Below are 120,539 nucleotides of genomic sequence, written 5' to 3'. Positions count from 1 at the left end.
TTATTTCCGGCTCGGGGTGGAAAGTGAGGAGGAGGCCCCACCAGGACCGTCACTGAGTCAGCTCTCGTTTCCATATATCAGAGCTAATATTAGAACCTTATTCAGTTGTGTGAGTTTCATCAAGTTGGCCACTGGTTTTATAATATTTTAATGTATTCTGTATGGTCTGGTACAGGAGGAAGTCCATCATGGAAGTGAAGCAATGAGCTCTCACACCATGTGATGCAAACCCTAGTGACACCTCTGGTGCATAGATTCAGGAGCCTCTGCTCACATAACAAATGCAAAGACTTTTTCAAACAGTATCCACAAATGAAAATAGAACTGTTAGTGTTACTGAGAGCAAGCGTTTAGAGATAACCAAGCAGAGGCCTAGGAGTGCTATACTGCAATACACCAACAGGTGGCAGAGCTGAAGAAACCAAATAAGTTCTAACGTTTCTCAAACTGGTTTGAGATCCACTAGGTCAGCATTTCTCAATGTTTGTCCTGTACCATTTCACATGGTCCACCTAGTTGAAGTACCACCAGACAATACTGGTGATGACATCATTGCCAGTTATTTCTGGGCTGGGAGGCAAAATGCAAAGTGACAAACACCAGTAAGAAGCTCAGGGTGGATGGGAGGGCTTTTTCAAGCATGGAAAAGCATACTTTGGAACCTCCTGCCACTGTTTGTTGTGTTGTGTTCCCGGTCTTGCTGCCAGACGGCAGGTGTCCAAGGGTCCCACGAGTATCACCAGACACTAGCTCAAGAACCACTGGTTGAGAAACACTGCACTAAGTGGATCATGAGCCAAATCCAGGTTGGTCCCCGTTCATTTCAATGTGTATTTTATTTTTAATATATTAGACTTGATGCTACCATGGTATGTGACTGCATTTGGGGAAATATTACAGATCTATACTTTTCACAGGCTACCATGTATATGCTTTTAACAATGAAAGTCAATGGGGCTTAATCCCAGGTAAATGGTAGGATTGCAGCCTTTGGAAGGTTTGCGGATTTTTTTTAAACCAATCAGCAACAACTTGGGAGGGTTAGGAGGGTTCTTTATTTTAAGCCATTTCTGTCTAACTTTGCACATATGCAACTGGGATCAAATGTGTACACCTGTGGGCTGGGCAAAAATGGGTTAAATACCTTTTTAAACTTATACTTTTGATTTGATTTGATTTTGTCTTATGGAGGGTGTTAACAATTTTCCTGCTTGATGATGTCACTTCTGGCCATGTCATCACTTCCAGGTTAATGGCATGCAATGGGTCCCAACAGAATGTTATTCTAAAAATTGGGTCACAATGCTAAAAGGTTTGAGAATCACTGTTCTATGCAGTATTTGCCTGGAATGAACTAGACTGCCAGAATGAACAAGCCAACAATGCAAGGGCATGTTCAAACAATGTTTGCATTTATGGTACAGAAGAATGAGACAGAGACATTGAAACCATACATAACATTGAGAAATGAGAACTTGCTAGAGGTCTGGAAATAGTGCCTTGCCATAACAAAAGCAAATATGAGAACTACACTCACAGCAACAGGAACACAAAGTGCCCCAGGGCCTGATCGACAGTGATATCCGTGGACCCAGGCAAACACCATCCAGAGGTGAAAATCGCTATTATCTCATAGATGTCTTTTCCAGGTATGCAACTGCAGTACAGCAGCAGTTCTCAAACTCACAGGGAGTTTGAAACCTCAAATAGGTCTTGGCAGGAGAGGGGGTAAGGAGCTACTGGGGTTGCAGGGGCTTTTTCAAATTTACCCCCTGCCTGCAGCAGCCTCCTGGGACTGTAAGGAGCCCCATGGAGTCTGTTGCAATGCTCCTCGTGCCTCAAAATAATAGAAAAATGTTATGATCCAAAATTATGATCCACTTTTTGTTGGTGATCACAAAACCGGAAGTAGGTTGCAATCACATTTTTTAATTATTTTGAGGTGCAGGGAGCCTTGCAGAGGGCTCTGTGGGGCTCCCTGAACCCCAGGAGGCTGTTATGAGCAGTGGTAAGTTTGAAAAAGCCCCTGTGACACCGGCAGTGACGCAATCCTCTCTCTCTCTCTCTCTCTCTCTCTCTCTCTCTCTCTACATGTATGTTCATAAATAAAGTACTTCCTTTCATTATGATTATGTTCCTTGAAATGATCTTAATCGCAGTCTCCCAATCTCCTCTATGTAAATCAGCTATGCTAGCACACAATCATGGGACATCTGGACTCAAAGGAAGCAATAGCTCATTGTCTCACAACAAAAGTGAACATCTAGGCAAATGCCCCACCTTTGCATTCTTCACTAAATAATGGTGGGGATGTCAGGGCTCCCAGATACCCCAACCCCCTTGCAGGAGCCCAACCACATCCTGCTTTCTCCCACCTTGTTCTCACTTTGAGAGGGAAGGGGTTCTTCACAGTACCCATCTCCTTCTGTCCTTGGTTGGCTCCCTTCATCGATGAGTCTCCATGCACCCAGCCACACCATCTTTTGCTTTGCCATCTTCTCTCAGCCTCTCAAATAATGTTCAGCAAGCCACATATGCTCTGGAGAGGCTCATAAGAGGGGGCCACTACCTCCAGGAAGTAGGGACAGTTGTATTGTCTCCCAAAATGGTGTTGCCATTGCACAACCAACTAAGCGGCTCCCTGTCAGTGCAGGCATGCCTGCCACTTCAGCCTTGGTGATGTCACCCATCCCTCTCCTCTTCCTCTGTTTGGGGAGTTAAAATTGAACCTAAAGCCCATGGGAATAATTGCCCCCCCCCCCCGAGGGGTGAGTTACTCCATGGTCTGAGTATAGAAGATCCAGACAGGCAGCATTAATGCTAAATTCACTGCGTGTTTTAAGATGTCACCACCTCTGGGTGTTGCTTTTCCTTTTTTCAGAAACATTTGCAAAGAATGATTAGTGTTCTGAGACAACTGCTCCTTCTCAATTGGAATTCAAGACTGGTATCCTGATGAGCCATTTTGCAGAAGAAAAACATTTGCTTTCATCACTTACAATAATGTCTCTAATTGCTTGTACTCAACTAACCCTTGTCCTGTAATTTTATCTCCTATTGCAGTGGTTCCCAAAGTGTACACCGCTACACCCCAGCATGCCGCTGCGGCATCCTCTTGTTCCTTTGGGAACTGCTTCTTGTTAGCATTGCACAATGCTAACAGGAAGCAGGTTGGAGGGCTGCAGTCAACACAACACGGACAGGAAGTGGACAGCACAAGACACAGCGACACATAGAGACAGTAACAGGTAGGTTGCAAACAGAGACAGATTAGGGCCTAATCCTATCCAACTTTTCAGCACCGGTGTAGCCACAATGCAGCCCTGTGGTAAGAGATCACATGTTCTCATACCTTAAGAAGACCCCAGTTACTGCCCCTTCACCACAGGATGCAGCACACACCCCACTGACACAACTGCGCCAGCACTGAAAAATTGAATAGGATTGGGCCCTTAGTCATTTGCGCAGTGCAGGGGGGGGGTTTCTTTCCCTATATTTTCTGAGGAGCATGTGAGGCCCAGACTCCATTTCCCATCATGCTGTGCCTTGAGAGAATTTTGTATACCCATATAGAAATATACACATACCATAAGAAAGGTTGCCTCAGAGCATGTACAGAGTGCCTGCCTCTTAAGTACACCTCCCATTTGCTGCTCCCTTGCTCGGTACTGGGGAGCTGCAACCAATGGTCAGTAGATCAAGGGAACTGCAAGTCGAAAAAGTTCGGGAGCCACTGTCCTATTGGGATTCACTGCTGCCCTGAAATCCTCCCTAGGTTGCTCCCTTTTAAAATGGGCAAACATCACTGGTTCCTGTACCCAAACTCCACTGCCCTCCCATGAAACTTTATGTAGGCATTGAAATGTGCCCTTTGCCTACTCCATCCTCATCTTGAATTTGGCAAGGGCGTTGTCCCCTGGAGATGCCCTCCCAGCCCTCAGACCCAGATGCTGAGAAGGAACTCAGGTGACAGTTCACAGCACTGACGCCTTACAGTGCCCCAGTGGTGTGTAGCAATTCGCTTTGGGCACAGAAGGATCTGTACAAGTGTTTTGACAATGCTAGGGTCAAGAAGCCAGGGTGGAGGCGGGTCCTGCTGAGGGCCAGGGAGTGGAGTGGGCTGAGCGCCCAGCAGTGATTCATGCCTGCTGGAGATAAATGGAAACACATGTGCAGCCATTTGCGGCCTTTATTGCTCACAGCACAAAAAGCAGGGATACTTAGTAAACATAGGATGGTCCAAGCCAGAGGCTCAGGCATGTGCAGTTCTCACACCCACTGCTGCAGGGACCTGGGCTTGGCAGAGAGATACGTGGAGAATGATTTTCTGCCCATATCCTAGCCATGCCTTCACCCAATGCCAGTGTAACATATTACTACTTGTGTGGCACATTACTCTTGTGTGGCATATTACTCTTTGTGTGGCAAAGCCTGAGATGGGATACAACCTATATCACCACCACCACCCTCCTCAGTATCCTACAGAAGTGGTGGTCCCACATAGGGGTAGAAAGAACAATCCTGTCAGTAACCAGCAACATTTTTGTTTCATATGCTTATCAGTTAAAGAGGTAGTTGTTTTTCCTCTGTCTTGATTAAGCAACCTGGCCATACTCCTGTTTCCCTTCCCCTTTTCTCCCCAGGCCCCTTTTCTCCCCAGGCCCTCGGGAATCTTACAGAAAGTTGATGGAGAGGATTATTGTGACCCCCAATATACAGCACTGAGGCTGGTGATGCCCTCTGGAATCTGCAATTAGAATTGTTGCTTTGGGAGCTGGCAAGTAAAGCAAGCATACCTAAGGTGTCTCCCTCCCTCCTCTGTCTCTTCCTAGATGAACACTCTTCACCAGGTGTGCCTTGGCCCTATAGCTCTCTCACCAGCTTGTGTCTTGCATGCAAAACATGGCTACAAGCTACATGTCAGGAGCAGCCCTAGTGGGTGGCAGAAAGGCCAGATTGATTAAATCCATTAGAAGAGCTTGACTCTAGCCTATGCTGGGAGCAGGGTGGTGGTGGTGGTGGTTCCCAAGGAATGAGTGACTCAGTATTGCCATAGACGGAATGCAGAGACAACACAGTTCCAGGAGAAGCCTTTATCAGACAGCATACCAACAGGCGCGTGGGGCAGCCAGACTGTGTTTTGATGGCGCATGCTGCTTTCAAAACAGCTTCACTGTCCTGAGAAATGCTTTCAAGTTAGGAACCATAAAGCTCTATAGCTCCTGTGCTGACAATTGGACACACCTGCACTACAACCATCAATGAGAATCCTGGGAAATGTAATTCCCCTAGGGGGAGGGCTAAGGATCTTCTAACATGATGCTCGGCACACCCTCACCAAACTACAACTCTCAGGATTCTTGAGAGCAAGTCATGACAGCTAAACTGCTGTAAATCCAATACAGATTTAGTGCTGATATGTGCCACCAGTCATGAACTGACATAGAACTGAGGATGCTAATTTATTTATGGGAATGTTTCAGGTCCAGACTGTGGTAGGGTCAGTTTGCAAAGAGACAAAATAGCTCCGTACCTCCTAGTTCCATGGGAATCATGCAGCAGAAAGCTATATAATACATGGTACAAACCTTTGTGTCTCTTATATGGGATCAGTCCAGGTAATAAAGTTTTGCACAGGGAATTTGTTGGAATTCAAGACATAGAGCCCACTCTCTTTGTTCTACAGCATATGCTGCTGCCGAGTTGTTCTGCAGTCCAAAACACTGACAGGGCTCATCGGGTGGCCTTACACCTGGCCAATACAAGCAGCTTTTAAAATGCTGATCCTACTCAGGAAATGACAAATTTCTACAAGTTGCTCACAGAGGCATGAAGTCATCATCATCACATGCACCAGAGACTGAAGTAAGAGGTTGTGGCAGCCAGAATGTTTGCTTCTTTCTAGCAGTAGAATAAGGAAGCCAGTTTCCCCATATCCACGGCTGGCCTTTGGAGACTGCAGGGCTGCGGGGCCCAGTTGGAGACATTTTTTGTGGGGCTCCAGGTTCACAGTCAAAGTCCGTAGAATCTTAGAGATATAAATAAGATTTATTATAGATTTGATATCTTTGTAGTAGAATGGAAAGCAATCAAAATGTATGCATAAAAAGTGCATGTGAGTTAATTGACAAAATGGGTCTAAACCAGTGGTTCCCAAACTGGTGGATCACAACCTACCAGGGGAACTTGAAATGGGCCATTCCCCCTTAAGTGCAGTGGCCCAGGAATGGGTGCCCTGATGGGTGATTGTAGCTCCTTGGGGACCCAGGGGCTTTTACCTGGGGGATCGTGCTGGCCTCTGGCAGGGTCCAGGAAGCTTGTAGATCCGTCTGTGAGCCTCCCCGATTGCAGCCCACTTCCAGTTTTTGATTGGAGCTACGACTGGAAACTGGAAGTGGGCTCCGATTGCCAATCAGAACTCTGTGTAGCCATAGGGAGGCTTACAGAGGGGTCTGTGAGCCTCCCAGACCCTGCCGGAGACCCACATGACCCCCCCAGTAAGTGTAAAATCCCTGAGTCCCTGTGGCACTACAACTGCTGCAGTGCCATCAGGGCTTCCACACCCTGCCCCCACAAAGATCACGGTCCCAAAGTCCGAGAAGGGCTTTGGGAACCGCTGGTCTAAGCTTATTTTAGTATAAAATGGCATACATGTAAGCCTACAAGTAAATAAATAAAATGTGTAGAGTACCTTTAAAAAGTAAATAGTTACCCCTTCACTTTTCAACCTTTTCCTATCTGACCTTCCCTCCTATTTTTCCAACCAAAGGGTCTCTCCCCCTTCCCTCAATGGTGTTCCTATACCCCTTTTATTGTATGCGGATGATGCTGTTCGTCTTTCACTAACTAAATCTGGACTTCATCAATCCCTCACTATTTTCCAGGATTACTGCACATCCAACGACCTGACCATCAACGCTAACAAAACCAAAATCCTAGTATTCTCAAAACCTTGGTCTCTGTCGACCTGAAGGGTTGGTCACTCCATCTACGAGCAAGCCCCCACTTTTAAATATCTTGGCCTACTTTTTCATTACCGATTAACTTGGGCAGCCCATAGGAAGTTAGCTATTGCCACCTCGCATCATCACCTTAAGGCGATTACTCGGTTCCATTATAGCACTGGTAACCAGTTTGTGCCTGCCGCCCTTCAGATCTTCAGAGCCAAGATAGTGGCTCAACTATTATATGGCGTCCCCATATGGGTTACGGTAGCCAATAGTACCCTGGACCGAGTTGCGGCCGTATTTTTTAGGAGGATTCTTGGAGTCCCAAACTCCATCTGGTTAGCAACGCTGACTCTCGAGTTGGGAGTTCACCTCCCTTCAACCATAGCATGGGCTATAACGCTTAAATTCTGACTTCGACTCCATCTGTCCCTTCCATCTGACTCCCTTCTTAATGACCTGTTAAGAGACCCCTTTTTGTCTAGCTGGTTTCCAAAAATTGATTCCAAATTGAACTCCCTAGATCTTCCTTTGGAATCTTTAGCGGGCCTTGATGTTAACAGTGCCTATAAGCTAATTCAAACCAGGCTCTGGGAAGCTGAATTTACCTCTCTTTCCGCTGATCTTAACCCAGTATGTTCCCCTCTTTCCTTTGGTCTCTGTCCTTTATCAGGTCAGCCCTCTAAATATTTTGATACCCTAATAAACCCCTCCCTTAGAAGGGCTTTTATGCTTGCGCGTTTTAATATTTTCCCCTCTTCGTATCACCTTGGCAGATTTTCCCACATTCCTCGGAACTGCAGATTATGCTCCTTCTGTCACCTCGAACCGGACACACTTGAGCATATTCTGATCCATTGTCCAGCGCATTTTTCACTTCGAACGCTGTATTTGGATCCCGTTTTACGGCATCCTACTGGCCCATTTATTGATCCCTTTTTTGTTTTGTTAAGTGACAGTCAGGCAAACATTACAATAGCAGTTGCCAGTTTTCTATCCCAAATTCTTAAAATATCCCCTTCCTAAAAAAAAAAGAAAAAAAAAGGGAAGGGAAAGAAGGAAAGGAGGAGGGGGGGAAGAAGAGAAGGGGAGGAGAGGGGGAGAGAGAAGAAAAAGGAAAAAAAATTTTTTTCCTTTCTCTTCTTCCCTCTTCTCTTGAATCATTTCTCATCTCCCCTCCCCATCATGTTTATCCTTTTGTGACTGTTGTAATTTTGTTTACTTGCTTATATGCCAATAAAGGTATTATATATAAGTAAATAGTTACAAAGCCACTTGTGTTTGTGTCTATGAAATGATTTAGTAAAAATATTGTTTTTTTCTATTTTTACCCTAGTATGCGAGGCTCTTAGGCATAGGGCCCAATTGGGAGCAATTTGTCCAGTTAGCTTAAAGCCAGCCCTGCCCTGCCCATATCAATATATTTATTGTTTCATGCAAAGACTGCAGTGAAGATCCATATATAAGTACAGATTTCAAAGCAATTTATCTGTTCAGCAGATAACAAGACTATAGATAAGACCTTTTATATGCAGACTTTAACTGGAACGTCAAACCAACTTCTTAACAGAGTTTGTTCATGTCACTATAGAACGGATTCAATTAAATCAGATCAAATTAACTCCAGTACAGGAAATTGTATCATCCTGCAGGAAATTCCTCTGGATTTTGGCACCTAAACCTGACAGATATCAAGCAGAGATTCAAGTCTGTGTGCCATCAGCCAGCTCTGGTTAAAGGAGGTATTGCAGAGAAAGCACTTGACCATTTCCTGTCCTGTATCTGCACATGACACAGACTGGAAATCATTGTCAAAGGAACAGCTGGCTTATTGAAAGAGGAGAAGGCTGACAAATGTTTGTTCTTCAAAAAAATAGTTTGGCTGGAGCAGCCTGCATCCTGCTTGTAGACCAAATGAGTTTGGGGCATTGTGTTGGCTTCCTTACCCAGTCAAAGCTGGTTTGTTCTAGATTAGAACAACCATTTGGTGTGTGCAAATTGCTTGGGAATGAACAGTCATTTGGATGAGCCAAAAGCATGGGGTGAGTTGCAGGGTCGCAGTGTGACCTAACATCCAATACATGTGACCATCAGTGCCTTGGAGAGAGGGTGGAACATTCCTCCAGACCAACTGCAAGTCTCCCACCCATGGCGTGAAGGAACTACGTATTGCTTTACCTGGAGTTTAGTGATGCTAGAATGGGCAGGGCTGCCTCTTTGCCTTGCTTCTGCTTGCCCACCCATCTCCTTTAGGCAACTCCTCCTGTTCCATTTCCACCCTACAGAGCTCTCAGTCTGTTTTTCTCACTTATTCCAAGTTGCTGGCCTCTCCCCCTTCCAGACCCTCTCACAGATGGTAGCCATTCCAGCTGGAGTTCAGATGCCTCTTAGCATCCCATCAGATAATCTTTCTCTGTGAACTTGCATCTTATCTACAAGGCCAAACCTGTGGCGGTTATAGAAGAGCCCTGCTGAAATGAGAGGTAACTTGTTCTGGTTATGCTAGGATTGCCAAAAGCATCTCTTCCATGTGTTGAGAAACAAGACTTTGGTTCCTTGTGTTACCATTTACAATTCTTGACCTAAGAAGCCATTCTGATAATGACAAACCTGTTCAAGCCAAACACTAAGATGTTGACTGAGAGCCCAACCTAACCTCCCCGCCCCCCCAATGCTGCAGGCACCCCAAGAAGGTGCAATGCTGCATCTTATGGGGAGACAATTGAAGAGGTCTTCTGAGGTAAGTGAACTTTTGTTCAGTTGCCCTGGGCAAAGCTCCCATAGTATGGGACTCCTCAATCCTGAGCCCTCTATTTTGCTGGCACAGGGTTGGGAAATGTAATGGTGGTGGAAAGGGAGAGGGAAAGTATTCAACCACATGCTCATGCTGTCAAACCCATCCTCTCCCTCCTTCCTCACCCAGTAACTCCCCTGTTCTTCCCAGTGCTCACCCTCACCACCACCTTCCCTTTTGCTGGTGGATTGTGGCCTGGCTGTTGGCCTGCATCACTTTAATCACAATGCTAATCAGTTTGGAGTTTCTGGCAGACTGGAAGGAAACTTATGAATTGCACCTGTCTGCTTTTTTTTTTTTTTTGTTCTAAGCAAAGATCAAAGATAAATGTTATCACTTTGTCCAATTTGAAATAACTCAGATACTTTTAATTCATTATAAATGATTTGATTCCTCTATACCAGGGGTGTCCAAACTTTTTGACAGGAGGGCCACAGTATCTCTCTGACACTGTGTTGGGGGCCGAGAAAAAAGAATTAATTCACATTAAAATTTGAATAAATTTACATAAATGAATATATTAGCTATGGAACTTATATAAATGAATGAAGGTTTCTCAATAGCTCAAGGCCTTGCAAAAAGCAAGGCTGGCCTTTCCTTTCGCTGTCACTGCTGCTTCACACACGTGGAGGGAGCCCCCGACCTGCAGCTCTTGCAAGAGGTCGAACAGTTGCCCTCATGCTGAGAGCAGTTGTGTCAGCATGGCCAGCGTGGGCTCCTGTAAGTCTTCAAGGGCCAGAGGCTCATTGGCAGCTGGGGGCTCCCTGCAAGCCAAATTGGAGATCCCTGAGGGCCATAAATGGCTCCCGGGTTGGGGTTTGGGCACTCCTGCTCTATACCAGAGTTTTTCGCCTTTATAACAACAACAACAACAACTTTATTTTTACCCCGCCTTTCTCCCCGAAGGGACAGGTTAAAAACAGATTAAACAACATAATTAAAAAACAGATTAACAACATAATTAAAAAACAGATAAAAGCATATTAACACATATAAAAACAGTAGTCAGATAACAAGTAGTAAAAAGGTAAAAAGAGCATAGAGCAGCAAGTCATAAAAGAATCAGGCCTGTAAAAAATTAAAAGATGTTGAAAAGATGTTAAAAAGGCCGAGAACTCAGAAGGCTTGTTTAAACAGAAGGGTCTTCAGGCCTCGCCGAAAAGTCTCAAGAGAGGGAGCCATTCTTAAGTCAAGGGGAAGGGAGTTCCATAATGTTGGTGCCACTACTGAGAAGGTCCTATTTCTAGCCACCGCTCCACGTATCTCCCTAAGCGGCAGCACTTGTAAAAAGGCCTTCTCTGATGACCTAAGAGGACGAGCCAGATTGAATGGAAGTAGGCGATCTCTAAGATACCCTGGCACAGAGCAGTATAGGGCTTTAAAGGTCAAAACCAGCACCTTGAATTGGGCCCGGAAATGAATGGGCAGCCAATGCAGCCGCTGGAGAAGTAGACTGACAGAGTCAAACTGCCTACCTCCAGTAACCACACGGGCCGCCACATTCTGCACTAGTTGCAGTTTCCGAACCATCTTCAAGGGCAACCCCACATAGAGCGCATTACAATAATCTAACCTCGACATCACCGTGGCATGGATCACCGTGGCCAGGTCTGCACGATCCAAGTAAGGCCGCAGCTGGTGCACCAGCCGAAGCTGAGCAAAGGCTCCCCTAGCCACAGCCACCGCCTGGGAATCCAGGAGCAGCTGCGAGTCCAGGTGGACCCCCAAGCTGCTGACCTGCTCCTTCAGAGGGAGTGCAACCCCATTCAGCGCAAGCCAATAGTCCAGCACCTGCATCGAGGATTTCCGAACCAGGAGAGCCTCTGTCTTATCCAGATTTAATTTCAGCTTGTTAGCCCCCATCCAGATCCTCACTGCCTCCAGACAGCACTCCAGGCCCTTAACTGCCACCCTGGTGTCTGGAGGAAAGGAGAGATAGAGCTGGGTGTCATCGGCATATTGATGGCACCCCACTCCAAACCCCCAGATGACCTCTCCCAGCAGTTTCATGTAGATGTTAAATAGCATGGGGGACAGAATTGAACCCTGCGGCACCCACACCTCAAGGGCCAGGGCGTCAAACAGGAATCCCCCAGCACCACCATCTGGGACCGATCCTCCAAGTAGGAGCAGAACCACCGCAAAACAGTGCCTCCAACTCCCAACTCGGCCAATCAGCCCAGAAGGATACCATGGTCGATGGTATCAAAAGCCGCCAAGAGGTCCAGCAGGACCAACAGGAACGCACTCCCCCTGTCCAGTCCCCGGCGTAGGTCATCCACCAAGGCGACCAAGGCAGTTTCCGTCCCAAAGCCTGGCCTGAAACCAGATTGAAAAGGATCCAGATAATCCGCTTCATCCAAGACCCTCTGGAGTTGAGACGCCACCACCCGCTCAATTACCTTGCCCAGAAACGGGATGTTGGAGACTGGCCGGTAGTTATCCAACACAGTGGAATCCAGGGAGGGCTTCTTCAGGAGGGAGCGAACCACTGCCCGTTTCAAAGCACATGGCAATGTCCCCTCCATCAAGGAAAAGTTGACCACCCTCCCCGTCCACTCAGCCAGTTCACCCCGGGCAGCTCTTATCAGCCAAGCTGGCAAGGGTCAAGCAGGCAGGCAGATGGCCTCACACTCCAAAGGAGTCTGTCCACATCCTCAGGCTGTACAAGCTGAAAAGAATCCCACAACACTGGACAAGCAGTTGCCAAGGGGACATCATCAGACATTGTCAATGTGGCATCCAAGTTGTGATGAATACGATCGATTTTATCTGCAAAATGTTGCGCAAACACCTCACAGCGGCTGACCGCGTGTTCCTCCTAGTCTACTGGAGGGGCCTGATGGAGGCGGCCCCGCACCACACAGGACAGCTCTGCTGGACGGTTGTCAGCAGACGCAATGGTAGCAGAGAAGAACGATCTCTTCGCTGCTGCCACCACCACGGAATAGGCTCTGTAATGAGCTCTACTCCATGTCTGATCAGATTCATCATGAGTTTTCTGCCACCGTCGCTCTAGACGTCTGCCCTGCCGCTTCATCATTCGCAGCTCCTCAGTGAACCAAGGAGCTGCTCTGAGTCTGCGACGTGGCAGAGGTCGCTCCGGAGCAATCTCATCCACTGCCCTGGTCATTTCCCCATTCCAGAGGTCTACCAGGGCCTCAGATGAGACGCCAGTCTTGTCGGTGGGAAAATCCTCCAGAGCCCTCAAGAAACCTTCAGGATCCATTAGCCTCCGGGGGCGGACCATAGAATGCGGTCCCCCGCCTCCGCAAAGGTAAGAAGCCGCAACAAGCCTAAACCTTACAAGGAAGTGATCTGTCCATGACAACGGAGTGATCTTGATCTCCTCTACATCCAGATCACTGCCCCCGTGCCCGGCTGTAGACACCAGGTCCAGCATGTGTCCTGCAGTATGTGTTGGGGCCAAGATCTTCTGGGACAGGCCCATGGTTGTCATGGCGGCCATGAAATCCTGAGCTGCATCTACCGCAGGGGCCTCAGCATGAACATTGAAGTCCCCAGCACTAATAGGCGGGGGGCCTCCAATGCCACCCCCGAGATCACCCCGGTCAGCTCAGGCAGGGAGACTATTGGGCAGCGGGGCGGGCGGTACACCAACAGAATCCCAATCCTGTCTGGCCCTCTCAACACAACATGCAGGCACTCGAACCCAGCAAACTGCTGGACAGCATGACCAACGACACCTGGCCCGTCACTCTCTTGATAGTGGCACCCCTCCCCTCCCCTGAGCTCCCTCCTAAAAAGAAACACATGTGTCGAGGCCCACCTTCTGAGACTGGCCTGTACAGAGAGAAACACCCAGCAGGACTGCTTATGAAAAAGATAACAACAAGGCAAGCCTAGCACTGGGTGTCTCACAGGCCAGTCCTCTACTGGAAGCAAGACTGTGCTGCCCTAAGAATTTAGAACAAGGTTTTTTTCTTGAAAGAATGCAGCATGGACCATGTTTGCCAGATGTTATGAAACAATGGCTTATTTTTAGTCTCAGATATTGTACTGAAAAAGGCTGCAAGGCAATGCACTCTTTCCTAGGAGTAAGCCCCACTGAACAAAAAGGAACTTACTTCTGAGTAGACATGCATAGGATTGTGCTGCAAATGACATTAAGCTCATGTAGCTTTTCCCCCCAGTATTTTTTAAACCTAGACTCCACATCTGCCATCCTTAATGGGATATTGGGGCAGGGGGCATATATTATTAACTCTGCTTCTGTGCCAGTTTTTCCAATTCCCAATTGCTCCTCTCAAGCTGTTTTTAGCCCCATGAAGAAAATGGGTACCTCACAAGGCCAAAAAGAGTCTTTGGGGTACGTTAAGCTTGGGACTTTTGCACACTCACATTCTACTGCTGGAGACCTCCCCACCAGTAGTATCTTGTACATGCTCAAAGAAACTTTGGGGAGGGGGGGGAGGTCTTTTTATTTTTTATTTTTTAAGCCTTGTTCCCTTAGAAGAGGCATTTTGGTTAGAGTGCTAGATTTTTTGGAAACCAACCACTGCCAACTTTTAAAATAATTTTTATGAAAGGGAAATTGTTGTCTCAGGGTTTTCCCAATCCCTTACAGCTAGCGTTTGAGACAGGAAGAAAGAGGGCACTCCATATGAACAGAATGGCCAGAGGAGACAAACTAGTTTGATCCAACCTATAGTAATGGAACTGTAGAAGAGCCCTAATTCAGGATTCTTCCACTAGGGCTTTGTTGCAGCTGCATCTGTCAAGCTAGAGAGAAAGAAAAAATTACCTAGTCTTCTACTGATACCAGCTGATAAGGATCACCTCAACATGGTATGATGGCTGGGGTTGAACTATTCACCTGATAGCAATGCTGCATCTACAACTGCAGGTAGGACTTCTAGGGCTCATGGGGCAATTTGTACCTGTGCCTAGGGTAAAAAAAAGGGGGCCCAGGAGCCAAAGGAGGGAGCCTAGAAATTTCCTGGGATTTTACATTTTTTTAAATGTTTCCTGGACTCGCTGCCCATTGTGTGATTACAACTGCTGCAGAAGTTTTGATACCCAGAAATTTCTGGGATCTCAGCGGGCCTCATGGAAAGTGAAGGATGGAGGCCAGGCTAACTAGGAGGCCAGGTTCACCAGGTGTGTAGACCTGGGCTCTGGAGACTTTTCCAGCTGTCGCTACCCTCCTCCTTTGGAAACAGGCCCAAAATAAACTTTGTACACCCTGATAAAATTCCTCTTGGAGGCCCCACGGGCAACAACAAAAGCAAAGGTATTCTCAGCTGTTCCTCAGTGGCAGATTTCTGCTCATTACAGAATCTACTTCTGCTGGAAAGCCAGCCTGAGTTCTTCATGTATTCTGCTTGTAAACAGGATGTAGCCAGGAACAAACCCAGAGTAGCCATTTGTACAAAGAAAGGAGGCATCACTGATGGTACTGGGACCACAGCCATACCATTTAAAAAAATCAACCACACCTATGATATAGATTAGAACCCTTGGCAGAGCAAGAGTGCTTTGTTCTCTTAGTGGATGGTGTGCTCCACAGAACCTGTCTGTGCAAGGCAGAGGATAGGGAAACTGAGGAGCATCAGAAGTTATTGTTTTGGCGGCTCTCTACAGAGGCATGGTAGGTGAAGGACCCGGGTCTTGAAAGGGAAACTAGGGTGTCTGGGAATGACTGGGAGAGGTTGGATCCTTTGAAATGATAGGGAAGATACTGCTATGTCAAGAGGTCATACATCAGAGGTACAGGGAAATTTTCCCGTAAGTTCTCATCCTGCAGCACCCTATTTTTCTGACCCTGTTTCACAAACTCATAAAATCTCCAGTAGAATGCCATCACAGCTGTTTCAATAGGCCTCCAGAGAACAATATTTCCTTATAAAAAGAACCCCAATATTTTCTGGGTATCGGAATCCAGTAGCATGATGCAATGGTGACACTGATGGGTGGTGACTGAAAAAATATCCTGAGGCAAAGAACAGAATTGAAAAGAAAAATTGTACTCATTTAAAGAAATTCAAATTTGCACTGTAAGTAAAAGAAACATGCAAAAAAAGAAAGAAAGAAGCATGAAAAGTATTGTATAAAATTGCAGAATTTCTACACCAAGATCTTATAGCCAAGAAAGCCCCAAACTTCAAGAAAGTCCTTTCTTTAAGCCATTTCAAAACACAAAGAGCCAACAAAGAAAGCATATAAGTTTACCCCAGTTTACCCCACAGTCCACTGGAATCTCTTAAAGTGCCCCTTTGCAATTTTCTAAAGGCCTTTACTCGTGAGTCTGAAAGTGAAGGAAATAATTGAAAAATTAGGCAACAAAAGAAGGCAGATTGACAATGCAATCCTGCACTGGAGGTCACCTTGGGATTAGGGGATATTATTCTCCTTACCTCATATCTAGCTCCTACCTGCCCTAGGGACCACTCGGATCTCTGCCAGCTATTCAGCTGGCATAGATCTGAGAAGCCCGTGTAGAGCTCTGAGGTGCAGGAATGGGGATTGGGATACAGTGTGCACTGCTGCCGCTGATCCTGCCACCGCCTGGACCTCATCCTCTCCGCACCTCCCCCCCCCCCCGTTTTGCTTTCGCCCTGCCCAGGATTGCCCCCTCTCCACCTTCAAAACTACACTTCACATGTAGTCCACTATTAAATGCCCAGAGTGCAGGGGAATTTTTGCCAGGTTTGTACATACGTCATGCCAAGGAGATATTTGTCATGGTCTTTCAGACACTATTGTTTACCCTTAGGGAGTGCAACCTTCACTGAATCAGACATCACAGCAGCAAGTACTTCAATTGTGGTAGAATTGGGCTGGTGTCAGAAGTTGACCAAGTGAGACACACTGGTGGCAGTGGTAGCACACAATGCACCACCAAGGGGTGGGATGGAAGCACCATAGGGATCTAGTGAAAGCCATTGCCACAGGCCCGCATTAACCTGCCATCACCACTATTTGGAATAATTGTTTTTCAGCACTCAAACTGTAATTAATCCAATTTACTGATATACTGTAATCCTTTCCCCAGCAGATAAAAGTATTGTGGCAACATTAGTTGCACTAATGCCACAGAATCTAGGCACAGAATCTAATGCCTTTTTTTTTCCTAGAGATTATATGCCTACAATTTAAAAAACATAGTTATCTCACATGCAGCAGAAGGTTCTCCTTAGCAGCAGGGCCAACTCTGCCTATTGCATGGATATTGCTAGATATGCCTAATGCTAAGAAAGCAGCAATTAAATCTGCTGTCAGTAGTACAGTACTGTCTTGAGCATAAATAAATACATCTCAGTGACAAAGAGCACATGCAACCCTGGCAATGCTTCTTCTTCCTTTTTGCTTGCTCATTTAGTACAGCTGCATCAGTGCAGATTTTGCAGAAGGAGCTGCGTTGTCATTTGGAGGCCTTTCAAAGAGCCTCCAGCAGTGGTTATGGGAACATGTGGTGACCTACACCAAACAAGTAAACCAGAATAGTGATTTAAGAGCACCGTATTTCACTTCTGTTGTCCTCTCCTGTCCTCTCATCCAGAAGAAAGCTTTCACTTCACGCAAATATTTCAAGTTCATCCATAAATATGCTGGCAGGCAAAAAAGGGAGAGATTTTCCATAAACATATCTCTCTAATGCTGATCTCTGCCTTCACCCATTGGCAAAACATGCAGGTGATTCACCCACTTTTCAAGCAAGTTTCAGCAACTTGAAAAATTAAGGCTGCAATGCTATACACACATTTTCCTGGGAGTAAGTCCAACAGGATTCAATGGGCCTTATTTCTAAGTAGACATACATAGGATTCTGCTGTAAGTTCTGTTAAACCATTTCTGCCCAGCCCACAAGTGTAATTAAGAAATTAAGCTGCAGATTTCAGTAATTATTATTATTAACAGTATTTATATACCGCTTTTCAACTAAAAGTTCACAAAGCGGTTTACAGAGAAAAATCAAATAACTAAATGGCTCCCTGTCCCAAAAGGGCTCACAATCTAAAAAGATGCAAATGAATACCAGCAGACAGCCACTAGAACAGACACTGCTGGGGTGAGGTGGGCCAGTTACTCTCCCCCTGCTAAAAAAAGGAGCACCCACTTGAAAAAGTGCCTCTTACCCAATTGGCAGGGGTTGAAATGGCAAATTTCACTGAAATAATTGAAAAACCAAAATCTGTTTGTTCTGCTTTACCAGAAAGAATTCTGCAGCTATGGCCTTCATGACACAAAGGATTTAGCCAGACCATGATTTCCACCCTGCACTCCTGGTTTGATGCTCTCTAACTGCTAGAGTCTAATACACAACAGGAAAGTTGAGCAGGAAGTTGAAACTGCTTCACAGGTCCTGGTTCCCTAACTGGCTAGAAGGTACAGAGATGCCATCTGAATAAGGGACACATTTACAGCACTGAGCTGCAAAATATGCCTTGGGTCTCCAGATGATACACTCATGTGACTGGATATATGAGATGTCACAGCAGTGCATTCAGTCCAGAGCACCTTTGAATCAAATACATAACTAGGAAGGGGGGAATCTAGATGCCAATGCCAGCCTCTTCAGCACAGGCAACGCAGGTGTCCTCTTTCTGCAGGAGCATAGTGTGGAAAGCAAACTATGTGGACTGCATATAGCACATGCTGGTTCCTGTCAAGTGAGTGGGGGCCAATCAAATGCTGAAGCATCTCACATATCCCCAAAACATAGATTGTGAGCAGTAGAACGGGACCCCCAGCCCCATGTGCAGGTCGCAGAGCTCACTGCTTCTCATATTATAGGGCAATCTTTGTCATTGTGAGTGATTCTAATTAAAAAGATATCTGCTCTTCTCCTAATACCGACGAAAAGAAAAGAATATGGCTACTGATGCTCACTCTTTTTCTGGGGATAAGGACAGACAACTACAGAGCTAAAAGGATTCCAGCACAAGTGAGAAGCAAAACTCAGTGTGCCAGCTATGTTGAACTAGGCCTCCCCATTTCCTGCATAGATGCACAGGCAACCAGCTAGTCATGTAATCCTGAATTAGTGGTAGGCTGGCTGAGAAAAGGCACCAATGAAGCCGCAATGCAGCCCCAAGGTAAGAGAACAAATATTGCCTTACCTGGAGACAGTGACGGACTTCCCCAGGCCTGCATCCTGTAGCAAAGGTCCATGATGGCACTGCCTGTGAAATGCTGGCACCCCCATGCGAAATCCAACCCCCCACTCATCACAACGTGGTGAGTCCAGGACACAATTTCAAGACGCACTGGAGAAGCCTCCTGAGGCTTCCTCACACTCCTAAACTGTACTTCCAGTAAACCAGAAGCACAATTTCCGACCGCATTGTGAGCCTCAGTGAAGCTTCCATGCAGTTCAAGAGGTGCACAAGGCTCTGCACCCAGGACATTTGCCCCTTTCACTTAATGGCAGGTCCGCCAAAGCCTTGAGGAGGCCTCCATGACTGCCCCCCCCCCCACTGCAGGATGCAGTGCATGTCTGGTTGGCACGGCTACATCAGTACTGGAAAGTTGGAATCGGATTGGGGCCCGAGGGTAAGTTAATGGTTTTTGGAACTGCAGTTCGAGGAGAAGTGAAAGGGTGGAGTAAGCCCACTATGCTTCTATTCTATTCATTTCTAACTAAATTTCTGTTTCTATTTAGGGGAGTTCCCTAACTTGGTCAGGGGTAGCTATAATCTACAAAGATGTCAAAACTCCTGAGACAACCCTGTGAACATATTAAACTCCTTTACTTTGAACCAAATTCTAAATGACTGATCAATTTACTGTCTACTCTGATTTACAGGTCTTTTATATTGGATATACTCGAGTACCTGTAATGTCCTTGTATTAATATACTAGCTACAGCAAAGGCAAATAGGTTCTTTAAGACTGTGCCAGGACATCCCAGATAAGGGATCTTGGACAATTGCTGCTTTCAAGGCAGGGAGAATTTATTATTGCATGTGTAAAGACAGACAGACAGACAGACAGACAGACAGACCCTCATAGTTAGAGTACTAGATGGTAAAAAAACACCCTGCAAGCTCATATGAAGACCTATTTTTGCAGGATTGAGATATCAATTTTAGTCAGTTTTAAGTGTGGAGCCATCTTGGAAAATGGCCAAATTCCAACACAACCGCCACATAAAATGGCAGCTTTTCTGGTTTTTGCCTTTCATATTTAAACGTTTCCAAAAAGTATATGAGAATATGTGTGGTATCATTCTTGTGATTGTTGGCACCAAGGAATTCATTTAAGAATCTAAACATAGATATTAATACATATATTATTGATATCCAATAGCTGGTGCACTACTCAATGTCATAACTGTCTAAAACGGAAATAGTATCAGAGATTTCAAAATGCTTTAAATTGACCAGTGAATTCACTTTGGGAGGTGACAGTGAAAAATAAGCTACATCATGACCTGTATACTAATCATTACGCATCCTGAATCCACATTCAGATCAGAGTGATTTGTGAGTCATCATGTAATGTAAGCTACATTTCTCTGGCTAACCACTCCAGAGAATTCAAAAATATTGATGTAGTCTCCATAGACATTGACCTGAAGAATTTTTACAAAGGTCAAGGTGGAATGGAAAAACGTAAATCGCACAAAAGTGAGCACTGAAGTGCAACTCTTCTTCTCTGGAAAGAGAAAAAAATGGACAGAAGATGAAGTTAATGAACAGCAATAGACATCAACAAGCCATCATGAGAGTATATCAAATCCACACAAAATAACTGAGGTGTTTTTTCTTTAAATGTTCTGTTTTACCTCATTAACTATTATTTACTGCTACAAATTTTGATGTGGAGGTCTCACAATGTACAATTGAACAACAAAACAAGCTAAGTTCTGGCGACAAGACAGAACTGGAAGTACCCTCATTCAATAAGACCAGGGAAAGAGACACAATGAGAAAGACCAGCAAAATTTAGTGCAGAATTAGTATACGGAAGATATTGTGAAATAGATGAGGAATACCCAGTATTCAAAATGGGGAATCTGATTAAAATATATGAATGTTGATCACACAGTAGCTACAGAAGAACAAGACACAGAGAAGGTACATATCTCCAGGATTTAGGAAAGGATTCTCTCACAGTTTCCGCAAGCGACAGCAAAACATTCAGAAAGAGAGTACTGTACCTATTGAGCTTTGGCAAAAATTTTGGCAATGCAGTAAGATAAGCTTGTAAAGAGGCTTACAATGAAGGTGCAATCATTTGGCAAACACAGTTAAGACAGGAAGTAGCTGAGCATACCAGCACTTGTAATGGGAAGTTTCAGGAATGGTTGCTAAGTGTAATCTGTAGCCCAAGTACTGCTTGCTGTCATGAATATAGGGTGCATGGCTCATAAACTATGGCGTTATCACTCAACCAATGCTCAAAGTACAAACTTTTTTCTTTGGAATTTTGTGAGCCAGCTGGGACACCAGACCAACAGAGGACTTCATTTTCCATTGTACTGGAAACTTTCAGGGGATGGGAAAATGAAAGGAAACGGTGGAGACATGAGAGAACCATGGCTGGCCAATCTCATACGCAAGTCTCTTGAAAATTCTGTTTGAGAAAGAAAAACTCCTTTGTCCAGCAAAATTTTACTTCCCAAGAGTGATAAAATATTGATCGCAACCTAAGCAGCATAAAAGGTGACAATAATTTATGCATATTTTAGCAAATGTCAAAGTTTTCCGATATCAAGAGACCATCAATAGTGCCACTTGACAGAATTGCTCACCAATGGCAAAGATAATTACTTTTAAAGGTTCCCAATACATTTGCTATAGTTAGCCTCATATTTATAAAATCCAAAGAACCTACTCTACCCTGAGGGCTTAAAAGCAGTAGAAAAGATGTTGAAATGCAGAGATTGTCTAAAGAAAGAAGAGCATAAGAAAAGTTATACTGAATTAAGGCAAAGGCCCATCCAGTCCAGCAGAGCTTCCCACTGTGACCCCCCCCCCCACCGCTACCTCTGAGAAGCCCACAAGAAAGAGAGGAAGGCATACTTTCCCCGTCATTGCTCCACTGCTAGTATTTAGAAAGCAGAGCTCCAACATATTCATATTCAAGGCAAGCATTGTGCTAACATTAGACTGGCCATTTCATGGACAGGATTCCATGCAAACAACTCAAGAAACCGTGTATGTTCTATATTGGCATAAATGACCTCTGTCTCTCTTCTTTGGAGATTCATCATTTGCTATGATAAGAAATACGACAGACATAGTTAAACTTATCACACAGCGTTTGAGTGGAACTGTAATACATCAGCCACTGTACACCCAGGCAATGAACTTGGCCTGGCGTATGGAAAAAAATAAGTTTCTCATAATACTTGGTGCTTTCCACACAAGGCAAACTTTCCTTCGAGCTGTTTGTCAGCGGATGAGGGCAACTTGCCTACCAAAATGACCACGCTTGGGGATGAGCAGATAAATGCAGCCTACGTGTCCTCTTGAATGATCAGCTTTGGCAACAGGACTGGTTGCAACGTCCAGAATTATGGGACACACACCACAAACTGTTGAAGAGTCTTCAATCCTTTTTCCTTCTGCATTCTTTATTGGAAGATGGGGAAGGGCTGTAGTTCAGTGGCAGAGCACATGCTTCGCTCAGCTTCAATTCCCAGCAACTTCAGACAGGGCTGGGAAAGATCCCCAACTAAAACCCTGGAGAGATGCTGCCAATCAATGTAAACAGCACTGAGATCGGTGGACTGAGATCTGCTGGTGAAGGAGGCCATTTTTTCTGCTCATCAAAATACCTATTCTGTTCATCACTGCATACTGTGCAGCTTGCTTCTCTACTGTGCTATGGGTACAGAAATAGAATGCATACGGCAATAAAATCATTTCACTCATTTCAATATACCCATTTGTTTTTCACAGAACCTGTTTTAATAATCTCAGAAATGAAACCACACACATTTTCATGTATAAGACAAATGCTTAACACACAAAAAGGGCCATAATTATTATGTGGCCACCTTATCAGATAATGTGCATTTTCCAAGATGGCTTCACATCTGACATTGACTATGCACAGTACATATCTACAATCCTACCAGAGGAGATGTTATCACAACCTACAGTATTCTTAGCAATGCCTGGAACCCCAACTGCAGAGACTCTTAACTTTTGTTCCTGTCTGGTTCCAAACTTAATTTTCTCCATCCACTCAATTCCAATTCTGTTGCGTATGCGTAGTATCATCACTCAGTCTAGACGTCGTATTCACCATATAATCCAAATAAAATTTGCTAGCAGGATGCTTTCTTCTTGTCCTTTCAGCACATGCTTATTGAGTGTAATTCTACCCCATGATAGCGACAGTGGGAACCAAACCAGGGTGGTTTTTTTTCTGCATTAATCAACAGGATACAAGAGCATGATCCAGGTATGTGGCACTCTCTCATTCTACACTTTATCCATCCTAACAGTCGATATATGGGTAATAAATTCCTATAGATAAATCACGAGTGGCAATTTTTTGCTAACACTACCTAACGACAAAATCTGTACGAAACAGTTCTCTACACAAAATGGAAAGCAGTTGTCAAATGTTGATTTTATTTTGTATGCCAAATTTCCTTATTTTTGTTCAGTATGCCTCACACTTACACTGTGATCTGAATTTTATGCATATTTAACAGCAAAAGCTAAAACACACAAATGGCTTGACTTGAAATATTTGTCGTAAACACAGTACCACACCCCCGCAGACTGAACTGGTCTTTTCTAGGAAAACTGAAGGAGCTCCACAAGTCCTGGTTTTGTAACAAACCAGTGCTGCCATCTATTGACCAACTTTTCTGAGTCTTACCAATGACTGAGAGGCCATGTAGATATAAACAGAAGGTACTGCAGAAGCAAAGGGTGGAAAGGGAACTTTGAGAATGACTGATTTGGGAAAGCCCCACTAAAACAGTGTCAGATTTTAAATTTTGTGCATGATGACTCATAAAAAGAGGCACAGGTTTTAATCATGTGTGTTCAGACACACATCAAGGGTACTTTGGAGGGAGGGGGTAGTTCTGCCTGAAGCCTGATTGCCAGAAGTTGTTTTAGAAGACTCATGCTAGTTGCATACACCTACAAAAGCCTGCCAGTTAGAAAAGGGGTTCTTATAGTCAACACATGAACATCAGAACAATCAGTTTGGTGCCTGAGCAGGCAGGTAAAATCATCATGGATTCTTGGACCAGAAAGGGCTATTGATAATTTATAATAGCACACAGTGCTAGGGTGGCTGTTAATGCTCATGAAAATGTGCAAGAATTTGGGAGATCTTGAACAAGTGTATGAGTTCCATCGGGGACGACAAAAGCACATTCACTGTTCTAAGCCCCTTGTAGCTGAAATACATTAGGATACTTTATTCCACCTATAATGCTGTCATAGGATCTTGGCTTCCTGATGCTGAATCCCCTCCCTTTTTCTAATTAAGTAAAAAACAATGGAGACTAGCCCTCTCTGTTGATGATGACCCAAACACAAGATGGATTGCTTCTATATGCATCTTCTGAAATATTTAGTAGCAGTTTTTGTACACAAAAGAACACTTGTGTCAAGTGGGTCACTGATATGACCCCCAACTATGGCTTATATATGATATTCTTTTGGGTTCATATGCATATATGGCATCTGGAGTATCTTATCCCAATTAGGGAGTGGCACAGAGGATCTCAGTGAAATGATTCCTTTGCTGTAAGCCATAAAATTTCTGAAGGCAGATCAGCTTGTTCTCCCTGCTGCTACACAGCACAATCTAGACCACAAGCTCAGTTCACATCAGTGGTTGCTCACATTCTACTGCATACATTCCAAAGAAGTGCCTACTCAGTTGGGATCAAGATTACAGCAAGATGGGGTGGGCAGGGACATGAAATATCCTCCAAGTACTAGATAATAACCTTGCTGAAGAATCAGGTGCCAAGACATCCCCTTCCCAGCAAAGGCACGTGTGACTCATAGTGAATTAACATAACAAGGAGAAGTAGGATGGGAAGAATATCAAGCCAATTCTTCATCACATACATTTTGCCAAATCACCAGACTAGCTGAGCAAAGCAGGGAGTTGGAGAGAAATCAGGCCATCCCTTGTCAAGTGCAATGAAGCAGAGAAAAAAAAAACTGCAGAAGCACTGCCCAGCTTGCACCACTAGGGGTCAGCAAGGAAACACTTGCAATATCAGAGTTGCCCTTAGAGGTGAAAACTATCCCATGCCTCTCAGTCCGGTTATGTTCTGCAGCCAAGTCAGTTAGAAGCAGCAGCCCAGGGCACAATCTCTTACCCACCCCACCAGTCCAGACTCAAAACATCAATTCTTTAATTAGATAAACTCAATGCCCTCATATTTGACAGAACCAATGCGGGTTTCAGGCAAGAGGGAACGCCCATCCAAGGTGAACGCTGTGATATAGGTTGCCACATGTCCAGCATCTTCCTCAGATTTCAGTGCCACAATGATCTGGTCATCTGTGTCAGGGACAAACTTGAAGGAGGAGAAGCCGTGGGTGGGAATGATATCACCAACATGGCTCACAGTGATATCGGCAAAGTCTGGAGTGGAACTAAGAAGCAAATTGGTACCACGGCGCTCATCCTCCTGCTCGTTGTAGCGTCCATGGCTTGCACGGCGTGGCAGGAAGAACCAGTGCTGGAGTGTCTCACTCCAGGAGGCAGACTCATGGATCAGGTAACCTGGGAGGGATGACACAGAAGCAGACATGCAATGAATGCACTGTAGTCACCGCAGACATTAAGACAAAGGAGAGACTGAAGGCAGACTGAAGCCCCAAATTCACAACAGAAGCGTGGGAATGTGACAACATCAAATAAAGGCCTAGGAACAATGAGTGGATAAATAAAATCCACTAATTTTATAGCAGTGCACACTAATCTTGGCAAAGTCATCACGAACACAAGACTAAAAACTAGGCCACTGCCAATCCCCAAGAGCATCTCTGTCCTTCCTTGCCAGATTCCACACTTCCTAGCCTTGTTCCCAATCAATCCAGTCTTTGCTAAAATTCAAAACCTTAAGTTCTCAGAAACACCCAAATCTCGGAACAGAATTAAGCAGACTAACTAGCTGCAAGCATGCTAATTTTTCACCAAATATTCAAAATCAAGAATAAGTCCATCACTCACCTGGGGGTCTGATCCCAGCAGCCGCCCTGAGTGCATTATAATTGGCCACCCAATTCTCATGGGCCACATCACCTTTGTAGCCAATGACTTTTACCCATTCAGGGTTTTCGTTGAGCACCTCCCCTGTGGTGGTTGTCCACTCCTTGCCCAGGCCTCCCACGTAGAGATGCTCATCCTTCACTGCCAGCCACTCAGCCTTAAATCCTGAGCAAAACAAGAGAGAGTTCAAGGCATGACAGGACGTGATTTGCCCACAGAGGTGGTAGATCCAAGATGTAAGCCATGGCTATATGGACATGACCTGTTACTGTAATCTTTGTTAAAAGCTGAGGTTTTGTGCAATGTGTAGGGTGGGAGGGGGAGATTAACTTCCCAAGACTGTTAAAATATAATTGAACTGCATTTCAGAATGACATTTTACTTTTGTTTCTCAGGACCCAATCCTATCCAACTTTCCAGTGCCAATGCAACAGCTATGCAGCCCCAAGATAAAGGAACAAACATTCCCTTACCTTGAGGTGGCCTCTGTGACTGTACCCACACTGCTGGATGCAGCACATGTCCCACTACAACAGATGCATCAGTGCTGGAAAGTTGGATAGGACTGGAACCTCAGTGTAAAACAGATGTGGGCAAACCCCAGTCTGCGAGCCATTTGTGGCCCACGGGGCCCCCATATCCGGCCCTAGGGGTGCCCCCCCATGTTCAACGGGCAGTCGGTCCACTGGAGATTTGCCCTTGCCCGATCTAGAATAATAACAAGAAGGAGAAGCAGAATTTCTCAGCCCAGGGATAGCAATGAAACCTGGTAGTTTAACCCCCATGGAGGACCCAGCAGAAGACATTTGGACATGTTGTATCTGTGGTAGAAAGCATGGTAAACTTGGGAAAGCTGACAGATTTGGTGTAGTTAGATATTCACTGGCCATCAAGAAACTGAGAGTTAATTGCAAAAATAACAATTTTTAAAAAGTTTTTTAAAAAAATGTTTTAAAACTAAGTGAAATGCGGTGCCCCATGATAGGATATATAGAACCGCCTACGTCAGATTATAACACAGCTTTGTTAAGCCTGTTTGTTGTTTGCATATGAGCTTGTTGTCTGTTACAAATTATTCCCTTTTTTGATCTAGTTTACATGTGTAAAAAAAAAGTATTTAAAAATGGAAGGAAGTTGAGAGACGATGTGTCTGTAGGGGCATTCCTCAACACAAAGCCTGAATCTGAATTCATTCTTAGCTCACCCTTGCCAACAGTGCCATCCCCATCAGAAAGGATTACCCAAGGTACCACCTTGGTGCCTTCGATCTGGTAGACCACCCCAGTGCGATCGTCCACTGCATAGAGCTTGCCATTGAAAACCACCAGTTCAGAGAGCTCCATGCCACGTCCCTTCTCAGCCAGGTGAGACTCCAACATGTGGTCCTGGGTATCCCACTCGACAGAAACATGGTCCCCACTGGCCGATAGTGTCAGATAACCTTTCTTCAGGTAGCTGAACCAAGTATGCTCACTGCGGCTCCTGGAGTTTGTGTCCAAGTCAGCAATAAGTCCAATGCGGTAGCGCACGCCTTCAGGGATCCGCTGAGGTGGTGACAGAGGGTAAGTGTCATTGTATCGTTCACCCGGCAGTGCGCTGAGCCGCCAGTTATGAGCATTGGGTGGAGCTAGCCGGCTTACGGAGGGTGAACGCTGGAAGCAGAGGAGTAGCAGCACAAGGGCCAGGGCCAGGGAGGTTGCCACAATGGCCTTCCAACGCAGGCGGAAGCGGGGGTCAGCTGCCTTGGTCATGGACGCCAGCACTGGGAGACTGCCCACACTAATTCGCAAGGGACTCAGAGATTCATCCCATTGCAGGCGTGGGCGGGCCGGGCCGGGCATGAGCCTGAGGTTCCTGGGAACCTGGGAATGAAAGAACAAGATCAGCAGGGAAAAATAAAGGGGTACAGGAGGTTGAGGCACCATGAAGTGGTGAGGAGATAAAAGGGGCAACAGAGCTATGCATTGCTGATCTCTGCCCATAAAAGGAAAAGGAAGCTGCTATACAAGAACTGAAAGAAATCAAGAATGGTCAGCTCCTGCAGCAGTAGAGAAGAAGATCCTGGCAACAGACTAGGAACTCTGCAGTGGAACAGGAAAAGAGGCAGGGCAGGCCGTGGTTTTTCTAAGTAGTAAGAACATAAGAACAGCCCCACTGGATCAGGCCATAGGCCCATCCAGTCCAGCTTCCTGTATCTCACAGCGGCCCACCAAATGCCCCAGGGAGCACACCAGATAACAAGAGACCTCATCCTGGTGCCCTCCCTTGCATCTGGCATTCTGACATAACCCATTTCTAAAATCAGGAGGTTGCGCATACACATCATGGCTTGTACCCCGTAATGGATTTTTCCTCCAGGAACATGTCCAATCCCCTTTTAAAGGCATCCAGGGTAGACGCCAGCACCACATCCTGTGGCAAGGAGTTCCACAGACCGACCACACGCTGAGTAAAGAAATATTTTCTTTTGTCTGTCCTAACCCTCCCAACACTCAATTTTAGTGGATGTCCCCTGGTTCTGGTATTATGTGAGAGTGTAAAGAGCATCTCCCTATCCACTCTGTCCATCCCCTGCATAATTTTGTATGTCTCAATCATGTCCCCCCTCAGGTGTCTCTTTTCTAGGCGGAAGAGGCCCAAACGCCATAGCCTTTCCTCATAAGGAAGGTGCCCCTAGTATGTTGCTAGAATTCCTACTGAAACGGGAAGAAACTGTATAACAGAAACAGATGCACAAAAAGTAGGTCTCTCCGCTGATTAAAGCATTTTTATGATTGATCATCTTGCTTTTAATCAATTAACCGATTAAATTTACATTTGTCTACACCTTATCAAAGCATCAATGCAGGTACTTATTTGAGATATTGAAGGATGAACAAGACTGCTTACAGTCGAATATGTTTATACTGCCCTTTCTCCAAGAATTTCAAGGTGGCAGACCTCCTCCCCACTTTTACTCTCACCGTAACCTTGTGAGATCAGTAGACTGAAAGAGAGTGACTGACTCAAGGTTGCCCAGTAAGTGTGGTGGCTGAGTAGAGATTCCATCCAAGGTCTCCCCAGTTTAAGCCCAACATGCTAATCACTACACTTCACAGGCTCTCAATACACTTAGAGCTATCACTTATGATTAGAAGGCCATGTTATCTTTACGTTGAGACACCAGCCCCAAACAGCCTCAAAAAACAAGCAACTCTCAGACTCAACAATTAGAATTTGTTCTCAAGTAAAATTAGCCCACACCAGTGTTTCAAAACAGTATCCGCCAATTAACCAGTTAAAGTTCACAGTCCAAACAAAGCAGCACACTGATACAGAAAGTTAGGAACATAACTTCATAATGGAACATGCAGTGGTCACTTTCCCTTTCCAAGTGTAGGAACACAATTCAGAAGTCCTGGGCTCCAGCCACCTTAGTACTCCTATCCCTGTCTATCAAAAGTCAACTCAGACCCTGCACCATGAGGGGTCTAGTTCCCAAGAACTTTGACATCACCCACTGTCAAGGATACTCAAACCCACAGAGATTCTTCCATCCTCAAAGAAGGGCACTGTAGATTATTTTGAGAAGAAATTATGCCAGAGCCTCTGCCCTTCCAGACCTGCTTGAATGTCCCAAGGCATGTCTTGCTGGCAATTCCGGGCTACACCTAGGAAGTGTGACAGGTGGCAGGGTTCAGCTCCTCCCCATATGGTATGCAGGAAATGTAGCCTGGAAATGTTACTATGTCAAAGACATTCTTGACTTGACCAACCAGTTCTGCTTAAAGATACCACAGACCCTCCTTCCTGTTCTGTTCAAACAGCCTGCAACATACAGCCTGTTTCAGGTTCTGCAAATTCCAGCGCCTCTGGAATGACTGTAGTCACCATTTCTGTACTATTCTCCATATCAAACTCAGTAACTTGTAATAGCTTTTAATTGCATTTTTATAAACACTACAAGAATTTACCAGACCCGTTAACATTACGTTCAGCATGTGTACAATCTGTGCGGAAAATTGTTGATCTGTGTATGCATGCAGTTACACTTACTGCACATGCAGCAGTATGCACAGTGTGTCCTCCATATTTTGGAGCTATTCAATCTCTGCATTGACTTTTTCAACAAACACATGTATAGGTAGATTACCCCATATCCAAACATCTGAAATCCGGACTATTCCAAAATCTAGGTGTTTTTGTCCAAGACTTTTTAAAAATCTTTCTGTAGTGTAAACATTAGAAGGCCTTGTACTCATTCCCACAGAAACACGGTGCAGGTATAGGCTGTAAGTTCTGTTCTCTGTTGTGTACTGTACATTGCTGTACTGTACTGTACATTCAACAGACATTGTTGAAAATATGTCAAAGAGGCCAGCAGACACCCATATGGATAACAGTGAAAAGAGCAGAAGGAAGCATTTCTCATTATATTTTTGCAATTATTCCAAAATCCAGACAAATCCAAAATCCAGACACCTTCCTGTTCCAAGCAGACCGAATAAGGGATACAAAACAAGGTTGCTAACTTTGAACAATTAATCTCACACAAAAAATACGTACTCATATACAGGGAAATGTATGTGAATAGCCCGAGTGCACAACCTGCACCAGGTACAGCATCAGTAAGGCTCCAAAATGCGACGGAGAGACAACTATTTGCTGGAAAACATCCATTCACAACCCAGAAATACTGCCAGCCTGTGGAGATTAGGCAACAGATAGCTAAATTCCCAGCAAGGACTCCACAACTTTGTGCCTGCCAGCCTTAGTAGAGAGAACCCATTTGCTAAGGCTTGCAGAGAGCTGAAAACATTTGTGTAGCGATGTCCCTCAATCGGTGAGAGGCATGGGCCTGGGAGGACATAACTGGAGAATTAGGAAGGTAGAAACCTACAGAGCTGGATGCAGTGCAGTGCTGAAGGCTTGTGAGGAGGATGAATGTGCTAAGCAACGTTTCCCAATGTTTGTCCCCCACAGTACCACTTCACATGGTCCACCTATTGGAAGTACCACTTGAAATAACTGGTGATGATGTAATCACCTGTTTTTTCTGTACTGGGAGGCCAGATGGAACCAGGCAAACAGTGGACAGGAGGGCTTTTTGAGAGCATGAAAAGAGCATGTGGGAACTCTGCTTGCCAAGCCTCCTACTGCTATTTTCCACACTGTGTTGCTGGTCTCGCTGCCAGGCACTGGGGGTCCTACATGTACCACCAGACACCACTTCAAGTACCACCAGTTGAGAAACACTGTGCTAAGGCAAAGTACAGTATACACTGCAGAAGTGGGGACATCCTTGCACCAAGGGCACTGTCTTACTATGAGGATAGTAGCAGTGTCATCATTTTACATCAACCGCAGGAGAATTTCACAGCACTGCAAAAGGTTTGTGTGCATATAAGTTATGTAAATGCTCAGGAATGCCTCATTTGTGCACAGATAGTGTGGGACGGGTGGGACAGAGTCTTGCCATTTCAAGGAGAGGTGTTAAAAACTCAGACACAGGGTGACTGGACATGCTCTTTTCCAGCACATATCCTCTTCTTTAGCCTCGTGTCCTGATAAAGAACTTAAATGTCCCCCTTTTTCCCGTGAGCGGGCAGTGCACAGCCTTCTTGTAATGAATAAATGATATGCAGTATAGTTTTAAATGTAACAATAAGTAACAGTGTTTCAATTAACAACATGAAATCAATATGAGTGTTTTTAGCTTTTACTGTGTCATGCCCTACATTTTTCTTAGATGTCCTACATTTTGGGGTGCCTCCTGCGGTTATGACATCTGGTCACCCTGCTCAAACACCTCTTAGCACCCACATAGATTTGAATGGAGTGTTGTGTTTAGATGACTGGTGACAGTTCCTTCTTCTGCTCTACTTAAGAACATAAGAGCCCTGCTGGATCAGGCCAAAGGCCCACCTAGTCCAGCTTCCTGTATCTCACAGCGGCCCATCAGATGCCTCAGGGAGCACACAAGACACCTGCATCCTGGTGCCCTCCCGTGCACCTGGCATTGTGAGGTAGCCTACTTCTAAAACCAGGAGGTGGCACATCCCCATCACGGCTTGGGACCTGTGATGGACTCTCCCTCCAGAACTGTGTCCAATCCCCTTTAAAGGCATCCAGGGCAGATGTCATCACCACATCCTGTGGCAGGGAGTTCCACAGACTACACAGTTCCACAGAGGAGGTCACCTGAGCTGCATCCCAGCATCTCTCTTGGCCGGAAGGGAAGGGAAGGCGGGGGGCTCCCCTTCTCTGCGCCAAAGGACCTCCTTCCCCCGACGTGCCCGTGGTGAGGACCAGAGGTGTAGGGCGGAGGACCCCCAAGGCAGGACCCACCGCCGGGGGAAGCGGCCAACCGGTCCACGATCCGCCCAGCGCAACCCTCAGGCAGAGCCGCCCTTGCACTGCCCGGCCCACAGTCGGGAGGGAGAAGGGGGCCGGTGACAGCCCCTCCCCAAACGGTGCTCCCCCCAGGAGCCCCCCCAAGATATAACGAACACCCCCTTCCTTCTCCTCCCGCCCGCCAACCACTCACCGATCAGGCTCCTCCCCGCGCCGGGAACAACCGGAGGGAGGGAAGGACCTTCCGCGCACTCCTTCCCTCCCTCCTTCAGAAAGGACTACAACTCCCCGAATGCATCGCGCAAAGGAAACTACTACAGGTCCCGGCATGCGCTGCGGCTCGTGGGGATGACGTGAGCGGCGTATAGGCAAAAGCTGTGGCTCTTTAAGGAAGGGAACTACGCCTTCCAGTATGCCTTGCGCACAAAAAGGCTTTGTCGTTTTCGGGTGGCACGTTTCAAGTTATGCTGGGGAATGTAGTTAAGACAGTTAGATACCAAAGTTAGTAACTTATTAAAAATAAAATACATGCCAGAGCTGTTGGCGCAGTTGTTCTGTTTTATTTGGCTCCTGGAATGAGCGCAACAGTGGTTCATTAGAAAGCCATAAATGACTTTTATTAGCCATTCAGAAGCCATAAAGATTTTTATTAGGACCACCCAAAATGACAAGAAATAGGATGAAGTCAGCATCTGAGGCTGCAACACTATGCACACTTTCCTGGGAGTAAGCTCCACTGAACTCAGTGGGGTTTACTTCTGAGTAGACATGCCTACGCTTGGGCTGTGTGAGTTCTCTGGAACTCTAGAGGATGGGTGTGAACCAATCCAACAACAAAGGGCAGGGCAGGGGGGGGGGAGAAACTCCAACGTCTTTGAAATAAGGTGGAGAATATTTTGAGAGTAAGAAAAAGACATCTGGCCACAGCAACACTGCAAAACAATAGAATACCAAAGGATTGACTGTCACCCCACAGCACATGGGGTGTCTTGCACAAAGATGCTCAGATGGTGGGATGGGGAATTAAAACAATATGCAATGCACAGGATGGTTCTCTGAACCCTTCTTGAAAGCTAAGCAAAAAGTTTTGCTGGTGTCCTTTTGAACCCCCCCCCCCCAAGTGTTCTTTTATTACTGCCCAACATGCCTTATCCTGCACTCAGGGTGAGGAGTCAAAACAAGGCTGTCAACTTTGAATCATTTCCTGCTCTAGGCACTCTGTTCACTGCATAAGCTGCAGTGCCTTTTGCAATATGTTCTTCTGCGTGGTAATTCCACACTCTAATCCTTGCAGTTTGATGCAAACACTTTAGGTGGCACTTTTATCTCTGACTCTATGTTTCAGCATCATAAAATGTGGGCCAAAAGCTTCATAAAGAAACCAGTAAGTTCCATCTTCAAACGACTGAACTGTGACTATAGTCTTTTCCTAGGTCTATGAGTCGCATTTGTGAGAGAGAAAGGAAGCACATTATCTCTGCTTCTCTTCCATGAAAATCCCAGTTTTGCTTTCCCTAATTGACTAGAATAGAAGGGACAAGCAGTCTCTTTTCAGTGAACAATTGGACAGAACATTGCCTGCACTTTCTGGCTCACATCTTGGTTTCTGGAGCAGCTAGAAACTTGTTTAACCCATTTCTGCCCAGCCCACAGGTGTACACATTTGATCCCTTTTGCGTATATGCAACACTAGGCAGAAATGGCTTTTAAAAAAAGTAAACTGGCAGTTCAGATCATCTAATTATATCTATTTGATATTAATCAAATAGACAATGGGTGGGATGCCTAAAATCTGTGAAAGAACACCAGTCCAAGTAACATGGCAACCCTACTCCAGCATGCATGTCTGACACATGTCACCAACAGAATTGTGTCATCATCATATGGTTTCATGTTTTCCATTCATACTTCCTGAGGAAAAGTGAAAAGATACAAAAGGCCAGAAGACAGTGCTCCTATGATAATTACAGAAAAGAAAGAATTTTGGCAGGCATTGTATGTCATATCACAGTGTTGCAGAGTGTTGCAGCAGCAAACAAAGCTGCTTGTGCTGACATCTCTCCTACACATATTTGAAATGCAGCTATAAGGCACCAGGGTTTGTGAGATTCAAACCGGGGAACCTGACAATCAAGACTCAGAACCTGACCTCTTCTGTCATCAATATTCTATCCTCTTTTGGCAAAGCTTCCAGGGGGTGCATTAGCTAACCTCACAAGCTAATCCTGGCACACTTGGGCCTCAGAGCTAGCTCATTAGTCTGAAAAATTCTAACCAACTTTCTAGCACAGAGGAAAGGGCAATGCAGCTCCAAGATAGTGGAACAAACATTCCCTTACTTTGAGGAGGCCTCTGTGACTGCCACCCAACTGCAGGATGCAGCACTGCCCCAGTGTCAGTGCTGGAAAATTGGTTAGGATTTGGGCCTTAGTAACTAAACACTTGTCTTGGCACCTGGTAACCAAACACAGGTTTATCCTGCACTGGCATAGCTAGAGGAAGGCGGAGCACTAAGTTTTGTGGGGAGCCGTGCAAGCTGCCCCTCTCCCTCCCCTTAGAAGCCACTCGCCTCCGCTTCCCCCCCAAATGGCTCCAAAGGGGAGGGGAGGAGCCACTTGCACGCTGCGGGGAGGCTCCCTGCAAAACTTAGTGCCCTGCCCCCACTAGCTACGCCAGTGTTCTCCTGAGTACCACATCGTCTATGTTAATATATGCTTCCCTCCATCATCAGCTCAGTGCATGAGTGTCTTTTCAAGCTTCACAGCTATCCAGGCTTACATAACCGCTAGGCTACTGCTGAATCAACAAGGCTCTTTCCCTGACTCTTAGTCTCTTCCCAAACCAAGATTTTCCATGCTTTTTTTTGTATTGGCAACCTTCAGTCTCGAAAGACTCTGGTATCGCGCTCTGAAAGATGGTTCTGGCACAGCGTCTAGTGTGGCTGAAAAGGCCAATCCGGGAGTGACAATCCCTTCCACACTGGGAGCAAGTGCAGTCTGTCCCTGGTCTGTCTCCCTGGCTATGGGCCTTCCTTCTTTGCCTCTTTGCCTCAGACTGTTGGCAAAGTGTCTCTTCAAACTGGGAAAGGCCATGCTGCACAGCCTGCCTCCAAGCGGGCCACTCAGAGGCCAGGGTTTCCCACTTGTTGAGGTCCATCCCTAAGGCCTTCAGATCCCTCTTGCAGATGTCCTTGTATCGCAGCTGTGGTCTACCTGTAGGGCGCTTTCCTTGCACGAGTTCTCCATAGAGGAGATCCTTTGGGATCCGGCCATCATCCATTCTCACGACATGACCAAGCCAACGCAGGCGTCTCTGTTTCAGCAGTGCATACATGCTAGGGATTCCACCACGTTCCAGGACTGTGTTGTTTGGAACCCTGTCCTGCCAGGTGATGCCGAGGATGCGTCGGAGGCAGCGCATGTGGAAAGCGCTCAGTTTCCTCTCCTGTTGTGAGCGAAGAGTCCATGACTCGCTGCAGTACAGAAGTGTACTCAGGACGCAAGCTCTGTAGATCTGGATCTTGGTATGTTCCGTCAGCTTCTTGTTGGACCAGACTCTCTTTGTGAGTCTGGAAAACGTGGTAGCTGCTTTACCGATGCGCTTGTTTAGCTCGGTATCGAGAGAAAGAGTGTCGGAGATCGTTGAGCCAAGGTACACAAAGTCATGGACAACCTCCAGTTCATGCTCAGAGATTGTAATGCAGGGAGGTGAGTCCACATCCTGAACCATGACCTGTGTTTTCTTCAGGCTGATTGTCAGTCCAAAATCTTGGCAGGCCTTGCTAAAACGATCCATGAGCTGCTGGAGATCTTTGGCAGAGTGGGTAGTGACAGCTGCATCGTCGGCAAAGAGGAAGTCACGCAGACATTTCAGCTGAACTTTGGATTTTGCTCTCAGTCTGGAGAGGTTGAAGAGCTTTCCGTCTGATCTGGTCCGGAGATAGATGCCTTCTGTTGCAGTTCCAAAGGCCTGCTTCAGCAGGACAGCGAAGAAAATCCCAAACAAGGTTGGTGCAAGAACACAGCCCTGCTTCACTTCGCTTCGGATGTCAAAGGGGTCTGATGTGGAGCCATCGAAGACAACAGTGCCCTTCATGTCCTTGTGGAAAGATCTGATGATGCTGAGGAGCCTGGGTGGACATCCAAACTTGGGGACAATCTTGAAGAGGCCGTCTCTGCTGACCAGGTCGAAAGCCTTTGTGAGATCTATGAAGGCTATAAAGAATGGCTGTCGTTGTTCCCTGCATTTCTCCTGCAGTTGTCTAAGGGAGAATACCATATCAGTGGTGGACCTGTTGGCTCGGAATCCACACTGTGATTCTGGATAGATGCTCTCTGCAAGTACCTGGAGCCTCTTTAGTACAACTCGAGCAAACAGCTTTCCTACAACGCTAAGGAGAGAGATGCCGCGGTAGTTGTTGCAGTCACCCCTGTCACCTTTGTTCTTGTACAGCGTGATGATGTTTGCATCCCTCATGTCTTGAGGTACTCCACCTTCTCTCCAGCAGAGACAGAGGATTTCATGCAGCTCAGTGACGATGATCTCTTTGCAGCATTTTAGGACTTCAGCAGGGATGCTGTCTTTTCCAGGTGCCTTGCCAAAGGCAAGGGAGTCCAGGGTCACGTGAAGTTCTTCTAGGGTTGGTTCACTGTCAAGCTCTTCCAGCACAGGCAGGCACTCAATGTTGTTCAGTGCTTCTTCGGTGACTACATTTTCTCTGGAATATAGCTCAGAGTAGTGCTGCACCCAGCGTTCCATCTGCTGCGCCCGATCCTGGATGACCTCGCCTGTGGCAGACTTCAGAGGGGCAATTTTCCTCTGTGTTGGACCTAGTGCCTGCTTGATACCATCATACATCCCCTTGATGTTGCCCGTGTCAGCTGCTATCTGTATCTCGGAACAGAGCTGGAGCCAGTAGTCGTTAGCACATCTCCTGGCAGTCTGTTGGACTTTGCTGCGAGCAGTTCGGAGGACCTGCAGGTTGCGCTCACTGGGACAGGCCTTGTATGCTGCTTGAGCTCTCCTCTTTTCCTCAATGACTGGTGTCAACTCCTCAGAGTGGGCTTCAAACCAGTCTGCCGCCTTGTTGGTCTTCTTGCCGAATATGGACAAGGCGGTGTTGTAAACGGTATTCTTCAAATTTTCCCATCTGTTGGATGCGTTTGCGTCGGCCGGGCCTGGAAGAGATTCCTCAAGCGCTTGTGCAAATTCCTCCACTTTTCTCTGATCCCGGGTCTTGCTGGTATCAATGCGAGGTCTTCCTTCCTTTTTCGTGTGATACAGTTGCTTTGTTTGCAGTTTCACTCTGCTGCACACCAGGGAGTGGTCAGTGTCGCAGGCAGCACCATGATAAATCTCTTTTGGCTCAGAATAAAAGAAGGATCCCAAACAAAGAACTCATGGTCTAAGTTTACTAAAGACTCAGAGATAACACATCTACTCATCAACCAAGTGCCACCACCAACCCCACACATTCAGAATGCAACTGCTAAAATGGGTCTTTTCTTCAGATAGATATTCCAGGGACAAGGGTGGTTAGCAAAACAAGGGACTGGCAGAAGGGTCAGGGCATGCATAGTGGGTGTTTGAGGAGATGGGATAGAGGAAAACTTTATAACTATTGCTGTGAATTACAGTCAGATAACTCTGAAGTTTTTCCTGCATAAGATAAAAGGGATTCAAATGAAAGCAAATGGAGGTCTTTCTGTTCTCAAATGAACTTCGCAACTGGAAAAACTTTGATGTAAAAATATGGTTTTGTCTTAGCTTCCTTTAAAAACTTATCATTGTTACACAATGATTGCGGCTGCCTTCATTCTTTTATGCCTTTTTCCTGTTTGCTCACTTCACATGAAACAGAAAAATGTGGGGGTGGGGGAGAGAGAGAGAGCACGCAAAAATCTGAACTTGCATCCCTCATAAAGCCTCACCTTTTTTGGAACATGGTGATGTGCCTCCAAAGAGATCAGGGGGCTCTGTCAGGAAGAAAGTGGCACTTCAGAACTGAAGAGATGCTGTTGGCATGATATTGCCCTTCCCTCTCCACTGGTCCATCCTTTTTGCAGTAGTATAGGGCCCAATCTTATCCAATTTTCCAGTGTTGGTGCACCTGTGCCAATGGGGCATAAGCACCACATCCTGTCACAGAGGCCTCCTCAAGGTATGGGAACATTTGTTCCCTTACCTTAGGGCTGCATTGCAGTTGCACTGATGCTGGAAAGTTGGATAGGATTGGGCCCATAGCCCACTGTATGGTGTTGTGGGGAAAGCATGTGAGCCATTGTCTAGTCCTTGCTGAATCAATCTCAAACCATGGGAAGTTTCTACCATGTGCAAGAAAGAAGATCATTTCAGCTCAAAGTTGATTAAAACCTGTTTTCGCTTGGCACTCACAGGTGTGCACCTTTGGTCCCTGTTGCGTATATGCAATGTTCTACATTTAAGCAGAAATGGCTTAAAAGGTCCTTTTCAGTTCTAGCAGGGCTGTGGGTTTCTTCTGCAGCTTCATTCTCACTCCTTGTTTCAGTGGCAGAAATGTATGTCCTTGTGTACGATGCGTGTACACTCTCCTGTTTCTGCACACTTGCAAATGATGGCATGATAGGCACTTTAAAGAGAAAGTAAATAAAGGCCACCACTGCAGACTTTATAAGCTCTTGTAGTGGTGTATCCCATGAGTTGCCTAGGAAAGGGACAGAGAGAAGGCTGTGACCATACATAGTGCGCTGATTATTCTGTGAGTTACCACTCAGACTGGATATCCACATGTACAGCAGGAGAGAGTCGATGTTAGGCAGCAGACTGGCTGCAGTAACCCATGGCCATAGCAATTGTTACGTCATTCCCCAGTCTTATCATATATGATATACCACGGCCTCTTTGTCCATGCAGCCCACAGGTGTCAAATCTGAGCATCTCCCAGAGCGTTTGCTCTTCTACTGAATTGATAGAGGACATGACAGAAGCATCAAGGAATGTAAGAGTATCCCCTTAATCTCCACTCAGCTCCACTGGATCCTCATCCCCATGTCGGGCCACATCCAGAGCCACTGCAGAATTGAGTAGTCGCATTGTGGGGCTACTTGTAAAGGAAGTTGGGGGAAGGGGACAAAAGTCCCCTTCACCTGAGGAGGCGGTGGCAGCTACCTGGGGCACCTTGGACGCTGTGGCAGCCATTTTGGCGTTGCGTCAGCCCCGTACTCCGGGCAGCTCGGGATTGGGCTGTTACTTCTGAGCAGGCATACATAGGATTGTGTCCTTTGTTTCTTCAGGGAGTTACTCTAGCCTAGTTTCACGATGATATATAGATTGGTTCCAGGGCTGGCCCAAGATCTCCTGGCACCCAAGATGGCAAATGCTATCCCCCCTTATGTGGCAATGTGCCAGTCTCTGCTCCTCCCACTCTCCGGACTGGAAAAAGAAGGGAATGGAGCAGAAGAGAAAGTGTGGAGAGTGGTGGGCTAGAGTGATGCTGCCTTTCTTCCAAGAAGCTCAGAACTGTATACAGAGTTATCTCCTCTCCCCCCCCCCCCATTTATCCTTAAAATAACCTTGTAAAATAGATTAGGCTAGGAGAGATTGGCCCAAGGTGAGCTTTATGGCTTTATCTACTGAGTTAAAGGAAAGGTAAGATTTAAATTCTCTGATTTGTAGTTCAGTCCAATAGCCACTATGCTGCTCTGCTGCTATCTTGACTGGATATTCATGACTGGATAGTCTTTGATTGGACTATTTTTGATTTGACAGTTATTTAATAGTCACCATTCGATGTACATATTTGACATCCAGTTACAATTGGTTATAATATTTGATATGTGACAGTACAGTGTGATCACTGTTGTCTTCGATGGCTCCACATCAGACCCCTTTGACATCCGAAGCGGCGTGAAGAAGGGCTGTGTTCTTGCACCAACCTTGTTTGGGATTTTCTTCGCTGTCCTGCTGAAGCAGGCCTTTGGAACTGCAACAGAAGGCATCTATCTCCGGACCAGATCAGATGGAAAGCTCTTCAACCTCTCCAGACTGAGAGCAAAGTCCAAAGTCCAGCTGAAATGTCTGCGTGACTTCCTCTTTGCCGACGATGCAGCTGTCACTACCCACTCTGCCAAAGATCTCCAGCAGCTCATGGATCGTTTTAGCAAGGCCTGCCAAGATTTTGGAGTGACGATCAGCCTTAAGAAAACACAGGTCATGGTTCAGGATCTGGACTCACCTCCCTGCATTACAATCTCTGCACATGAACTGGAGGTTGTCCATGACTTTGTGTACCTTGGCTCAATGATCTCCGACACTCTTTCTCTCGATACCGAGCTAAACAAGCGCATCGGTAAAGCAGCTACCACGTTTTCCAGACTCACAAAGAGAGTCTGGTCCAACAAGAAGCTGATGGAACATACCAAGATCCAGGTCTACAGAGCTTGCGTCCTGAGTGCACTTCTGTACTGCAGCGAGTCATGGACTCTTCGCTCACAACAGGAGAGGAAACTGAACACTTTCCACATGCGCTGCCTCCGACGCATCCTCGGCATCACCTGGCAGGACAAAGTTCCAAACAACACAGTCCTGGAATGAGCTGGAATCCCTAGCATGTATGCACTGCTGAAACAGAGACGCCTGCGTTGGCTCGGTCATGTCGTGAGAATGGATGATGGCCGGATCCCAAAGGATCTCCTCTATGGAGAACTCGTGCAAGGAAAGGAATAATAATAATAATAATAATAATAATAATAATAATAATAATAATAATAATAATAATAATAATAGAGTGGCACGGAATATTAGCAGAGAGCTCACAGGGCAGTTCCCTGCTACGTTGAGTGAAAGGAAAGAGCAGTAACCAGCCCCCTACTGAAAGTACCCTCTTCACCCAAAGATTTCTGTCAGTGATGATCAAGCCAGGGCTGGTGGGCTACAACCAGACTCACTGCCTGCCTCTTTGTGAGTTAAGAGTTCCACCTGATGCCAACTTAGTGCCATGACTTCAGTCTTCAAAGCACTCTTAAGTCTTGGAAACCCTTTGGTCTTAATTTCCCTGGCAGCAGTCTGAGTTTCTCTGCAGATTGCAGGGAGCATAGGCTGCTTCTGGACATGCTGGGTTGTACATAACTTGGGATGCCCATTTGCAGTCTTAGGCAATGTGGGTGCAGCAATGTACCAAAGGAGGCCCATCAAGGATTCGGCTGCAGTCAGTTTCTGTGCCAGGCTGAATTGGGCTTCAGGGCTGCCTGTCTCCTGCCAAACTCATCTCCGTTGCTGTGGGCAGTGGCTATATTTTTCCTTCCCTCTCTCTTTCCTTTCTTGGCTCTAGACCCCAGCATCTGGAGATACTTTTTGGCAGAGGAAACCTGATTTCGCTGTCCCAGCTGTGGGTGCCGGGCATACATATGGTTAACGGCAGCTGTGCTCCCATCTGAGGGAGGAGGGCTGGCTTGCAGTGTCTGCCCCTTTCTTTCCCTCTTTCTTTTGCTGTTTTCCAGAAAGTGCAGTTTTGCTTGGAGCCTGAGATCAGAAGGCTAGAAGCTGGACTCTCCAGCACTCCACCTTTCTACCCACTAGCAGGGGTGGAAGTGCTGACTTGGAGGGGGATGATCTAGAAGACTAAAGGCAAAGGCAAGTAGTGGCTCCGGCAGCCTGTAATCCTACCCCTGAGGTAGGTGCCAATCAGATGGGCAGAATTCTGGGACCAGGCGCTTAGGACTCTGTGGAATTTTGTGTGCAAAAGACGTGTACAAGCGACTTGTACTGATTTGCTGGGGGAGTGACTGGACAATAGCAAGCCAGAACTGCCTGGGGTCATAGCGAAGCACTCATAACACATAAGGCACTGTGGGGTTCAGGTTGCTGGTACTTTTGGTGCTTTGGGCACTAAGAATGTGTCGGCATCTTCCCCACATGCTATCCTCCCATTGCAGTAACAGGGAGACTGCTACTGCTGTTCATTGCTTGGCTACCTTCCCTGTCTAGGCAGCATCATTAACACTCCAGAAGCTGATCTAAGAGAGTTAGGAAAAATTAATTTCTGTTGCAATGTATTCCCATCTCCTATTCTTCTCTACAGTCAGTTCTTGGGGAAATGTCACTTGGGGACAAGTTGTATCAGGAAGTCTAACCATGAACCATTGCCCTGATAGGGGAAGGGGAACAGGGACTCTCTGCCTGAGGCCTGTGCCTGCTGGCATGCTTGCTGTTAGCTGCTCCGTAGCTCAGGATTATTTCACCTGGCTATGCACAACCCTGGGCTGCCTTGTAGCCCATCCAGGAACGGCACCCGTTATGCTCCCACAAACACCCATGAGGATGAAGCATCTTTGGCCATGAAGGGAGGGCAGGGGTCTTGAACCCTATTTCCTCACCCCAATATCCTCCTCTTGTTTGACTGTCTGGAACAGTCTGTGTCTCTGGATCTGCAACGACAAAGGAACTTTTTTCCCCAGGATGTGATAGCTTTACATTCCTAGACATTGCCGGCTGTTATATCAGGCCCCAGAGAGATGGAGAGTAGCCAATGGGAACCGGAAAAAACAAATACACTCTTGGAGCACATATCTCTGTATGCCCCTGAGCTCATGTCTCTATACAAGCTTATGTGTGTTCAGTTGTGTGCATGCCCTGTTTTGCTGCTTGTATATGCTTGTCCTTGAATAGATAAGACCCTCTTTGTCTGGCCATATGTCTGGCTACACATTTTTGTGTGGTTTTGTCTCTTGGGACCTAGAATATGAGAGTAGATATTTTGTTGAAAAAACTTATAGGAGGGTTTTTGCTGTTATATTCTTTTCTATATTCTGTAGTGCTCAGTAGACCTTTCCTGTGTCATAAAAAGCAAAAGATGGTGGTGATGATGTATGCATTTGGGTGTTTTGTTTTCTACATCCTGAGGGCTCAGGGCAGCTTGGTTTAAAACACAATTAAAACAGAGATAAAAAAAACCTACTAAACATGAAATATGGTCAAATTAGAAGTATCCCATACCAGTTTAACCCTAATCATACTGAGCTTGTCCACTCAAAATGAATACACCTCATTGTTTTTAAATGCTTGTGCTTAGACTTCATGAGCCTTCAGGGGAAGGTAATTCTGTACTTGTGGGGGAGCCACTGATAAGCAGGGTTCATTCACCATGTTTGGGATTCTCTGTGTATACACATATTGTGAACCTTTGTATATGAGCCTTTTCTCTTGTTCCTGCATTTAATGTCTGTAAGTTTTAGGACCTACACAATCTTCGTATGTGTAGGTGTTCTTTGACTGACCCACACATAGGCTTTCCTACATCTCTCTGCGTGTGAATATGTGTACAAGCTGTACTCTCTGCATACACCAGTACTATTAGCATATGCAAAGTGACTCTAGTAGGGTTTTCTAAATCATATAAGCATACACTTCTGAGCTTGGTTGTGTGTCTGTCTTCATCTTTATCTGTGTCTGTTTTTTCTCTCTCTCTCTCCCCCCCTCTTTTTTGCTGATCACCTGATTTTTTGGGGCTATGATCTGTATCATTTATTGTGCATTACATTGATATATGTGAACTCTGCCTGCCTTTATGTATTTGAATGCTGGAAATGTGCCAGTGTGTGAGATTGGATACATATGGGGAATAGTCATGTTAACTCAGCCTATAGAGAATCAGGTGGTCTGCTGTTTGTGTTCAAAATGCATGGAGGGAGAAGGAATATGAACAATGCACACTGGGTATATGTAAGTTTTTATGCACTGTGCAGTGAGTGTGTGAGTGCAGCAAATGCTAAGTGTGTGTGCAGTTTGAACTGCACAAATATCTACACCAGTGGTTCGCAACCTTTAGGAGCCTGCAGGCCACTGACACAAACACTGGAATTGTCGTGGACCACATGAAATCCCCTCCATCCCCACCACACACAAAAATACAATTCAATTTGATAGCCCATGGGGGAGCGTTCAGGAAGACAATGAAAATGGAAGCTGCAGGTGCTCCATTCTCTGCCCTCTCTTTGGTGCTCCGTTGGGAAGCATCTTGCAGAATCATCTTTTTTTTTTTTTCCTGAAACCACTTCTCAGGGTCTCACAGACCACCTGTGATCCCTGGAGCACAGGTTGAGAACCACTGATCTACACTAAAGTCTAAAAGTAGGTGAACTGTTCTAGTTCCTCTTCCCCAACTGAACCTGTGTTTTGTAGTTCTGAAAACATCTCAGAAAACAACAATTCCCAGAGGTCTTCAGAGAAAGCTTCAGACCAACATACACTGATGCACTCATTAATGCAGTTCAGAGCAAACTGCATATACATTCCTTGTGCAAAAGGAATGCTCACACAACCATATGCTCCATGGTTGTAGCTTATTTGGAGTGCTTGTGTGCATTTAGGTACACATGAGCTTTGCAAGTGTAGTGCACAAATGCCACCTGCCTAAGCATGACTCCTGCTTCAACATAGTTGTGTAACTGTGTCCTTTGGCCCAGTTGCCCTCTCTTTCTGCTCTGCCAGGCACATTGCTGTTGCCACCAGAATCTCCTGGGTTTTGACCCAGCTGTGTGGTTCATTCCATGAGACGTTTTGTCTTCCCAGCAGCTTGTTGACCACAGATGTTAGGAAAGTTGCCTAGTTTTGCTTGGCATTGCACTGTTCTGGCTTATTATTGAATTCGATTCCAGTGTTCACACACATGCACTGTCATGAAGCCACAGACGTACCCTAGGACGGAGCTATTGAACTGTTCCAACAGGCAGCTGAAAATAAAGTATGGGCAAGTGAGTCATGTCATCTTTACAATATTGTAGGGAAAGGGTGATATTGTCTTCTGAATTTCCCTATTCCCAGCTACCCATTGCTCCATCTGCCACTGACAAGAGAACAGGATGCCTGTTTTCTTTTCTCAGGACTCCTCTTACTTATTCTGCATCTGTCTACTCTGAGGGTCTATCTACACTTTCACTGCCTAACACAGCACAGAGAATTCCAGCCAACACATCTCTGCTGCAAAGCCATTAAGGAAAGAAATCATTTAGGAAAAGCCTTGGCAAGGGAATTCTTAATCCTTCCCCACCTGCCCTTCTTACCAGGGCCGGCCTTAGGAGCTGCAGGGCCCAATTGGAAACGCTTTTGCGGGGGACCCTCTAATTTTGCTGGGCCCCCTCTGCTAATTTTCTTAGCTCTTGAATGGAGCCAGACCAAGAAAAAAGCATCTGTTACTTCTGTGCAGGTGGACAGGACTCCTGTACCTTTTGTGATTGTGCAGAATAGGCACCTGAAAGGTCGGCGGGAGGGAGGGAGGGAGGGAGGGAGGGAGCATGCACCCAGGCCCAATGCTCCCCAACACTTGCGTGCCCCATCCTGTCCACAGCAGCCCACTTTGGAGCAAGATGGTTAGAGGATGGTACTGGAAGATGTGAGGGCAGGGAAAGAGCAAGGCGAGCATGCTGCCACCTGCCTGGCACCAATTTTGGCCCAACTGGCAGCAGCAGTGGGCGGAAGTACAATGCAGGGCCCCCACCATGCGCAGGGCCCAACTGGGCAAAATTGCCCCCAATTGCCTAAAAGCCAGCCCTGCTTCTTTTCTTTCTAGTTGTTCGTTTGCATGGGAAACACGCACTTGGGAAGCCTGGTTTGGAGGAAAGCTGCTGGGAGTGTTGTGGAGAAATGTGGGTCGGGGAGGAGTTAAGCAACACCCCTTTGCTTGCTATTTGTCCTGTGCAAATTGCGTCTGCCGCTGTCATTTTGCAGTGGACAAATGATGGCCAGGGTTCCCAAGCGAGAAAGTATAGACTGTGCCAAGTGGCTAGGAAGTGCTGAAGCCCAGCAGCTGCATCCCCCCACTAAGAATCTTCACCCCAGCTCCATTTTCTACATAGTCAGGAAGAAAAGAGCTGTGCCTAGAACCTGCACAACACTACAATGCTAAGAAGATTAATTGTTGTCAGCCATTTGCCCTTCTTTGGACCTCTGCATCCACAATCCACTTTTGAGCTCCCTCTATGCTTCTCTGCAATTTCTACAGCAATCCAGGGCCACCACTGTTCCAGAGGTGTTTGCCATAGTAAACACTCAACACTATGAAGGGGTGTGTGTGCATGTTCTCAGCTTCTTGGGGTCACAATAATAATAATATATAATATACAGTATTTATATACCGCCTTTCTTGGTCTTTATTCAAGACTTTATTCAAGGCGGTTTACATAGGCAGGCTTATTAAATCCACGCAGGGATTTTTACAAATTGAAAGAAGGTTCTTTCTTTCAAGAACCACTACATTCAAGGTGTTACACTCCGATCTGGTTTATCATTCTGGCCTCCATCCTCCCACGCTCCGAGCAGATGGAACAGCTCAGCTGCAGCTTGCCAGCTGCTTCAAGGTCGCACGGTGCCGGTGGCCTCGAACTGGCGACCTTGTGGATGTTAATCTTCAGGCAAATGGAGGCTCTACCCTCTAGACCAGACAAGCTGAACATGCATCAAGAGTCAGCACATGGTTGTGTCTACTTGGGGCAAGTCAGTTAGCTTTGAAAACTGTGCTCCCTTCCCTTTGTGGTTTACAGGTTTACCATGGCAAAAATATGAGTTAGACAGGATTAGACTGAGGTTGCTGTGTGACGTTGCTCTTGTATTTCACAGCATTATTTGGCTTTGATGCCCACCTACGGCTCCGAGAAGCTCTACTGTCCAATTTGTATTCTAATCAAGTGACATCTTTGCTCCCAGCAGAATGCCACTTAAATGTAGTGGCACTCTTGCTCACTCTTAACCTCAGTCTCTTTAGTCCTCTGTGTGGCGTCTGACATTTTGCCAGTGTCCTTCACCTCGTGGGCCCAAGGGCCTTACATCACTCTAGCAGGATTTCTTCTTGCTCCCTGACCTCTCCCCCCTTTTCTCCTTGCCTGACTCTCTCCAACAGGGCCCAGAGCAATGAAGGGACCTCTGGCACCCAGTGCTTTTTTGCTCTTCTGTCTGCTATCCCAGGCTCACTGCAATGAGAGGGACATGGAAGAGAGGCCTGGAGCTCCAACACAAACACCACCCCAGCATCATACTTTCAGGTGGGTTACAACTGTGGGACATGGAGGCCACAGGATATCAAAAGGTGATGGCTCTGTTCTTCAGCAGTGGAAGGTGATCACCAAGACTCTCACACAGGCCCTGGATAGATTACCATTAGCAGTACTGCATACCTGGGCAGCTACTCAGAATATCCCCATTATCTCCCACCCTGATTGTTACGCTTATGGTTCCAACTGCTGACAGTTAAAGAAATAACTTCGTGGTATACTTCAATGCCCAATTAACTCCATTAATGTGCATCTTCCATGTGCAGTTAATGCACAATTAACTCTATCATTCTGACCCACTTTGAATGAAGCCAGAGGCTGCTGGATGATGATAATGGCTCTGGAGGAGGTATAAATGACTGTATAAGGGGCCTTAATGGCTGTTTCACAGGCATAAAATTAAGGCTCTTTTAACCAGAGTGAGCTTTCCACCATGTATCTTTTTACAAGGATTGTAAAAAGGCTTCTTTAGGTTCCCCTTGCAAATTCCTACAGCATCAAGGCTTCACTCAGTCTTAAAGCACAATCCTATGCATGTATGTCTGGAAGCAAGTGCCGTTGAGTTCAGTATGGCTTGCTCCCAGGTGACTGTGCATAGGATTGCAGCCTTGTTCTTGCCTGGCCATTGCTAGAAAGGGCAGGAGAGTTGGGATTCGGACGTCATAGCCTCTGGCGCATTCTCAGATCTGCTGTGAATCACCACATTAATTCCCCCTGTCCTTAGACTGGTGGATGGTGCTTATATAGGCTAAGTGAGCAAGTGGCTCATCCTTCCAAAGTGCTTCACAGTCTGTTTCATAGCACTGCGGCTGCACCCCACTGAGATCTGACATACCAGCTTCAACTTATGCAGCGTTTTGCGTATGGAAGCCACATACTCCTCATTCCCTCTCCCCTGCAGAGACTGCAAATAATCTGCCTGTTTAGGATTTCTAACAAGAGCCTCCTTAGGAACTATGGGGCCCTGCGCTGGGACACAAGGGGAGAAAGCGGCACTAAGAAAGATCTTGCCAAAGCCACACACCCCTTCTCTCATTAATGCGTGATGGCTAGGAGGCAGGGGCAAATTTGCCCACTCTCCAGGCACTAGTATATGTGCTATTCCAGTAATAGGCCAACTGTAGTGGGTACACATTTGGCTTAAACTGGGAACATAATAAGAAAGTAACAGACAGTCTGTACCTGTTTAATGGATGCAACTGGAGGGCATTTCTGTCTCATTAACAGATGCATAGCTAAATGAGCTGACTGGCATTACCCCAGTGCTGATGTGTACAGAATGAATTCAATTATCATAGAGTTTCCACAGCTTTGGGCCCAGCTGGGTTCTGTGTTGTTTGAACTGCTTTTAGTTGTCTTAACGAGCAGATGTTCTTCAACTTTCTTCAGTCCAGTTGGATCATTCAGTGCTCAGCCGTCAGGTTCCCACCGCACCTCCACCGAATGCTTCTCCTTGTCTGTAGGGCCAGCCCACTTATGAGGCTGGGTGAAGTGGCTGCTTTAGGTGGTGGGTGATGGAGGAGCAGTGAACTAGCAGGGGGCGCCTTGCACCCTGTACCTGCACTCTGCCTCCACCAACATGCCACCTAGCCACTTTGCTGCCATCCTTATCACGGCAGCAGCAGGCCACCTACTTCTCTTCTACCTCCTCCTCCAGCACTGATGCCAAAGATCACAGTAGTGGGGCTAGAGGAGGTGATGGGGGGCCTCTGTGACCCTGTTTGCCATTGCTCACCCGGAAGAAGAGAGATGGGGAATAGGATCATGGCAGCATCCCAGCCATCTCCATTGTCCATTGCAATCTTGCAATGCCACTTCCCAGGCAGGAGGGACCTGGGAACAAAAGAGCAATGGAAGACATCCTCTTCCCACTCTCAGGATTGTTCCAGGTAGTCTGCTTTGAAGAAGTGGTGGATGCAGGAGGAGGTGGCAATGCAATGGCAGGGAGACAGTGGGGTTGTGTAGCGTGCATGCTGACAAATGTGCATGGGGGGGCAAGAAAAAAATGGGAGAGGAAAATTGGAGCACCGCTCTAGGCATTGGTTCAGCTTGCCCGCAGTCTCCTTGTGCACATCTGATGGAGCAGGGGCATATACTGGGAGAAAGGCCAGCTGCAGACCTTAATGCAGTTAATTGAAGAGGAGAATCAATTCTGAGGCCTGTCTTGGTTGCACTGCCTTCCTGTGCCCCCAGATCACACTACGGCTACATATGCTTCAATTCCCCCTATAAACCAAGGAAAGCTGCCATTTTCTGGTATTTGTTCCTCATTAATGACTGTCTTTGGGGTTCCTTTTAGAGATGTTGTTAACAAGCAGGAGAATCCTTCAGGTTTCTTTCCCCGCCGCCACATTAGTCTCTAGAAAAGAAACATTTAAGAAGGGTGGTGATTCTGCAGCAGACGCTTATGCAGAAATGCCTGGGCATTGGTTCCAAATGGCAATTGCCTGGCTTCACTTCTGCCTCCCCATAACTACCAATCCAAATAGTACGCGTAAATGTTCACTTAATTTGTTTCAGTTGCAAATATCCTAAGGAGTGTTACCAGATGTACCGTGATCTGTTCTTAAAACATTCTTTCTTGTGGGGACTGGTACAGTGTTCTGTACGCTAACACACCCTGCTTTAGAAGTCAGCGAAGGACACAACACTGTGTGAGAACAGAAGTGTTTCGACTACAGCTCCATACAGGAGGGTATGCCCTTTGGTGGCAACTTGAAAAATATCCTGGTGAGGGGTGAAGCTGTCTTTCAGCCCCCATTGCAAGTTTGGGACAAAACTCCCAGTCAAGCAATCAGAGGCCTAGCTGTGCCTTGAGTACAGGCAGGGAAAAGTGAAGCAAGTGGGGAAAAAATGGATTGTTTACTAGGGGCTGTGTAAAACATGTATGTACCACCTGACAGCATTCAGGCTTTCAGCAATTTCTGCCAACAACTTCTACTTCAGGATAAGTTTGTGAAATGATGACTTCAGGGGGAAAAATTGAGTGTGTGATCCCGGAATAGGGGCCTTTGCTAAATTGCCAAGGTCAGTGGGTTCCTGAATTACATTTCCAATTTTCTCCCAGCCTTGCAATCTACCCTGTCTGTGCTGTTTCTGCCTCCCAGGGCTGGGAATGTGTATGAGCAACACAGCAAGACGCCCAGAGGCCCTGAATGTGTCCGCTGCTGTGATCCTTCTGAGCACTTCTCAGCGTACCCCATGTACCAGCCTGTGCCTCAGATCAACATTACCATCCTGAAAGGTAAGGAGCACTGATTGGCCTTGTATGGATTCAGATCTTGGACTGCAGGGAGAGAGAAGGTCTTTGTGCAATGCACAATGGGGAAGATGAGCTAGAGAGGTTCTTCCCCACATCAAGATACGGGGCATCAGCTACTTCCCCACCATTCCCCTCCCAGTCCAGTTGTCCACTTCCACTTGCTGTGTGACATACTGGGAGTTCTTCTTCTTGTAGCAGGTTGCGGGAGGGGGGGGAACCACAGAACCAGGGAAGAAACAAGTGAGGGCCCAATCCTATCCAATTTTCCAGTGCCGGTGCTGCTGTGCCAATGGGGTATGCACTGCATCCTGTGTTGGGGAGGCCATCTCAGAGGCCTCCTCAAGTTATGGGAACATTTGTTCCCTTACCTCGAGGCTGCATTGCAGCTGCACCAGTGCTGGAACATTGGATAGAATTGGGCCCTGAGAGTTGTTACAGCTGCCTCCTATGCTGATGCAGGGTGGGGTGGATCTCCATGGTGCAACCTGACATGCAGGAGTGGAATTGGGACTTGCTCTGTGAAACTTGTAGCTTTACCCATTTCTGAACTTCTCTGTGAAACAGCCCTTACCCGAGCAAAGTTGAATGCATTTAGCAGCCTGCTTGAAACAGCAGTGGGGCAGGATTCCAAAATATCTGAATCCAGAAAGGTAGAATAATGAGCTTTGGGTCTAAAGCCTAGGTCGTATTCATGGAGTGACTGCATTTTGACAAACCTTTGGATTTCTTTAGAGGCCAGAGGACTGGTCTGAGAGAAATTGTAAGGAAGAAAAGAATTTCCTGGCCTGAAGAAGCTGTTATGATAATCTTATCCAAGCCCCTTCCTTAGGCCAGGAAGAATTGCCAAATTAGTCTTGAGTGAGACCCAGAGCTTCAGAGGTTGCATAAGGACATGATCTGACCTCACTGGAAGAATATGAAAGATGGAGAAATTACGTCATCATCAGAGCAGAGCTTGACATCGCTGAACTCCTAGAGCCCTCCTCAGGAATTCATAGAAAGGGGTGCAGCTCTCTCTCTCTCTCTCTCTCTCTCTCTCTCTCTCTCTCTCTCTCTGTGTATGTATAAGTTGTATATTTCAACATTTGAAAATCTAGAGGAGGTAGTTTTGGGTTTCCCCGGCAGGCCAATCCTCAGCTCCCTGGCACAGTTTGGTGCAACAGACCCCAAATGGCTACCTCTAAATCCAGTGGGGGCAGAAAGGCCATTGGAGGTCTCTTCAGGGGAAGGGACTTTGGAGTCAGGGATAAGCAGCGAGGTGGCCAAGTTTGCAGATGACACTAAACTTTTCTGGGTGGTGAAGACCAGAAGTGATTGTGAGGAGCTCCAGAAGGATCTCTCCAAACTGGCAGAATGGGCAGCAAAATGGCAGATGCGTTTCAATGCAAGTAAGTGTAAAGTAATGCATATTGGGGCAAAAAATCAAAACTTCACATGTAGACTAATAGGTTCTGAGCTGTCTGTGACATATCAGGAAAGACATCTTGGGGTGCTTGTGGACAGCTCGATGAAAGTTTCGACCCAGTGTGCGGTGGCAGTGAAGAAGGCCAATTCTAGACTAAGGATCATTTAAAAACAGCCAATATTATAATGCCTTTATAGAAATTGATGGTAAGGCTGCATCTGGAGTATTGTCCATTTCTTGTTGCCACATCTCAAAAAGGACATAGTGGAACTAGAAAAGGTGCAGAAGAGAGTAACCAAAATGATTACTGGGTTGGGGCACTCCCTTATGAGCAAACGCTACAGCATTTGGGGCTCTTAGAAAAAAGGTGCCTGAGAGGGGACGTGATTGAGATGTACAAAATTATGCAAGAGATGAATAGAGTAGACAGAGGGATGTTCTTTTCCCTCTCATACAATACCAGAACCAGGGGACATCCACTAAAACTGAGTATTGGGAGAGTTAGGACAGACAAAAGAAAATACAGATGTGCTCTCCTAATCCTGTTTTTAAGGGAAACAACAGTCATTCTCTTGGCTCCTATTTCAGTTATTTTTCTCAAACAAGAGAAGATAAGCTAACCCTCTAAAATCTCTATCATCCGGTACCCACTGGGCTTCTGTTCCGGACTTCCCCGTGGAAACTGTGGATACAGGGGATGCCTTTAAAAAGATAGGGGAAAGTTTAAAAAAATCTTGATAAAACAAGATTTTAAAAAAATATTCCCCTATCTTTTTAATAGGTGTCCCTGGTATCTATGGTATCTGTGGATAACTGAAACCATGGATACTGAATCCGTGGATACCGGGGCATGCTTGCATTTCTTTACCCAGAGCATGAATAGTTTGTGGAACTCCTTGCTACAGGATGTGGTGATGGTATGTAGCCTAGATGCCTTTAGAAGTGAATTGGACAGATTTCTAGAAGAAAAATTCCATCACAGGTTACAAACCATGATGGGTATGTGCAGCCTCCTGTTTGTAGAAGTCTGCTATTTCAGAATGCCAGGTGCAAAGGAGTGGCACCAGAATTCAGGTCTCTTGTTGTCTTGTGTACTCCCTCAGGCATCTGGTGGGTCACTGGGGAAACTGGACTAGATGGGCCTTTGGCCTGATCCATAGGGCTATTTTTATGTTCTTATATCCCCTTCCACCACGGAAAGCCTCAGGTCCTGCAATGGGACTGCTTGCATCTGCACTAGCTATTTTGTTGGCGCAGATGAGAGAATCCCCCTGTTGGGCTTTGCAGCCAGACACTTGCTAAGTGGTCGTTTTATGTTCTCCCAGTGAATGACTGTGCTGGGTTGACTGGGACATTCTCCTTCTAGGTTTCTCTCCCAAGGATGAGTGAAGATGATTTGTCTACATCATTCACCCAATGTCTGTCTTGAGTTGAATGTAGAGGCCAAGCCTAGCTGAGTTGAATTGCTGCTCAATTATGACCTCTCTCTATTACTTAGGTGAGAAAGGGGATCGTGGTGAGCGTGGACCCCAAGGCAAGCTGGGCAAGTCTGGTTCCAGTGGGAGCAAGGGCCATATGGGCCTCAAAGGGCAAAAAGGCAACATAGGGGCTCCAGGGGAACGGTACAAGACCAACTATGCTGCTTTCTCAGTCGGCCGTAGGAAACCCCTGCATAGCAATGACTACTACCAGACGCTAATCTTTGACACCGAGTATGTGAACCTCTATGGCCATTTCAACATGTTCATGGGTAAGTTCTACTGCTATGTGCCTGGCGTGTATTTCTTCAGTCTTAACGTGCACACCTGGAACCAGAAGGAGACCTACCTGCACATCATGCGCAATGAGGCAGAGGTGGCCATCTTATATGCTCAGGCCAGCGACCGAAGCATCATGCAGAGCCAAAGCCTGATGCTGGACCTGCAGGACCAGGATGAGGTGTGGGTACGGCTCTTCAAGGGCGAACGGGACAATGCTGTTTTCAGTGATGAGTTTGACACATACGTCACCTTCAGCGGATACCTGGTTAAGCCCAGCTCTGAGCCCTGAGTCTGCAGGCAGATGGACAAAATACTGCTAAGAACGTCTTCCTGCTCCAGCCTTCCAGCGCCTTCCTCCTCACCGAGTTTTGATCCTAGTCCTGATCTGCCAGAACCCACTCCGACTCTGACAACACTGCTGCCTCTTCACTTATGTCAAACTACATCCTCCCTTCTCCTGATCTGGCATTTCCCCCTATATTAGCCCCTTACTTGTAAGCCCTCCCCTCCACCCCTGCCTCCAGGACCTGCCCATATACTAATGTAATCTAACTTTTGTGCAGACCCATGTTTCCATTGGTCCTACAAAGAACCACATCCTAAATCAAACATGGCAGCACCATTCTTCCTAGCCCTTCCTGTCCTCCAGTATTTGATTCTTCTCTTGTCTTGCTGGGACTGTTCTCAGCCTCTGAGTTCACATGCCCTGCTGGGATTCTCCCCTCCCCTTAAATCAAGCTGCATCTCTTTATATCCACACTGACCTCAGCCTCTAGCCCTCTACAGCACTGATTTCTGAATTCACTCTTAACCCTGTTAAAACCTTCTTCATGCTTCAGAGCTTGCGTTACCCTTCTCTGCCATTCACCTCTGACGGTTAGGCTGTCCCCTCCATTTTCCATTTGCACCAAATAGTCATTTCAGGATAGCCTCTTCGGGATGGCTGTATTTATTGGCAGGTAAATGGCACAAGGGGAAAAAATTGTCTCCTTCCCCATGCATTAGAGTCCCAGTCAGAATGAGAGTCCTTCATGGTGAAGGACTTCATGTGAAAAGAGGCCCAGTTGTAAGCGTGCCTCTCCAGCATGCAGTTGGGCAAAAGAGGACAACCAAAATTAGAGACCGAGAGCACTTTCCTTGCAAGGTGAAGCTACAGCATTTGGAAGTTTTTAGCTTGGAAAAAGCACATGGGGGAGATATAATTGATACATGCATTATGAAAATTACACATGATTTGGAGGTAGTGGAGAGACATTTTTTCTTCCTCTTTCACAATACTAGAAACAAAGGTTTTCCCATGAAAATGGTTAGCAGGAGATGCAAGATGGACAAAAGGAGGTACTACTTTACACAGCTCATAGTCAGTCTCTGGAATTCATTGCCACAAGATGTGGTGATCACCACTAGCTTGAATGGTTTTAAGAGGGGATTTGAGAGATTCATGGAGGACAGGCGTATCCATGACAACAAGCCATGATACATTATCTTCAGGTTCAAGCATCAACATGTTGCTGAGTGTCAGTTGCAGGGGATCCTTTCTGTCCTGCTTGTGGACTTTCCAGAGGCATCTGCAGGATGGACCACTGCAGGAAACATGATACTGAACTAGATGGGTCTTTGACCTGATCCAGCAGGGCCCTTCTTCTGTCTTGTCTGACCCTCTAAGGGCGCCAATCCTGACCTTCAGCTGGGAGAGAGGCTTTTTAGGGCAGGAGGAGGGCAGGCAGAACCGTGGACGGGTGGGGGATGGGAGGCGGGGCCAGGATCTGGCAGTAATACCAGAACCTGACCTTGTTCCTAGGTGGCCCAGGGCAGTCCCAGGCTGCTTGGATTTGCGCCACCTTGTCAGATGGCGCAGTTCCAAGTAGACCCATTGGGACCGCTGCAGTGTGACACGGGGAAGAGGAAAGGTTTCCCCTTGCCCCGGGCTGTGCCATTTATGGTCCCAAACTTGTGTTGGATGCAGTGCAGGCCTGCTGACCTGCCTGTTTCCAGAGTAAATTAGGATTGAGCCCTATGTGTTACATCTGTGTCTTCCATGCTTCTTCTCCCCAGACATTGTCATCATCCTCACCTTACACTTTCCTTGGCTCTCTCCCTAGCCCCTTGCGATGTTACTGAGCAGGACAATTTGTAAATATCACCTAACCTTGATCAATGTTTTTATTATTCAATATAGCAGTGGTTCTCACACACTTAGCACCGGGACCCACTTTTTAGATTGAGAATCTGTCAGGACCCACCGGAAGTAATGTCATGACCGGAAGTGACATCAGCAAGCAGGGAAAATTATCAATCCTAGGCTGCAATCCTATCCACACTTACCCAGGAGTAAGTTCCATTTACTATCATTGTTAGAATATACACAGTAGCTTGTTAAAAGTGCAGGTCTGTAACATTTCCCCAAATGCAGTCACATACCATGGGAGCATCAAGTCTAATATATTAAAAATAAAATACTGAAATGAATGGGGACCCACCTGAAATTGGCCCACGACCCACCCAGTGGGTCCCGACCCACAGTTTGAGAAACACTGCAATATAGCATATAAGTGCTTAAACCCCCATCCTATTCACTGAGTTAGTTTGGAATACTGAATGAGGTGCTGTTTGGTGCAAAGGAGATGAGGACTTTCCCTCTTATTGGAGATATGCTGACATTGATTTCATGCCAATGCTTCATTCATATTCTATCTGCATGTGTCCATCATTGACCTGCCTTCCCCAAACAGACCAGTGGCAAGGTACAAGTCCCTCCAAACGCCACCTCCCATGTAACAAACTGCAGTCCCAGTTATTTGGCACTGAGCTGTATGCATACTGGCTGAGGTGGGGAGAATTTAGGGCTATATCAAATAGGGTTCCATTTGTACCAATCCCCACCCTAGTGCTGGACAGTGATGACATACAATGTCTGGCCTCTCTTGTCTCTTGTAGAAATGAGATGCCAGGATCATTGGTGCTTGTGTACATTTTTTTGTCAAAATAGGTGCATTAAAATAAGAACTGGCTCTTGTAGCACAGGAGATGTTTACACTGATCTTCAGCATTTAGGGCACAAGCCTAGCCAGGTCTACTCAGAAGTAAATCCTATTTTATTCAATGGGGAATAATTGAATAATTTTTATTTCAGGAACATGTGGTTAGGATTGCAACCTTAGGGCACAGTCCTAACTCCTTATGTCAGTGCTTTCCAGCACTGGCATAGCGGTGCCAATGGGCCATGTGGTGCATCCTGCCATTGGGGGTCACTCATGGAGGCCTCCTTAAAGTAAGGGAATGTTTGTTCCCTTATCTCGGAGCTGCATTGCCCTTATGTCAGTGCTGGAAAGCACTGACATAAGAGGTTAGGATTGTACCCTTAGTGTCATTAATCCTGATAGCTGCACCTTTTGCTTGGAGGAGGCACAGATTCCCGTAATCCTGCTGTGTTCTACTAGCAACAAATGCCCCTCTGAGCAATTGGGCCCTGACATGCCCTGCCACAAGATTCCTGAGTTAGATCAATCCAGCAACCCTCTTAAACCTCAGGCTCCAGCACTGACTCTGAGGTTGCTCAGTCACATAGTTTCCAACTTTCCATCATCCCTCACTCCTTCCCTCTGTGTTCAGCAGGATGCTGCTGTAGCCCGCAGGCATCCTTCAGACTCCACTTTCTTTTGGCTGCATCTGTAGATCAGGCATTGGACTTGGGGGTGGAAGTATATATACTGCAGCACTCTCTAATTCTGTCTTTGCATTAAGCATGCATAAGTAATTAGGATCACTAGTCAGGCTCTTGGCCAGTCTTTTCCTTCTGCTCTGCTCTTTCTCCCTCATGTCTGTCTGGGACCTGAAGGCCTTGGATTCAGTGGGCAGAATCAGGATGTCTCTCTGCAGGCTCCTATGTCTGCTCAGAACGTGTGGGAAGTCTGGAAAGGCTAGTATCTTGTATGGTAAGAAAGGTCTGTTTTATGCATGAAGAAATAGTTTAAAGTTTGTTCGACAGTGTGGAAATGAATTCAAGTCTTGAGAATTCTACCCTCAAAAGAAAACTCAGCATATCTGTGAGGCCTGAACCCTTACACTCATTTTCCTTTCTGGTATTCTTAAAATGCATGCAAGGGAGTGGCCAGCAAATAGCCAAAGATACACATATTTATCATATGCACATGGTCTTACTGTTCATAAATGCATTCCAGTTCTGGTCACTACATCTCAAAAAGGACATAGTGGAAATGGAAAAGGTGCAAAAGGCAGCGACTAAAATGATTACTGGACTGGGGCACCTTCCTTATGAGGAAAGGCTACGGTGTTTGGGCCTCTTCAGCCTAGAAAAGAGACGCCTGAGGGGGGACATACAAAATTATGCATGGGAAGGATAGAGTGGATAGAGAGATGCTCTTTAGACTCTCACATAACACCAGAACCAGGGGACATCCACTAAAATTGAGTGTTGGGAGGATTAGGACAGACAAAAGAAAATATTTCTTTACTCAGCATGTGGTTGGTCTGTGGAACTCCTTGCTGCAGGATGTGGTGATGGCATCTGGCCTAGATGCCTTTAAAAGAGGATTGGACACAGTTCTGGAGGAAAAATCCATTACGGGTTACAAGCCATGATGTGTATGTGCAACCTCCTGATTTTAGAAATGGGCTATGTCAGATGCAAGGGAGGGCACCAGGATGCAGGTCTCTTGTTATCTGGTGTGCTCCCTGGGGTATTTGGTGGGCCGCTATGAGATACAGGAAGCTGGACTAGATGGCCCTATGGCCTGATCCAGTGGGGCTGTTCTTATGTTCTTATAAATGCATTCTGTGCTTCCTAGATGTTTCTCACTTGCAATTTGGGCCTCCACACACCGTTCTCCCACCTACCCTGGCCTAGCCCACGTTCAAACCAGACACAAACAGTCCTGCTGCATGCCAGAGTGCTTTCTTGGAAACTGGGAGTGGAGAGCCTGGGAGAGGTGAGGGAGGATGGAGAGAAAGAATTAGCCACAGAGGTGATGTCCTGATACTATTATTAGCAGAGGTGAACTGAAACAGGGAAAAAATGAAATCACATGTTTGGGGGCCAAGAGAAACAATCTGGGTTGCCGACTTCCATTCTTGGTTGCTGGGATCCAGTTTGCTGAGTCCCATGCTCAGAATAACACATGTCAGGGTGCAGAGTTCCCTAGAATACAGCATTTCTCCTGATGGGCAGCCAAGCGGTGCCAGCACAGGCACAGAGCTTCATTGGTGAGCGTGGGGAGATCATGCTCATGTCGCCCATTCATCAAGTACTTTTCCTACCTTCTCTGGAGTGACATGGGAGTGACTAATGCTTAATTGGAAACAGAGCTCACCAATGTCAGACTTTGGAAAGGGATTTTCTCACATCACGCACTTATTGAGCTTGTTTTTTCTCAGCAACAGCAGACAGATGGAGAGAAAGATACTTCTGAGCATGTTGAGAGGATATGTTCCTCCTTCATTCACCACAGCCAGACCCCATGGTTCTGAGAACTTCAGTGAACTGTCCATTAAGCTTAAGTATCAACATGTTGTTTTCACACATGAAGAGAATGGCAGGCTGATGGCTTCACTGCTTCTTTCTCCACTAAGAGAAAGTTACTTGCTAGAAAATTATGCCAGCCTAGCCATTGGTGTCAGGGTTCAGCATTCTCCCCTAACACTACTGGAGTGCCATCATGCAATTCTACAGACTGCAGCCTGTATACCAGGCAAATAAACTCTAATAGCACTATGGTAGGGGTATGATCTGCTCTGAATCCTTGGCTAATCCTGCCATCCCCAGCTATGATGCGGACACCACTTGCTTCTAATGCTCAGCCCTATCATGCCCACCTGTGTAATTCAACTCTGCTCACCCAGTACATAAGAACATAAGAACAGCCCCACTGGATCAGGCCATAGGCCCATCTAGTCCAGCTTCCTGTATCTCACAGCGGCCCACCAAATGCCCCAGGGAGCACACCAGATATGCCTCAGTAGACAGGGGTGGCTCAGAATAGTTCCCATCTAAGATGTAAAGACTTTCACAGCACAGGTCTGATGATTCCTTTTTATGACTACAAATGTCATAAAATGATATTGATTGATAATCTTTATTTATATGCCCACCACCTTTTTTCAGGAAAGACAATTATCCAAAATTAAAAGGAATAAACAATGGGTAGAATCTGTAAAGAAAAGTGTTTTTTTTTCCTTTTCTTCTTTGTTGTTATGCTGAATTGTTGAACCAATGAATTCCTTGCTTCCTTCCTTCCACTGGCCATAGAATTCCCTAGGGAAAGAAACCAGTTCTGTAGCATGTACACCCACCCACTCTGCGTGGTTTACTTGGTGTGCACCAAAGCCTGCAGTCCTAGCTACTATTTTGAAAAGGCTATTCTCCTGTCTCTTGGCCCTGACAAGTGTAATAGTGATGCAGAGATTTCCTGGATATCCAGGAGAGCACAGGTTTCATTGGGCTCCGCTGATGCTGCTTCTGTTCTTTCCAGGCTTTGCTTTCATCAAATGGTGCACAGCAGCTTCTGAAAATGTGCAAGTTATATAAGAGCAGTAGTCTTTGATCAATTTGGGGCCTTTTCATGCAAGATGATGCTGTCTGTAGAAACAAAGAGCGGTGACGTCCTGAAGACAAACAGATTTCTTGCAGCCGCATTGATTCACTTCTTGCTCACTTGAATGAGAAGCAGACTATAACCGCCTCCTCACCAAGCTCCTTTGTTCATGCAGTCCCTTTAAATAATACCAAAGTGCCACACTTCTGGGTGTGTGAAAACCATGTGAGGAGCATGGTAAGGGACTAGCCCCTCCCTACCACCATGGCAGAGGTGGAAGCTGTCACATCAGGTGGCATCTGAGGTTGTGCCACCCCTGATTCAGAAGACTTAGGAGGAAAGCAGGGCAAGCAAGGGGAAGGGCCAGGATTTGCATGCACCATGAGTGTAACTATCACTAAACATATGGAGCTGATCCAGCAAGATAAATTTCATCCAAACTGGCCCAAGGTGTTAATTTGTAGAGCACCCACATAGGGAAAATGCCATGAGGAACAGCACAAGCAAAGGTGGTATTGACTCTGTAATCGGCTTTTTTCTTTATTGAGACTTCCAAGCAGACCATCCAGGACTCCCACAGGGATTACTCAGAGTGCCTCTAGTCTGTTATGTAGCATTTGTAGGCCATCAGCTCCAGAGAAAAGGATGCTTTCTTTACTGTGAACACTTAATACGCGTCAACCCCCCCAAAACACAGAAATTTCACCCAACTGTATTTCATTATTTAAATGCAATAAAGCACACAACCAACTTATTTTTGTATACCGATTAAAAGAAAATTCAGTAATTAAGAATGCACAGAGAATATGGAGATTAGGTAGAGCTTTAGACAGGAAGTGGCTGCAAAGGCCTATACAAGGGTACATGCAATCCAGACATACACAGAGCTCTTGGCATTTGCCTCCAGATCATATTTGAATGTGTTTAATCTTCATGTAAAGCCCCTCTTTTAAGTTCCTCCACCCAGCAATGAGGTTTCCATAGAAACTAGTAAAAATAAATAAGCTTCCTTCTGGGAACCATTGTTTGCATTTAAAGAGACCAGGCCAACTCAAATCGAGGCCTCTTTCTGTCAAAACAAACTATGCTCAGTTCAAAGGGTGTGCTTTGAAGATCCCAGTCCAAATAGCAGGGGGTTCACAGTAGGCAACACAAACAGGGCTACACACCTGAATATTCTAGAGCTTGGGGCCACTCTCCTGCAAGACACTTTCCACACAATCCTATGCATGTTGACTCAGGAGTAAGCTCCATTCGGTTCAATGGTCCCAAATAATGCATTTAAGCTTTTAGCATTTGAAGTGACAGGTTGGTGGCTCAGGGCAACTTGATCTTTTAACTCCATTTATGGGAAGAGCCCACCAGCTCCCCAGAGGCTCTTGAAGTTGAACCACAACATCTGGTACCAACTTTGCATCAAATGATAAGGTAGTTGGAGCAGATCTGTGCAGAAGACTTTGTCAGGAACTGGCTGTCTCTACATACAGCAAGCTGGACCAAAACCACAAGTTGTATGTGTGTGATTTACAGCTCAATCTTATTGCAGGATGATGGAACGTGTTCTGCGATTAGGCCACTGCTTGTGGGCTGGCTGCCGCTGTATGTAGTAAGAGGAATGTAAGTAATGGGTAGTGCAATAGTAAGGGCTTTCCCACAACTTTCTATGCTTAGAGTGTTGTCATGGCTACACAAATCTATAGAACTGAGATGCCAGAAAGATAAGCTTGGAGGAGGGGTGTGCTGTACAGTAGTTGAGAAATGCATGTTTGTTTTTCTGTATAGATGACAATCCTTTGTGCTTTCATGTACTATAAACTCTACTTTAGAAAATGTGGTTTGCTTAAACCAAGCATCTGCGTGACTTTAAAAGAAACTGCAATCAGCAACTGTTTCACTCACCTGTCAGCAGCTTGGCACTGCTGTGTGCCTTGGCTCCTTGCTTCTGATCAAGTCTGTGTAGGTGCCATCACACTCACAACTTTTTTTTTCTTGCAGGCCACATTTTAACCAGACTTGGAGTGGTTTTCACTAATAAGCAAAGAGCATGATTGAATGCATGTGGCACTGCAACAGACTATGGGCAAGATTTCAAGCTCTTTTTACAGTGGCTACTGTACGTCTGAGAGAGAGAAGAGGCCCAAAATAGAAACATATGAGGTTTCCTTATACTGAGTTAGAGTATTGGCCCATCTAGGTCAGTATTTTCTACATTGACTGGTAGTAGCTCTCCAGACAGCAATATCTCCCATCTCCAGTAGCGTATCTAGAGCGGTGCAAAATGGTAAGTAGTGCAGGCTCCGGAATGTGAGTGTAAGCCCCTCCCTCTCGCCTTTTGAGCCATTCAGATAGCAAAAACAAAGTGGACTGCTCTATCTTCGCTACTGCCCACCCCTACTTGTAGATCATAGGAATTCAACATGGGATCTTCTGCACGCAAAACATGTGATCTACCACTGAGCTACAGCCCCTGGCTGCAAAGCAGCCCAGAAGATTTTGGGTGATACTAAGAGTGGCAGAATGAGAAACAGATATATTAATCCATAAGGCACACTTTATAAAGAAGTTCTCTTGAACAAGATTCATTCAAATGAAGAGACACCTCTAAAGTGGTGATGTGGTACAGGCCCCATGAGAGGGGGGTGCAGGAGGTAAATTGTACCCTGGCCCAGGGTCAAAAAGGGGGCTGAGGAGTCCAAGGAAGGGGTCTAATTTCCTAGGATCTTACATTTTCTGATCTCACCAGCGCTTATGAGAGGGGGTGCAGTGAGTATATCATATCTGGGCCCAGGGTTAAAAAGGGGACCTGGGAGCCAAAGGAGGGGAGCAGGATGTTTCCTGGGATCTCAGAAAATGTTTGCATTTATTGTGTGAAGACCAGCATTCATATTTTGTGTAAGCCAGTGGTACTCAAACTGGTGGGTCGTGACCCACCAGCCTGTGTAACACTGCCCCTTTCCCTTTAAGGGGATGGGGGCCAGGGGAAAGCAGTGATGTGATCCCTAGGATTGCACTGGTGTGGGGGCAGTGGGGCTCTTTTCTATCAGAATTTACCTCCTGCCAGGGTCCAGGTGTGCACTCTGCAGGGCTCCCCGCAACTTGTAAACAGTGAAAATTGTGATTGTGACCCACTTCTGGTTTCACGATTGCAACCAGAAAGTGGGTTGCAATCATAACTTTTGCTGTTGACAAGCTGCAGGGAGCCCTACAGAGTTTCGCGGGGCTTTCCATGCCCCTGGATCCTGGCAGGAGGTATGTTCTGTAAGAAAAAAGCCCCCCTGCTCTCACAGCAGTGCAATCCTGGGGATTGCATCACTGCCTTTTTCCCTGCCCCTGCACAAACTTACCTTGGGAGATTTACTCCTGAGAAGTTTGAGAATCCCTGGTGTAAGCCTACATAGTTTTATATATCATAATTTATAGAAATTATGATCCAATGGAGAAGGGAAGGGGCCCAAAATAAACTTTGTACCTCCTGATACAATTCTTCTCAGAATGTATCAGGAGGTACATCCTGTGCCATTTAGAAGTTCCACCTCAGACACCATTGTCATGATTCTGTGAATTTCCCCTTAGTACTGATCTTGGCAGGTCAGTGAATGTCTCTCTTGATCCTGCCCCCAACAAACCACTTGTGAAAATCATCTGCTCATGTTGTTTGCAAGCTGGGTGTAAGGCAGTGGCTAGCTATTGGTCTAGGTCAGTGCTTCCTACACATTTTAGCACTGGGACCCACTTTTTAAAACAACATTCTTTATAATCATTCTACACAGTGTTTTGTTGCTTCATCCCCTTACTGAAAAGTTTCTTTGTGACAGCCATTTAATATCAAGACGTTCTTTGTTTTTCATATGCAGACAATTTCTTCTCCACCTCGTTTCTACCCTTCTGTGACTGATTCTCCTGCCCTGTTCAACTGGCAGTGATAATCAATGGGGCTGGTAAAGAGGGAGAAGCTGCCCAGCCGGCACAGCACCCCCAAGCCTTCCCCATTCCGATTACTTCCTTAATGTCATGTTTTTCCCATGGGATGTTTCGCCCTCCCCTTTTAATTAGAAAAAAAACCCCAGTGTGAATTGTCTTGTTCTTCAACTCTTTAAGCTGTAACATACTGACTGTACCTGGCAAGAAAAGGATGCTTCAAGGTACTAGTGAAACATCCTATGGCACAAGAGAAATTAAGCTATCATTTATGGGAAATGTTTTAATTTTCTTCCTATTTGTACCTGCTTTTCTTCTGGAAAGATAAACACAGCGACTAACACAAGAAGTACAAACTGCCTAGTACAGTGTTTCTCAAACTGTAGGTTGGGACCCACCAGTGGGTCATGACCTGATCATTGGTGGGTCCTGAAACTTAAACTGACAAGCTGATAGTTGATAAGGAAAATGTACTGAGCCCTATGGAAAGTAAAGCTGAGCCGAAATGTGTGTTTACTCATGAGTAGGCAAACATGCCTCAATCCACTTCAAAGGGCAGACTGAGAGAAATGCAATGCCAGCAAAATGGTCTTGATCCAACGTACATGGAGCACAAAAAATGCTCCAGAAGGAGATCTCACCGCCACCACAGTAAGAAGGATAAAAACAGAAGATTAAGCAACTGGTAAAGTGAAACTTTTTTTTTTTTAAGTCTCAAAATACTTGGTGGGTCCAACAGAGTGTCATTTTTAAAAGTGGGTCCTGGTGCTAAAAAGTTTGGGAACCACTGGCCTATTAGGTTAGAACAGGCAAAGGGAAAAGGCCTCACCAGAGCCTGCCCAAAGATGTTTTGGCACCTGTGATAGAAAATCCCAATAGCATCATGTAGTAGTAAAAACACCAGCATAAATGAAATAGTGGCCAACTTGCCACCCTTCAGTACAGTGGCGTTGCTAGGGGGTTGGGGGGTCAATTACCCCCCACCTCTAGTTTAAGAGCTCGGGGAGTCGCCTCCTTGCAACTCAGAAGAGCTCATGGCTCTTTCAGTTTTTTTTTAAAGCACGTGGTATGATGTCACACCCAGAAGTGATGTCACTTCCAGGTGGGGGCATAATTGGAGCTTTTCCCTGGGCTCTAATGTGGCTGGCTACACTGCTGCTTCAGTGATACCCCAAATCTGGGCTGGACTTAGATCTCACTCTTTCACTCTCCTGCCGCCAAGTGGAATGTCTGCCCCTGCTCCCTTGGTTTCTGCCTTCATGGGAACGGAGGACCATGTGGACAATGGTCCACAATGGTCTTTTCCCTCTCACATAACACCAGAACCAGGGGACATCCATGAAGGTTGAGTGTTGGGAGAGTTAGGACAGACAGAAGAAAATATATCTTTACCCATCGTGTAATTAGTTTGTGGAACTCCTTGTCATGGGATGTAGTGATGGCATCTTGCCTGGATGCCTTTAAGAGGGGATTGGACAAATTTCTGGAGGAAAAGTTCATTATGGGTTACAAGTCATGGTAGGTATGTGCAAGGTAGAGGTAGGCTGCCTCTGATTGCCAGATGCAGGGGAGGGCACTGGGATGCAGGTTGTGTCTTGTGTGCTCCCTTGGGCATTTGGTGGGCCACTATGAGATACTGGAAGCTGGACTAGATGCAGCAGGGCTCTTCTTATGTTCTTATAATGAAAGAGCACCAGGATCTACTTTTTAAAATGACAAGCTATTCCAGTGATTTTCAATCTTTTTCATCTCATGGCACACTGACAAGAAGCTAAAATTGACAAGGCACACCATAGTTTTTAAAAAATTGACAAGGCACACCAGGCTCCTGGTGTGTGTGGGGGGGGGGGGTCATGTCCCCATTTGCCCTACTAATAAATTACCCTTCTCCAAATTCCCACGGCACACCTGCAGACTATTCGTGGCACACCAATGTGCCATGACACACTGGTTGAAAATCGCTGCTCTATTCAGACCCACCTAAGTTTATGAGACAAAAAAAAAAATTAAAGATCCAGAATGAAATAATATTTTTATTTATTTATTTACAAATAATAATAACCAGAAAAAAGATGCTCAAACATTTATCTCCCTATATTTACACATGCTTGCAAACAGCAGGAGCAGAGCTCTGCGCAGGGCAATTAGCTATCATGCAAACTCAGGAACTGGGCTCTTTGCAGGGCAATTAGCAGATATCTGATTTTTGAATAGCCTTAGGCTTGAGGCAATTGGATATCTGATCTTTCCATCATTTGTATTTTCTTTGGAGGCCCTGCTCAGTGCTATGTGACCCACCAAAGATCACGCCATAACCCATACTTTGAGAACTGCTACCTTAACTGAAGCTTCATAAACCATGGCCAGAGGAATGAAAACAAAGCCAACCCTTCTCATAGCCTCTTTATGGAATTGCAGTGCTTGTGTCCATTCCTCATTTTTTCTTTAGTCTTCTCTTATTCTTGGCATCAAAGAGAGATACTTTTCCTAGATGGATGTTAATTTTTCTTTTAGCCAAGGTGATCTTGGAGGAATGCTTGGATACATCTCAAATTGCTCCTGGCTTTCCATTTTTCTTGTTACAAATGATGCTGCATTAGCCAACAGTTCCTAGCACTGCCGAGGACTTTTAGCTGGATGTCTTCTTGCAATACTTTTGCCCTCCAAATGTAGTAATAGTACAAATGGCCAATTTGGATCAATAAGGACTTGCTTGTTCTTCTCAAACTTCTGCCTTTCAGGTTTTTTTGTTTTTGTTTGTTTTTTGCTATTCTGAACTGGTAGTTCTGCCCTTAAGAGCCCAATCCTATCCAGCTTTCCAGCGCTGCAGCAGCTGTATGGAGCTGTACAGACAATGGAGCATGTGCTGCATTCTGCACTTGAGAGGCAATCATGGAACAAATGTTCCCTTACCTCGGGACTGCATTATAGCTGCATCAGCACTAGGAAGTTGGATAGGATTGGACCCTAAGTTGATAATACAGGAATTATGCATTCTCAGTTTGTTCACTGGTTTTCTGATTACCATCCAGTGCCATACATTGTTTTCCTATTCTACCATGGCAATCCTATGAACCCATTGTGGCTACTATGATAGGACCACAGCCAGCCCATCCATGGTGCAAATTATGACACTCCTATTGGGCGACAGATTGGGGGTAGTGGAAAACAAATGTCTGCCATCTCCCTCCAGTTCAGTGCCATCCAAGCCAGCTTCCTTGCCTAACTGGGTGTTTTAAATAAGTAGTTCTCAATGTGGATTGGGGGCCCCATCATACTTTGGGCCCAATCCTATCCAATTATCCAGGGTCGGTGCAGCCATGCCAATGGGGCATGTGCTGCATCCTGTGGTGGGGAGGCAGTCACAGAGGCCTCCTCAAGATAAGGGAATGTTTGTCCCCTTACCTTGGGACTGCATTGTGGCTGCACCAGTGCTGGAAAGTTGGATAGGACTGGGCCCTCAGTCACTTAAAAATAAAGTACCAATTATTAGAATAAGCAATGCAGATGGTAAAGTACCTTTTCCCCAATGCCAGTGGTTGTGGGGGGGGCACAGAAGTAAATGGGGCTCAGAATGGGGCAAAGGAAGGTTGAGAAAACCTGTTTTCTCAAAGCAGAAAATGCAGAGCGTGCTGAGAGCACACCTAGAGTGACCTGCATTTCCTGCTTTGTTGAAAGGATCTGTATAGAGGAAGAAGCAAGATGGGGTTGGGGAGCAGCCGGGAGGGCAACACTATTGGGCTGCTCACAGCCCAATACTATGCTTCCCAGAGCCCAAGGCTGAAGTGGTGTCAAAATGGCTACCACTGCATGCCATGGGGCTGGAAGACAGCACTGTGACTACTCCATAGCTACTCTGGGGCTACTCCCTTACCCTGTGTAATCCCCAGGTGGCCCTGATGGGATCTCCTCTATTAAGTAGGTGCAGATCCAAAGAGACCCGTGTTGGGTCTCCCGAGTTGGAAGGGGGGTTAGGATATGGTGGCAGGACCTGCTGCCATCTGTGCCTCCTTCCCACCCTGCTCTCTCCCCCATCATGCCTCCCCCCTACCCTTCCCCCACCTTGGAACACTTCCCCCCCCACCCTGATGTACCTGTCCGCCGCCTGGCGCCTGCCCTGAGTTCTGGGTGGCATTCCTCTGTCCTCCACCCAGCACTGACTCAGCATGGGCTCGTGCTGAGCCAGCTCCAGTGCTGGATGAGCACAGACTGTCACAGGAGTGCCTTACAGCACATTTGTGACAGGGCACACTGGTGCTAGGCTGGTGCGAACCTAGTAGGATTGGGCTCTCAGACAGCCCAATAGCTTCTTCTGGCCCTCAGTAGGATTAATGCATGCATAACAGAGTTGTGACCGTATGCTCAACCACTAGTGCAGAACACTGAAATAAAATGCAGGGCTGTGGCAATAGAAGTAACAAGTTTCCTGGTACTTTCCTCAGACACACCCATTTCATCAGACTCGTGATGATGTGAACTCTGGTCCAAGAAAGCCTATGCCAGCCACAGTACATTTATTGGTCACAAGATCCTCTGTTGCTTTTGTAGAAACAAAACTGAAGGGAACAACACTAGGAGACCCTCTGGAAGCATCCTGGAAAACTTTGTCACTATGGTCCAGTCAAGATGCCACTTGCTGATTGTGCCCTCATATTAGCATCCCTACTAGGCATCAGTGAATAGTCCAAATGCCATGATGGCACTCTATCCAGCAAAATACAAGCATTGTCCAGGGAGTACAGAGGTATGTCTTCCCATGACTCAGGGTGTCAGGAGGCACGCATGCTTCCTCCCAAAGGTTTCCTCGGAAAAGGGCTTGAGTCCTGCTAGGTTGTTAATGATTCAAGGTCAACCACAATTTTGAACTACAGGGTAGGTTCTTTCACCTTTGTTATTGTATGCTTTATGACTACATAAAAGGTCTCCTTTTCAGTCCTCTAGTGTTGTGACCATGGACACTGCTGTGTAATGTGAAGACATTTCCCCCATTCTAGACCCTAGTAGAACCTGCTTTCTGATTAGTGAGCAATTAGCAATGGCCATAAACCTTTGCCAGCAACTTCTTCACCTTCTTTGGAAATTATACCCATGCATAAAGGAGGTGGCAGAAACATTTGCCAGCGTTGGTACTACGCTAAGTGAAGGGGTGAAACAATCTGATTTTTCTGTGCTGAACCAACACAATCATGTACTGTATATCGCTCTTCTAATTTGCTAGTTACAAGCAGGGCCAAATCCTATCCAATTTTCCAGTGTCAGTGCTGCTGACATTTCCCATGGGACATGTGCTACATCCTGTGGTGGTGGTGGGCAATCATGGAGGCCTCCTCCAGGTAAGGAAACACTTGTTCCCTTTCCTCAAGACTGCATTGTGGCTGCATCGGCATTGGAAAGTTGGATAGAATTGGGCCATTACAAGGTTACAAGTGAGAATGGAAATTAACCACCTGTCACTAATCCGGGATTGCCATCATTGTGAATCCAGTTGCAAATCCAGTTGGATCATTGTGAATCCAGTGAATCCATTTCCAGTTTCACCTGAAGGAAATGCACAGTGTGCTTCAAAAGCACAATGACAGATGAAACATTTTTATCAGGCAGAACATCACCTACAAATCCACCCAGGTACTACATGTTATCAAATGCCACATTTGCACCCTGGATTCCACATGCAATATGTTGGGAAAACAGCAACAGACCTTCTCATACACCTCAGAAAGCATGAGTCATCAATAACTACAAAGATACTTCAACAGCCTATTGCTAAACAATTTAATTCTGACAGCCACAGTCTCTTTGAAATATGTCTGTTTCCTATTGAGAAACCAAAAATTCCTAGGGCATTGGAAAAAAGAGAAAATTTCTGGATATACTGTAAACAAAAGACTCGTGGTCCCCACCCTGAGGACATATACAGTGCAATCTCAGGCATATCTATTCAGAAGTAAATCTCACTGTATTCAATGGGATTTACTCCCAGATAAGTTTGTACAGCAGTGGTTCTCACACGTTTTAGTACTGTTACCCACTTTTTAGAATGACAATTGGTTGGGACCCACCAGAATTGATGTCATCAACATGGAAGTGATGTCATGGCTGGAAGTGACATCATAAAGCAGGGAAAATTAACGTCCCCCCCATGACAAAATCAATTAATTTAGGGCCAAATCCTATCCAGTTTTCCAGTGCCAGTTCTGCTATGCCAATGGGGCGTGTGCTGCATCCTTTGGTGGTGAGGCAATCACAGAGGCCTCCTCAAAGTAAGGGAACATTTGTTTCCTTACTTTGGGACTGCATTGCGGCTACACCGGTGCTGGAAAGTTGGATAGGATTGGGCCGTTAGTAAGTAAGCTAAGAGTTTACAATAAATGTAAATATTACAATTTATTTAAAATAAAGAAGAACCCTCCTAACCCTCCCAAGCAGTTGCTGATCTGTTTAAAAAAATTCCTCAAACATCCCAAAGGCTGCAATCCTATCCATACTTACATACTTGGGATGTTTGGGGAAACCCCATTGACTATCATTGTAAAATATTGTATAGTGTATAGTATTGTACTATACACTATAGTATATTGTACTATATTGACCCCATTGACTATCATTGTAAAAACATATACATAGTTAAAAATAATGATCTGTAACGTTTCCCCAACTATAGTCATATACCATAGTAGCATCAAGTCTAATATATGAAAAATAAAATACACATTGGAATGAATGGGGCCCACCTGAAATTGGTTTGCAATCCAACTAGTGGGTCCCAACCCACAGTCTGAGAGACACTGGTGTATAGGCTTGATGGTGGGCAGCCTAATTCTTTGTGGGCATTATGCTGTCAGAACTAGTGTTCCAGTGGCATAAGGCCCTTTACTGCTGTTGCAAAAGGTGACATGCCATATCATTGTGCTGGGCTGCCACTGCAAGTAGCGAGTGGCCCTGGCTCTGCATCAGTGGAGTCTCCTGGTACCAGTAAGTCAGTGCAAGGGTGTGGGAGAGAGGTAGAGAGGGTGGAATGGGGTGGGAAGAGACCACGGCAGCATGGGGGGTCAGAATGAGGTTAGGAAGAGGGTGGTAATGGCAGCAGCAGTGCTGCTGATAACCTATCCCCCTTCTAGGCCTTGATCTGCCTTCCCAGGTCCGCTCGGACTTGCGTCAGCAAAATTGCTGGTGCAGGTTCGAATTGTTCCTGGGAACAAATGTACAAGGGAACAAATTTCAGAACGGCCACCCCCAGATGCAGCGTGTGCTCTGGCAGTGCAGCTGCATTGGCAGGGAGGGGAAATTGCCATTTTTATGCCAGAATCAATCCAGATGGCCAAGATTTACACTCGCCTGAGGAATCAAACCCTCCCAGGCAGCAGGAGTTGGAGATCAGACAGAGTCAACATGAAGATCTCATAGAGCACAATTTCATTGCTGGAAGAGCAGCAGCAGGAGATGGGAGCCCTTTCCCAGTGGCACGATGTAACCACCTTCACTGTTGTCTGGCTCCAGCTCATCAACATTCCCAAATGGCTGAATGAAAATGTGAGAATGCTTTATCATCTGCAACAAGGCTTATTGTGTCCCAGTGGCAGGCAGTTCCACTGGACAATGCCACATGTTTCTCAGGATTATTCACTTCCATTCTCTCATGCCTTCTGGTCTTCCAAAGTTTGGTCTGTACTCTCTGACTAAGGACACTTTCAGATGATCAGTCTGTGATTGTCACACATTGTTCGCATATCCTGTTAATAGATTTGCCCCATTAATGAATGCAATGGTTTAACCATGGGAAAAGCCAAGGTAATGGGTGGATGCTGCTGCTGTGTGTACATTGTGCAACAATGCATGAACAATTTGTGACAATCTCAGACTAAACTTCCCTATCTGAAAGTGTCCTTGAACAATATGCCATTCTCTCTTCTGTGTCTTTCAGCAATTGGGCTCCTTGCTCTTCAAACCACTTTAAGCTAAATGATCCCATTTCCATCCCCAGAACAGGGAAATGAGCATAACTGCCACAGACTCTCATCAAAGAATCATTATAGGCCCATTCAAGAATCAAGGCGCATAAGCCTCTATCAAAGTTGAGTAGGACTTGGGGGAGTAGGACTTGGGGAGATAACAGAGGCAAAAGAGAAAGAATACAGCAAAGGCTTTCTTTAGAAAAACAATTGTTCTGGAGGCTGGAAACTCTCAGGTGCTTCTGTTATGATGGAACATTAAGATAATGCAAGGTACATAGTGTCACATCTCACTGTGTAGAAAGAGTAGAAGAGGTATAATGTAATTGGCGCTCCCTTCTCCTCTGCCCCTCCCACCCATTCACATGTTAGATATAAGTTGGCTTACCTGTGAGTGTAACTGAGGTGAGGAGGAGCAGTGAGGATGGCTTTTCCGCCTTGTGATGGGCAGAGTCAGCAAAGAAAGAGGTAAACTTGGGTCCTATTGTAACTTGTAGCAGGGGAGGTTGGGGAGAAGGTGCCACTTCCTCTCTATGCAGTGAGATACCAGTAAGTATTGAGTTAGTACAATTGAGGAGATGGGATGAGAAATGGTCCAAGTGCTGATCTATCTGGTGCTATGGATAGGTCTGTAGGAACACCTCTCAGATCAGGTAACATCCAGTCAGTTTCAAATAGTAAATGAGGACACTTTTGGAGATGCCCCACCAGAACCAGGAGGATGAACCTTGATTCATCAGAGAGAGAGAGAGAGAGAGAGAGAGAGAGAGAGAGAGAGAGAGAGAGAGAGTGAGTTCGTGGACTAGGGCTTCAAAATGTCCTAGAGCTGTGCCTGGAAAGGAGACCCAGATTCAATTACATCCAGAGATACTTTATTTGGCATAACAAAGACAAGTATAATAAAAGTAAATATTAAAATGAATGACAGAAAACCATATCTGAAATGACAGGGGAATGAAACTGAATGACAATAGGTGTGAATGAGATTTTAAAGACATGTACCTTTGCTGCACTAACAGATGTGTATCTCTGTCATGGAGACAGAGATACACAAAGACAGCTCAGGAGACTCGGGGGAATATCAAAATAGAAGAAGGGGTGTAAATGTGCTAGGATGTGCAGGGGGAAGTAACCACACAGAGGTCTTTTGGGAACAGAATGGCATGAAAGTCACCAGGGGAACTATGAGATTAATCGTCTGGAGTGGAAGGAAAATAATCAAAGTGAATCACAGTGTCCAGATCAGGACAACAGTATAGTGATCTTCAAAGGAGAAAAATAACCACCAAATGACAGTTCCCAGTCTGAAATAGTGACCATTTGAGAAATGAAATTCAAATGATAGCATCCAGGGTGGAATAACAATGGGATGACAGTATGCAGAGCAGAAAGGCAGTTCCTAGGACAAACTGAGGGTGAAATTAACAGTGTCCAGGGCAGAATGTTAGCAACTGAAAGGGATGATATTGTTGGGGGAGATGATGGCGGGATGACAACCTTACCCAGAGCTCAGAGTCAGGTTCTGCACTGCCCATTATGTTCTTTCAAGAATATCCCTCCTCATAATGCTTTTCTTGCACTTCTCCATCTTGGATCTATTGGAAGAGAAAGTCTCTCTCGGTTTCAATATTTTGGATGAGAGTAAGTGGTCCCAGTCAGGGCTCTAATACTGTACATGGGCGCCTCCTTCCCTGCTGGGTGCAGGATTTTAATTTCAGCAGGCAGGCCCTCCCTGAAAGTGTTTTGCTGAGGAATAAGAGGGTGCCTCTGAGTATGTGCAGGGTGCAAATAAGACGGTGCCTCTGAGTATGAGCAGGGTGTGAATAAGAAGGTACTTCTGAGTTTGCGCAGAATGCGAATAAAAAGTTGCCTCTGAGCATGTGCAGAATGTGAATAAGAGGGTGCTTCAGTATGTGCAGAGTGCGAATAAGAGGGTGCCTTTGAGCATGTGCAAAATGCAAATAAGAGGGTGCCCCTGAGCATGTGCAGTGTGAAATAAGAGTGTACCTCTGAGTAAGTGCAGAGTGTGAACAAAAGTTGCCTCTGAGCATGTGCAGAATGTGAATAAGAGGGTGCTTCAGTACATGCACAGTGCGAATAAGAGGGTGCCACTGAGTATGTGCAGAGTGCGAATAAAAAGGTGCCTCTGAGCATGTGCAAAATGCGAATAAGGGGGTGCCTGAGCATGTGCAGAGTGCGAAATAAGAGGGTGCCTCTAAGTACGTGCAGAGTGCGAACAAACGGTGCCTCTGAGCATGTGCAGAATGTGAATAAGAAGGTGCCTCTGAGTGTGCGCAGAGTGCACTCCCCGCCTTCAGGACTCGCCAGTCTGTTGCAATACAATACAACGACAGCACAACCCCGGGCTTGCCTGTCCGGCCTTCTGTGGCGGGCGGGCGGGCGAGCGGGGCGAGCAGCCACTGTGCTGAGCTGTCGGCGCGCCGATGCGCGGATTGGCTGGAGCGCGGCCGCCCTGGTCTCCATGTGACGGGGCGGGGAAGGGAGGCGCAGGAGGCAGGGAGGATGGAGGCGGCCGGGGAGCAGGACGGTGGCGGCCGGGGGGCCAAGAGGGCCCGGGGCCAGGAGGGCAGCGACGGCGGACGGGAGGAGCCGGGGGCGGCCGAGCGGCGCTCCAGGCCCGGGCTGGGGTAAGGACTGGCGGCGGCAGAGGGGGCTCGCTGCCCCGAGCTGCAGGGACGGGGACCGGCTGGCTGGAGGAGCCCCGGCCGAGCCTGCGTTTGCTCGCGTCGCTTCATCCAGAGCCAAAGACGGCCTGCTTGAGAAGCCGGGTGCGCAGGGGCTGCGTGGGGAGAGGGCACTCTGCACGTGCTCAGAGACACTCGTGCTTCAAGGGAGAAAGGGCTCAGCTGTGGTGGGAGAGTGGCTCCAGCCAGTGGGGGCCTGGCATCAGCCCACAGAGGTTGCTGCGCGCCCCCTCCCCTCCTCTGCTTCAGGGGGCTGACAATAAGCGTAGCCCGTGGCCGGCCTGTCTACTGAGAAGCTCCCTTTCAACCCCAGGCGGGTCCTGAGCAGGGAAACGGAGCTTTGGCTCAAGTCTTGGGGAACTGGTTGTGGTGCCTCCTCATGCACCTTTCCAAAGACATTCTCTTTGTCATCTTTGTTCAAGGACCGAGTCCTTGTGGAGCCAGGATCTCCAAGTTCGCCCAGCTACAATGCTTGAGGCTGACAGAAGCCCTCACCGCAGGGAGCGCCCACCTCCACTTGCCCACTCAGCTCCACCACTCTTCCTGCCACTCCCTGGATTGGAAAAGGGAGAGGGGGACAGGAAGGACAGGAGAGTGGTGGGACAGAGTATCAGATGGAGTCACTCTTGCCCACCACTCTCTTCTCCTCCATGCTTCCACTCTTCTCTTCCTCTTCTCAATTCAGGGAGTGGGGGGAAGCAGAGAGTGGAATGTTCCCAGGTAAGCGGGAGCAGCATCAGAAATGCTGCTTCGGCTATTAGGACATCTGGGGCTGATCCTGGACATATATCCATGGGCAGGGTAGTTAACCCATTTCTGCCCAAGTGTGTGTACACATTTGATCTCTGTTGTGTATATGCAACGTTGGGCAGAAATGACTTTTAATGAAGACAGCCTTGGACTGGGGATGGAGAGCAACCCTGAGAGACAATATGGGTGCAAACCTTGCAGTCCGCCTTGGGAGCCTGGAGGAGGACCTTCAGCTTGACCTTCATCCTTTCTCTACAGTGTTTTCCTACCCTGGGCACCCCACCCCGTTTCTGGCCTGTCCCATCTGATATTTCCTGGAAGAGTAGGCTGGACTTTGCTTCCTAACCACTTGTTGTTAAGCAATGCCAGAGATGTGGGAGAAGGAATGCTTGCTGAACAGGATGCTGCGTTAATTACAAAGTGCCACACCTTATAGCACAGGGAGGATGGGGTAGAGTTTCTACCCCAAACTGAACCTGTGAGACTAAGGGCACAATCCTAACCAACTTTCCAGCACTGACATAGCTGTTCCAATAAGGCATGCACTGCATCCTGCAGTGGGGAGACAGTCAAGGGGGCCTCCTCAAGGTAAGGGCATGTTTGTGACCTTACCTTGGGGCTGCAATGCAGTTAGGCCAGTGCTGGAAAGTTGGTTAGGATTGCTCCCTATAATAATAATAATAATACTACAGGTATTTATATACTGCCTTTCTTGGTCGTCAGATTTCTCCTCAGACTTTATTCAAGACTTTATTTATTTATTCCTATGACAGGCTTCTGCCTAAGGTTAGTGTCCTGGGACTGGAAGCGGACTTGTTGGTCCACCCTGGAGTAGCTGAATGTCAGAAATTCTGTTTTTCTGGAGCAAGACTATAACAGAGATTGAGAGAGCAGGAAATCACTCTGCATTTCTTAGAACCCTTCCTCCCCTTGAAGAAGGGTGTCCTGCCTTCTTCAAGCTCTGAACACACAGCAGCCATCAACAGTTGCTTCTGCAAAGGCTATGGCTTCCAAGAGTGCTTTTGGATTCCCAACTTTTCTGACCAGCCATCAACACTTGAAAATGGCCAAAACAGGATTGGACATATTTCAGATTCCTCTCTTCTTCCTAGAACTGCTTGGCCCTTGGCCATGGTCCTCACTTGCCGTGTATGGACTGCAGCAGCTTGGGGGTAGGGGAAGGAACTCTCTACACCAGGGGTGCTCACACTTTTTTGGCTCTAGAGCTACTTTGAAACCCAGCAAGGCCCGGAGATCTACCAGAGTTCTTTTTACAATGTTCGCGCCATCATAACATATAACATTTATGTGTACAATGTATGTTGGTGTACCTTGAGCCCCACTGAGTATAACAGGACTTACTCCTGAGTAGACATGCCTAGGATTAGGCTGTGAGGCTGCAATCCTAGCCACACTTACCTGGGAGTAAGCCCCATTGAGTACAATGGGGCTTACTCCCGGTGTTTCCTCCCAGAGGCACCTGAAGGGGGGGGGTCGGCACTCCGCGATCTACTTATTTTGCCTTGCGATCTACCGGTAGATCGCGATCCACCTATTGAGCACCCCTGCTCTACACCTTTTCTCCTTTCCTGCTGGACATGTCTGGTCCCGAGGACCGTGGTAGAGGTGTTGGCAGAGCAAATTCCTTTGCCTTGGTCAGGGCTGCTGACACTCAACCAGAACTTGCCTGCATCTATTCAGAGGGTTGTAGTCGATGTTCTTCCTATCCCTGGGCTGGAAGGAAGGAAGGAAACTGAAGCTGGTGGGCATGGCATTTATAGGCCCAACTACTTTTAAATGTTCCTCACGTAGTATAAGAAGGGGTTTGGTGTGGGAAAGGAGCAGATTCCCAAAAGGGATTCTATTCCTGACCCTTGTTTTTGCATTCAGTCTACAGCTTGATGTGGTGAGCCAGAGATCCACCATTGTCCACCGGGTCATCAATTTTGCCCCTGATCCTCTCCCTGGTAAGACTTGGTAGATGTTCAGTTCCTTGGAGCTGTTACTGTCATTGGTCTGAAGTTTTTGGCTTTAACATTCTACCTTTGATCTCTCAGCCAGGCAGTATGACAGACGTACCACTGAGCCAATCAGCTTCTACCTCTCAGGCTTGGAAGAGCTGCTCGCCTGGAAGCCCACCAGTGACGATGCTTTCAATGTGTCTATTGAACCTCTGGCGAAACGTCGGCCTCTGCTTGACAGCCACAGGCCCCGCACCTTGGTGTGCCATGACATGAAGGGTGGCTACCTTGAAGACAGGTTGGGGCTGGCAGGGGTCGGGAGTCAAGGCAGAAATGGGGTCGTTTCCGCATGTGGAGACAATGCCAAAATAGCCCACCTAGCCCGAGACCATAACATGCTGGTCATTGGTGGGACATCTGTGCCTTTTACTGAGTTGGACCCTCAGTCCATCAAGATCAGTATTGTCAGCTCTGCCTGATAGTCTCCCTTCAAGCTTGCAGGCAGGATTGTTCTCAGCCCTACCTGTGTATGGAGATTTAATTGAAGCTTTCTGCTTATAAAGCAGGTGCTTTGGCCACTGAGCTGCAGCCCGTCCTGAAATAACAAGGTGTAGCATTTCTCTAGCTACAAGTATCCAAAGTATCCAAAGACTTTTTGGTCCATTATCTCAGCAGTGGCCTGTAATATATTGAAGGTGGGGCATGTTGAGGAGGGGGTGGGGTGTAGAGAAACCTGCTTGCAAGACTGAACTGGAGCTTCCAGGTTGATGTACTGAGCCAGGACTGACCAACATCTGGTTGCTGCAACTTCAGCCCACTCTGGATACCTTTCTATGGAGGGGCTACACTTTGACTGTTGTGCTATGAGCCCACAGAAGGTGGCACTTTGTGTGCAAGAACCTGTTTAATTTGCTTCTTGCAATCTCCCAGGCCTTGTGCAGAGGTTATGCCTGCAATGGTTATTAGTGTGTGTGTGTGGGGGGGGGGAGTGTGTCATGCACTTGCTGGCTGTGCCTCCAGACACCATGGAACCTTCTGGAGGGATCCTTCCAGTGTTTGGCGCAGAACTCTGCAGACAAGCACTGGGTGGGTGGAGGCCCCAGGAGTGTGGTCAGTTTCATGTGCAGGACCATCACTAGGAAGGGCCAACTCCACTTGGCATCTGTGGCAAAGATAATATCTGCATCACGCTCCATGTTAGTTTGGTGATAGTGAACTAAAAGTAACTAAGAAAACTAGATAGTGAACTAAAAGTAAACAAGAGTGGTTTACTTGTAGACAGTCTCTGTACTCGGTGAGAACAGGGAAGTGAATCTCAATCTGCAATTGGAAGGAAAACTCCTGTGGTTATTATAGTCTTCTTCTGCAGGCAGGTGGTGGCAGGGCCACCCTTGCTTCAGGAAGAATTAACTGCTTGGACCAGTTTAGATCTTGGTAACAGATGTAGGGTGTCAGGAACAGCTCATGGTGCAAGGTTTGAGTTGCCAAGTCCATTGTGCCCCATGGGCCTCTGCTTTCTCCCCTTACTGTGGGCAGGTTCATCCAGGGCGCAGCAACACGTGACCCCTTTGTATTCTATCACTGGCACTACATAGACATCTTTGTATACTTCAGCCACCACGCTGTCACCATTCCACCCGTGGTCTGGACAAATGCTGCTCACCATAATGGTGTCCTCATGCTGGGTGAGTGTGGGGTGTGTGGTCTGTGAGCCTAGCTGGTCTTTCTGAAGCCCTTGATACTAGTACTCTTCTGGGCTTGCAGTAGGGAGGTGTTCCCGGTCTGTTCTCTGACCCTGCTCTATGCTGAGTGGAGCTGGAAAGATTGTCCTTGGATTGAATTCTTTTTCTCTGGAGTAGCTCTTTCTGCCATGAGTTGTGTTCTTGCTCCATAGTTTTTGCTATGCAAGTCTGAGACTGGATTGCCCCCTCTGCAGCCTGTACTCCTGTTGACTTCTCATAACTTACCTTTCTGGGAGCTGTTGGGAGCATCTGCAAATGGCTGTGACCATTTCATCTTCTTCTTTGTGTTTTGTTTTTAATGTGAGGCAGGGTCCTTTCCAACTCCTGGCATGACACATCCTTGGGGGACTCCTCATTCCCTCCCAAGGATTCAGTCCTCCTCTGTCTCCCTTTCTTCTGAGGCAAAGATGTTTTGAACAGGGCAGGAGGTGATGGATTCAGTGACTCTTGGCATTTCCCTTCCGGGCTGTAGGTACCTTCATCACGGAGGGGATAGATGGTTGGAAGATCTGTGAGGCATTCCTGTCAGGCGGGGAAGAAGCCTATCAGGCCGTGGCGGAGCAGCTGGCTACGATTGCGCAGTTCTATCGCTTTGACGGCTGGCTGATCAACATTGAGAATTTACTGAGTGTGAGTCATACCTCCCGCCGCTCCCCATCCCTGGCTTTCCTTTCCTGCCCTGGGCCTGTGAGGATAGCACACTTTCCTCCACAGCTGATGCTCAAGAGAGATTGGCTGGCTGGCTGTCAGTTTACTCATCTGTTCCTGCCCCCACTATTGAATGTCTCTGGATGTGTGTCTGTGGCCTGGCTTGAGGGGTCAAGGAGCTGTATCTGGAGACACTGTTGGCATTCCAGAGAAGGTCCATTACCCCCCCCCCCCCCAACTGGGTAGTTTTCTGGTTGAAGTGCTGATTCTCATCTGCATTAGCAACACTAAGTACGCAGTAAGGGCTTTGCAGATTAATTTGTGCTAAAAAGGAGACAATACTGCCAGTGCATCCTCGAATTACTCTGACTTCCCCAGCAGAGCGGGGGAGGATGCAGGCCGTCTTTTCCCCCACGTCAAACTCTGCCTAATCCATATGCTTATTCTAACTTTATGGTGTTTAAAATATTCAGTCACTGCTTCCTTTGAGCCCTTCCAGACTTTCCATACAGGAAGAGGAACAGTTTGTCAAGCAATGAGATTCTGTTTGAGCACCTTGTTATGTGAAGGGAGATTTAGGTAAAATAACAAGGGATGTGTACAGATGTACCTTGAAACCACCTTGCGCAGCTTTTTCTCCCCTCTCCCACTGAGTAAATTTGGATTCTGTACCCCTCCCCCATACGACTTCTATTTGCATTTTACAGATGTACTAACTACCTACTGAAGCAAATGCTCATTTAGTGGTCTCTCTCTCCCCTCCCTCCCCCCAGCTTCAAGTAGACTGTCCACCTTTTAAAAACTTTTCAGCCAGAGCAAGTACATTGACTCAGTGGTGATCCAATAACTTTTTAAATTCCAAACCACATAATTTGTCTTTTATAAATTGAAAAAACTTTTTCTAGAATGGTTGGGAGGGAGGGAGGCTTGTGATGTTAGAGATCTCAGACAATCGGCTGTCTGCACAGCCGTCTTCTGCTCTAATTGGGCAGAACTGGCTTTTCTCAGTTTGATCCTAGACATGAGATTATTTATGTGAACAAAACATGGTGAATGAGCTTCTGTAGCAATCCCACTGCTCATTTTAGGCACCCTGAGTTGGAAAGAAAGTCTCCAAGCGAAGGTGTGAAATTGCCCCATCACTGGGGGTTTGGATGTAACATCTCATGACATTTCATGGAGATTATGAGTTGGTATCCTTCAAGGATCCCCTTCCCTGAGGATGACTGTACACCTTTTTCATGGCAGGTGACAGCAGCGCGGAACATGCCCCACTTTTTGAGGTATCTGACAGCTCAGGTGCACAGACTTGTGCCTAGAGGACAAGTGGTGTGGTATGACAGCGTCCTGCAGAGCGGGGAGCTGAAGTGGCAGAATGAGCTTAATGAGAGCAACCGGTGGGTAATGTAACAGTTCCCCTCCCCCCAACCACCAAGGCGAGAGAAGAGCGGCACACTCCAACCTTAGGAATGGTTGTTACATTTTGGGTACTTTCTATAGTCCTGCTGAGCTGCAGTCCCTACATGAGCTTGCATTCATTGGGGCAGTAAGATTGCTGACCCAGGCTTGCAAAATGAAGAGCAGTGGTTACTAAATCCCAGGTAGAGAGAAGACTGGCTTGGTGTATGTGTATTCTTGGGAGTTGTTTTGGAATGAATCAATCTTCCCAGGGCTGTCTACCCTGACTGGCAGAATCTGTCTGTGTTTCAGACAGGGCTCTTTCCCAGCCCTACCTGGAGATGCCAGGAATTGGACCTAAGACCTTCTCCATCCTAAGCATGTTATCTGCCACTGAGCTATGGCTCTCAATATAGTGTACCCCACCCTATTGGGATCTGTGCGAAATGCTGTAGTACAGCGAAATGCTGTAGGGGGTGACCTGGGAAGAGCCAGGTGTCCTGCGTCCTCCAAGGTACCTCTAGCTATGCAGACCATGCAGATACACAGATCCTCCCCAGGCACAGAGGTGAAGTCCTGCACAGGCAACAGGTATCCATACTATTAGAGCCATCTGGAAGAACCTGTAGCCTCAAAACATCTGTGGAAGTCCTTGAGTGACAGCAAGGCAAAAAGTAAAGGCACTCAAGCATAATTCGCAAGCATAGCCTTGTACAGTTGTGAGGTGTGATGCCTGGTTTATGATGTTGAATCCATGTGCATTTCAGATGTTACTATGATGTTTGCGATGGCTTCTTTACCAACTACAACTGGAAGGAGGAGCACCTGGTGCGGACAGCACGGATGGCAGGCGATCGTCGGCCAGAAGTCTATGTGGGAGTGGATGTCTTTGGTCGTGGAGATGTCGTGAGTGGTGGCTTCGATATTGACAAGGTGGGCAGTCCTTTTGACAAGCAGGAAGATTGCCCCGGGGATGTCCCTGGCCACATTGGCTCTTCCTACTGTGCAAAGTGCAGCTATGTCCTGTGGCCAAGAGTCTGATGATCCATCTTTTTAGTTCTCAGATATCATTGTTGGCCCTATCTGTGCCTTTACAAAAGGAAGAGCCATTCCTTGGGCAAGAACGCACAGTCTTCTGAGATCCAGCCCCTCGTGTCGCTCTGAACACACACTCTCTTTCGCAGAGAGGGTGCTGGTGTCCCTGCAGTGCACTGTTGTTGGTGCCCTCCTTGGACTCCATACCCTGAAATCCCACCCACAGGGAAAGGGTGACTTTGCATTCCTTGTTCCTCCATAGTCACTGCGCATGATACGGGAGCAGGGCCTTTCTGTGGCCATTTTTGCACCGGGATGGGTTTATGAGCATCTTGGCCCAGCAGACTTCCTGAACAACGAAGACAAGTAAGGGCTGTGTGGAGGTGATGCAGGGTGTTTGGGTGGGGTCTTCTGGCCACTCTCCTAAAGTTGGAAAGAGGAGGCCTATGCAGCAGAAGGGTTCTGTGAGGCCCCCCCCATAGTGTCTAGAGCTGCTCAGGCTCTGCGACCAGATGGAAGCAGGCTTTTAAGCACTTTGAGATGTACGCCTTTCTAACCTCCTGGTCTGGGGTTTTGTCCGACAGTGCAAGAAATTGTTTGGTAAGGCCTTCTCTTTTCCTTGCAGATTTTGGGCCCTACTCTCTGGTCTGCTGCCCATTCATAGTGTTGGCTCCCTTCCTTTTGACACCACCTTCAGTTTGGGTGTGGGGAACAAGCACTTCTTTGATGGGCAGGTAAGGATATTGGGCAAGAGGTAACCTTAGTGTCAAGCTGTGTGTGAATGTGAGAGAGGGAGAAAAAAACTGCCACCTTTATCGTTTGGTGGCTTGGCTAGGTACCAGTCACTGGCTTCTAGTACCTGCCCTGTCTGATCAGTGGACATCCAAACGAGTGACAGACTCAGCAGTGCCTTCTGGATGCCTCATGTGGATGGATCCCCAGTCAGCTTATTTCCATGAGATTGTTGGCCTTCAGTCCTCTGGTTTTAATTCACACCTGGGCTAACTTGCTTCCTGTCTGCCTGGCTAGGGGGGAGGTCTTGAGTTCCACTTAATGGGCCCTGTTGCCCATGGGAGGAAGAGCACTGCTCTTCAACTTTTCGCTTCTTTTATTGGCCAGCTAAGCCTGAAGACAAAATCTGAACTGATTTTTTCCCCCCCTCCACGTCCTTTGGCTGGGAGGCAGCTGCCTTGATCCAGAAGATGGCTCATTTTCTTGCTTAGAAATGCAGGCTCTCTTAACACCTGACTTGGACCTTCATGCCTCCAGACCCCACGTGCTGCTTCTCTGCTACAAGATTATTCTTAGAAGTCTGCAAAAAGCTTCGAACTTAGTAAGAAGGAATAGGTTCCTTAGTACCCAGTCCTGTCCAACTTTCCAGTGCTGATGCAGCCCTGAGGTAAGGCAACAAACATTCCCTTGCCTTGAGGAGGCCTCTATAGCTGCCCACCCATTGCAGGATGCAGAGCATGCCCAGTTGGCGCAGCTGCATTGGCACTGGGAAGTTGGAGTGGATTGGGCCCTTAGCTATGGCTGCAATCCTAACCTCACTTTCCTGGGAGTAAGTCCCATTGAACACAATAGGACTTACTTCTGAGTAGACCTGGTTAGGATTGTGCCCTTTGTCATTTAAGCTTTCACTTTGACCACTAAGGCCCAAATTCTAATCCACTTTCCTGCACTGGCATAGCTGTGCCAGTGGGATGTGTATTGCATCCTGCAGTTGGGGTGGCACTCAAGGAGGCCTCTTCGAAGTAAGGGAATGTTTGTTCCCTTACCTAGGAGTTGCATTGCCCTTATGTCGGTGTTGGAAAGTGGGTTAGGATTGTGCCCTTAGAAACACTTTCCATGTTGGTCTTTGTAGTGTAAAAGGTCTGGTATTTCCAGATGGAAAATGAACACTTTATGTGAACTGTAAATGTAACATATACAAAGCTTATTTTCAGATCAAGTTTTCAAGGGAAACCCAAGGGGTTAGGCGTTTGAGGCAAGGGAGCACAAGAATCATCCCATATAAATAATAATTTCTAGCCATCCAATCCTATGCTTTCCAGCCAACTGATGCAGCCTCACCAAAACAGCTTGTGCTGCATCCTGGGGATAAGCCTCTGCGGTGCAGAGGGGTCTGCTTAGATCTGCACTGGTGCAGGTCTGCAGGGATTTAGGCAGCGGGATTGGCTCTGGGCAAGGAGTTTGGTTTCAGTAGCTGCCTGCTGCCACCACCGAACTCACCTCCTTCCCAGACCTGATCCGCTCTTCCCCTCCATCACTGCCCTGCTCTGCTCACATTCCTTCCTCCCCCTGCCCCATCCCACCTACTTACCCGAGTTGGCGGGCTGGTCCTGAGCTGTCACTGTGTGTGAGGCCACGGCAGCTTTCCCACTGGCACTCCAGCAGTGTGCAACTTCCTGCGCAGCCAGAGACCGTTTTGCAACTGCCGTAAGGCAGGGTTGGGCTCTATATTGCCACATCCTGGCTTCATCTGCAATGTCTTTTTTTCTGTTACTAGGTGAATGGGACAGAGCCATGGTACAACCTGAGTGCTCAGGATATCCAGCCACTGTACACCAACCACAGGATCCCTAGTGGTGGCTGGCTGCGGACACGATGCTGCCTGAAGGATGCCTGGTGTGGGGGCAGCTCCCTGCTGCTGGAGGGCGCTATCCCATCCAGTGCCAGTCATGTCACAGCAAGGTGAGTGCCAGCTGGGATTGTGGATTTCTTGGTGGTGGTAAGTTGGACTTGGGAACAGGCCATAGACTGTGTGAGGGAGAGGAAGCAATAACAAGCATTTGACTTTGCTAAATAAACATTAGCTGGTCATGGGTTGGGGGGGAGTAGAGGAGCATGGGATGACTGTATAGCCCTCCGTGGACACTCCTTGTCAGGTAGGGTGAAAAAGTGGTGGTAGGGAGAATGGGAGTGTGGCAGCTAGCCATGCCCTCCAGCCAACCGCGCCCCCCATGCTAGTGCATTACTGGCTCTTCCTTCACAGCAGTCTTCCCAAACACTCTGTGTCTTTCTTTTGCTCCTTTGCGACTCCTTCCAGTTTGCATCTTTTCAGAAAAGTACTGAATTAAAATAGGTTCAATATTTGTGTTTGTTTTTTCTTTTCGCCTTTACCGCACCTTCCAGTCCTCCAGAGGTCCCCAAGGTAGTTGGCAAAATAATAAAAGCGTACTAACCAAATGACCCTTGGTGCCAGTACTTGGTAGGAGAACTGCTGTGACCCTAGTGATGGCTCGAGTCTTAGGGTTTCAGCCTTTTTCAATTTTTCCCCCAACAACTTCCTCTTTGTTCATAGATATTATGGAGGTCTGAGGAAGCTTAAATAGGCTGCTCCAACTCGGCCATTAGCAAATGGTCATGCTGCACACCTGCACAGTTGTCTTGTGGCTGTGGGCTTTGCTGTTGCAGCAAAATGGGGGGGACAGGCCAGTCCTAACCTCTTGAGTGTGGCTTATAGTGACAGGAAGCACCAAGAAGCTGACTGCCATGCCACATGATCACTCTGGGGCTACTAAGAAATTAGACTAGAGGCACATCCCCCTGGAACTGAGATTTGCAAATGGATGTAGTCAGGTCTTCAACTGACACTTGCAGAGTTCTAGGAGGTTTCACATGATCTTATTAGTTAGATATAAAGTTGAAGAATGTGGCAGAAAGCATTTTTCCTTCTGTGAACTGTGTGAACAGGAGGACCGTCTTGGATTCAATGAAAGATGTCAAACCCAAGTGGCTCTCTTAGCATGCCAAATGCAGCCTAATGTGGATTACAGTGACAGGAACTGCAGTTGGTACAGAATGTAGTTGCCAGGCTCTCGACTGGTGCCAGGGGTCTGGACCATGTTGCATCCCTGTTGTCCCAACTTTGTTGGCTGCCTCCAGGCACAATTCAGAGAGCTGGTGATGACCTTTAAAACCCTTAACAGTTTGAGTCCGAAAAACTGGAAGGACCATCTCTCTTCCCCCCCCCCCCCCGACCTAGTGAGATGGACAAAATTCATCTTGAGAGACTTGTTTTCAGTTGTCCTCTCTACTGGAGACATGGTTGATGACAACTCATTGCAAGACCTTCTCTGTTGTGGCTGCCAGGCTGTGGAATGTTGTGCCCTACCATTTGAGACCAGGATTGCCCCCTCCTTGCTGGCATTTAGGAGAGATGCAGAACCACTTCTGCTTCAGCAAAACCTCCCATTGGTTCACTGCAGTTTGTTCCAGCTCTGAGAGGGTTGTATTGGCTCTTGGTCATTGTGTTTTGTTGCTCTGATTTTTTAGTTGTTTGGTGTTTGGATTTATTCCACTTTGTAAGCTGCCTTGAGATTTCTGTAAGCTGCCTTTCCATTTTGGTTAGGGAAGGCATGATAAAAATCCTTTTTAAAAAAATAAAATGATAAATCACCTTTTGAGATGTAGCAACTTTGATACGCTGACTGGGGAAAAGGGGCATATTTCCTCCCAAACTGCTAGAACTAAAAAACAAACCACTTGGACAAAGTTAGACTGGTAGCAGATTTCAAATGAACAATGTTGCATTTTAGTTAGTGTTTGGGGCCTGATGCCCTGAGCTCCTCCCTCTGGCTCATTGGCTTGTTGCTCCCAGTGGTGGCTGCTGTGCAATGTTTGCAGTGTACAGAGGTTTCCTAGGCAACCTGATAGATACTGGAGTAGCAACTACTGGGAGCATTGAGAAAATGTGTGAGGGTAATAGCTATGGAGGGAGGAGAAAAAACTGACCCACAATGTGGATCTGGTCAGGCTTATAGGCTGCCTACTGAGAACACAGGCCAACACACATTTTGCTTCCTTAAACGTTACACCAATTCCTGGATATATTTGGGGTGCTAATTCCAAACATGGCATCCGTTTTGCCCTGTCGCGTCTCGTTTTGGAGACACGGCATAGCCTCTTCAGTGAATGGTTCAAGCAGCTTCCTCATGAGGAAGCCTACACCATGGCTTCTTCATGAGGAAGCTGCTTGAACCATTCACTAATGAGGCTATACTATATCTCGAAAACTGGACGTGATAGGGCAAAACAGATGCCATTTTTGGAATCAGCACCCTAAATTCATATCAAACCACCATAAAGTTTGGGAAAAACTTTTCTGACCTTCAATTTTGTAGCTCTGTGAGAATAGCAACTCCAGGGATCTGGACAGACTGCAGGAAGCTGGGAGTAGTCAACAAGGAATGGAGGATTCTGTTGAGAATTTGGATCTGGCAAGTGAAGGCACATGCTCTGTAAAGTGGTTCAGGCTCCTCAAGTGACCCCTCTTCTCCACCACCACCCCCCCGTTATTTATTGGTCAGAAATTCATTCCGGGTTACCTATAGCTGAGCTAAGCAAATGTTCCTTCCTGTGAAGTCGAACTTAGTTAGGCCTACAGAATGTGAAATGAATTCAGAAACCCAGTATTGCTCCTCAGGGGTTTGGGTCTGTGGATTTGACCCAGGTGCTAAGAGTTCGACTGGTTTTGGTTCCCAGGCAGTTCCCAAGCAATGGCCAAAATGGGCAATAAACTAGAGAGGAATTCAGAATTTTCTGTCCATGATAGATGCTTTGATGGGTCCTTTCATCAGAGACATGGTGGAAGGAGAGAGCTAGCTTGGTCTCCTTTGGAAGGGTGCAGGGGACCTGGTGGTTTTGAGGTGGTTTTGAGGCCCTTTCTACATGCCTGGTGATGCATGAGCTCCTTTGACCCCCTGTGGGCGTCTAGTTCCAGCCTCACCAGATCTGCAACTGTGGCATTTCTCTGTGTTGGTAAAATGGTATGTGTGCCTGGGTCTTCTTGTGGTTGCAGACTGTGATGCCCTGTGCCTGGAGTTGGCAGTGACTGTGTTCTCTCTCTGTCTTTTTTCCCCCCTGTCTGTCTGGGGCTTATGGGGGGGGGGTCATCAGGCTGTTTTCATTTCAGATGCCGGCACCCCCTAAACTGTTGGTCGTCCTAATTTATAAACACGAGGCTCCATTTCAAGCAGTGACCCTCTCTCCAGAGCTCACCACACAGGAGTCGCACTCTTGTAACCCAGGGAATGTGTCTGCTTTGCCAGGTAAGGAAATACATCTTTACCTTACCATTTTATGGTTTTTCCTAGAGAGGAGCAACAGTAGTCACACAAACTTGTATTCCAATGTGGAGGGACTTGCCTTCCTTTCCCCAGGTGCCAGGCTCTAATTGCTCCCTTTCCTCCAACAGCACCCAGATGGCATAGACCTCAACCCATCCACAATCCTCCTCCCCAAGTTGCACAGTTACTCAAAGCGTGCGGACAACATGGGGAACGTGGCTGGCAAAGTCGGTGAGTGGAAGTTGCATGGCAGAGAGCATCACTTTCTTTTGTCTCCCTGAAAGCAAAGTGGATGGAAACTGTTTGTTCCATGTCAGTGGATCCCACCACCAACTGGGGGCAAGTGGGTGGGTATCCTCTTTGTGGTCGCTGGGCTCAGACTCTAGAACTGCATTTTCTTCCCCTACCACCTGAAAGGCCTGCTTGGCAACCTCCTTCAGTACTATTTTTGGTAGAAACTGGTGGTGTTGCCACCTGAAGTTGAATTAAACCTTTTCTCTCCCCTGCTGCAGTGGAATTCTTTGATGTTGCTGTTGGTTATCTAGTCTCTACTGCTCATTTCTGTTTGTTTTGTCATTTGTTGAGTGTCTTATTTGTATCAGTATTTCCCATGTCTATTGAAGGCCTGTCTAGCGACACGGTGTTACAAACATTTTTACATAAACAAACACACAGCCTCAGTAGACCTGGCATTGGTTCCAGTGCCTGGAAATGGAAGAGTGTGGGCAGCATAGGATGGACGTCTCAATACTTTGCAGCAGCCAAGACCCTAACAATTGACTGTTCTTCTCTCCTTTCCAGATGCTATGAGCTGGAGTTCCAAAATTGTGTCCTGGATGAACTTTTCGTCACTGTGTCACATCACCAGTCTGGCCAGAACGAGGTGCCCTTTGCCTGTCTCCTTGGCAGGATCTGGGTGAGGAGGCAATGGGGGAGGGTCTGGGAAATACCCAGACAGCTGTGGAAGTGAGGCAGCCAGTTTCCCATCCACCTTCAGGATGGGCAGGCAGACTCCCTATAGGCCCGTGGCATGAGCTGGGTCCTTGACAGTTCATGAAAAAGATTTGTTGAAGAAAGATGTAAGGGGTCTGCTTCTGAATGTGACTTTGTCACATCAGGAGACTCCAGCACATAAAGATTGCCCAGACTAAGTTCTTGGCTGTCATAAATAGCCAGAGGAAAATGTGGTCTTGTTGTACCTGTGCAACAACTAGGATACTAGTCCCACTGGCTTTGGAGGAGGTGTAAAGGGGGAGAAAGACTCTTCAGTCCTTTCTGAAAGTCTCTGCTCATGAGTCATAAAGAGGCTGGAGTCTTACAGCTATGCTGCTAGAACAAAGGCTTCTGGACAACAGGATTGGCAAGGCAATCCCTGTGTCTGCGTGTACTCTGAAAAGGTTGCCAGTTGATCAGAAAAGCTGCCTGGCCTGCTCTTGTACCTTGTAACAGCAATCTGATGTTTAGCAAGTGAAGCACAGAGATAAACATGATCACCTGCCATGGTTTGCATACCAAGTTACTGTTAAAGACACACCTACAGTGGCTGGTTGAGAAATTGGCAACTCTTCCCACCCAACTTTTCCAGATCCAGTATGGTCTGCGCATCTTCCTTCCATAGCCTGTTCACCTATGTGACTTCCATCTCTTGCAGCTGTGAGGCAGTGCCGGGGACAGCTTAGGTAGTCTTGATGGGATGTATCTTTTTTTTTTTTTAAACCTTCCTGCCAGTAATTATAACACTGATTTCATCAGAGGGATTTTTTCCCCTCCATATAATTTTCTTTCTTTCTAACTGAACTCTTGATCCAAGCAATGAGGCTACTGTTCCTAACTGGTCCTGATCCTCCAAACATTCATCTCTATGATGCTCCCATAAGGGGAGCATATTGTCGCATAAGAACATAAGAACAGTCCCGCTGGATCAGGCTTTAGGCCAATCTAGTCCAGCTTCCTGTATCTCACAGTGGCCCACCAAATGCCCCAGGGAGCACACAAGACAACAAGAGACCTGTATCCTGGTGCCCTCCCTTGCATCTGGCATTCTGACATAGCCCATTTCTAAAATCAGGAGGTTGCACATACACATCATGGCTTGTAACCCGTAATGGATTTTTCCTCCAGAAATTAGTCCAATCCCCTTTTAAAGGCATCCAGGCCAGATGCCATCACCACGTGCTGTGGCAAGGAGTTCCACAGACCAACTACACACTGAGTAAAGAAATGTTTTCTTTTGTCGGTCCTAACTCTCCCAACACTCAATTTTAGTGGATGTCCCCTGGTTCTGGTGTTATGTGAGAGTCTAAAGAGCATCTCTCTATCCACTCTGTCCATCCCCTGCATAATTTTGTATGTCTCAATCATGTCCCCCCTCAGGTGTCTCTTTTCTAAGCTGAAGAGGCCCAAACGCCGTAGCCTTTCCTCGTAAGGAAGGTGCCCCAGCCCAGTAATCATCTTAGTCACTCTCTTTTGCACCTTTTCCGTTTCCTCTATGTCCTTTTTGAGATGTGGCAACCAGAACTGGACACAATACTCCAGGTGTGGCCTTACCATCAATTTGTACAACGGCATTATAATATTAGCAGTTTTGTTCTCAGTACCTTTCCTAATGATCCCAAGCATAGACTTGGCATAGAATCCCACATAACACTGGGCTCTCTAAGTGGCCACAATCCAGCCATGTCCTATAAGATAGGAGTGGCAAGGCCTGTTCCTTGATGCAGTTAATTTCTATGCATCTGCCTTGTTTGGTTTCCTTCCAGCCCAGTCCTGTTTCTTGAATCCTGCCCTTGGAGGAACTGCTTGATGTGGATCTGCTCCTTGTGCTTGTCAGCCCCTTTCCTCTCTGTGTCTATTTTGGGGTGCTATTCCCACCACTAACTCAGTGCCTGTCTCCCATAGGTGCTGGATGCTGGCCACCTGCGCTCACTGACGTCAATTTCTACCGGCAGTCAGATGTCCCCCATTGATGTAGCCCACCTCCACTGGCATCGGACTTCAGCCAGGGTTCTCTCTATCAGCCTCACCTTGCGCTGGACCTACCCCCCTAGCAAAGCCAAATGTTTTCGTGTGCACTGCCGGAAAGGATCATGTGTCAGAGGTCATGAACCACCCCTGCTTCTGATTGGGCAAGCTCATGCCCCTGTGTACCGTGTCACTCAGCTAACTGTGCCTGAGCCTCACTCTGAGACTTCCAACTGTGTGGAATTTCTGGTGGAACCAGTGCCTGATACCGGGATCCAGGTAGATGCTGCTCTGTGGGGAAAACTGGTCTTGATATACTCCGACCCAAAGCTCCCCACCACTGGACCTGGCACTGAAGACTGACACAACCCCACAGTTACAAAGTTATTTATATTTGGATTTTAGCAGGTATGCTCTATCTCAAATAAGCTTGGGATTGGGCATCTCTGAAGTGGCAGTGGGGAGGAGCACTTGAATGTTTTCTATGCACACATCTCAGGAACACAAGCATATATTTATATTCAGTACCCCAGGGTTGTGTTGTGTAAATGCTGTAATCTGGTGCAGTGGTTTTATACTAGGTATTTTCCTGAAATATATTGTAACAAAATATTTTGGAATGTATTTGAGAATTTGGGGCACAATCCTAACCAGGTCTACTCAAAAGTAAGTCCTATTGTGTTCAATGGGACTTACTCCCAGGAAAGTGAGGTTAGGATTGCTGCCTTGAAGTGTGAAATTTCACAAAATAGGTTTGTTGAAAGTCACCATATAGTCTTAAAACTTTATTTCAGAAGTTTAAAAATCTGTTAAGTACAATGTTATAATTAGTAGCTTGTCATTAAGATGGAAAGTGTATGGTGATCACTTCAGGAGTTTTACTGATGCAGAAGTGCTCTTTACAAACTGATAGAGGTAAAATTGTCAGTGCAAAAAATGCAGGCATTTTATACATGATTGTACAAAATCAAAATGGAAAGCTGTAACTTTTGAAGCTCCAGCAATTAGACTGGCAGTTAGATCAAATTATGACTCTATTTCTTTTGCCATTTCTGGAAGACATAGTGAAAGATTTCTTCATAAATAACCAATATAGAGTAGAATCTAGGTTATATATATATATATATATATATATATATATATATATAATATATATATATATATATATAACCAATATAGAGTAGAATCAGTGTTTATAGATAAGATAGAAAATGTGGTGGCCATTAATTAGAAAAACTTGAAGATATGTGGTAACAGGCCATCCCATCCTGCTGTGATAAAGGATGCTCCAAAAAAGAATAGCCTACAGGATGGAAAATGCATGACGATTTTCCTTTGGGGGGGTAAAATGGCTGGTTGTTTTTCAGATACAGGAAAAGAACACGAGGAGGCATTTTTCTTTGTGAATTTTTGTCTACTTTTCAGTCTGAAGGATGGATGACTTTTTTTGCTTGAACTTATTTCATGTATGTCACTGAGGAAGAAACGCAAATCAAAATGTGTCTGGCAGTTGAGGATTTATTTATTTTTTATAAATGTGGGGGTGAGAGTTGTATATTGGCAGTTTAACCTCAGTGTGTTATAAAATGGCAAACGTGTACTTCATTACTTTTGCATCAATAGATCTTTGAGTGGTTCATCTTCAACTCTTTCAGTCTTAGTGGCATAGTAATTTGCAACACTGTGTATAATAGTTCTTAAATTATAAAAGATGTTTTAATACTGTGTTGTGACTTTAAATGAACCTATTCTGTTGTTGGAGTCCTAACTCCTGAGTACAGAGTAGACAGGATGTACCAGCAGAATTACTTCTGCTGAGGCAACAAAAGTGATTTGCACGGATGAAATTAACTCCATTTTGAGGATGAATGTACTGTACATACTTCCACAAGGAACTTAAATTGCTGAATCCCAGAAGGTTAAGATGGAAAGTTTTTGCACTATGGGTGCCCCATGATCCTTCCAGGATTGCAGTAATCTAACCATGCCAGTAGTCACCTACTGCAATTCTAAACACTTTTACTAAGGAAAAGAATCACATGGTGCACAGTGGTTTATTTTGAAGTAAGTACCCATAGATTGTTGTGTTGGTGTGTATGAAGGGCACTGTATGAAGGCCTCTCTCAGCAAACCTTTATTTTCAGAAATGGATGGCAAAAGGGACAGGATAATCAGTGTAAAGTAAGTGGTTTTGAATATCACCCAAATGTTAAGATCAATCAGTTATGACTGAAATACTAGATTTTTGCCACATCAATTTGTATGCCATGATTAACATCCACTATATTCTAAATCTTACTGAAGTATGTTTTAAAGAGTCAGAGCTCTATTTAATTTACAATGCTTTACTATCACCATTTTTGCAGCCACTAATAAATTCCTAATAAAATTCCTCTCTTAATCTTACTATATTCCTGAGAAGAAACACTTTCAATAGTGAGACTTCAGTGAGCTTCCTCTTCAAGAGTGTGTGCTTTTGAATGAATGTTTAGGCAATGCAAACATGTGCAAGTGTTTCTTCAGGAAGGCCCCCAGACTGCCACCCCCACAGCATCTCTATCAATATGGTAACTAGGCTGGTGCCTAATGACTGCCAGGGAATAATAGTTATCAGAGTGAGCCACAGGGTGGCAGCAGAGCTTCACGCCTGGCTGCTTACGTCTTCAAGATTTTGGTGAAAAGGGGCCCTCAGTTGTACTGAAGCATGAGGAATTGAGGACAACCCAAACACTGTTATGTCGGTATCCTGCCTGAACCTAGCACTAGTATTTTGCTTCAGAAGAAGCTAATCAGATATGGTGATAGGTGGTTCTAGATGCACTGCTTTCTTTTGTTGTAGGAGAGGGCAAGGGCTATCATCCCATGAGAAGCCAAAACGCTTTGCCTCTGTCTTCAAAGCAATACAAAAACACAGGACTGTAACTTTTTCCTCATTATTTGTCCTTCTTGGGAGCTCAAGGTGGTACAGAAGGTTCTCCCTATATTTTACCTTCACAACAACTTGCGAGGGCAATTGGTTGGTCCTTTGTGTCTGAGCAGGGGGTTGAACACTCTTAACACTGACATTCCGCCAGCTACATCACCTGGGCTCTCATAATTCCTCTCGGTCATGTGGTGTCAGTAGGAACATTTTAGTTCTGTCCTAGGCAGTGGGCTGGGAAGCGCCTTCAGCTTTTACAATGAGGTAAAATGCATCATGACTCAAGGAAGATAGTCGGTATACTAACAGTGTGCTCTCCGAGGTGTTCATTTAAAACTGGGGAACTTTTACTCCCTCAGACAAAGCTGAGAGAGTCCCACGAGACAAAACAAACATGGGTGACAGCTAGTGTGGTAGTTCTCGATTGTAAACTGCCCCACTCCCAGTTCTGTTCTCCCCCTTGTGATGGGCATAGCATATAGCAGTCCTATCCTGCTGCACCAAGAGGATAAGCCTGAAGATTGCTGACTGGCTTGTCACATCTTTTCTGTAGTTGCTCTCACCTATCACCCCCTCCTCTGAATCTGTGAGGCAGGACTGGCGTGAGAATTAATAACGGCAATTATTCCGTCACAGTCTGGCATGCAAGGAGTGTGGCTAACCATGCACACAAAAGGATCTCAGTTCCCAAGCTGTAAGGGCCCCATCCCAACCTGTAGCCTTGGCTCTAAGCAAATTGATATGTCGACATTTACACTGCCATTGCTAGTTAGGGGGACATGGTTGTGGCAAGACCAACAAACTGACGTTTTGAAAAATGCCAGGCCTGGCATGGTGCTATAACCACAAAATTTTCTCCCTCAATGTGAGCTCTAGTAGTTGTTTTTTTTTAGATTCTTTAAATCCTGAGCACAGCCGTTGCTCTGGCTTCCACTACGCCCTCTCTTGGCAGTGAAGAAACTTCTTATTTGTGCCTGTTGCCTGCCCTTGTCTGGTGCCACTGCACACAGTAGAACCAGCTTCAGAAAGGGCTCAAAGAGCCATAGTGTTCAAATAACACTTGAATGGAATATTGGAATAGTTTTTCACAAGGAGACCGAACTGCAATATGAAGCCAAAGAAATAACATGAGATTACCAGCACAAACCTATACATGTCCACAGTGGCATTACAGTCCACCTCCCATTATGTACGCTGGGACAAATGCCCCAGGCATGAGCTTTTAGGACCCCGCAAAAGCCTCTCTGAGGCTCTTGATGGGGTCGGAAACTGCTTCCAGAAAAACAGAAGCACCGTTTAAAGCCTCAGGAAGCTTCCCTTATGTAGCCTGTGGTCACAAGCGGATCTGTGAAGGGTGGGGGAGCAGCATCCTGCAGAGGAGTGCCATCTCAAACCTTTGCCCTGGGGCGCAAGGCTGGAAAGGTCCCCCACTGCATGTCCACTCAGTAAGGCCCGTTGCCTTCAATGGGACTTACTCTCAAGAAATTGTGCCTAGGGTTGCAGCCTAAGGGGTGGAGAGAAAGTGAACAAAGAATGTCTATTTACCTTTTTCATAATATAAACAGAATACTAGGGCATCAGGGCCCCATAATGGATTGGACAAATATATGCATCAACCTTTGCTCCACCAAGCTGAATGCAACCCCACCAACACTAGACTTTGCTCTGCCAGGTTCTTGAAAGCTCCCCTATGCTTGCAGTCACAGGTAGGCAGCAAAAGACATGGCTGGTGGCCAGCATCCAGCTTGGTGGGGCACTAGTGATCTGGAAGACAACCTCATTAATGGTTCCTTGCCAGCATGTACAGACGCTCCTTTATGGAGGATGATGTTGCCAAGTCCTTGACTACCCCCAAACCAAGGGAAAAGGGCAGGCAAGCTCTTAGTCCTTAATTGCTCTAGGACTTCTTCAAGCGGCTTTCCTCCAGCCTGTACCAATGACTAAACTTCGGTTCATGGTTATGTTCTTCTGCAGTCTCAGTTTTGCTTCTATACAATGGTCTACCTTGCCTCCCACCCACCCTGCCTTCTGTAGTGAGGTACCTAAAATCATGCAGTTTCCCACATTTCTGGCAAGGAGCATATTTCCAGGTTCTCCCCAATTACACTATTCAAATGTTAAAGTTTTTCCCAGTCAAGCTCTTGAGCCATCCTGATTGAAGAAAGAAACCTTTATTAATAATCTTAATAATAATAATCAATAAATAATAATAATACTGTTTATTTTAATGATCACACCTTAGAAGCATACAGAATGGGGTGGGTGACCGATGCTCCCAGGGTGGGAGGTAGGGCAGCAAATGGGAGGAGCTTTATACAAGGGGGGAATGGGAAAGGACGGGGCTATATACAACAGGAATAGAAAAGGAGGATCATCTGGTTGCTGGCGTGTCAGGAGCTTTAATGCTGAATAGAAAGTGAGGTTTCATGAGATGAATAAGCCAAGGTGGGGTTGGGGCATGGAGCGGGGGGGGGGGGATAAGGCCCTGAGTCCATCTGGCTCTGGGGTGGGGTAGGAAGTGGGCCATAGGACATGCACTCCTTGCATTAAGGGCAGGGAGAGAACTGATGAATGGAGTACCCATTTCACCAGCAGGCTCTGGGGCTAGCAGACCATTTGCTCAGTTTGTGCAGCAAACCATACTTTCTTCTAGTGTCTGGTACATTCGCCTGCTTTACTCCCTGCCACCACCAGGGGGCTGTGCTCTCCCACCAGCTGGGCCATGCAGTCCTTGAAGATGTGCTTGCCCCAGGCACTCTGGCTCGTGGGGGGGCGGGGGTGGAGGCGGTGGGGTGTATAGCATCTGTCGGCTCTTGAGAGCAGGGTGGAAGGCTATTGGTAAAGCTGGGGCTCATGGGTGAGGCAGGGATGATCTCAGATCTTCTCAGCCACAGTAGGCCAGCCAGGCCAACCACGAGGGAGGTAAATGGGAGAGGCAGAGATGGACCCCCCCCAGGAGCTGGTGGGAGCCAAGATCCTCAGGGGGAGAAGGAAGTGCAATCTCATCCAAGAAAATCCCCTCTAAAACCCGAGATTCCCACCCACTGGGACAGAGTGGCAATGCCTGAACCCCCTGGGTTTGGCCCTGCCCTGCCCAGGAACCAAGGTCTCGTCAACCTGACAAATGGATGAACCGGCAAAGCACAAAAAGCATTAGGAGGTTCTGGGAAGCAAGTAGCAGGATTGCTAGCCCTGCAGGTGCACTCGTGGCGTATTCCTGCGGTATAAGATGGCCGCAGTTCTTGAGGAGGGCTGGAAGGAAGACGTGGTGGCCTGGGGCCTGCAGAGTCCAGTCTGTGTCAGTGCCTGTCCCTCCTGGCCCCATGGTCTGCAGTGGGGGAGCAGGGCACGGGTCTCCCAGTGTGGACAGCTTTGCAGAGTCTGTGGGTAGCTGCCGTCCGTCTGTCCGTCCTTCCGGTTGGTTGGTGCTTGCGCTCCGGATGGCCTGGCGCTTGGGGCGCATGTGTGGACAGAAGGGGGCTTTCACTCGGTCGCTTGGCTCGTTAGTTTTGTAATTATTTTGTTGCTTTGCTTTAAAAAATTTTTTTGTGCCCTTCCTGGTCCCAGAAGGAAACAGCTGAAGGTTTCACTACAACAGAAAAAAAAGGTAGAACGTTCCATGGAGCAACCTGCAGGCAGTAGCCTGGGGGAAAAGTGGTGCAGCAGGCGTCAGGGGAGGGCTCTGCGCTCTCTGCTGGTGCGTGCTGGTGCAAAACACGAGCACTGAGGAAGTGGGGGCCTGTCACTTGGTCCCCAGAGCCCTTCACCACGGCCCACCTCTGCCTGTCTGCACAAGCACCCTCCTCCTCCAGTGCCCCTTCTGTGCAGCTCTCTGTGCCAGTCTTGCTCAGGAAACAGATTAGTGGGAGATACCCAATTCTTAGTCCTGATGCGGATGAGAGGAGCTGGGATCATTCAGCCCCACCAGAGGCTGGTCCCAGCCAGCTCCTTCCTCAGAGTACATAGTAAATCTAGAAGGGGGCTGCTAGTGTGTTTAGTGCTCCCCCATACATTATTTGTGACACCAGGGGATTGAGGATGTCCTTCATTCCCTACCAGAGTCAGCTTAGTGGCACAAGCCTACCCCATCCATCCCAAGCTGCTTCTGTGGGGAGGGGGCCGCTTCCCAGCCATGGAGATGGAGGAAGCAAGGTCCTTCCTCAAGTCAACCAGAGCACATCTAAGCAGGATGATGAAGGCCTAGTCAGGGCCTGTATGTGTTAGTATTCTGGAACAGCCCAGGGTACTACCCACCTGGCCCAATCTAGTCTTACCAGCATGCTGTTCCTGTGTGGGTGAGAGCAAGACAGGTGGGTGGGCAATTTCCAGCTACAAGGGATGAAATCTTGGACTCTGTTAACCATCCCTCTCTCCCTTAGATAAGTGAGACCTGAACACCTGCACAGTGCAGGAAGGATATCTCACTCAGGGCTAGCTTGAGTGTAACACAGAGGACCTGGGTGTGACAGGGTAGCCTGGGCTCTGGGGAGGCCGGATGCTCTCCTTGAGGTTCTGCTTGCTGGTGGTTTTGTCTGGTGAAAGCAGGCACCTGCCCAACCCCCTGGCTGGTTGCTTGGCAAAATAAAAACACACTTGGCTGTACATCATCAGATACAGGTGGGATGTGAGGCGTTAGAAGCGACTTGAGGTAAAGAATATGTGGTTTAGGCTGCCGAGGGCCAGCAGCATGGGGCAGGGGCCCGTGTCCATTTGATTTTGGTTTGGTTTCTAAGGAGCAGTCAATGTTACTATTGTGAGGAGGGGCTGGGTCTGTCTTGCTAGTAGGGAGTGAAGCGGCTGTACCCTCCTCGGTATAGACTAGCCTGCAACATCAAAGACGGAGAAAAAGCCAATCAGTATAAAGGAGAGGCATAGCCCATCCCTGCCCTGTTATTTCAGTCAATATGGTGGTCTCTCGGGACCCCCAGGCTGGCTAGGCCTTATTTTGTGCTGGTGGCAGATAGGTGACTAAATTTCCAGCATGCAATGCTGTTCTGGGCTGGACTCACAGGAAGTCCAGATGAGGACAGATGGTTAGTGCTGATATATTCATTTAGGAAAACAGGGCTTTTGAAGGAAGTGTGCCTAGCTTTCTCCTATGGACTACTCCAGGATTAAAGGAAGAGAGATGGCCTTGGTTTCCTCTAATCCAGTCCAGAATCCTTTCCCCGGCCTTTCTCTCCCCAAAGGGCTGCAACTGAACCTAATTTTGTACGCCCAGGGGGGCCATTTTTTGTTTCGCAACAGGAAGGTGGTGACACCAAGGGAAGGGCTCGTGAATGGGTCCTGGTAAGAAGAAACCTCAGGGAGGTTTCATAAAAAAGCAAAAATTAGTGCAGGATGGCTTGGATGTTTCTCCTCTTTGATGCTGTCTATAAAGCTGATTATAAGGAGGCATCACTGCAAGACCTGGGTGTGTCCAATATTGGGAATGGTGGGAGATGACCCTGGGTTGTGCACACACATAACACACAAACACATGCACAGCCTTCCCACCTCTCATGACCCTCATTCTCTAAGAATTCTCTGCTCCTTGACAAACTGCTCCTGAGCACATTCTCCCTTCCACCTGAACGAGCGGCCGCTTGCACCAGACGGCTCTCTCCAGAGAAGGGCAGGCCTCTGGTTTCTAAGAGGCAACCACTCCACAGTAGGCGACATCTACTAGAGAGCCTGGTCACAGCCATGACTGGCAGCAGGGGTCAGTGTGCATGTGCTTTCAGGAGCTGTGAGCGCAGCAGCTGGGCTGCACCAGCCTTGTGCATGTGCTCTTCCTTCTGGGATTTTTCTTCTCCCCACTTGTTAGGTTTTCTTCCTCTGGGTAGCCCTGACAAAACTGCAGCCAAGGTGTGAGAGTTGGTCAGGGCACCTCCACTTTTTTTTTTAAAGTGGGCACCACTTTTCTAAATACCACCACTGCCACCAGAGATGGCAGCTGCGCACAGGAATGGGCATCTTGCCCCACTGTGGAGGCTTCTTCGCTGCCGTTTCTTCCCCCAAAGCATGCCTCTTTTGAAGGGCCAGACAGCTGCACAGCCATATCTTGCCCACTGGCGCACCATCTCCACTGGCAGCTGAATTAAGCCAGGTGGGCTTCTCCCATGTGTGTGCCATGGCAGGGGAGTCAAAGCACCACTTGCCAAATGGTGACATACCATTAGCGGTACTAGTAACTCTGACTGAAAAGCATGGTGCCAGTGCTCCCAGAGGCCATTCCTTCACGCTAAGTGGCTGACCCCAGGAACAAGGAGGCGTGTCCTCCAGACACCACACACACAATGAGGCAGAAGGAGTGGCTCTTACCATGGTACCGATGCTGTAGGTGGCAGCAGGGCCGATGGTGTGGTGGTAAGGATCTGCAGCTGCATAAACTCTGCCGTAACTAGGAGCGAACACAGGGGGTAGCGTTAGAAACTGGGGGACCGCAGAGTTGGCAACCCTAAATGTTCAAAAAATTATGAATCAGGTTCCAGATATCATAAGTGTAAAAAAAAATAACAAAAAATAAAATAAAATAATTGATACATGTAACAAAAATGGCAGGATTCTTTTCTGTGCTTTTAGGGAGCAGCCTGCATTCAAGCTTAAAATTTTCTTCACAACCATAACAATTATTTCAAGCTTCAGAAAACCCTTAAAACAGCAAGATTTGTGAGCAATATGAAAATTACCTCCCCCCACACTGTCTTCGATGTAATTTCCCTGAAAGTTCTCAGAGGGTGCAAAGGAAGGAATTCTTTCCTAGCAATCAGGGCTTGACCATTATAATGAAAATCAGATTTCATAAACCAGGGACAGTCTATGAAGTAGAGAAACTGTGGCTGAAATCCCTGGAAAATATGCAACGATATGTACTGAAAACATTGTACTGGAAACTGCAGCTGAAAAAACAGTGGTAAAAAGAACAAACTTGAATAGTGAAATAATGTTGTGCGTGTTTTACTTGGAAGTAAGTCTTAACTGTGTTAAATGGGGTTTACTCCCAGAAAAGTGCACATAGGACTGTAGCCTAAGAGACGTTTTGAGATCTAAAGTCAGGATAAGCTGGGCATAGCCAGTCCAAGCCCATCTGCTGTACTACTTTGCCATATAGAACAGTGGATGTACTGTGAACACACAGAGCTGCCTTTGTACAGTCATAATACAGGTCTATCTAGCTGACTCCTGTCCACCTCTTAACTGGCAACAATCTCCAAGGCTATGACATTTATGTGGTCAAGTAGAAGGTCAAAACCTGGATCATTGCTCCTCTGATGCAAAGGGGTATTGGGAAAGGAAAAGATCTTTGCAATGTAAACAAGGTCTAGAACCCCAAGTCTAGATGGGGGAAGGATTAAGCACTCTTCCTCCAATTCACCACTTTCCACCTGCTTTTTAGTGGAGAAGCACCACTTTGAATTGGAAATGTGACCTGGCCCTATAGCTCTAGCATTAGAGGAATTTTCCAGATCCTATTAACTAGAGATGGCAGAACAATGAACCTGAGATATCACTGAACTAAATAACCAACAGGTGTTAGGTGAGTTAGGTGAGGGTTAATGCCTATCTTGTCTATTAAATCATCAAACACATCATCTTAATGAAACAGGACACAAAAACAATTTGACCCTTGTACATCAGGGGAAAATTAAAATACCATTATCTAGATTTTATTGGATTTCTTTATACCCCAAAGACACCCATTCCCCTGGACCTCAAGATTACTCCTATGAAAGAAGGGGGGCACATAATCATACAAAATAAATATATTCAATATATGTAGACTTCCTCATAAAGAACAACCTTTTAAATAAGGGTATATTTTAAATCCTTGATGTGTCACAACAAGGCCTATACTGGCCTTTGCTGAAAAGTATAGGATTTTCTGTCATTACCTGATATGTTGACAAGTATGTGTTTATATGTTATATAAACATGTATGTCTAGTCTACGTTAACAAATACGTTAATTGATAATTGACAAAATATGCTAAAGGAACTGGGCTTGCAGATTTGATTTCTGAAAGAATCAAAAACTAGTGAGTTTTCATTAAATTTTACACTTTCAGTAAAAGGGGAAATGAGAAGAACTTTTTTTTTCCAGGCCTTGGTAGCCAGGATCCAGAAAAAAAAATTGAGGAATTTCAAAATAAAATACAAACACAAATAGAAAGAGAAATCTGTCTCCATGCTAGAGTGAGATCCATGAGTGCAACAGAGTGCTTGATATCTGTATTTCAGATAAGTCAGAATTTTAGGTGAGTGGTATTAGGTCCTTAAAACCTGAGGATATTCTAAGTCAACAAGCAGGGGATCCCAAGCAAACCCCAGGTCAGGCTATTCATGCCACATGGCTTACACAACTTAGTCCAGCCAGTCCTGAGATCACGGCCCTGCATACATTACTTCAGCTGCTCCCTCTGGCTTTGCCTCATGCTACAAATTCAGGAATGTTTGAAAGCCTGTTGTATATGTGAGGGGCTAATCGCAGGGGTCTCTGCCAGCCTATCATGAGATGCAGGGCGATGTGGAACAAAGTCACAGACAAGCTATCCCTATGTCACTGCAGTAGCATATAAAGGGGCCCACAGACTGATGGGGATAATGGAATACTCAGCTCTGCCCAGCTAAGAGATGAAACATTTCATTTTGAAGTCTAACAATACAGAACGTATGTCATCTCACTAGTAAATTAGGGGTAATTAACCCCTAATTTTGTGATTTCTAAGGACTCATTTGGGGAGCAGGATGGGAATAACTCAATTCTTTAGGGCACCGTTTCTCAAACTGTGGGTCAGGACCCACTTGGTGGGTTGCGAGCCAATTTCAGGTGGGTACCCATTCATTTCAATATTTTATTTTTAATATATTAGATTTGATGCCAAAATGGTATGTTATTGTATTTGGGGAGATCTGTACTTTTAATAGACTACAATGTATATGCTTTTAACAATGATAGTCAATGGGGCTTACTTCTGGGTATGTGTGGTTAGGATTGCAGCCTAGTAAAAAATTGTAAAAAATTTTTCCTGCTTAATGATGGCACTTCCGGCCATGACATCACGTCTGGGTTAATGACATCACTTCTGGTGGATCTCAACAGATTACAGATTATCATTCTAAAAAGTTGGTCCTGGGCTAAAAAGTTTGAGAACCACTGCATTAGGGGTTTTAATTTGCCATACAGTAGTAAGCAAAGAGAAGACTAAAACCTGTCATAGTGTCGATGTGTACTAAATACCTGGTAAGTTGGGATAAATGGGAGGATTTTAGTTTAGTATCAATTCAAGTTTTGAGAGTAACTTGAGGCACATTTTCATTGACAATCAGTAAAACAAACAATACACACAAAAACTCCCAGTGCTGGAAAAGATTTTAGTACAATCACGAAACTGAGTGAGGTTCAAGATTTCACAAATCAACAGCTCCATAAAACTGGGCTTGCTGCTCATCAGTTTCCTATTCTGAAAGGAATGCAGGATTCTGGAGAACTGTAATGATTCTTTGTCTCAGTTAAGGCTTTTTCTGACCTTACCTTTGTTTGGGTGATGGGGGGGGGGGGGAGGAGAGAGCATACAAGCAAGTTCCACTCCTGCGCACTCCTAAAGTACCACCACTCCCCCGCCACACATTCCAAATACAGGCATCCCCCTGTATTCATGAGGGTTCCATTTTGCACCCCCCCTGCAGATATGGAAGCCGTGGAGACAGGGCAACCCTATGTAAACAGCAGCCCCTGCCTTGAACCCATTACCTTTGTTTTTGGTTAGGAGTGCTGAAAATATGTGTTTTTTTGCTTCCACAAAGCAGTATTCTTGCTTCACTGAAGAATGTAAAAAAAATGTGGAGGGAGGGGCCAGCCAGCAGTGAGCAGATGTGCCTTTCTCAAGCTCTTGAAGGGCACTCTGTTTTTTCCAAAAAACTGTGGATCTGAGGAGACCCAGGGATTGTTTGTCAGGAGAGACAAACTCCTCCATGTGATGGCATGATTCCTGAGGAGATAAAGCCTGGCCAGGGGGTTTTCCCAGGAGATTCCGCCGTCTTGGCAGTAATGGTGAAGAATTCATGTTGAATCAAGCAGAAGGCCCCAGCAGGGAAAGACTTTGAAAGACTTAAGTGTTATTCCGTTTGTGTATGCCTGGCGTGGATTGAGTAATTGACTGCCTGATTTGGGGTTTTTTTGCCGTGAGAAGAAGAGGGGGGGAGGTTCCCCCCAGCTGTTTATCAGTGTGAGGAGAAATCCTAGAAGAGATTTACCAAGCTTGTTAGGGTTATCTGAAAATATAATTACAACTTTATAACTTTCAATTTCGGTGGGCTACAAATTAATTGTCCTTGGATAAAGTTTGTGTATTGCAGCTTCTATTGTCTTGATTTGATACTTTTGTTTGGGATTGCCTGAAAACGGCTGGATGTTTTGACAGTCTTGCAGACTGAGGAATGTTGGTTGCCAAGGCTACAAGTATAAATAAGAGATAAGAGAACAAAAACAAAACAAGAACAGTGCACCAGTGACGTGTAGTGGATTTAAAAAGACATTGCAAGAACTGGATTTGTTTTTATAAGTGGAGCAAGGAAGATAATATGCTGAGGACATCTAGTGGTCTTAAAGAGAATTGCGAGCAAAAGATATTTGAGTTCCACAGGAAGGAAGAATGAAGATGGCAGGTAAGAAAGTCCAAAGTTTGCCAGCATCGGAGACAGGATTTGGAAAATTAGTACGAGAGGGAGTGAAAGGGAAATGCTGGCAACACACTATGCAAGACAACATGGAAAAACTGTTGGCAACGGTACAGCAACAAATAAATCAATCTGCACAGATTCAAGCCAGTGTGAATGTATTAACTAAACAACTAGATGAACTTAGTGGACACCTGATGGTGTCCACTATTTTCTTCTGGTGTCCACTAAATTACACCAGAAGAAAATAAACAAGAGATTGAGAGATTGGGACAAAAGATAAGAAAAGACCAAGCTAAAATATCAGAGATAGAAGGGAAGGAACATGTGGTGGATATGTTTTAAAAATGTAAATGTTTTACATTTCTTACCATTCTCCAATAGAAGAGATTGTTGAATTTATGATATCGCTGAAACCTGAATTATTTTTGCTTAATATTTTAGATGTTATAGATAAAGAAAAAGTGTTATTTAGTTATTATGATTTTAATTGTAGTGAGGATTTTATATGTTAGATATTGGAAGGATTTTAAAATATTAATGAAAGATGAATTAATAGAGAAAATAATGAGGCAATGGACAGGCATTCAGAAATTTTGGATTAATAATGAAAACCGACACAAATTGAGCAATGAAAATCTTTTTATGCTTGGTTGAAAATGAAGTTTTAGAAATATATGATAGGGCATGTAGATGATTGTATTACATATATATTATATTTGATATGATAGAATGATGAATGAATGAAAAATGATATTAAGAGGTAAATTTAGAAGAGGAAATTGATTAAGATATGTAATGATTTATTAGTTGTAGTGATATATGATAATGATATATGATTTCCTGCACCCCTTTTTTTTGTGTGTAGTGGTGTTATATTTTTTGTGTTATGTGTGTTTATACTGTATTTGTTTTTGGAAAATTAAAAAAGAATGTAAAAATAATAATAATAATTATAAAAAAAAATTAAAAAAAGAAAACAAAGAATGTGATGTGGAGACAACCATCCCTGACGCTAGAGAGTGGAGACTAACAGAATGTTAACAGAAAGTAGGAACTGTCCTGCTTCCTGTTAATGTTTGGTTAGTCTCCTTCTACCATGCAGACTGGTTGCCTGCACGTCATGTTCTTCAATGAAGCAAGAATGTTGTTTTGTGAAAGTAAGAAACACCCATACTTCCAGCGCTCCTAACTGAAACCAATGGGTGTGGACGGCAGTGGAGACCCTGTATCCACAAATAACTGAATCAATGGATACCAGATCTGCAGATCTGGGGAGGGAGGGGGAGATGGAATGTCTGTATGTCTGCAGTGATTAACTGTAGCCTAAGATATGCTGAGCATCCCAGTATTCCAGATCACAGGACGATCCCCCCCCCCAGTACAGCCTTTGTTGCTCCAGGCAACTGCTGTATGTGTGAAGAAGAGAACAGGGCTTCAGGAACATGTTGTTAGGGGCATGTCAGTGTGGGAATCAGGGTTGGTAAATGCTGGTCTATTCTTACAGACTCCAAAAGTGTTCTGCATACACCTCAATTTAACATCTGCACAGGGTTACATTCAATCATTTCTGTCTTTCCCTTGGAGCAGAACCCTAGCAGTTGGGGGGGGGGGCATCCAAACTCTTACTCCTACATTTTGCACACTTGGCAAGCTCTATGAAGGTTTATATCAATAATTTATTCAAATAAAGAGAGATCAGAGTGCATGACAATGTAGGGATTGGGTGGAGAAGGGATCAAGCTGATGATAACTGATTTCCATATGTAGGAAATGGAGATTAAACCAATTTCTGGCTGCATTTGGAAACTAGTAGAAAAGAAGGAAGGGAGCAGGATTGGAGCACATCCTTTGTCAATTTTGGATATTAGGAACCAAGATGAAGAAATAATAAGAGGATTTTGAGAGGGAGAAGGAGAACAAAGAGCTGAATTTCAGAGGCTCTTAGACCAACATTCCAAAAGAATGGAGCTATAACTTGATTCAATAGCTGAAGTATTAAGCAGTGAAAGCTCAGGGGATTTTATAATCAGAATACTTAAGAAAGCCACTATATAAATACTAAGTGTTGATACTTCACATACATTATCTCAGTAATCCTTAAACAGCCCTGTAAGGTAGGCTAGGTTGAGGCAAAGGTTAGAGGAATCCTAACTATGAACAGAGTATCAGACTGAGGGCGCAATCCTAACCCACTTTCCAGCACTGACATAGCTATGCCAATGAGGTGTGTACTGCATCCTGCAGTGGGGAGGCAGTCAAGGGGGCCTCCTCAAGATAAGGACATGTTTGTTACCTTACCTTGGGGCTGCATTGCAGCTAGGTCAGTGCTGGAAAGTTGGTTAGGATTGCACCCAAAGTTCATTGTATCTACGTAGCTTTTCAGTAACAGCATTGATCAGGACTTTCATAATAATTGAGATCAGAAGTATGAGATAAATGTGAAGACCGAATACAGCTGGCATGTTATAGCAGTTCTTTGCACTGCACAAGAAGCATCCTAAAAGCCCCATGACATTTTGTAAATATCTGTATATTCACTGTATATCAGTATGGAGCCAGGCATGTCCATCAGCCTCAAAGCATATTGTTTTCAATAGCTGCAAAAGGGGAAGATTTGAAAATGATAATCACTAAGGATGGGAGGACAGCAGTACTGGAGTGCAAATGCAATAAGAGCTGGGGTAAGGCCTGGTGCTCTCCACAGAATGAAAAGCTCACAGCATCCTATTGCCACTGTGAACAAGGCTGCTTTTTCATGGCTCTTGTGCATGTGCACAGGTCTGTTGGGGCTGGGAAGGGCCTCTTGCTGAAGATCCACCTTTCTCATTCCTCATCAGTCCTCTGATGCAATGCCTCCATTCCTAATCCTCTGGGGGTGATGATTCACAGGAGATGGACCAGGTCATGAGTTGCAAGATCAGTAGTACTACACAACGAAAACTATCTTCTCTACATGTAAGGATGCTTACCTGTCACTGTAAGCTGCTGCTGCTGCTGCAGGCTGGGCATATCTGTAGGCTGCATAACCTCCCTGGGGCAAACAAGAGAGACAAAGCATGAGGGCCAAGATTCTGCCTCCTCTGATAATGAACGCAGGAGGCACAGCACTTCTGCCGCATGGCCAGTTCTTAACAAAGAAATGGGGCACACCAGGAGCTCACCAAGTCCAGGCAGGAAGCATGTACCTCCCCACAAGGCAAGCCCAACACTAGTCTCATTAGTATTCCCTGGGGGTCTCGCTAATATTAACCTGCAGAAATTAAAACACGCTGAGGAGAGAATGTCACCTCCCTGGTGGGTGGTGGTGTTAACGAGATGTCGCCTTTGATAAATCCGTCAGTGTGTGCCTGAAATATTGCCCAGAGCACTTTAAATATGGAGGGGAAATGCCGCCTTAATACAGCATGCTGACACTGGACCAGAAAATAAATCCTGCCCTCTGGGGGAGCAGATACAGAAGACACAGGCTACTGGCACATCACATCCACACAGACCTAGCAGTCACCCCCGTTTCGTCATCTTTTGATGCGCTCAACATGCTGCTTTGTACTGACCCACCTTCAGTATATGTGTGGGGAAAACACATTTCCTTTAAAGTCCTAAAGCTCTGCGCCACAACAGAGAATGGTATGACTACTACACAAACGATAACTCAGGACTGAAAAAAATACAGTTGCTGCCCGACCAAATTCAAAACTCTGGAACTGGCTGCAATATCCACTTATTTTTCCCTTTAAAATCTCTCCCATTTATGGTCCTGGCTCTGGAAAGATTCCAGGGGCTCATTTCTCTTTAACTTGCCAAGCAGGTGGGATTTGACAGATAGGAAATAGTCTCCCCACAAGGAAGACATGATGGTTTATCAGCAAGGGAGATGGGCAGCGTAATCCTAACTTGCACTAGAACAGGCAGGCTGGTGGGTCTGCACTGTATCCAGCACAAGTTTAGGGCTGGCTGGGGCTTAGCTCAAGGCAAAGCAAGGGAAAACTTTCCCCCTTATCCTGGGTAGAGTTGCAGCAGCCCCAATGAGTCTACTTGGATCTGTGCCACCTGATGAGGTGGCACAAATTCAAGCAGAATGGAGCAGCCAGGAGCTGCTCTGTGCCACCCAGGAACGGTGGCTGGGATTTGACATAACTCCCAGATCTTGGCCCCACCTCCCGCTCACCACCAGCCGGCTGCCCCGAAATGCCTCCTCCCCACTCTCTACCCACCCTCCCCAGACTCCTGCACCGGTCGAGCTCGGTGCAGACCTATCTTCTCCTGCTGTCGCGGAGGCTGGATTTGGCCTCTGCGGGCCAGCGCACCTCTGTGTGCCAGCGTGGCTTACTTCCACAGAGGCGCAAATGTGCTTTACACCATGTTTGGGACCCTCCCAGGCCAGTGCAAGGGACTTGCGCCAGCCTAGGATGCAGTTAGAATTACGCCCTGAGTGTTTGTGGGAATGGGGTAGCATGAGAACAAACAGTTGGCTTCCTGCAGTTCAGACTAGAAACAAAACCAACAAGGAACTCAAAGAGCAAATCAAAAGGGTTGGACTTACATAAATTTCAGCACCATAGAATCCATCCTGGTAAACCACTCTGCAACGGAAACAAGAAAAGGGCAACCATGACTTATAACTGTGTGCAAACTACTTTTGAAGCCCATTGGAAATGACTGTACACTGGTTTCAAAGGATAGCCCCAGTCCAGGTACCAAACAGACCATAGTGATTCTGGTTTTCACTGCTGTTAATTGCCTTTTTCTGCTTAGGCAGCGGGAGAGATCTATGGTCGTGAAAATGGATGGGATTATTTGCCTGAGAGGCAAGTCAGATGACCAAGGGGGAGCAAATGCTTTTGGAATAAACTGGGGCAAGTCACTCTCTGATTCAAGTTTCTAGCTCTCACAGCTGCAGGGTATAGAACCTGCGTGTACAGGGTAGAGCTGCCAAGCCCTCCATGGCTAACTGTCACATCACAATGCTTTCCTGCTTCTATATCTCAGCTGCCCCTCACATACCTATGCACTTCACTCACAGCCTCTGTATAGTTCCCTGCCCAAAATACGGTACAGTGAACAAAATATGAAATAATCAGTTTCAGACTGGAGAATGCAAATTTAATATTTTGTGCAAAGTACATCTGCATAAATTTAATTGGTTGCATAATTTACATAGGACATACAATTGTGAGGTTTTGGTTGAAAACAAAATTCATGATTATATAGTGTGCTTTTGCAGCTGTGAGTTGATCGTGATATGTGAAGTGCCACGTGAGACTCTCCTGTGCTGTGAATAAATGGATCTAGCAGTCACACACAGTGCACTCTTCCAACTATCAGTGTACACAAGAGATACCCTCCCGCCTATAAAAATAATCCCCTCACTCTTCACTGTTTCCCTACATGAAGATGTATAGAAACTGTGATGTGTATAGAGGCCCTCACAAAGAATGTCATAACTCCTGGTTGCAACAGGGGAAACCTGAGGTCCAAGGTTTTCTGGGCATTTTTGACTACTGAAAACACCACAATTTTCTGACTGATAGCTCCTGTGGTACCGGGGTCTAGAGTTTTCAGAATCTATTTTACATCTATATCCAGACAATACTGCCAGGGATTTGAATCATACAGGCACACTTAACAGAGCAAGTTTAGAAGGGCTGACTCCAGGTTGACCTCAGCAACTGCACTCCATGGACTCCCTCCTACCTGTGTGGGGACCTGAGAAAGTCAATTGGCCACCACCACAAAAAGGCTATGGGCACAAAGGTGATTTCTGGGATCCGCAGTGGGTTACGAGCACTGTGCCCAGACACATTGACCCTTGCCACTGGTCCTGAGCTTTAGAAAAGGGACACTGTAGGTTTTCATGGTAATTAATTAGGCACAGCACTAGGGCTTTTGAATATTCATGGCTGGGTTAACTGGGAAGTGCTCACTTAAGGCAGGCTACAGGAACCCAGAGGGAATGAGGACGAAGTCCCTTAGACTTTGTCTTAGTCTGAAGTGACCAATCCCACCACATCGTCCCACCACACCATCCCACCCCCAGAGCCCAGATCTGGCCAAATACTCACGCTCCGTAAGTGGGGATGGGAGGAGGTGGGGGAGCTGCCCGGAATGTGTTGTAGACTGTTCGCCCCCGCCCCCGTAAGTGCGCTCCCCGATACGCTACTGCTGTTCCTGTGGCTGGGTATGGGAAACCCGTCACTGCAGCAGAGAAAGAAACTCCTATGAGTACCTCTGGAATAATTCCAAGTGCTAAATGTTGCTAACCCATCATGTTTCCAGACAGGAGGTGTAATGTTTGCCCCTCCTCATCACTGGAGTTCTCAGACATAGCTTTATGGGAAAGGAAATCAAGCTTGCACCTTCCTCTCCCTCTATGACCCTTCAATAATCCTTCCACTCCGTTCTCCCACCCTCACCACTCCTACAAGAAGAGGTGTCACACCACAGTCCACACTCCACAGTCAGGGAATTACAGGGCAAGTCCTCTCCTGGACTGAGACCTGGTTGAAGACCAGGAAACAGAGAGTGGGTGTCAATGGGCAATTTTCACAATGGAGAGAGGTGAAAAGTGGTGTGCCCCAAGGATCCGTCCTGGGACCAGTGCTTTCCAACCTCTTCATAAATGACCTGGAGAAAGGGTTGAGCAGTGAGGTGGCTAAGTTTGCAGACGACACCAAGCTTTTCTGAGTGGTGAAGACCAGAAGTGATTGTGAGGAGCTCCAGAAGGATCTCTCCAAACTGGCAGAATGGGCAGCAAAATGGCAGATGCGCTTCAATGTCAGTAAGTGTAAAGTCATGCACATTGGGGAAAAAATCAAAACTTTAGATATAGGCTGATGGGTTCTGAGCTGTCTGTGACAGATCAGGAGAGAGGTCTTGGGGTGGTGGTGGACAGGTCGATGAAAGTGTCGACCCAAAGTGTGGCGGCAGTGAAGAAGGCCAATTCTATGCTTGGGATCATTAGGAAAGGTATTGAGAACAAAACGGCTAATATTAGCGGAAATGGAAAAGGTGCAAAAGAGAGCGACTAAGATGATTATGGGGCTGGGGCACCTTCCTTACGAGGAAAGGCTATGGCATTTGGGCCTCTTCAGCCTAGAAAAGAGACGCCTGAGGGGGGACATGATTGAGACATACAAAATTATGCAGGGGATGGACAGAGTGGATAGAGAGATGCTCTTTACACTCTCACATAACACCAGAACCAGGGGACATCCATTAAAATTGAGTGTTGGGAGGGTTAGGATAGACAAAAGAAAATATTTCTTTACTCAGCGTGTGGTCAGTCTGTGGAACTCCTTGCCACAGGATGTGGTGATGGCATCTGGCCTGGATGCCTTTAAAAGGGAATTGGACAAGTTTCTGGAGGAAAAATCCATTATGGGTTACAAGCCATGATGTGTATGTGCAACCTGATTTTAGAAATGGGTTGTGTTAGAATGCCAGATGCAAGGGAGGGCACCAGGATGCAGGTCTCTTGTTATCTGGTGTGCTCCCTGGGGCATTTGGTGGGCTGCTGTGAGATACAGGAAGCTGAACTAGATGGGCCTATGGCCTGATCCAGTGGGGCTGTTCTTATGTTTCTTAGGTGTGCATTACAACTCTGAAACAGTGCTATGCCTCACTTCTGGTTTACTGAAGTCCCAGCTACACCCATCAAACCCCTCTTCTTGCTTTCTTTTTTTGTCAGCAAGAGATGGCTACATGTTAGGAACAAGTAGGAATTATGTTCTGCTGTAAGACTCAAGTGGTCCTACAGGTCCCTAAAGGGCAATTCTGACCTGAACCAGACATTACCTGCATAGAACTCAGGGCCATAGACAGTGCCCACCACAGGGTTCAGCTTCCAGCCTGGGGGGAAAAGAACAAGGAGACATGAAAGCACCACCTCAAGCCATGCCTACCCTGTTCTGTCATCCTGCCTACTGATACAGGTAGCATTTGTGACCTGTAATGGTGGGTCAAAGGAATTCAAGGGTATCTGTGCTTGGTGAGATGTCAGGCATTTGGAGATGAACCTGAGGAGGACAGGGTCAGTTTCTTCGGCAGGCTGTTAGTGTTCCCCCAAGATGTACCACATAACCAGCTTCCATCAGCCACCAAAGGATTGCCTTTAAAGACCATTCCAGTACTCCACAACATGGTTACATGGGAAAAAGCAAGCACACCAAAAAGGGGATGCCAATCTTCCAGAAATTCCTAGCTCTGGTCTAGCACAGCCCCTTCCCACCCTGCCCATTCCATTACCATTTGTGTAGGGATTGGCAGCCTTCTTGTTTGTCATTACTCGTGCTGTGGCATTGTTGACCTAGAGAAAACACGCAGAGGAAGGGAGTTATTGACAGGCCCCTGGACTCAAGGGCTTGTCTCTCTCCCTGGAAAGGAAGCTGGAACTGGAGACTCAAGGAAAGTTTCCGGATTCAGAAATGCCATTCAGTGTATGGACCAGTTTCCTCAGAAGACACATATAATAAGACACAGAGAAAACACTGTGCCTGTAGTGCCAGATCTGGCAATGCCTCAACCCACCACCCCAATTTCCTAAACAGCCTCTACTCATAAGGACCTTCCCTTCTGACCTACAGCCCCTCCTAGTGCAGGGCTTAGACATGAGAGGAAAATTGGAGCTGGTTGTGATTTTGGCATTTTGAAAAAACACATTCCTGAAACTTCCCCCTTCCCCATTCCCAGTGTCACATTTCACAGCTAGCATGCAGGGTCCTGCTCAGGCGGCATGCACAGTGAGTGTACCTTTCACTGGGCAGGCTATGTGGGGTCACATGAGAGAGGAGGTCAGAAACCAAGCATGGTGCAAAAGGGCAGACCCTCTGGCAGAAGAGGATGTTTGAGTCAAGATGGAACAACTAGCCATCTTTCCCACTGCCCAGGATCACCCTGGTGGAGTCATTTTTGGAGCCTCTTACATGTGACCAACGTGACCAAGAAAGAGTCACTATCTCCGCCACCTTCTGAGTCATTTCTCATTTGCGTCTCTAAGGCTGCAATCCTATCCACACTTCCTTGGGAGTAAGAAGTTGACTACTGACTATAATGGGACTGACTTCTGAGTAGTCGCGCATATGATTGGGCTCCAAGTTACTCAACATATAAGCAACCAGGAGGTAGGAAGGAATCACAGCCAAGTGGCCATTTCCCTACCCACATTTCCCCTATAGGGCCTGAACTGCACAAACACATGTGGGTCAAACTAGTTTCCTAATTTGAGAAGCTTGGAAGATTTAGGGATTTGGCAATATCATGTTTACTCTTACATTCTTTGGCACAGCACAGGCTACTATCTATTTATGTAAGCAATTTAAACTCAGTCTTTCTCCTCAGCTGCCAGCAGACTCTTGTTGGAGAGGTTCTGCCTTTCTTTCCCTCCACCCTGCATTTCTTCCCCTTCTCTCTCAACCGAAGGGGGGGGGGAGGGTGGTCACCAGCACAGGACATGCAACATCAACTCGCCCGCCTGCTTGTTCCATGAGATCCTGAAGGCAGGAATGGTCAAAAGGGGTGGGTGGGGAAGAAGGTGTGACTCCTAATGCCCGACGCGGAGCAGGCAGTGCACTTGTTCGCACCTCAATTTTGCGTCCCTCTACGATGGTGCCGTTCAGCTTCTCCCGTGCCCGATCGGCATCTGCACTAGTTTCAAAAGTTACAAACCCAAAACCCTGTGAGTGGGGGAGAGAAAGGGAAAAGGAGAGAGAGAAAGAGTTTGGGAAGGAAAAGAGGTTGGAGGAAGAGAGAAGGATGAAAAAGGGTGGGAGGGACAGGACAGAGAAAAGGGGTGAGTAAGGAGCAGCAGAGACAGAGCCTCCCAGGGCCTGGGAGAAGAGGCAGGACGTGGACTTTCCAAACCACCCCAAGGACTGGGGGGAAAGGGGCAAAGCAAGGAGAAGGGGAGGGGAAAGTTAGAGAGGAGTAAGACAGACACTGAATTGGCTTGCCAAGAGGTGATGGTTGCAGGATGAGAGGTGGTAGAAGGCATTACCACTCCCTAAGGGGATGGGGACCCAGGTGGACAATGGATATAAGCAAGCTTTGTGCTGAGATCCTGTTACTTGCAACGGATCCCTTCAATACAAAAAGACTGGAGACAGATAGTATTCATTTTCTGGACAATGAAGGGACGTTGTGGGAAGTGCTTATTCTTTTAATAGGACTAAGTGCTAAGGTAGATGTAATGTGGAAGAGATATAGCTGGATCTCTCAATGGCTTTTCCAAAAGCAGCTGTCACTGATGGTGGTGGGACTGACTCAGGGATATGGCACTGGACATACTTTTTCCTTCACTCCATTTCTCTAACTGAAATCCCACCCCTCATTAGTCTCCTCCCCTTTGCTCAACCTGGTATTAAGCTCACTGGGGAAAAGAGAGAGATAACTGTTTTGTAGTCTCCCCTCAGAAGGGGAAATAAACAGTTTGCTTCCTCCTGTATTGCTTTTAAGTGGAGATCTGAACATAGATCATCTGCATAACAACTAGATTGGCTCTAAGAGTCACTACTTAAACTGTCATGTGGCTTGGAAAAATTAAGTAATAGTGTCTTATTTAAATTAGTGCAGCGCAATCCTAACTTGTACTGGAACAGGTGAGCCAGCAGGCCTGCGCTGTATCCAGCACAAGGTTCAGGCATCCAGTGGCTCAGCCTGGGGCAAGAGGAATCACCCCCTTACCTCCAGAGGTGGCACAAATCTGAACATCCCTTGGCTGGCCCAGGCTGCCCAGGAATGGGGCTAGGAACTGGCATAATCCCTGGATCCTGGCCCTGCCTCCTGGGAATGCCTGCTGCCCAGTCACCCCCTGCCGTGGAACACCTCCCTCCTCCCTCCTCCCTGCCCTTTCCAGACACCTGTGTTGGCCAAGGTTGGCCGATGCAAACTCACCTTCCTTGGGACTTGTGACAACGTGGGGAGGCTGGCACAAGTTCCTCGTGCTGGCCTAACTGCCTCCAGAGTGGGGTGAAAGTGCTTTATGGCAAGTTAGGACTGCGCCCCTAATATATTCGTATATTTAAAATTTATTTTAATAAATAATTAAATATAAATATACTTTTATACCCACATGTACATACAGGGGGGCCCTGTATCTGCAGATCCCATATCTTGAAAAAAAACACTTGGGAAAACTCAAAAGATGACAACAGAAAGCGTCAAGGTCACTTCCTGCTGACCTCCTCTGAGTTTTTTTTTTTTTTTTTAAGTGTTCTGGTTGTCAGGAGGCAGCTTGAAAAGTACTGTAAGTCTGTAGACTTACAGGGTTTGGTTTAAGGAAGACAAAAAACAGAGCAGCAAGCTTTCGAATTACTAAATGGGTGTGCGCGCATGGGGGGTTCCCCTTATCTATGGGACAAGAACACATCCCCCACAGATATCACGGCACCCCTGTATATATATGATTTTGTAAGAATTATTTCTTAATTTTACCATAGTAGGGTGGTTCTCTTCCTGCTTTAAACTGTTTTCCTGCCTAAACTCCTGTTAGCTGATAGGTTTGTGGCTGCAGCAGCTTCAAAAATGACTGCCACTGCATCCTGAGTGCAACCTGGGCAGCGCTGGCAGCTCCTTGAGAGAAGGAGACTTTTGTCCCCTTCCCCCAGGTAAGGTGAGTAGCCCTACAATGGGGCTACTCAATTCTATGGTGACTCAAGGGTTGGCGTAGAATCAAGAGCCTCCGTGTCAGGCCAGTGGCCCAAAATGGAGGCTTAGGATCCGGTGGAGCAAAGCTCTACCTGTCCCACCTCCCTCCCACCCCACTCCCTCCCCCTGACATGTCTCCACCCTGCCCTCCCTCTGCCTGCCCTCACCTTGGAACACCTCCTCCCTGCCTTCCCCTTGCCCCCACCTACCTCTCTGCCACCCAGCAGTCCACACAACTGCAGACCGGTGGAGCAGTGGTGATCCACTGGTGCTAGCCCAGCGCTGGACTGGCGCTGAGGGCTGCAGACGTGCCTTATGGCATGTTTGCGACAGTACGCACCAGCAGTAAGCCAGTGTGCACTGTATAAGATTGGGTCCTTAAAAAGTTGCATTGCATGTAGTTAATGCATATTTACAATCTGAAGGACAGTATATATAAACTTGTATATAGTAAGTATCTTTGTCCAGTACATTAGTGACAGGAAAGCTAAAACCAAAATGAAATCCCAAGTCCACAGTTGCAGGGTTGAATTTGTTAGAAACCAATAGGGCAACTTAAGGCACAGAGAGGAAATGGTAAAGGGACCTCCTGGAGGGGCAGGAGTGAAGAACTGAGGGGGTATTCTGGCCCCAGGAAGATGTACCCACAGTGAGGTTTGGGCTCTACCACACTATCAACATGTTGAACCCACCTTGGAGCCACGCTCATTGAAAATGATCTCAACATCCAGGATTTTTCCAAATTGCTGGGAAAAAAAGGACAAGTTGAAGGTGAAAATGGAAGCCAGGTAATCCTTCGCTTTCCATCCCAGTTTGGCTATGTATTCCCTTTATGCTCTGATTTATTCCCAAGAGGCTCAGTGCCCAGGCAACTTCTGGAATACGAGGCCATTCTCAGGGGATAAAATATCCACGAACGCTTATATGGTCTGCTGACATATCCATACAGATCACTCTCTGTACTCTCATAGACCAATGAAACCCACCTCCAGCTCTGAGAGCACTCCAACAATATGACAGACATGTTGTCTTTCAAACAGCATCTACCAAGGGCTGCTCAGTTTTCCCCTTGCTTGGACTGGGCAAGGAGACTGGGTGACCCTACTGGGGTCCAGGCTTACCTGAGCAGAAGGGTTCTGGGCACAGGTGAGAGCAGAAGGGAGTGCCTGCCAGGGAGCTCTGGCAAATATTGAGCAAAAAGGGAGAGAACCTGCACTTCTCATCACATGCTGCAAGGCAGGCACAGCAACTATTTGGATGCATTAGCAGCAGCTGTTTGCAGAACATTTGTGCAGAGGTTGCTCAGGATGCAGGGCGTGGAGGCAGGTCTGGTAACACCACTGGTTCCAGCAGCATTTGCTCTGCCTGTACCACTGCCTGGGACCCACCATCTTTCCAGGGGCAAGGGGTGGGAAATGAACTCACCCCAAACATTTGCCGCAAGTCAGGGTCCCGGAAGCGGAAAGGGATGTTGGAAACATGTAACCGCTTGGGCTGCTGCTTGTCGGAGCCACTCTCTGGCGGGTGTAGTGTTTGGCTGTCTGTCTGTGCCGCTTCATCTGTCTGCTGGAAGGAAAGAAGTTTCTGCTGCGACTCTACCATTGTTTCAAGTGTTCTGTATGTGCGCGCGCATGTGTACATGCACATGTACGACTCTTGCTGTGCTGCTACATGGCCGCCAACCTTCCATGACGTATAGGGATAGTACAATGGCTATGCGAGTAAACTGTTAGCCAGGAAGTCCCCAGTTCAAATCTCACCCACTAGCAAGGCTACTCACTATTCTTTTTGCCTCAAGCCCCACTTCCAACCCACAATACAACATGGGGAAAACAACACTGGCTTACCTTACCGGGCAAGGAGTGTCCTAAAGTGCTCTGAACACTGAACACGGGTTTTGAAAATGTTCAATATAATTGTTTTTATGAGTAAGTGTGAGAAAACAGGCTAAGGATTGAAGCAGACATGCCTATTGGTGGAGAGAGGCTGTGTGCTGTAGGTGATGGCTTGACCCTGCCTTTTCATGTGGGCCAGCAAGCATATAGCCATGTGGGGAGGCAGAGCACATGCCTCTTAGCCGCGTGGTGGCAGGGAGCCAGCCTGGCATTTGGGGACTGAGAAACGGCTGGGAATTGCTCACTCAGCGCTTCCCCGCCAAGCTGCATTACAACCACATCATTGGCACGATGGGATTGGCAGGCAGCCAAGCAGGTAGATTACAAGTGATTAGGGACATGAGGGGAGCCAGGAAACTTAAGCACTGAGCCACAAACGCCCATGGGGGCAGTGGGATACTGTAATTGCCTCCATGAACCTTCCCCTACTGCACAAGCCCTCTGCTGTTTCAGCCCTGCTCCATCTTGACCCCAACTTCTTGCTATTTCTGAGCCTCAGTTCGAGTGCGGAGCAGGATGAGACAGAGGAGCTTGAAGGTTGCCTCTGTCTGCCCGCTTGCCTATAGCTCTGCCCCTTAAGACTATCCAGGACTGGGCTGAACTCTCTGCCAAAGAGAGTTCTGCTGTTGCAAAATGGCTGCAGATGGAGCTCAGAATGCTCTGTCAGTGGCCATTTTGTGAGCGCTGCCTCAAGAGGCAGTCACACTACACCTCTGCTGCTGGGTTGCACCACCACTGCCAGACTGGGTAAGGAAGTCATGGCAGGTGGTTGGGGAAGAGGGAAGACAGGCTGGGGAGGAGCAGGAGGCAGCAGCAATGTCATGTGCCGGATCCTGTCCCCTCCATCCAGGAACACCCAGCCCCTTTCTCCTCAGACTTGTGCCAGCTCAAGAGTGCAGGTCCAAGGAGACCCACTGTGGAGCGGGAGGCTTATGGAAGGTTAAGGGGAAATAATTCCCCTTCCTCTCCCAAGCCACCCTTTCCAACTCCCCATCCCCATCCCACTGGATACAAAGCGGCAAGGGGGGGGGGAGAGGATATTAATTATTATTTTTCACATTTTTATACCACCCTTCCTGCAGGGAGCTCAGGGTGGTAAACATAGTTCCTCCCCTCATTTTATCTCACAACAACCCTGTGAAGTAGATGAAGCTGGGAGATAGTGATTGGGCTCTGAGTTTTCTGTTTGGGCTTCTCATGTGTTTGGGCTTTTATACCTGGATTCTCTAGTTAACCGCTTCTGCTTTACATGCTTGCAGAGATACCTCTCCCTCTTTCTTTCATACCTGACTTTCCTCAACTAACCTAAGCACCCACTGAACAGGCTTTCTTCATGCCAGGGTTGGTTACCGTTCCATGTCATTTTGCACTGTCACTTACCGGTACTGTTTGTGTGCCTGCTATGGACTGCGTGCTGGCGTCAGTGCCTGGCTGTTCAGTGTGGCTCTGTGCTGGCGTATAGAGAGTCAAGGCATGCTCAGGTACTGTGCTCTGCCCCGAGTAGTCCTGTGCTGGGTGTGGGTGTGGCGGAGGAGCATATTCTGCAGGGATGCCATTCTGCGGGGGTGGTGGGTATGTGGCTGGAGGGTAGGGCTGGGCCATTGCGTCAGGCGGAGCCGTGGCGTCCTGGTTGCCCTGTGGAGACACAATGCAAAAAACACACATAGTCTAGATCGGGGTGTCCAAAGTTTTTGGCAGGAGGGCCACATCGTCTCTCTGACACTGTGTCGGGGGCCAGGGGAAAAAAAGAATTAATTTTACATTTAAAATTTGAATAAATTTACATAAGTTTTCATAAATGAATATATTAAAGATGAACTTATATGAATGAATGAAGGTCTTGCAATAGCTCAAGGCCTATAAAAGGCCTTGCACAAAACAAGGCTGGCCTTTCCTTTGCTGCTGCTACTGCATCACAGATGTGAAACAACAAGCCCTCATCCCACAGCTCACGCGAGAGGTCAAACAGTCACCCTCATGCTGACAGAAGTTGTGTTGGGCCAGTGTGGGCTCCAACAAATCTCCAGAGGGCCAGAG

At 46.6% G+C, this 120,539-nt stretch overlaps 4 protein-coding genes across 7 annotated transcripts; 2 read left to right on the top strand and 2 right to left on the bottom strand.

The window, feature by feature from the left end:
• Positions 1–23,272: 23,272 nt before the first annotated feature.
• CANT1 (calcium activated nucleotidase 1) lies at positions 23,273–32,526 on the bottom strand. The gene is made up of 4 exons (XM_066614906.1): positions 32,444–32,526; positions 27,122–27,779; positions 25,879–26,082; positions 23,273–25,428 (listed from the first exon to the last, which is right to left on the bottom strand). Exons 2-4 carry the CDS (start codon positions 27,756–27,758, stop codon positions 25,058–25,060), a joined length of 1,212 nt encoding a protein of 403 aa, XP_066471003.1. The 5' UTR covers positions 27,759–27,779; positions 32,444–32,526; the 3' UTR covers positions 23,273–25,057.
• A 9,305-nt stretch (positions 32,527–41,831) lies between these two features.
• C1QTNF1 (C1q and TNF related 1) lies at positions 41,832–55,421 on the top strand. Its single transcript, XM_066613891.1, has 4 exons — positions 41,832–41,899; positions 47,120–47,261; positions 50,378–50,514; positions 53,436–55,421. The coding sequence occupies exons 2-4, from the start codon at positions 47,131–47,133 to the stop codon at positions 53,984–53,986; spliced, it is 819 nt and encodes a 272-aa protein (XP_066469988.1). The 5' UTR covers positions 41,832–41,899; positions 47,120–47,130; the 3' UTR covers positions 53,987–55,421.
• A 19,217-nt stretch (positions 55,422–74,638) lies between these two features.
• ENGASE (endo-beta-N-acetylglucosaminidase) lies at positions 74,639–93,778 on the top strand. Of its 2 annotated transcripts, XM_066613889.1 has the most exons (14): positions 74,639–74,763; positions 77,461–77,537; positions 77,628–77,829; positions 79,068–79,216; positions 79,746–79,903; positions 81,170–81,318; positions 82,087–82,252; positions 82,617–82,720; positions 82,980–83,088; positions 84,864–85,048; positions 88,256–88,407; positions 88,554–88,656; positions 89,227–89,341; positions 91,324–93,778. In XM_066613889.1, exons 1-14 carry the CDS (start codon positions 74,639–74,641, stop codon positions 91,747–91,749), a joined length of 2,220 nt encoding a protein of 739 aa, XP_066469986.1. In that variant the 3' UTR covers positions 91,750–93,778. The 2 variants fall into 2 exon arrangements, with proteins under 2 accessions (XP_066469986.1, XP_066469987.1); XM_066613890.1 differs by lacking the exons at positions 88,554–88,656; positions 89,227–89,341; positions 91,324–93,778 and having other exon boundaries at positions 88,272–88,392.
• A 5,306-nt stretch (positions 93,779–99,084) lies between these two features.
• On the bottom strand, positions 99,085–120,119 carry RBFOX3 (RNA binding fox-1 homolog 3). Of its 3 annotated transcripts, XM_066613232.1 has the most exons (12): positions 119,889–120,119; positions 118,033–118,173; positions 117,300–117,353; positions 114,546–114,638; positions 113,212–113,272; positions 112,752–112,815; positions 111,291–111,343; positions 111,030–111,180; positions 109,525–109,550; positions 107,937–108,045; positions 100,610–100,688; positions 99,085–99,129 (listed from the first exon to the last, which is right to left on the bottom strand). In XM_066613232.1, exons 1-12 carry the CDS (start codon positions 120,102–120,104, stop codon positions 99,085–99,087), a joined length of 1,092 nt encoding a protein of 363 aa, XP_066469329.1. In that variant the 5' UTR covers positions 120,105–120,119. The 3 variants fall into 3 exon arrangements, with proteins under 3 accessions (XP_066469329.1, XP_066469327.1, XP_066469328.1); XM_066613230.1 differs by lacking the exon at positions 111,291–111,343 and having other exon boundaries at positions 107,937–107,998; positions 109,511–109,550; positions 111,030–111,162; positions 112,762–112,815; positions 119,883–120,119; XM_066613231.1 differs by lacking the exon at positions 111,291–111,343 and having other exon boundaries at positions 107,937–107,998; positions 109,511–109,550; positions 111,030–111,162; ... (1 more) ...; positions 118,033–118,170; positions 119,883–120,104.
• Between the last annotated feature and the right edge of the window lie 420 nt (positions 120,120–120,539).

Source organism: Tiliqua scincoides, chromosome 2, assembly GCF_035046505.1.
Source record: "Tiliqua scincoides isolate rTilSci1 chromosome 2, rTilSci1.hap2, whole genome shotgun sequence".
NCBI lineage: Eukaryota > Metazoa > Chordata > Lepidosauria > Squamata > Scincidae > Tiliqua > Tiliqua scincoides.
The sequence above is the reverse complement of the archived record's forward strand: the minus strand, read 5'-3'. Positions and strand labels throughout refer to the sequence as shown.

What these genes read in the sequence shown, in the direction of transcription:
- CANT1 (XM_066614906.1), bottom strand. Translation starts at nt 27,758, where the DNA reads ATGCCCGGCCCGGCCCGCCCACGCCTGCAATGGGATGAATCTCTGAGT. An exon ending in GGATGGCACTGTTGGCAAGG is followed by an intron (nt 26,083 to 27,121) that starts GTGAGCTAAGAA and finishes TGTTTTGCTCAG; the next exon opens with GATTTAAGGCTGAGTGGCTG. An exon ending in TGCTGGGATCAGACCCCCAG is followed by an intron (nt 25,429 to 25,878) that starts GTGAGTGATGGA and finishes CATCCCTCCCAG; the next exon opens with GTTACCTGATCCATGAGTCT.
- C1QTNF1 (XM_066613891.1), top strand. Translation starts at nt 47,131, where the DNA reads ATGAAGGGACCTCTGGCACCCAGTGCTTTTTTGCTCTTCTGTCTGCTA. An exon ending in CCCCAGCATCATACTTTCAG is followed by an intron (nt 47,262 to 50,377) that starts GTGGGTTACAAC and finishes TCTGCCTCCCAG; the next exon opens with GGCTGGGAATGTGTATGAGC. An exon ending in CAACATTACCATCCTGAAAG is followed by an intron (nt 50,515 to 53,435) that starts GTAAGGAGCACT and finishes TCTATTACTTAG; the next exon opens with GTGAGAAAGGGGATCGTGGT.
- ENGASE (XM_066613889.1), top strand. Translation starts at nt 74,639, where the DNA reads ATGGAGGCGGCCGGGGAGCAGGACGGTGGCGGCCGGGGGGCCAAGAGG. An exon ending in GGTGGCTACCTTGAAGACAG is followed by an intron (nt 77,830 to 79,067) that starts GTTGGGGCTGGC and finishes TACTGTGGGCAG; the next exon opens with GTTCATCCAGGGCGCAGCAA. An exon ending in GTCTCCTTGGCAGGATCTGG is followed by an intron (nt 89,342 to 91,323) that starts GTGAGGAGGCAA and finishes TGTCTCCCATAG; the next exon opens with GTGCTGGATGCTGGCCACCT.
- RBFOX3 (XM_066613232.1), bottom strand. Translation starts at nt 120,104, where the DNA reads ATGGCCCAGCCCTACCCTCCAGCCACATACCCACCACCCCCGCAGAAT. An exon ending in TAGAGGGACGCAAAATTGAG is followed by an intron (nt 113,273 to 114,545) that starts GTGCGAACAAGT and finishes TGTTTTCTCTAG; the next exon opens with GTCAACAATGCCACAGCACG. An exon ending in TTCTATGCAGGTAATGTCTG is followed by an intron (nt 111,344 to 112,751) that starts GTTCAGGTCAGA and finishes GGATTATTGAAG; the next exon opens with GGTCATAGAGGGAGAGGAAG.